General features: G+C 38.9%; 1 protein-coding gene across 2 annotated transcripts; it reads left to right on the top strand.

Annotated features, from left to right (window-relative positions):
* The first annotated feature begins 29,318 nt into the window (after positions 1–29,318).
* PRKAR2B (protein kinase cAMP-dependent type II regulatory subunit beta) lies at positions 29,319–137,920 on the top strand. Of its 2 annotated transcripts, XM_058523382.1 has the most exons (11): positions 29,325–29,824; positions 56,553–56,588; positions 96,440–96,492; positions 107,621–107,704; positions 123,155–123,261; positions 125,957–126,110; positions 130,125–130,226; positions 131,198–131,272; positions 133,571–133,636; positions 133,773–133,911; positions 136,629–137,920. In XM_058523382.1, the coding sequence occupies exons 1-11, from the start codon at positions 29,500–29,502 to the stop codon at positions 136,760–136,762; spliced, it is 1,275 nt and encodes a 424-aa protein (XP_058379365.1). In that variant the 5' UTR covers positions 29,325–29,499; the 3' UTR covers positions 136,763–137,920. The 2 variants fall into 2 exon arrangements, with proteins under 2 accessions (XP_058379370.1, XP_058379365.1); XM_058523387.1 differs by lacking the exon at positions 133,773–133,911 and having other exon boundaries at positions 29,319–29,824; positions 136,629–136,761.
* Positions 137,921–144,179: the final 6,259 nt, after the last annotated feature.

Below are 144,179 nucleotides of genomic sequence, written 5' to 3'. Positions count from 1 at the left end.
CTCTCTAGAAACAAAGTCACTTTAATTTACGACCTCACTATCTCTAGAAACTCTAAGTTTCTTATTCAACCTGCCACACCTCTAATAGACCCACAGGAAACATAATTCCATTATGGAAGCAAAGAAAATTAGGCGCACATAGTCTAAAATATTTGCACAAAGCAAGCTGATAAAGGCACTGAGACACAGAATCAAAGCCTAATCCATAAAATATGATTGCCTCATTTCTTTAGAACTCAAGATTTTTTTGGTGTGCTGTCATCGTGAAAGTATGGATAAATGCTAGTTAGTAAATGGAAAAAAGTACTTTAACCTTTCTGATAAAATTCAGCAAGCGTGAGATTGTCACAATTAGAATCAGTGGTCTTTTCCAAATTTAGGTGACCTTTCTTAAGTGGAGCAATTGAAGTCTAATTAAACACAATGAAGCTAAGGTTTCACTCAAGAATCAATTTCTAAATTCAAAAATTATTTCAGTGCCAAGGCTCTGCTTACTTTTAACTGAAAAATAATTAATAGAGGATTTTTTTAATGTTGGATATGCACACTGAAGTACTTGATATATACTCATAAAGAGTATATCAGTGATTTTATTAGCTCTTTTAGATGTCAAACAAGTATAAAAGACTTGAAAAATAAAGTCATTGGTAATGAATGCTGCAATCAATTTGGCATGGCAGAACAAGTCACCAGATTACACAGGAAGATAAAAATGTTCAGTACCATACTGTGCCTTTCATTTCTGACATAAGGGAGGGATGGGGGATCAACGACTGGCTTTTTGGCCAATATCAACTTACCTTCAGGAACTCCACGGAGAGGATTAGCGTAACAAGAAGATCTGGGAAGGATTCAGCTTGTTCTGCTCCCTGACCTGATAGAAGCAAATAAAAGACTCTCCTCGGGTCTGGTGTGTCCCTATTCACTGCAATTCCTAACACTAAGGCCGATTGAGGCACTTAAAAATGATAATAACAATCTTTACACTTATATGGGACTTAAAGTGTTTACAAAATACTTTAATATCCTTTCTCATTTTGTCCTCACCCAGCCCATTATCTGCATTTACCAAATGCAGACACAACTCAGTCTCTCTGAAATGCAGGCTGCGACCACTCTTCAGCACCATAAGATGCTATGTTGAGAATTTGGGGCAGATCAGAGAAAAACATCTGTGCCCTACCCCATGCCTACCCACACCTGTCCCTCAACGGCTGAGAGCAGAGCTACTGCCAGACACAAGAGTTAACAGCATGAGGTTCTTACCGGGGTGGACAATCTACCAGACCTCTAGGTGGGGACTGAGGACAGAGGCTTCTGTGACATCTTGCCCTCCAAATCCCTCTTTTACAGGCTGAGTCACTGTGTCAGCTTAAGCTGTTGTGAAATAGGCCTTGTGCAGTATCCCAACATTCCAGCTTCACAGAGTGCGTGCAATCAAGCCCATTGCAGAATACGTATATAATAATCAATCACGTATATATGTATATAACAGTCATGATATAACAACCATGTATATAACAATAACAGAGTGCACGCAATCAAGCCCATTGCAGAATATGTATATAACAACACATTGGATCGGTTGCAGTACACAGAACCCATTATGAGGTCTACCATGAAAACCTTTGCATTCTGACTCTACAATGTCCAGCAGGGATTAGTTCCACCCCTGACCTAAATTAAGCTAAAACGAGACACATTCAACATCTTCCAAGAAACAAAGCATGAGTCTATTTTACAGATCAAAGAATGCCAAGACAAGTAGGCAGTGGGTTTCAGAGAAATATATCTCCATTTTGAAACTGAGCCAGAATTCACATCTTAGCCTCCTAAAAAAATGTTTTTTACCAAAACCACATAAGAAACTTTTATATTTTCTAAGAAAATTCCTAGTTTTGGGTTGTAGTGGTTAAATGTGAAACCTAAATATCTATTGGAAAGAACAACTTGCTTCAGTAACCGCGTTACTTTGCATAGCATCATGTCTCCCAAATGCCCCATTGGAAGTGTTTTCCTATTTTATGCACTGGTGTAGAATTCTGCCTGTCACTGCAGCACTTTTCAAGTTATAACTTCAGGACACTTTGAAATACTATTATTACCACTGTATTTTTACAGAAAAAGGAAACTGAAGCATAAAAACACTGTCCAGCAATTAGAGTCAGTTTGGGGCAGCAGTTCTCAAAGTGTGGGCAGAGGATCCCCGTGAGTCCCTGAGACCTTTCAGAGGGTCTGCCAGGTCCTTCCTTTCCTGACTACATATCTGTGTGAGGCAGGATTTTCCTCGTATACTTCAACCAAAACAATACATGGCAAGAGCGTCAAGCAGAAGCAGATTGGAGAATCCAGCTGCCTTTTGTTAGACCAGACATTAAAGAGATTTGCAAAATGTAAAAGAATGCCATTCTTCCCACTGAATTCGTTTTTGTTTGGCAAAATGTAGTTATCTGTCATAAAATATGTTATTTATGTTAATAAGTAATAGGCTTCTCATTGTTACTTTAAAATTAAATGCTAAATATTTTTTAAATTTCTTAGTTTTAATTTCTAACATGGTAAATAGCAATAGATAAAAATTCACATAAACAAAAGCTTCTTTGGGTTCTTCAATAAATTTTTAAAGGAATCTTTTTTTATTTGCTCTGAGCTAACATCTGTTGCCAATCTTCTTCTCTCTTTTTTTTCCCCCTCCCCCAAAGCTCCAGTACATAGTCGTATATTTTAGTTGTAAGTCCTTCTAGTTCTTCTACGTGAGCCACTGCCACAGCATGGCTACTGACAGACAAGTGGTGTGGTTCTGCGCCCAGGAACCAAACCCAGGTGGCTGAAGCGGAGTGCACTGAACTTGAACCACTAGGCCATCAGGGCTGGCTCAAAGGAATCTTGATACTAAGAAGTTTGAGATCTGCTGGGTGAGGGAATAAAACCCCCATTAAAAAAGAAAGTCAAATCACATTATCAAAAGTGAATAATAAGGATGGATTTGACATTAAAACAAAGAGCTCAATATTGTAGTTAAAGGAAGAAAGAATTCAGAAAGAAAAAAAGATACTTTCAAGAAGATTAGGAAAGAAAATAATGTTTTAAGTAAAAGATTCATAGGCAAGGACCAAAGAATACAGAAAAACAAAATTCAGGCAAGGGCCTTCTCCTTTTGAGACTTTCATGGGAATTTGTTTTTGAGGGGGAATTTGGATGCATTTGCGCTAGTAGGCTGAGAGCAAAATTACTAGGAAAGAAGAAAGGAGTGTCATTAGAAACGGAAGTATTATGAATGGATCAAAATATTTATAGGTCTAAAATCTGTAGCTGAATTAATATGAGATCTCAGGTTGATACACAAATTGATTTTAATTCAAAGACAAATCGGGTTACAATCAATGCTTAATCATTGTGAATTGATACATCCTTATGATGGCATTCAGCCACTTATGTTCTGGAAGAATATTTAATGACTTGGATAAATGTTCAGAAATCAAAAAAGCAAGTTACAAAACAACATTTGGAAAAATATAAGTATAGAAAAGATAGGAAGGCTATAAACCAAAAATGTTAATGTTGGTTATCTCTGAATAATGATAATATGGGTGATTATTATCACATTTTTTTTGTATTTTATTGTATATTTAAGATTTCTCAAAATAATAACAATAATAATATTATAACAAATTTGTTTTAGTAGAGCTGCCTAACATTCTTGTTTTCTTCAGATGGTCCCAAGTTGGAGCCATCTCTACCGAGACAAGCCACACCCGTTGACTCCTCCCTAGTTTTAATAAATAGCCCCAGGAAGTCAGTCTCTTCCTTCCCCTTACAAGGGCCATGGGAGCACTCTGTACTGCTTTTGAATTCAGCAGCTTCAGTGTGTGCTAACTGTTTTTGTTCTGCAAATTTAGAATTGGGAAGTTTGGAGCAGAATGATGAAGTCTCCCTGAAATAATGAATGCAAATTAATGAGAAAGTATATCCCCAGGATTTCCTGTAAGAATCTTTTATTACAGTGGCATTTAGGAGTTTTACAAGTACTTATCATAAATAATTTATTGCCTTCGGTGGCACACTAGATACCTTATGTGACTGTTACTATGGGAACATCAGTGTCCACGTACAGTTTAATTCTATTCTCAGAAGCTAAAATGAAAGTCGGCATTATCTTAATGTTACAGATGTGAGAATTTAGGCATTCAACAGCTAAGTAGCTGGCCCAGATCCAACAACACATCAGAGGAAGAAGAGCTGGAACTAGTCTGCTGACACCCAAGCCAGGACACTTGTGGCTAGAGCTAGAAGCCTCTTCAAATCATATGCACTGCGAGCTTGGCTTGGCATGGAATCTTCTATACCAGGGTGACACCAGGACAGCCTGTCACAAGCTCAGGGTAGATGCTGGTAATCTTGTGACCTGGGAGCAGTTTACAGGAGGAAGAAGAGAGTGTAACTCCAAGGCTCCGAATTACCCTTAGGGGTGAAAGTCAGCAAACCACAGACACTGAGTAAGTGCGCACTAGCCAGTGACCCTTACTGTGCCCGACTAGGACCCCGAGCAAGCAGGAAGGCAAGGAAATGCGTGTGTGCATGACAGAGAGAGAGAGTGCTAAGAAACATGTAGACAAGTAAACGGAGGGCTGTTCCATTTTAAATAAATGTGGCCCGTGGAAGAAATGCAGAGCACATTAAATGGAAAGACTAAGAGATTTTTAAGTGGTACTCGTCAAAGGGCAGGGGTGACAGCCTTCTCCTCTTCTGCCTTCTCCATTGTCATAGAGGAAGAGTGACCCTTCTCCAGATCAACTTCTAATCCTCCATTTTTGGTCAGAGAAAAAACTAAAAAAATCCTAGAAAAGCTAGCTAGAGAAGGTCCACATTTTATGTGGAGGTTGTAGTCTAGGAAATCAAAGTTACAGTCAAATAACTTAAAAAAGTGAATTATTTTCTTCCAAAATTGATAGAAAAAGTCTATCCTCCCACTAACCACCACTTTTTATCCTTTAATACTGTTTAACAATTATAGTAAATAATACTTAATAATGCTTTACACAAATAACAAATTATTAATAAAAAGACAAATATTTATGCTATGAAACTGTTTACTCTGATCTTTTTTTTTTTTTTTGTGAGGAAGATCAGCCCTGAGCTAACATCCGTGCTAATCCTCCTCTTTTTTTTTTGCTGAGGAAGACGGGCTCTGAGCTAACATCTATTGCCAATCCTCCTCTTTTTTTTTTTTTGGTTCCCCAAAGCCCCAGTAGATAGTTGTATGTCGTAGTTGCATAGCCTTCTAGTTGCTGTATGTGGGACCCGGCCTCAGCATGGCCAGAGAAGAGGTGCGTTGGTGCACACCCAGGATCCGAACCTGGCCCGCCAGTAGCGGAGCGCGCGCACTTAACCGCTAAGCCACGGGGCCGGCCCTGTTTACTCTGATCTTGATGAAAGAATTGCAGGTCACTCTAAACCAGGGGTCAGCAAATATTTTCTGTAAAGGGCCAAACGATGAATGTTTTAGGCTTTGCAGGCTACACAGGACCTCTTTAAAAATGTAAAAATCATTCTTAGCTCAGCTGTACAAAAACATAATTTGCTCCCCCTGCCCTAAATTAGTGCAGCAAGCATAGGGGCCATAAAAGGCAGGAGGGCAGAATGGACAGATCATACATAAACACTGTCCTCTCCACAGACTTGGTCCATCCTGCTCATACTGTATCTCCAGCCCCAAGAGCACGGCCTATTGTGCATTATGCTTAAATGTATAATCGTTGACTCAGTAAATGATGGCTAGATTCAGATGGCTGGAGAGAAGGTATAATTTGTTGAAAGTCTGCAAGTCTTCCTCTCTTCATCTTTCTTGGACAAAATTTAAAAATAGTCTGGTGTTGATTCTTTTCTACTATGAATCTTAGTGTTGAATCCACAGTAACAGGCCTTTGCTCTTTCTTGGCCAACAAGAGTCTTACCAATAATGAAATGACTAAATATTATGACTTATAGCACAATACGTTCTACATGTATGAGCATCTGGAAAACAGTATTTAAAGGGAGTTAACATGTGTCAGATACCTTTTTTACACACCAATTATCTTGGATAGAGGAACACAGGTAGTTCCTGGTGGAGTGGAAGGAAACTAACAGTTCTTGAGCCAACTTTTTGCTAATGTGTTAAACACATTATTTAATATAATCCACACATGTCATTGCAAGATAGAGAATATTATACTTTATGGGTAGAAAACTGAGGGTCAGGGAAGTTGAATAACTTGCTCGAGTTCCAAAAATTAGGAAGTAACAAACCCAGATTCAAATCCAAACCTTCTGTTCCCAAACTTCAGGCTCTTTTTTCGTACCTGACTATGGTAGAGGTTGTATTTCCAGCTCTATCAACAATTTGCCTTATAACCTTTGAGATGATCCCTTTGCCTCATTTATTAAATACAAATATAAATAGCTACTCACTTTTCAGGGAGCTGAAAGAATTCATGCATGTTACCAAATACAGCACATAGCACTACCTTGCACTCAATAAATATTTGCTGAATTTGAATTTTTTTTTTTTTTTGTGAGGAGGTCAGCCCTGTGCTAACATCTGCCAATCCTCCTCTTTTTGCTGAGGAAGACTGGCCCTGGGCCAACATCCGTGCCCATCTTCCTCCACTTTATGTGGGACGCCGCCACACATGGCCCGCCAAGCGGCGCATCGGTGTGCGCCCGGGATCCGAACCGGCGAACCCCGGGCCACTGCAGTGGAGCGCGCGCACTTAACCACTTGTGCCACCAGGCCGGCCCCGCTGAATTTGAATTTTGTTGAACATCTGAATTGGCTGACACTCATGAGAAAGGAGAGAAGAGTATGTGAAGGAAATGTCTGATTTATCGTCCCTGAGAGGGAGAAGGAAAAAAGTATGAAATGCAATTAAATGATTGTGTAGTCGGGGGTGTAAATTCAGCCAAAGTAGAGTGAAAAGCAGGATTTAGAGAGTAACAAAAGTTGGGTTCCTAGGAGAACTAACATAAACGTTGCGTCAATGATTTTCAAAGGATTTTTGTTTTTGCTTTTGTTAGCAACACAGCCTTTCTTCAGAAACCTTCTTTTGAAGCCCAGTATAGAAAACAAATACAGAGCTATTCTTAGCCCTGCTTTCTGGTTTCCATGGTGTTCCCCAAGGAACTTTCATGGAACCCCTCAGGCCAGCTCAGGGTATGGTTTAAAACCTCGGCTCTCATATCTGCCTCCTGCCTCAATACCCAATCAAACACAGTATTTACATTTAATGAAGGATGAGCAATCTCTTTCTCTTGATAACAGTATAGAGATCTACTCTGTGGAGTGTTTTCCTGTTGATGGTTATCATGTTCAAAGGTTGAGGCGACTTTAGGCATGGTTTGATTCAGGCTTTAAACTACGAGATCAGGAATATGCAGCTCTCCATTTTTTGATACTGCATTCTCTGTGAAGACTCCATTCTCAAGCAGGCTCTTTCTACTTGTGACAGAGATGGCCACCAGCAGCTTCAGGCTTATATCATCCTTAGTACCTACAGTCTCAGGACAGAGTGACTCTTGCTTAATAGCACAGGTCCCCTTAAAGGATTTGATTGACTCACCATCAGTCATGTACTCATCCTGATCCAATTACTATGGCTGGAGTAATTCACAATTATGATTGGCCAGGCCTGGTTCATTGCCCACCCCAGACCCAAGGGGAAGGGCTAGTTCCACCAGAACACACGGTTGGAGAAGGATGGGTGTGAAGGGTGATGCCCCAAAGTGATACTGAGCCCAGAAAAACATACATCCACTCTAGTGACCAAGGACATAATCATGATGGTAAGCAAGCCCGAGAGAGGGAGACCTGGAGACCAGGTTGACTGAAGTGATGATATAAGAAAAAGGTAGAAGTGAATCTAGGAACAAAAGAAGGAAAGAGAAAAAATGAAAGAAGTGTCCAGTTAGTGGTGTGGACTTGTGCTTCCACAGGGAGAAGAAAAAGACTTATTCAGGCCCCGAAGGAAAGGCAAATAGATTGTGAAGCCATCCAAAGGACTATCTGTCATCAGGATAAGATGAAAAGTAGTCACAAGTGGCTGCATGAGGATTTTGTGTGGGAACTCTGATTATAAAGTCACTAAGGAAGACTTCAAGAGACATTTTTGCAGTAAATCAGTTGCCAAGGGTGAAAGAGCAAGACTTACATCTTAAGAGTAGAGCAATGTCTTATTTATTTTGGACATGATATCTAGAGAGAAAGATTTAGAGCTGTTGGCTAGACACAAATAGCACTAAGCCAACCAAAGACAAAGACCACTTCCATGGTAGTATAGTACAGTGGTTAGATGTTCAAGTTCTAGAATCAGAGAGATCTATGTTTCAACACTGACTCCTCCACTCATTGGTGATGTGACCTTGACAAGTTACTTATTCTCCCCGGACCATGGCTTCTTGATCTGGAAAATGAGGATGGTAGGTTCTAGTTCATGGGCTTTTGTCATTTAGGATTAACAGAGATAATACTTACCAAGGACTTCATACAGTGCCCAGTATATAATAAGTGTACACAAATGTTGGTGTTTATATTATTTAGAAACAAAATGAGTGACTGCTACAACATAGATATTGTAAAAATGATGATATTAAAACACGTAACCTAAATCCATTGAGTAAAAAACTTCATTGCCTCAGAGAAAAAATTTGGAAATAGAAGTAAGGGGGAGTAGAACATTGCAAGGAAGTCACTAGAATACCTGAATTTTTTATTTCAAATAGAGATAAGTCATTGCAGTTTATTTTTCCATTCATTTGTTCATTCAAGAACTTTTTGTTAAGAGCCATTGGGTGTCAGGCACTGTGTGCAAGGTGCTAGGGATATAAGGAAGAAGATAAAATTTCTAGCCTTACTGAGTTCTCAGTCTAGGAGAGGAGAGAGAGAAGAGCATGATGGTATTAGAACAGCATTGGTTCAGTGTGTGATGGGAGCAGAGCGCTGAGCAGCCAACTCTGCCTGGACATTCTATGGCTCCAAAGAGCACTGGAATATGGTCTGCTTCACACTTGCAGGCTGGAGGTACAGAGAATAGGAGTTCAGTAATATATAATATCAGAAACAAAACTGGCAAATGTCAATAATTGTGATAGGGATTCTTTCTATTATTCTCTTCACTTTTGTGTGTCTTCAAAAATTTGCAGTATAAGACTTTTTTAAATGGTATGTGAAATCTAATTTCTCAGAGCCAGAGAAGAGCAGTGAGGTGAAGAAGCACCTGGCAGTAGCCATAACCAGGAATTTACAGACTCTTAGACAAAAGAGGAAAATTGTGCCTATCTGATATGGGTGGAGGAGTAAGTAGAAGAGAGTCAGGGATAGGTGCCTAAGAAAGACAATCTAAGGCAGTGATAGCAAGGAGAAAAGGAAGAGAAATGCAAAGAAAACGGGAGCCAAAAAGGGAAACTAACAAAAACCAGAAATTCTGAACCACTCATTTACAAAAGAAAAAGGAAGGAAAGAAAAAAGAAAAGATGATCAAAGCAGGTCCGGATGAAAGCATTATGATGAACTGAAAGGCGAAGATTAAGGACGCAAGCAAAAAATTATTGTCAGAGAGGAAAAGGGATTAGGATTCAGCTCCAAATGAGGAACAGTGAAAGATAAAACAGAAGGATGCTCCACGGGGAAACCAGGTACACAGGGAGAGTAAGAGTTCCAATAAGCTATGTAGCAGGATGTTGATTTAAGGTGTTGCAGTTTAAAGAAAGTTTTCAGAGTGAGGTTGAGTAACTCTTGGGAAGATCCACATACACACCTTGACAAGTTATTTTGTTCATTCATTTCAACAAATAGTTATTAAAAAATCTGGCATTAAACCAGAAAACAAGATTGACATGTCGATCACAGATCTCAGAGCCTAGGAACAGAGATCAACAACTAAACAAGGAATTATAATAAACTGTGATAGGTACGAAGACAAGTAAGTGTACATGGCAGGGCCTCACAGGGATGCCCTCGTGTCCATGCAGGGAGATCCCCTAATCCAGCGGCTGGCCCTTGGGCCACGTAGGTACAGAAAGCTGATCTGCTTCCATGCCCACATCCATCTCTTGGGGATGGACATACCTTAGCCAAGCTCACAAAGACATAACCACTAGAAGGCCAATTTAGTGATTTATAGTAAGAAAAATAAATATGAAAGATTTGGATATTTGTATTCTCTGATGAGCACATTATTTCATGATAGACAGTGGGAGTTGGATTACCATCAAAGGATTGCTCAAAGAGAATGGATCACACAAAGAGGGGTGAGCTGGATGATATTAATGCCCAGTGTCACCAACCAGTGATAGCCTAGTGCATTCCTCTGCACTCTACCATGATTATCTGTCTCACAGAAGATATTGGTGTTCATGGGTCAGGGCACCATCCCTCTGGCCACTGCTAGAGGAGCTGTCACATTCTATCTTTCTCAATATCACTTTTATAGATTCCCCCACTTCTATTTACACATTCATTCTCCAGACACAGTACAATATAATTAACCAAATATAATTTTTCTTAGATATAATCACAATTCAGTCTTGCCCTTCTAAGGTGATACACAGATTATCCATATTATATTTGGGCACTCACAATCTGTTGAGTCCTTTATATGTAGATCTGATTTTATCTATCATGTTTTAATTATTCCTATTTTCATGTTCAAAGTGTAATTTTAACCTCATATTGGGGGTGTGCTACTTGTTTTCCATTTATTAGATCAACTTTCTAGCCAGCTAAGGTTGGGTTGGTCAATGAATGAGATGTCAGAGATGAGAGGGAAGGAAGAAAATGAGGTTGGGATATTTAATCCCTCAGCTCTCTCTTATGGTGTCACTGCAAATCTCTAGACCAATGATCACAGCTCTTGTTGAGAGGGTCCTTGCTGCTCTAAGCTTTGGTAATAGCTCTCCACCTTTTCCCCTGTTGGCCTCAGGGTGGTAACAGTTCCCTGGTGTTGCTAGTCCTAAAACAGCACACTGTCTCTTGTTGGTCTCCCCAAATCCTGTCTACACCATTGTAAGTCTCTTTATTAAATTCTCCTCAGTTATCTACTTTGGACATATCATCTCTTTGCTGTTGGGACCCTGATATAGGTTGGATGCTGACTTTAAACCCATACGTTAGTAACGGGAGGTAAAGGTAAATAAGGCTGGAGCGCAAATATGTACCCAACTAGTTAGATTGCGATAGAGACCCAAAGAGCTCGAAATTTAATCCTCGAGGCTGTGGAAGAATGAATGTTAGGTATTACTGTCTCAAAAAATAAATAAATGAAGTAAAATTGAGTTTTGAGTTTAAAAGGAGCCTTAAAGAGTGTCAAGTTTCTCAATGTGTAAAATTGAGAGAAGTAAGGTTAAGTGACTCATCCAAAATCACAAAGTTCCTTAACTACAGAATTGCAAGTAAATTTGGCTTTCTGGTTCCTAGTCCTCTGCTACTCTGTTTCCTCTGAGAATATTATTTTGGTTCCTAGAAGAAAGCAACATAGGTGTCTTACAGTTTTCTTTCACCAAACAAGAATTCCAAAAAAGGGAGGGAGAAGGAGGTAGGTATGGTGATTTTTAAATATGCCCACAATTTCTTTGATAATTCTCCCTTCAAGAAGTGGAGCTAGGGGGCCAGCCTGGTGGTGCAAGCGGTTAAGTGCGCATGCTCCCCTGCAGCGGCAGCCCGGGGTTTACCGGTTTGGATCCCGGGTGCGCACCGATGCACTGCTTGGCAAACCATGCTGTGGCAGCGTCCCATACAAAGTGGAGGAAGATGGGCACAGATGTTAGCCCAGGGCCAGTCTTCCTCAGCCAAAAAAAGAGGAGGATTGGCAGATGTTAGCACAGGGCTGATCTTCCTCACACACACAAAAAAAGAAGAGGTGGAGCTAGATTCCTCTCCTTTTGAGTGTGGGCTGGATTTACTGACTTACTTCTAACAAACAGAATATGGTGGAAGAGACAATGTATCACTTCCAAGACTAGGTCATAAAAGCAAATATGACTTCCTCCTTGCTCTCTCTCTTGGACACTTGCTCTGGAGGAAGCCAGCTGCCATGTGTGTGGACATCCTATGGAGAGGAACTAAGACCAATCGCCAATACCGTTTTGAATGTGCCATCATGGAAGCAGATTCACCAGCCCCAATCCAGCCTTCAGATGATTGCAGCCCTAGATAACAGCTCAACTTCAATTCAGAGCCAGAACCACCCCTCCAAGCCTCCCCTGAATTCCTAACTGACAGAAATTGTGAAATAATAAATGTTTGTTGTTTTAAACTGCTAAGCTGAGGGTAATTTGTTACATGGCAATAGTTAATTAATACAGCAGGGAAGAAGAAGGAAGGCAGAAAAAGAGAAAGAAGGGAGAAAGAGTAGTCAGAAAAAAAATGCTGCTCATAAAACACTCTTGCACATCACAGCCAAAAATTATTTAGAGAATAATTAAGTAACACAGAAGGCTGATGAGTTGGGGAGGTGCCAAATCAACATATTTGGAAAACACAGAATGTCATGGTTTCTGTAAGAATACAAGAAAAAAATATTTTACAATTTAAAAACTTGCATAGTGCCACTCTGGTCAGATTATGGTCTGTGCAAGTCTAATATTCTATTTATGATGGTGAAACAAAATTTTATGGGAGAATATGATTATTCTTTACGGCACTGATCTGTGAAATCAAGAGAATATGTCCACCACTCCTAATTTCACTCAAGTATATTATATATATATACACACACACATATATACATATATGTATATGTAGAGAGATTTTGTGTGTGTTTGTGTGAGGAAGATTAGCCCTGAGATGACATCTGTTGCCAATCTTCCTCTTTTTGCTGAGGAAGATTGGCCCTGGGCTAACATCTGTACCCATCTTCCTCTACTTTACATGGGGTGCCGCCACAGCATGCAGCAGCAGAGCGTGCGCACTTAACCGCTGCACCACTAGGCTGGCCCTAGAGAGACTTTTCTTTTTAATATGGAGTTCTCTATCATCTTTTTTTTTTTTTTCTAAAACTGCCTCCAAGCTCCCATCTAAAATTCTTGTGATAGTCTTTGCAGAAAGATCTGGGAGCCTAGACCAGGCTAAAGGAAGCTGTGCTATTTCAATGTTAATATTTGGGGAGAGGATGGCTACCAGAGACTAGTAAGGCTCAGTAAAGTAACCAAAGTTATAGTCCTTACCCATCTAAACAAAAGATTTAATCTCAATGAAGATCAGTTGTTCATCTGTCAATTAATTCTATGATTTTCCGCCTTCGTGAAAGACACAAGTCCTTCTCGCTAAGTATAAATGCCCCCCTAGGAATCTCTGTTTTTGTGGCTCTAAGTTTTATTTAATACAGGATGATGGGGAAAGGGCCCTCTGAACTTTCTGCTGAAAGGCCCCTAATTGCTGATTCTGACATTTGGTGAACGTCATTCATTAAATGTGGATCATTTCTTTGATAATCTTTGATTCCTTTTCCATCAGCTTTCATCTTCTCAGACTCAACAGTGGACAAATATTAAAGGACGAAAGCAAAACTAAAGAAGTATGAACATCATAAAAAGCGAGGTTGGATTTTTTTGAACAGTTTAGTATAAAAGATAATAATTTGCTCCCAAACAAGCAAGGACATGTGACAAGAGAGCAGCTGTGCTTTGTGCTTGCCATCAGAAGAGCCAGTGAGTAAAACGCCTGACCTAGCGTAGCTGAGAATGGTGAGTGATGTCAGGTCAGGCGACAGAGAGGGCAAGGAGGAGGCAGCAGACCAGGGAAGGGAATCTGGGCGTGAAACACAGAGGTAGCCCAAAGAGCCCAGTCAAGGAGCAGAAGAAATCACTAAAATGAAAAAAGAAATGAGCAAGCAAGTTTATGAAAGGTGAAAGAGGGTACTGACTCAAGTAAGTTTTACTGAGAGACCTACTAACGCATATGAGTCAGATAAAGGAGGAAATGGTCCTTGGCTCCATGGATAGCTGGACAGATAGCTAGCTAGCTAGATAAGTACGAAAATATGTAAGTAAATAAATAAGCATCGGTAAAAAGAAAAGATGAAAACATTGGAGAGTTTACTTCATGTGGGTTTTTTCCCCCAGAGAAAGGAGAAGTTTGCGACCACTTGCAAGTGAAACCAAGGCTCCTGGAGAGTGATGAATGCCCATGAAGACCAGCTCTGAAAGGAGGGCCTCTTACGATTATGCAAGTATTAGCGGATGAAATAGGACTCCTTCTAATGTTCTGGGACTGTACTGTTTATTTTCCTAATGGGAGGCTGGATTTTAAGTGGCAGAGGCAAATGTCTGTGAGTTAGAAAGCATAATAAAGTTCAGGAGGAAAAGGAGAGTTCCTGGAACAGATTGGCTTACTATTGCATTTGCAAATAATTCTCGCACTGTTAAAATAAATCTTTGGCAGATATATGCGGTTTGATTCTGGAGAAAAGGGAAATAATAAAATCCATAACACCAGTGCTTTTGACTATCTCATTTAAGGGAGCTAACAAAAGAATCGCAGTAAGTGGAGGTGCTCACCACTTTTGGATTCAGATTAAAAATTTTTTCACAATTGCATTGCAAAGACAAGTAGTAGCAAGCGACAGAATAATACCTCAGGCCTAAAATTACACTACAAAAAAAAAGATGACAGACTAGACTTTCCACTCTCTTAAAATCAGTAACAGAACGACCAAAAAGAGCTTAAATAGTGCCTTTGTCTTAGGAGACAGTCGCCAATACGGCAAGGCATGAATCTTTTAAAAATAGAGCTAGCATATGGGTTGCCTTCTAACTGTGTGAAATATATAAAAATGCTGGGAAAATGTGATTAGAATTCCGATACATTATGGATAAAGCTTGAAATAAGGCAAGAATATTCATACAACCCTCTGCAATATGCATAACAATAGAAACTCTGAAAATATACTGCATGGTAAATGCTAATGAAACATTAATAAGCAAAAATTTCTGTGCATAATCAGGGAAAGTAGAGAGTTATTAAAGATTGGAAATCTATTGTTTAGGGAAAAGTGAAGCTATATAAATAAAGTGGACAGAATTAGAAATGATAGAGGCAGCCTGTTATGTTTATCAAAGAATCAAGAGAAAATATATAAAGTGTGATGCCAAATTTGTTTAAAAAAATAACAGCTGTTGTCTCTGGATATTGAAAATATGGGAAATTCTAATTTTTTCTTTATATTTTTCTTGTTTTTCAAATAATCTCATGTATTATTATTTAAAATATTATTTTTAAAAATTGTGCTGCAGATTTTAGGCCACTACACTGTAGAAATAAGGGAAAGAGCATATGTAAGTTGTAGCCTACAAAAATAATATTATTATAAGCATGACAAGAACAAATGGATTCTGTTTTCATTTTGGTGACAAATATGCAGGTCTAGATACAGTATAAACAACTATAGAATGATTGAGATAGAAAAGATGAAAAATATAGAAAGAATGAGAAAACAAAAACAAATTTTCATTAGAATCTTAAGAGTATGATTTTTTTAAAAGGTGAAAGGATATAAAACAAAATTTGGAAGCGATATTAAATAAACAGAATATTAAACAGAGTTGATTTCCGATAGAGTTTAAAACTATAACATGTATGTACATTGTATAGGATGTGGTTTCTTTTGAGATATACATAGAATCATAAAACCCTAGACCTAAAAAGAATCTTAGAGATTATCTAGTGTCCAATTCATTCTTTCTTTTTTTTTTTTTCGTGAGGAAGACCAGCCCTGAGCTAACATCCAATGCCAATCCTCCTCTTTTTTTGCTGAAGAAGACTGGCCCTGGCCTAACATCTGTGCCCATCTTCCTCCACTTTATATGGGACGCCACCACAGCATGGCTTGCCAAGCGGTGCGTCGGTGCGCGCCCGGGATCTGAACCAGCGAACCCCAGGCCACAGCAGCAGAGCGAGTGCACTTAACTGCTTGCGCCACCAGGCTGGCCCCTCCAATTCTTTCATTTAACAGAAAAAACCAAGACCCAGAAATACAAAGGGACCCAAACCTTGTTAGAGAGAGTTTGGGATTTGAACACAGGACTTCAGCATTCAGTGCTCCTTTTGTCTGGTTGTGTGTAGTTTATGCTGTTTGTGAGCATCACAGTCATCCTCTCACAACTTCCAAAAAAGAGAAGGAACGTTCATTAGGGCTGGGCTATGACATGATAAATGCATATTTTAAAGGGATGTGATCAACTTTTCTAAAACTGAAAAAGATTAGATAACAGGGAACTAAAAGAAAGAGGTAAGTTGCTTCTAGATTGAATGGAGAAGATGGGGGGTGTTGCGGTGGACACACAGGATGTCAATGAATTCAAACACAACTTAGAAGGTGTGAGGAAAAGAGACTAACCAATTAAGATGACCTTGAATCAAGGGAGGGAATGGATAGAATGTGACAGCTCTCTATAGAAAATTGATGATTGACCAAAACAATGAAATTTTAGGTGTATAAGGTCTAAGTTTGTAGAAAGATGGATAGACTCAGACATAATTTTTTATGGAAAGCCAAATAGCGAAGTTTCTGGAAGTCATAAGTGGAGAACAGAGGGTTAATAAACTTCTTCTGTTCTGGGAACTATTACTTAAGTTAAAAGTAGGAAGTAGAAAGAGGGTAGGTCAATCAGAACATGCATGACAGAGAACACTGAATACAAGAACACAGAAATAAGTTGGGTTTTTCAGGAATTATTTGACATAAAATAGTGCATCCAAGCCTTAGAAAGAAAATCCTCTCCAATGAGTAGAAATAAAGATGCACAACAAAAGAAAATGTATAAAGAGTGGGCTGGGGATATTTAAATTTGGGGTTCTGTTACATTAACAATTAATAAACCTGAACTACAAAAATGAATAGAATTTCACTGAAGAAATTCAACGATATATAAATAATGAAAAGAGAGAAGATGGGCTTTTGATAAATATTATAATTGTGAATGTTTCAAGTTTCCTCTTTTTATATCACCCAGAAAATTTGTTTTTAATTAAAAATATTTGTGAAGTTTTATGAGTAAAGCATTGGCAGTTTAGAAGTTAAAAAAAAATAAAAAAGATTGTCAAGTATTTTTTTCACGACTAACGCTGACCTGTCTGTCCCGCTTCCCACTAGAATCAGAGGCTCCTGCAATTATACAATAAAGCCAGCTGGGGAGGACCAGACAGGGGCCACACACACTGTGGGGAGATGTGTTTTAAGGGAAGCAGTCCTATGGAAAATGGCTACGTTTTGCCAAATGCAGTCTCTGTGGCTTTGGCTCTGAGCCAAGGATCTGCATAATGGTATCAGCTGCTCTTGCTCTGGCAGCCCTGCCGCTGTCATTCTCTGGCTCTATTTAATAGCAAACGATGGCACGTCTATACCCAGTACCAGCAGTCAACAAGGAGGATGCATTTCCACTCATCTCCAAATTAATTAGGTCTTCCAGTTTACACTCTCTCAGACCATCCTATATTTCTTCATAATTATGTAATTTGTTTTCTATTTATTTGTTTCATGTCAATCTCCCCAACCAGAATATGAGGACAGGAACATTTACCTCTATCCTAATAGTCCCTTTGTGTAACCGTAACCCGCCACGTGATGCCTTGCCCAGAGTAGGTGCTATAAACATGTTGACTGCCTGGGTGAATTCTCTCTCAGAGAGCTACTATAACACTAAAGGAAATATTTCTTAATCTATGTCAAACAGGTAACTTTCCGTATTTTTTAATCCCAGAAAATGGTTGCATTTCAAATATTTTTCAAGGCTTATTCTTATTCATTTTGCTTAGTGCAACTCGCATCATTAATATTTTTGCTTCATTGGGATGTGCTGCAAAAATAGGAAATCAAATCTAAATACATAAATTGGCCCAGGAAGTTGCATCTTGGACATATCATTATTCTTATTGATGATAAACTCTCTTCCCAACAGCTTCCCACTCTCCCTGGATCGTTTCATGCCAAAAAAGGCAAGCACCACAAGAGCTCTTAGTTCTTTAAGTGGCAGGTTCTATTTAAACACATAGATAAGCCTTGTCAGCTTGTGCTGCTATTAAGCGTGAACCACTACCGTCAAGTAACATTGCAGTAAAAACAATACTTTTACTAGCTTTTCATGTTCCTTCAATCTTTCCTCATTTTCTGGAGACTTGTGGACTTATGTCCTGGTTTAAAAGAAACTTCAAACAAAAAAAATCAAGAACTAAGCAACAGCTAGCAATGCCATTATAACGTTATCATTCATGCAAGCATACACGAGCAGTAAGTATATTTGATATCCTAATTATTGCATCATCTTTCTTGATATAGAACCTGAGAAATCATGGGGAATACTATATGCTCAAATCTTTGCTCAATACTTACATTTGGTAGAGTTTATGTGATTTTTAGCTTGTGTCCAGTTTTTTAAGACAACAGGCTTATTCTATCCGGGTCCATGGTGAATAACACATTTCCTGAGAACACGGAATCTTTCATAGTCTTAAAGCACCAAACAGTGCCTGGAAGAAATGATTTAACCAGATTTAACCTTAAGTGCCCTCACTGAGTTATTATGATTTGTTTCAGATGTTGTTGTAGTTATCCCATAGCAGGGTGATGTCTTAGAAAAGGATGAGGTCGCTGAGCTGCTCTACAAATATATCTTTCCAGTTGATACAATTTATATATATCTTGCTGAATCTGTTTCTGCTACTAAATAGTTGGGAAACCTCGGGAATGTAATTTTTAATCTCCATCTGGCCTCGTTTTTCTCATTTACAAAATGAAGGAGTTGAATAAGATCAATGGTTTAAAATATTTGGCAACAAAACTCTTTCTTCAAATAAAATATTTTATCAAAGCCCGAGGTAGAATAGAATGGAATAGAATATGGCTCCAATTAGCATAGCTTGAAAATCGCTAATCTAAATACTATTTTATGTTGACTTGACTATGAAATACTATCATTCTTGTTAATAGATTCATGGTTCATATAAACAAATGTCTCTTGAAAGCCTGTAAGTATTAGGCCCTGCAAGGATTCTGCTGTACCCTGCAAGCCAGGCTGTGACCTGTATCTTTCAGCAGATTATTTTCCAGAGGGAGACCACATAATTCCACAAACAAAATTTTAAAAAGTTATAACATAAGCGCAAAAGGATGCACAAAATAGGGGGTGATTACTTCTGGCCAGGGGATCAAAGAAGTCTTCCTGAAGGGGTGGCATCTGACTAAGAGGTGGGGTTTTTGACTGGGGAAGATGTGTGTGGGTTTCCAAGTGGGGCAAACATAGTAAGTAAAGGTGTGGAGGCAGGAGACTGAAAGACACATCAAGAGAAAGGCAAGTGCTCCAATTTGGCTGTGGTATGAACGGCATGATGGGGACTTTGAGCTAAAGCTGGGAAATTAGGTTGGAATCAGATTATCAAAGTCTTTGAATTTCATAATAATGAGGTTTGCCTTTATTCTCCAGGAAACAGAAAGCCGTGGGATGGTTTTTTTTAGCCGCGAGTGACATAAACAGAAAGGTACCCAGAAAAGATTTCTCAGAATAATGTGTAACTAGAAATGGGAAAGCTGGAGACAGGAGGGTTAATTAGAAGACAACAGTCTGGCAATAAGTCCTGAAGACCCAGCCTGGGACAGTGCTATGAACTGAAATGTGTCGCCTCAAAATTTATATGTTGAAGCCCTAAGCCCCAGTGTGACTGTATTTGGATAAAGGGCTTTTAGAGGGCTAAGGTTAAATGAGGTCATAAGGGTGGGGTCCTAATCCAGTAGAATTGGTGGTCTTATAGGAAGCAGGAGAGAGCAATCCCTCTCTTTCTCAAGGAAAGGCTGTGTGAGGACTCAGTGAGAAAGAGGCTGTCTGCCTATAAGCCGGGAAGAGAGCTCTCACCAGAACCTGACCATGCTGGCATCCTGATCTCCGACTCCTAGCCTCCAGAACTGTGTGAGAAAGCACACTTCTGTGGTTTAAGCCACCCAGTCCATGGCATTTTGCTATGGCAGTCCAAGCATAGCAAGACAGGCAGTGACATTAGGAATGGCAGGGAGAGGACAAATGTCAGCAAGACACCATGGAAATAGAATCAACAGGATTTGACCACTAATCCACTTGGGGATGTGAGAGGCAAAGGTCAACGGTGGCTCTGAGTCTAAACCAGTGACTAGAAGGTCTTATGATGCTACTTACAAATATAGAGAACAGAGGGGGAAGAACAACTCTGAGGGGGCAGAGCTTAATTTTTGTTTCTGACAAGTTTGGTAATTGAATTTGAGGTGTTGGCAACATAGCCATGCAGTGCCTTCCAGAAGGTAAGTGGAATTGCGGGTTTGGTGTTTAAGAGAGATGACTTAACTAAAAATCTAATTCATTTTGGAGTCATCTGCAGAGGATAACACCAAGGACTGCTCATGGATGAACAAAAACATTCAAGCACAAAATGATCTAAATGATCCTGAGTCAACCAAAAATGATACCTATCTCTATGTTTGCTATGTAGGCCTGACTTACGTGTTTTTACAAATTCTAGAACTTGTGCAGTAAAAGAGAGTTGGCAAATGCAGAAGATCTACCTTAAAAATGACAAATAAAATGTAGTTTAAATACCCCAAGCGTCCCCTTCTGTTTCGATACACGTGTAATTTGTTTCTGTTGGCAAGAAAAAGGCCAAACAGAATTTACTAGACCATACAGTTCAACAAACAAAAGATACTATGACCCTGGAGCAGAGTAAAAGGCAAACTGTTCTTCAAATAAAGCACACATTAGCTCCAAGATGACTGAAAGCAAAAACGGAATATCCTATCCCATAGGGATGTTGATCAGCAAGAGAATTCTACACCTGGGGATCCTGGTTCCTGAATTTCACAAGTGACAATGGAGCAACTAAACTGGAGAGAGAAAACGAGGAGCAAAAAAAGGAAATAACTGAAGTAGAACAAGATATTATAAAGCAAAGGAAAGTTTCATAAACATTCAACTAAGTGGGACAATAAATAGGATGTTTAGAGAATGAATACCTTCCCTGTAAAAAGTGCCTACCTGTCTTAAGAGAAACTGATTTCTAAAATTCATAGAACTTGAAGATACAGGCTTGGAATTTCCTGCCAGGTGTTTAGCCCACTAAACAGGGACTGGAGAAATCTCAGCTGTATGGTCCCGTGATCCCAGAAATCAAGGAATGAGCTGTATGAAATGTGGGGATCCTGGTAATTTATCACCTGCTACGGAAATTCATACTCTTTAGTTTAACAAAGTAATATGTGTATATCATTCCCATTTCCCAGAAGCAATTCAATTATTTAAGCTATTTCTTTTGCCATTTAATGACATATTTCTAAATAATATATGCATTACTGTTTCTTTTTTTGCTGTTGGTTTTTTGTTTTGTTTTGTTTTGTTTTGTTTTGTTTGTGAGGAAGATTGGCCCTGAGCTAACATCCGTTGCCAATCCTCCTCTTTTTCCTGAGGAATATTGGCCCTAGCCTAACATCCATGCCCATCTTCCTCTGCTTTATATGTGGGACACCTGCCACAGCATGGCTTGATTAGTGGTGCGTAGGTCCGTGCCTGGGGTCCGAACTGTGAACCCTGGGCCGCTGAAGCAGAGCATGCAAACTTAACCACTACACCACCAGGGCGGCCCCAAGTTACTATTTCTTGATTCTCCAATTTAGACATTTCTATTGACTTCCTTTTATGGAATATCAGTACTTAGTGCTCTTGTTTCATGTTCTCACAACACACACACACACGTGCACACATACACTCTCCCCTTTCTCTTTTTCTGCCCCATATAGTCATACTGCACTTTTTGGTTGTATCCGTACTCATTGTTTTCATTGTTATGATTCATAAATATCACTCATGGCTAAGCTGCAAAGTGTTCTTTGATTTTATTTCCTTTCTTGTTCAACCTTCTGTTTTCCCTGGAGTGGATCATGCTATTTTCTTCAATTGTCTAGTTTTCTCTGAAACTATTGTCTGTTCATTTCCCAAACTCTCTGCCAGAGGTGTAGCTTTTCTCAATATGCTCAAACACATTAGATAATTTATCAGTGCCTTTCTTTTCCCTTGGGGACTTCCTTCTGCATGTCTTTGATTTCCTGCTCCAACTGGACCTACATGATCTCAAGACCTGCTGAACGGCTGCTATCCCAGGCCCTTCTCCACCATTGTCCTAAGAATTCTCTTAGCCTTTCTTCTGCACACATTTCTCTCCTTGCTACAGCTCATTTTCTTTTCCCCCTCCTTCCTTCTTTGTACTCAATAAATATTAAGTGACCGCCATTATCTACGCGTGGTTCTAGGTGCTGTGGGTAGAGCAGAACTGGTAACAAGGAGTTCAGTGTTGGACATGATGAGCTTGAGGAGCCTACTGGACATCTCAAGACAGTTGAATGTAGATGTATTGAGTTTAGAGAGAGGTTAGGGCTGCAGGTATAAACTTGAGAATATTCACATATAAATGGTATTTAAAGCCACTGGACTTGATGAGATCACCTGGGGAGTGAGTGCGGAGAAACAAGATATCTGGGGTGCTTCAACGTCTAGAGGTCAGGAGGATCAGACATACCCAATAAGGAAGACTGAGAAGACATGGCCAGGGAGGGAGAAGGACAACCAAGAGAAAGGGGTGTCTTGAAAACTAAGTGAAGAAATCGTTTCACATGGGCTTCCTCAACATGGCTGCTTACCTCATCAAGCCAGTAAGGAGACTCTGTCCCCTCAGGGAGTGCCCAGTCCCTCTTCAAAAGGTTTTCAGCTGATTAAGTCAAGCCCTGGATAAACTCCTTTCTGATTAACTCAAAATCAACTGTGTTGAGACTTTATCTCCAAAATCCCTTCACCTCTGCCATATTTTATTGACTAGAAGGAAGTAATAGGTACCACTCACACTCAGGGGAGGGATTCTATAGGGCTTGAAAACCAGGGGGCAAGAGTCAGGAGTTCCCTACAGTCTGTTTGCCACCGAGTAGTTCAGATAAAAGGGAAATATTGATGACACAGGAAGAGGTGGCAATTATAGAAGCAAGTTCCTTGAGTAGGTCAGAGGGAACAGGCTGGAGCACAGGTAGAGCATGGACATCCGGATTAACAGGTATAAGGTAGAGTATGTGAGTACAGGTGCAAGAGGGCTGGCTCATGTGGTGGTGGGAGCATATGTCAGTTCCTTTCTTACTGGATCCTATATATTCCTATTTCTCTGTTTATTTCTTTTCTTGACAAAAAACTTATTTGGATTCTTGAGAAAGGATAATGGAAGTATGTATTATCTAAAACTTGACATGTCTGAAAATACCTTTATTTCACCTTTATTTTGCTAGATACAGCATTCTGGGTTGGAAACAATTTTCCCTCAGCATTTTGAAGATATCGTTCCATTGTCTTCTAGCTTCAAGTGCTGCTGCTGAGCAGTCTGATGACATTCTGAGCTTTTATACTCTTCTATTTATGTTAGTGTTCTGAAATTTCAGTATTATAGGCTTGGTACCCATGTTTTTATTTATCGTCCCATGGCCCTGTCCATGGTCCCCTCCAATCTAAAAATTCATATCCTTCAAGTCTGGGAAAAAATTTTGTATGATTTCTTTAACAATTTTCTCCATTTCTCATTGTTTTCTTTCTTAAACTCCTTTTATTTGGATCTTGAGCTTCCTGTATCAATCCCCTAATTTTCTTATTTTTCTCTGCAATTTTTAGATTTTTTTCTTTTGTTCTATTTTCTGATGTTTCTTCAACTTTATCTTGAACCCTTTTATGCAATATGTTTTTACTATCATAGTTTTAACTTCTAGGAGTTCTTTCTTATTTATTTTAAATATAGAATAGTGGCTGTAGAGCCAGACTGCCTGAGGTCCCATCCCAGTACCATTTGTGAGCTGCGTGATCTTGGACAAGTTACTTAACCTCGCTGTGCTTCAGTTTATTCATCTGTAGAGTAATAATAAATATATCTCATAGGGTTCTTATGAACATTAAATGAGTTAATAGGTGCTTAGAACAGGATCTGATAAATAAATGTTAACTAAACATTGAGCTAAAGCTGGGAAATTAGGCTAGAATCAGATTTTCAAAGTCCTTGAATTTCATGACAATGAGGTTTGCCTTTATTCTCCAGAAAACAGAAAACCATGGAAGTTTTTTGTTTTTTTTTTTTTTTTAGCAGAAAATGACATAAACAGAAATGTACCTAGAAAAAATTTCTCAAAATAATGTGTAACTAGAAATGGGAAAGCAGGAGACAGGAGGGTTATTATTATTATTACTATTATTATTGTATATCTGAGAATATTAAAGTGCTTTTTGAATTTTTCTTCTGTTCATTGCAGTCTCTACTTCTCTGAGTTTATATTTTTAGTTCATTTATTTTGGCTGCAGTCTTTCACACTAAAAGCTTTTCTTGGAAACCTGATAATTCCTACCTGAATTCATATTTACAAGTTACGTGTCAATGGTGGTGGTTATTGACTGGTGAACTTCAAAATGGGGTAAAAAGACAAAGAGCTGGGTTTTTCCCTGGGAGACCCTGAAATGGCAGCATCTGTAGGTCTTTTCTCTTGGGTTGGTCAGTTCCCTAAAGAGAAGCTCTGATTTCTGGCCTGGGAGGGTATAAATCTGGTTCTCAGAATTTTGGGAGTCCAGTGGGGGAAGGAGGCCACTGATAAGCAGTTCACCAAAATGGTTCAGTCCCCTTCTTTTCAGTACAGTACCTTATCCACAATCAGCTGTGCAAACCTCTACAGAAAGTCAACGCCTCCATCCCTGCTGGGAAGGAAGGAGAGCAGTTGCTCGCCTGTGTAGGACAGAGGAGGGGCCAGAGGGCAGCCAGTGTTATCAGTTCCCTGTACAAACATTTCATTGGTCCTCACTCCTTACCCCCTTCCGAGGCTTCCAGTGTCTTCTGCTTCTGTGCTTCTGCACTCGGTGACATGTGATCTTGCTTCTTGCTGGCTTCCTCTCCCTGACCCCTCACCCAAGCTGAGCTTCCAGCATTCTCTAGCTTGCTAGTTCCACAATTCTAGTGGACAACTCTCATCTGCTCTTGTTTCTTCTCCTGTTCTTCCTTTTTTTAACTAACAAATTAAAAAAATTTTTACTTGTGGTAAAATACACATAAAGTTTACCATCTTAACCATTTAAAATCTATAGTTCAGTAGTGTCAAGTATATTCACACTGTTGTGCAACCAACCCCAGAATTTTTTCATCTTGCCAAACTGAAACTCTTTACCCATTAAACGGCAACTCCTCATTTCCCTCTTCCCTCAGCTGCTGGCAACCACCATTCTACTTTCTGTTTCTATGGATTTTGACTACCCCAGACATCTCATATAAGTGGAATCAGACAGGCTTATTTCGCTTATTTCACTTAGCATAATGTCCTCAAGGTTCATCCATGTTGTACCATGTGTCAGAATTTCCTTCCTTTTTAAGGCTGAATCATTTAAAATTTTTTATTTTTTTTTTATGTTTTTTTATTTTGGTTCTTTTGTTCTTTTGTCCTTATAAGTTTATCGTTTTGTTTTATTTTCCCCATTCCTTTAGCCATTATTTTAGTACAGTTTCCGGAAGTGGAGATAAATTTTTGAGTCCAACCTAGTCCTTAATAGGAAAATCATATTCTATTTATGAAATCTAAGGACATATTCTCTGTTGCTTTCGACAATCTCTTTAACTTTGCAAGACCCCTTAAGGAGAAGAGAATAATAAAGTTGCATTTAATCCTCATTTAGCCAAAGAAAAATTTATGCTTTGCTTTGATGTTAAGCAAAAAAGTTACTTTAAGCAGTTGTCTTTTTACTATGAGTAGAAACTCTTTCCTGGGAAAGTTAGTGTAGTGGATCTCAAGGTTTGGTCCCCAGACCTGCAGCAACAGCATCACCTGGGAGTTTGACAGAAATGCAAATACTCAGGCCCCACCTCATACCTACTAACTCTGAAAATCTGGGGGTGGGGCCAGCAACTGTGTTTTCACAGGCGCTGCAAGTGCTTCTGATGCTTGCTAAAGTTTGAGAACCACTGGTCTTCTAGAGGCAACGCTTCGCAAAACCGCATCTAGAGATTAAACATTTTGTTTAGTTTTACTCCAAATGTTTACAAGATTTTCAGGCTCTGAGGTGACCATCTTTCAGCAGACAAGTTGTGAGGCACCCCTACCACCTATAGTGCCCATCTGCGGGACTTTTCTCTCTGCTGGAGAGGAAGGCCTTGTCCTGTATTTATACTACCTGACCACTTCCTTACCCTGCACCCCACTGGCCACACTGACTGAACCAGGAGAGGAGCCCTCACTCAAGGCCAGCCAGTCCACTGGATGGTCAGGACCAACTAGCTGGATCCTCTCTCGAGAATATGAGCTAGAGACACGAGACCGTAGTCAGTGCTGAACTGCTAAAGGTATAGAAAACTGAGTGATGGCCACAGTGGCCCTGTGCAGGCACAGCCCCTGTGTCCTTTCAAAAAAAAGTAGCCCCTGCCTACTTTTTTTTCCCTTGAGTGGGTATACATTTTTTGCGCCAAAGAGACTTGATCAGGATACATCTTAACTATTGATAAGAAATGCCGTATGATTGATTGGTCGTAGTTAGTATCATCCATTGTAAAGCTTGCCCAAACTATTGGCTTCTCCACGCTCTTGTCCTCTTTTGGAACTGCATATAAACAAATTGATGTCTCTGTCCAATATGTGTTTAATTCCCCATATGTGAAAACACATTTGGTAGCGCTCTTATTGCATTCCAATGCTGAACTCTTGGAGTTCTTTTGCAATTGCTTCTGATTCTCTGAGAAACTAGTGCAAATTGCTTTGTAAATCAACAACCAAAGAATCAATATCCGTGATGTTCTTTTAAAGAATTTGAAGATAAATAGTCCCCATAAGCCACTGTCATTGTACTCCAAGGTTCAAAAGGAAATATTCTGAAAATGAAAGCAAAGGAAATCATACAATATTACCAAAATGGTTATGTGGTAGTGAATAAAAGCCAGAATATGATTTGAGGAGTGAACGTTTGTTCTGAGAACAATATTAACATAACAGGAATATCAGGATCAAGCTTTACTTTTTCAGGTCACGGTTATTGATTTAAGAATTTATGCAAACAAAAATCGTTATCAGAGAGTTGTTTGCAAAAATGTTTTAAATCCAACATGTCTTCTTTTAATATTATACTATTGTAGAATATCCCAGGATGGGAGAGACCATAAAGGTCATCTAATCCAGTTATGCATTTCCTGCTTGACTCACTTCTATACCCCTAAAGAAATGACAGCCACACGACCCTGGCATTGTGGTTGATGACAGAGCCATTTACCATGCCTCATATAGTAAATCTACAAAAAGGAATCAATGCATTTTGAAAACACAAAATATAGGATGCTACTTTGAAATATGGCTTTTGTAAGTGTTTGGAAAAGTAGTGCTTTTTTCTTCTGTTATTCATGGGGGAAAGGGTGTTAAGCATTGTGGCAGACACTATTTATTGTCCCCAGAATTGGTTGTCCGTAATCTACAAATGTCTGGTTGGCACATGACTGCTCAAAATAAAGCTTACATTCCCAAGCTTTCCTTACAGCCATGCGTCTCGGTTACTATTGCTGTGTAACAAATTACCACCAAGCTTAGAGGCTTAAAACAACCTTTGTATTATGCTCACAGATTCTGTGGGTCAGGATTTGGAACAGGGCATCACGGGGCTGGCTGCTTCTGTCATGCGATAGTGACTTCTATCAAAGCAGTCACAAGCCCATCCAGATTCAAGAGGAGGGGAATTAAGACTCCAGCTCTTGATGGAGGAGTGGAAGGTCACACGCAGAAGAGCACATGGGACAGGAGATATTTTTGCAGCCACCTTTGGAAAATGCAATCTGCCACACTATAGGTGTGGCCATCCTAAGTTCTGGCCAAGAGGACATAAGAGGAATTAGTGTGTTTAACTTTCTGGAAGTGTCCTTAGGGGGCGGATGTGTGTTTTGGGGAGGTGGGGAGAGGTTCCCTTCTCTTTTCCACTTTCCTCTTGGCTGAAATATGGATGAGACGACAGGAGGTGGGGCAGCAATTTTGGACCACAAACTGAGGATTCCGGAGCTATGAGCTGGAAAGAGCCTGGGAGCCTGATGACCATGGGAGCACCCGACCAGCCCTGCCCTGTTTACATTTACATTACAGAGAAATAAGCTGCTCTCTTGTTTAAGCTACTGTATTTTGCATTTTCTGCCACATGCAAGCAATGGTAATCTTAATAAAGACATCATCATTAATGAAGACAGATCAATGCTAATCTTAATAAAAACATCATCATAAATGTAGACAGATGATGCAAATTCATCTTAAATTACTGGAGCTATAAAGACAATAATGCCTATATGGTTTATATAATGCTTATACGATTGGAGTTTGACTAATATTGTGGGCCATGCAGTGAGGATCACAGTACTTTATAAAAGTTTACATCTTAAAATGCTTGACACTTACAATTAGAAGTACTTTACTATATTTAAAGACAACATATTATTATGAGGTTGATAAGAAACGAAAATAAAGAAAACATTCACTCATGGAATGAATACAAATTGGATTACAAACAAAGGGTTTATATCAAGATGTATTTTTATTGGTAAGTGCCGCACAACAAATGGTGCATTTGTTTCAATAAACAGTAGTAAACGCACAAAGTGGACAATGAAATAGTATCAGTAAGGCAAAACATCATAGACTGGATGGAGAAAGGCTGGAGAAAACGTGGCGAAAGAAAAAGAAAGGTGTCACAAAGATGGAGCATTATGTCCAAAAGAGAATCAGTGCCATCATATGACTTTAAACAAAAGACATTACCAACACTTATCAATAGATTCTCGGAGGAAAATAAAATGCCGCTACCGAGGTGGGGGCTGAAGTTTCAGGGCAAATCGCGCGGCACCAGCTCGGCGTGGGTTTCCTGTGGTTAATGACAGGTGGGAATTCGGCAGAGCGGCCAGCCCGCTCCGGGGAGTGCGGACAGGTGGACGGCGAAACGCGCCTGGAAGAGGGCACCCGGGTAGTGTGGAGCGGCCCCCCACGCCCCCGCTGCGCGCCGGAGCAGCATTCCCCGCAAGCCCGCCGGCGCCCTCCACCGTCTTCAGGCCGGCAGCTGCCCGAGCGGCGGGTGCGCGGCGCCCGCCGGCGGTGGTTGCCATGGTTTCCGGGAGTCACGTGGGCGCGCGGCGGCGGGGCGGGGGCGGGGGCGGGGCGGGGCGGCCGGGCGGGGGAGAGGAGCGGCCGCGGCGGGCGCGGGAGGAGCCGGAGATGCTGCCAGCCCTCCCGGGGCCGCGCTCGCTCAGCCACCGCCGCCGCTCGGAGCAGCCGCGCGCCAGGAGCTGCGGGCCGGGCCAGCCGGGCCGCCGGGGCCCAGTGCGCCGCGCTCGCAGCCGGTAGCGCCGCCAGCGCCGTCCGCGCTCGCCCGGGGGCCGCGGGGCCCGAGGCCGGTCCGCGGAGGGGGCGAGGGCGGCGCCCGGGTGCCCGCTGCCCCGGAGGCAGGATGAGCATCGAGATCCCGGCGGGACTGACGGAGCTGCTGCAGGGCTTCACGGTGGAGGTGCTGAGGCACCAGCCGGCGGACCTGCTGGAGTTCGCGCTGCAGCACTTCACGCGCCTGCAGCAGGAGAACGAGCGCAAAGGCGCCGCGCGCTGCGGCCAGGAGGGCAGGACCTGGGGGGACGCGGGCGCCGCCGCCGCCGCCGCCGCCGCCGCCGGGGGCGGCACCCCCAGCAGGGGGGTCAACTTTGCCGATGAGCCGGTGCACGCCGACTCGGAGAACGGGGAGGAGGAGGAGGCCGCGGACGCAGACGCAGGGGCGTTCACCGGTGAGGACCCGACCCCCGCACGCCCCGGCTCCCCAGTGCAGTTCCCCCTTTTTTGCCCTTTAATCCTGCAGCTTTGCTCACCCACCCTTGCCCGCCTTCTCCACCTTCCCTACCTTCCTATCTCGCCTACCCCCTCAGCATCCATTTCTGTCTCTCCCACTCGCCCACCTTCCTACTCTGCTCTCATGCCCTCTCCTCCTCGTCCCCTCCCCTGGAGGTGGGGAGCTGAAAGGTTGGGTTCTCGTCCTGGACTCAGAGGCAGAGGACGACCGGTTTGAGTGGGCATCTGAAAGACAACTTCCACTGTGGTTGGAAATATTTCGTTTGACGGGTACCATTGTGCATAAAAAACTGGCCCATTTGGCGTCCTCTTTCAGCCCTTATGTTTATTAATAGAGCGTCCAAAGAGAAGAGGTGAGGGGTGTTCAATTGGATTGGCTTTACTGTTATTAGGATGGCCAATTCACTAAAAGGAGCATGAAATTGGACTCACTGGGGCAGAACAAAATTTATGGTAATAGCTTTCATATTTTTGGAAACAGACAAATCTGTTAATTTCCCATTTATCAATACCGCATTTTGTTGTTTTTGGACACACAACAAAGGATCCTGTTTAGCCTGCGACCCATGGGGTCTTTGGAGTGAGGAAACGGGCTAATGGTTTGCTTTTTATTTAAAACAAATATTGAATGATATGGAGCCTTTTTTAAAAAAATAAAAAGTGTGTGAAAAACACTGTAGGAAGTTCTGAAAGCTTGTTGGTTGTCTTTAGAATGAAAAACCAGTGAGTAATTGTAAGGACTGTGCCAGACACTGAAGCTGGAAAGAATGAATGGAAAAGAAAAAGGAATTTTCTCAAATAGCTGCTCCTGGCAAGTCCCACCCCTTCTGCTTACAACCCTTTTTCCCTAACACACAGACGGACACGCACATTTACAGCTTCCTGTGTTTACACGACATGCCCAGATCCCATCTTTATGGCATCCCAAGGCTAAAATACCATGGTGTGCAAATGTGCAAGTGTTTTTTTCTCTTTGTGGTGGAAAGCAAACGTGCGTTGAGCGTTGCACCAGCCTTTATTTATTTACACTGCTTGTGGTTTGTGTGTCCGCAGAGCATTTCATATAAGGAAAACATTTTCAAGTGTCATTTCCTTGTGCATGTTGCTAGGAAGGTGTTTCTTTTCTTTGCAAAATTATTGAAATGTGTTATAAAATCAGTGTATTTTTAGCTTGTCCAAAATAATCACAAAAGCCCTGGAAATTAGTGCTCTATGAAGATAAAAGGGAAGATGGTTACTTTAAAAATTTTAATTTTGGTCTTGTTAATGTTTCCAGGGATAGGATGATCATAGTCTTAATTGTTCTTTTTGCGCAAGAATTTAATCAAATGCCTTTCTTATTAGAAGCAAGAAAAAGATAAAATAATACATATTTTAAGTAGATGAGAAAGAGAAGCCAATGATGGGTGACACAGAAAGGGCAGAGGCATCTAATACTTCTTTTATGCTCCTGAGACAGGCATGTACACACGCATACATACACATGCACACACACAAAGGGAAAAAGGACTTGTTTCCCATATGGGAGGAAACTAGGAATTTAGGGACTTGGTAAAGAACCTATATATGTTCGATACAATATATTGTCAGTATAACTAAAATATTTTGTTTGTATAATGCTTTTGAAGTACTTTGCATTGGTGATTCCCTTTTCTCCTTACAACAATGTGTATTGTACACAGAACAGATTTTATTTCCATTTTGCAATGAAGAAATAAGCCATTAACTTCTAAACAGCAGGGATCATTTTAAATGGTTTTATATTCTCCAAGGCACCTTTACTCTAAAAATTTCTCAGTGTGAGTTTTAAGAAATGCTTATTAACCAATTGCACTATTTATTCCCCAGCCCTAGCCCCAAGGACTTTAAAACTTTTTTGACTGCAACCAAATACAGTGTGACCATTATCCAATACACACATCTGTGTATAGGTATAACAGAAACTTTGGCAGTGGTGCTTCCTTCTACTTGGTGCAGTAGAAAACATCTACTAGAATATTATCTATTCCAATCAATTCTCTCGCTCGCTCTCGCGCTGGCGCTCCCTCTCGCTCTTGCTCTTGCTCTTTTTTTTTTTTCTGAGGAAGATTAGCCCTGAGCTAATATCCATTGCCACTCCTCCTCTTTTTGCTGAGGAAGATTAGCCCTGAGCTAACATCTGTGCCCATCTTCCTCTGTTTTGTATGGGGATGCCTTCCTCTTTTGATGAGCGGTGCGTAGGTCCATGCCCAGGATGCAAACCTGCAAACCCCTGGCTGCTGAAGCAGAGCGCACGAACTTAACCACTACACCACCAGGCCGGCCCCCAATTGTCTTGTTTTTTTTAAGCAAATTGTGTTGAGACCTGCAGTTTAAAAACAATTATAGATTACCAAGGGGTTGGCAAACTTTTATGTGAAGGGCCAGACAGTAAGTATTTTAGGCTTTGTGAGCACGATATGGTCTCCATCACATATTCCTTTTTTTTTTGTTTTTTTAACAATGCTTTAAACACATCTTCCCTTTGGAGGTTGGGGTTGTACAGAACTGGCCCCAGTTTGCCAACCCCTGGTGAGAGCAGAGAAACAAGTCAAAATTGTGCCATTGGAAAAAAAAAACAAAACAGGAATGAGCCTATCAGTTTAATATCTACATCCAAAGAAGTACCAAAACATGAGAAACACCAGATCCTGGGTAATTCTCCTGGCATAGTAAAGAGTAAGTACTAGAAGACAAGTCTTAATTTACTGTGACACAGCACAAGACCAGCTGGATCAGTAATTCTTAAGTTTTAATATGCATCTCAAGGAAGTTTGATTCAGAAATGAGTATTACCTGGTACCATTCTTGAAGAGCTTTTTTGAATAGGTTGGGCTGGGACATGGGATCTTTTTTTTTTTTTTTTTACAGACATTCTAGGTTATTCTGATATCCATAGTTCTCTGAACACACTTTGAGAAACATTGATCAACAGATAGTGATGATAATAATCTCTCTTATTAGCAGTTAAAAAAATAGCTGCCATGTATTGACCTTCACTGTGTGCTAAGCACTACCTAAATGCTTTAATTCATTATCCCAGCTTTATGAGCAAGATGAGCCTGTGACTTGCCCAGTGTTTCACAGCTAGTGTGCTGCAAAACCAGGGTTGGAACGTACACTGTGCTCTTAACTCCCAGGATTTATCTCTGGAAGGGGGTAGGGCTAGCATCACTTGAACATCCCTTTTATGTCAAGCTCTACTTTGAGACCCTTACTGTGTTTAATCTTTAAATTAACTTGAGAAATTAACTTGTCCAAGATCACATAGGAGAGTAAGTAGCAGAGCCTGGTTTCTTACTCATATCTGTCTGACCCAAGACTATCCGGGAGTTCTTCCTAAATGAAATGCAACCTGTGGGCTGACTCACAGGTCAGGTTTTCCTGGTTATTTTTCCAGGAATGGTGATGAGTTTGCATTGATTGGTTCATACCCGTTTTCATGAATCCTTTTAGGACAAATGATGTTATTTATGAGAGGTTGGGCAAAAAGGCAAGTTTTTGACCATGAAACTGATGCCCATTGACTCACGTAGGGATCAAGTATTTGATCTTGACCTCATAGTGGGGTGGTTGAATCAAATAAGTGAGCCAGGGTCTGGTAGCATGGCCGTTGGTGGCGCTAGGCCAGATGATTAGATGTGTGAAGGGAGTCTTTACTTCTTTCCTGCCTTTACAAAGGATCCCTTCCTCTGCTGATAGCTTTCCCATTCCTCTTCTGTGCTTTTCTAATTTTATTATTTCTAATTTTTACCTTCAGTTTGCTATGAATTCTGGTTAAAAGGGTAGGCTTTAGGTGTTAGAATGATAATGGCATATGGTGATCCCCCTTTTGGGGAACTCTTGAAGTCCTGAAAGAAGCTATAACAGAGCCTCTGCCTCCCTCTTCCTCATCTTGCAGAAAGTGAATAAAACTTGACATCTCACCTCTGAAAAGGTAGTGTCCCCAGGTTAGGAATTTATTAGAAGGGTTTACGGTAGGCCAGAAAGTTGGATCAGTACGAACCTGAAGTGGAATCTCTGGTAATTAATGGTTTTATGCAGGCATCAGTGTGAGATCTTGTGTTGCTCAATAATTTCTTCAGTGAAATTGCTGAAATTATAGAATGAAGTAAATAAAATTGCACATTACCCCGATAAATTGATGGGTGGTCAGAAATAAAATAAATTACGTACAGGTACCTGAAGAGCAATCAACCTGGAAGAAAAATAAACTAATATAAAATATGGAAGAATTAATTTTCTGTATTGTGGCAGAAAAAGATAAAGAGCTCAAAGTGGATACACAAGTCAAAAATATAGAGCCATACCTTATAAAGCAAGCATGTCAAAAGTATATAAATAGAAATTTACCATATAAAAACTATGACTTAATCCTGCTAACTCTGACCTATGTCAGCTCTTTGTTGGAGGACCTTCTCCACCTTTGATTTTTTACAATCTAAAGGGAATATGGAGAATTTACCAGAGATCTTTAAAATCATGCAAAATATTGGAAAGTTGGAGGTGGTAGGGGTGGTGGTGGTGGTGGGAGATTAAGAGAACAGTTATTATGAGAAGAAATGGTTGAAGGAAAGTTGAGAAAAATATTCATGTGTCTGAAAAAAGTTTTCTTAGAAGATTATGAGCAAATATTCTTCATTTATGTTAGATACAGTGTTAGAAGAACTAAGTTTCTTGAAGAAGTAAGAAACCTGGAGAACTAAGTAACATGAAGAGTGAAAGTTGGAAATTCATCTGTCTGAAATGGTTTATGTGGTCATCCTAACATGAGATGGCTGAGCAATAAGGGCGATAGACAGATTGATTTCCCAAGAATCTGCTGTGAAAATGTTCTTAACCATGCTCATACTGGGAGTAAAAAAATACGTTGACCTGTTGAGTTCGTGACCTAACTGACAGCAGGAAATTGTAGAGAGTAATCATAACTTTAAAGAATTGCTGATTTATTGGGCTCACTTCTGTTTGCCCTTATTTAAGAACTTCCTCTATCTGTGGCTACTAGAAATTATTATGAGACAAAGCGGCCAATTGTTAGCTCCGGCCTCTCCCAGCGTGTAGCTGTCAACATATGACTAAGGAAATTTATTTTAGTGGTTGTAGTTATCTTATGCAACTGACTGAAAGTTAGAATATCTTTTTAATATATCATCAACATCTTAAATACATTTAATCGGTTTGAAAAATGTTCATGAAAGTCAGTTCTTTTGGATTAACTTTAAATTAGACAACATTTATTTTCTTTTATGTATGAAGCGCTGTGCTAGGCACAGTGACATCTTATCATACTAATAGTAGCTACATCATAAGGTTGTTACGAGGATAAATGGATTAATATTTTTAAGGCCCGGGGGCAGTGCACACAGCAAGCAGTGACTACGTGGGAAACAAATGAGCTCATTAACGTGAAATCTTACAGACGTGTAAACTTTTTTTGCAGAATAGCAATTTCATTGTGTTTTGTGGAAATGAAGCTAGTGTTTGCATTTTTTAGAGAAATGAAGTAGGAAATGAGCTTACGTGGCAGTTCTACTTAGGATTTAATGCAAAGTTATGTTGCACAGTAATAAAGCCACATCCTTGCAAGTCATCATTTGTAGCTAAGAGCGCCAGGATTTTGTAATTAATGAGACTTTGTGGTCTTTGGCTATTAGAAATTTACATGGCAGTTTTAAATCCTCCTGAAATGTATTACATGATTCATGACAATGGATAAAATATTGAAGCCATTATTTTAGTTATGAGCATAAAACAATAATATTAGAGAAGATTTAAAAAATATTTGGGTTATAAATGGTAATTGTGATTTTCAAAGTAGAACAGTTAAGAACATTATTCATTTTAATGGTAGTATTAAGTGGATTGCTTTAGGTATTGAAATTGGGAAATCAAAGGATTTAAAATAGTGTCCTTTCTCAAACTCTTATCCATCTGTTAGTTTAGGCTTTGGGAAATGGGAGGGAGAGGGAGAGACAGAGGGACAGAGAGAGAGATGGAGGGACAGAGATGGAGGGACGTGAAGGGAGGAGGAAGAGGGAGAAGGGTAAAATCAATTGGGACTTGTAAAGGGCTCTTTGAGTAACTTATCCTTTGTCTGAAGAGAGGGCACAGAATGAAAACACCTAAACAAAAATTGAAGCATTGAATGCTTTCATTTGTCTACCTCTCTTAAAAATCAAACTGTTTAGCCATTATTTAATGTAAGTTGTAAGCTGTCCATTTGAGGTTGCACATAAAGTGATGTACTGTGTCTGGGTAGGATGGAGTAAATGTTTAATGATTTTGTTGCAAATCTCATTCCATGGATTCCAGTAAATTTCCAGCTGTCAAGATTTTGTTCATAGCTGTGTCAAAAAACAAATGTGTTTCTTTTTCAACTGTGTAAATACTACCAAGAGACTTTTGAATTTGTGAATGAGGCGTGTGTTTGTGACCCATTAGGAAAGTCATTTAATGAGAGTAGTAGCAATAGAGAAGGCCTATGGTGGAGGTTGGGTTTGATGGCATATTTTAGGATGAGGGATTCAGTGAAGGAGGTTGAGTGACTGACCGCACGGTCCTTCCTTTGTAGTGTCTGGAGTTACATAATACCAGAAAGGGGTGACACCTGGGATGGCCTATTAGGAGAAGGAATGTATGCAAGTTGGAAGGAAGGATGCTGTGCTCCTTCGCTCACTCATTCACTTGCTGCAGAAATATTTATTGAGAGCCAACTCTTACGTTTTTTTATTTTCAAAGAAAAAAGTTTATTCTCTTAAGTTTACTATCTCTAGACTTCTCGAGAAACAAACCTTTCATCAGAGACTGTCTCACTGGTAGTATGTGTAATCTATTTCATTTAACACTTGGAGCAGCTGAGAGCCAGAGAAAGTCCTTACCCAAATTTAGTCGATTTCGGTCTTCTTGTTCATAGACCTATCACTTACATTTTGTTTGCTATTTATATTAACTTACATATTATGAATTCTTTCCGTCTTCCATGAAGGTGATGGATAAGGTTTAAAAGGCTAGACTAAAGAGGAGTACTTTTGTACTTTTGCCTTCCAAATTGCCAATTTTTTTGCTCTTTGATCTTTCTCACTGCTGTGAAATCTTATATTAGACTTTATTTTTGTGCCAGTTGCTTAAGAAGAGACAATGGAAAAGAAAAAAGAGTGCAATGATTTTTCTGAGCTGGATGAATCATCATCATTGTGTTCCTGGTCCTGTTCTTATTGCCCTTCCAGCCTTATCCATACCGTGTAGTTGTGTTTTGGATCATCACAAAACCCCATATAAAAACCTCACTATGACGCTGATCATTATCTTTATTTTACGGGAGCAAGTTTTCTGTTTCGGAAATTCAAAATGACTCAGACTGTTCCATTATGTAATTATTTTGTGGAAAGAATTTGAGCTAAAATTTTCAGGTCATGGCTTACATGAAAACAAAACAATCTAAAAAAATCAGAAATATAAACACAGTTGGTGTAACATTTATAAATGTTTCAGCAGTGGGCTCTGCCATGTGTAGCTTAATATGTTTGGAAACTAAAAGAAAAAAATCATCCCAGTTGCTGCTGTTTAAAAATGTTTCTGTATTTTAAAAAAAGACAAAAGGTCAAAATATAAACACATGTTCCACATAAAAGTGAAGCCAAGAAGATATACTGTACACAGTTATTCCGGTATCCGTTTGGCTAGGGACTGACATGGTTTAATTTACATTAGCTGTTCCAAGACAAAATAATTCATGGGAGTGATATTGAGGGGATTTTTTTTTGGATAAAAAAGAAGGAAAAAAGTTTCCATTTGTTTCCATACATTTCAGTTAGACCCAAAACGCATCTTTCCAAAAGGTTATGCTGAATTAAAACATGACTCGGCTGTTTCATTTCAGTTACTGTAGAAAGCTAGTATTCATTAAATGGTATTCTTTTTATTTAATAATAATTGTTAACATTTTTGGCTGCTTAAGTGCTAGACACTGAACAAGGCCGTTTATACATATGTCATTTAGCACCCCCCAAAGTAAGTGGTGGAGCCAGGATTTGAACCTGACAGTCTGAGTTCAGAGCCCGTCTCCTTAACCATGGTACATACACTTCATTTTCAATAACTCTTATAGCAGTAACATAATGAAAAAGAACCACATATCAAAAAATAAGCTGTCTACTTTTCCCTATAAAAATTTGCAGTCTAGCCCAGCATTTATCTTTCCCTTTTATAATTTGTTTTCTCCGTGTATTCCACCCAAATTAGCACTTCATATACTTTAGAAATTCAGTAAAATGTTTGTTTTTAGAAATGAACACCTCCTATACCGAGCTGTTGAATTCTCAAAACGTTTTGATTATGTACCCTTATTAGCATAATATATTTATGCACTCCCAATATGTCTCTTTATAAATTTTATACATGTACCAATATCTTAATTTATTATATCTGTAGTAAAGCATGTCACACTATAAATTTTGAAAGGAAGAAGTAAAAAGTAATTGTAAACAGTTCTCATTTTTTTCTAATCCCCATTTTTTCTAATCCCCCAGAGCCATATACTCTGCCTTGGGGTACATGAATCCATTTTGGAGACCACAATTCTAAACAATACAACTTAACTTGATGCTCTATTAATATATGAGGTAGCTATGATCAACTTTGGTTTCCTGATTTAAGCTCCTAGATTATAAAAGTCCTGCGGGTAGGCAGGTCCTAGTTTGTGTGTATGTGTGTGTCTTTTTTTGTTTGTGTGTTTGGTGAGGAGGATTAGCCCTGAACTAACATCTGTTGCCAATCCTCCTCTTTTTGCTGAGGAAGATTGGCCCTGGTCTGACATCTGTGCCCATCTTCCCCCATTTTATACGTGGGACGCCTGCCACAGCATGGCTTGATAAGCTGTGCGTATGTCCGAGCCCGAGATCCGAACCTGTGAAACCTGGGCCGCCAAAGCGGAGTGCGCAAACTTAACCACTATGCCACCAGGCCGGCCCCTGTGTGTGACTTTTTTAAATAGACATTCATTAGGTAAGTTAATTGCTTGACACAATAGAAGTGTGGCAGAATAAAGAGGAAAATTCTATCTTATACAAAGGGAATAAAATCATAATAAAATAAAATCTTACCCGAAAGGTAAGATCCAGGCTTTTTCTTTTCAACACGTATTCCGTCTGCACCTTGAACTCCAACCTAGATTGTAGAGGAGTACTAATGTTCTGGTGCCAATTTTGGAGATGTGACAAAAAGTCATATCATATTATAAGTGTTTACTTATGAATCACTCAATCATGGAGATGCCAGTCAGACTTAGAAAAAAAATCTAAAGTTTAAAAGAAATGCAGTTTCATAGAGTATCCCAGGAAAAACATCTCTACAGACAACAGTTGGTTAGGAGGGAGACTTTTCACTGTCTCCTTTTTTGTAACTTTTGAAAAAATGCTTATCATATACTTGTGTTACCTATTAAATAAATTTTAAGTGAAAAAGACATGAATGAAAGACACTTCTGTTGTAAATATCTGTTCAGTAGTAAATAAAACACATCTATAGAGGCATACGACATGGTTCTAAAGTGCAGTAACCAAGTACTCTTGCGTATGTTATTCTCTTGGTCCTGCGTGCCTAGTCCTCTTTCCTTACCTTTCTGCCAAATTCCACTCTTTCTCCGAAGGTTAGCTTAAATTTCACCCTACCAAAAATCTTTGCAAGATTCTCTGGTTGACGTTAACGGTATCAATATGGCAGAATGAGTATGCCCTCCATCAGAGTAAGCTTTGCAGGCGTCAGATGTCCCCGCCACAGGCAGGCGGGAAGATGCAGAAAGATGCTCCCCCTCTAAGGCTTTCCGGTGTGCACTGCACTTTGCCCACAGTAGGTGCTCAAGTATATTTTAAGTTAACCTCAATTGAATAGTGAATGTCTAATAATAGTAAATGTCTAGAAATATATTTTTCTGAAGTGATTGAAACCTTCTTAGGCATGTAAATATTTAAAATAGTCCCCTAATCATTCTTTACATCAATGCATTTTAAAATGTTTTCATGAAATATAAAAGCCTCAGCCTATCTTTGGTTTCATAGGTTTAGACTTCATTATATTAAAAATGAGGCTATAGTATATTTTGGTCTGATATTTGCTCACTCTGCAAAATGCAAAGAACACAGGCACACAGGCTTGTCTTGCCGATAAGGATTCCACGTTCTCATCCAAGAGATGTTCTGACCCACCTAACCCTCCCCGTCACTGCTTCTGCTTATAAGAGCCTGGTGCTAAAGCCAAAACTCATCTGTTGCCCTGAACCTGCTTTGTCCTTTTTTCTTTGTCCCTCCTCATTGCTCCTACCCCCTTGAATGCAAGCTGCCTTCCTCCCTTGATTGCCCAAATCCTGTCCACCCCTCAAGGCGCATTTGCTCTTTGGAGCCTCCAATTTTCCTCCAGCTCCTGCACAGACCTCCCCTCTCTTTAAGATGCAAACTGACATATCCACCTGCTTACCAGCTACCTCCCTGCGTTTCTGCAGGCGTCTCCAAATAGTTGAGTCCTAAACCGAATGTGTTACCTTCTGCCTCGCTTATTATTCTTTCCTATGCTCTCAGGTCATTCTTTTTCTTTTTCCTCCACTAATTTGATAAACATGGTCAGTAGAGCCCCCTTTCCTCCGCCTCATACTTCATAAACCTGGTAGTTTATGGAAAACAAACAGGTTGCTTTTAGTTGCTGAAAATTTAAGAGTAATGACATGAAAAATCAGAAACAGTGGAAACTTTTCTAAAAATATGACTTCACTTTGGCATGGCGTGGACTCTGGGTTTGAGTCCAGGCTCTGCCATTTATAACTTTTGAAACCTTGAGCAAGTTGCTTTGCCACTTGTGCCTCAATTGCCTGGTCTATGAAATGGGAATAATGATAGTACCTACCTCAGAGAGTTGTTGTAAGAATCAAATGAGGGGTCAGCCCCGTGGTGTAGTGGTTGGGTTCACTGCGCTCCGCATTGGAAGCCTGGGTTCGCAGGTTCAGATCCTGGGCACAGACATACACCACTGCTCAGTGGCTGTGCTGTGGCGGTGCCCCACGTACAAAATAGAAGAAGATTGGTACAGATGTTAGCTCAGGGCGAATATTCCTCAGCAAAAAAAAAAAGAATTGAAACAGTGTCAGGCATATACCAAGCATTATATATGGGTTTGTTAAAAAAAGAAAGAAAGGAAGGGAAGACGGGGAGAAAGAAAAGAAAAAGCAAGTTTTAGAAGTCAGTGAGAACACGACAGTCGCAAAGATGAAGTTCCATTGGAAATGTAAGAAACTGGAGATCGATTTCAAAGCAGTGTAGGAATAGTACTTTTTAAAAGAAGTTATTAATGAAAAATATAAAAGTAAAACCTTTAGATCTTTTAGCTAAGTGTTTCAAACTTTGAAAACCCCACACTCCTTTAAATCTCAAGCCACCCCTTTAATTCCTTTTGAAATGCAAGGTGTAAATAGTCTGACTTTTTTTTTTAAAAAGTAAAAAAAGCAGTGGGATAAAGCTTTGCTTTGTTTTCACACCATCTCTTCCCTTGAGAATCAGTGTTTAACTGATAGAACAAATAAATTTGTGTGTTCAAAATCTCCAAGTTTATGGTTTTATTTAAGTTTTAACAAGTCATTTTAAAATAACTTAGGAAAGAGTAGGTAAAAGTATTGAAAATAGTCACTTCATTTAAATGAGGCAGATACTTGTAGTAAAAAACATGAATATGTGCCTGAAATATAAGTTAATTGGAAAAAAGTTAGTTACACTAAATTGACAGCTTGTTGCCATTTCCTCACGTCATAATATTTATGAAAGCTCCTAAGCTCATGGTGGGACGAAGGTTTACCTAAGTTTTACGTTAGAATGTGATTTTATTCCGAAGACCCTTAATTCTGTACTTGCTCCACTACAAATTTCTATCTTAATATATTTTTAGAAGGAAAAAAAGGCAATCCTTTCGGATACTTTTGTTTTTACAAGTTATACACAGGTCTTTGATTTCTTGACTGTCATTAACAACAGTTTACCAACTAAGCAATATTAGGACTTTTGATTCATAATAATTCCTTAAAATAATTTCCTTGTAATTCTTTAAAAAGAAGCCCCAAAGTATTTTACTGTTTGAATTTTAACAGAAATTCATTTGTAAAAAGGTTATTTTGTGAAAAATATTTTAGGATTTAGCATTAAAAAGGTATAAAATTTTAATTAATGCAAGATGAATGAGTTCTGGAGTTCTGATGTACAGCATGGTGACGATAGTTACAAATACTGTATTGTATACTGGAAATTTGCTAAGAGGATAGATCTGAAATTAAATCTCGACACATATACACAGTGGTAGCTGTGTAGAAGTGATGGGTAAGTTATTTAGCTTCATGATGATGATCTTTTCACAATGTATACATATATCAAAACATCAAATTGTACACCTTAAATATATACAATTTTTATATGTCAAAGAAAATAAAGTTAAAAAATACAATGTGAACTAATCTGATTGGGCTGATAGTGTCAGAGCGTACTGAGAGATTTTTATCTGTCAAAACCAAGTAGAGCAGAACGTTTCTTTCTCTTATTGTGAGATATTTTCAATATACAGAAAGGAACAGAGACTAAATAGGGAACACTCACATAAGCCATCCCCTAGCTCTAACAAATTTTAACATTTTAACACTTCAGTTTTTTTCCTCTAAGAAAATATCACATGTGCAATAGGAGTCCCCTTGTGTACCCCTCTCTTATCCCATTCTCTTAACTTCTTTCTCCGTAGATAACCACCACTGTGAGGATTTGGTGTTTATATTTCCTATGCCTGGTTTTGTGCTATTACTACATAGGCCTTTATCCTTGTAGAAATAGTGCTATTTTGCATATTTTCAAAATTTGTATAAATTGTGCCACTTATGAGTTTCATTTATGTAAATTATCATCTTTCAAGTTGTTTTTGAGAACAGTGTTTGAGATGATGTTACATTGATTCATGTAGGTCTAGTTCATTTCTTTTAAACTGCTATGTAGTATACCCTTGTATAAACAAGACACTTTATCCATTCTTTGATAAATATTTTGGTTGTTTCCAATTTGTTGTTATTACAGTGCTGTAGTGAACATCGTGTATGTGTGTGTGTATTATGCAAATGTACTAGAGGTTTTTTTTTGTTTCCTCTTTTTGAGGAAGATTGGCCCTGCACTAACATCTGTTGCCAGTCTTCCTCTTTTTTTCTTTTTTTTTTCTCCCCAAAGCCCCAGTACATAGTTGTATATCATAGTTGTAGAGTGGTAACTCTTCCGTGTGGGCCGCCGCCTCAGCATGGTTTGATGAGCGGTGAGTAGGTCCGTGCCCAGGATCCGAACCGGTGAACCCCAGGCCACCAAAGTAGAATTTGAGAACTTAACCACTACGCCACCAGGCCGGCCCTGTACTAGAGTTTTTAAGGTGGTTTTCCAAGTGTGCTCTGGGGACTGCTGGAGGATCATTCTCCTCCCACTCCTAGACCTTTTCAGGGTATCCGTGGGATGAAAACTGTAATAATAATAATTTCTTTGTCTTTTTCCCCCTCTCATCCTCTCATAAGTCTATAGTGGAGTTCTTCAGAGGGTACATGATATATGATATTTTAACAGATCTAAATGCAGAAGCAGATGTGAGAACCCACTTGTCTTCTATTATACCAGATTTGCAAAAATGTAAAACGAAATCATGCTTTTTACTAAGTTTTGTTTGTTTTGGCAAATATAGTTATTTTCCATAAAAATTTTGTTTGTGATAACATGTAATTGTTTTGTTCTTGGTAGTTTTAAATGAAATAATATTTTAAAAATTTATCAATTTTAATTTCTAATACAATAAATATCAATAGATATAACCCATATAAGCAGATACTTTTTAAGAGTGTATATAGGTTTTGAGACCAAAAAGTTTGAGGACTGCTGCTCTAGGATGTATACCTAAGTGTGGAAAGGCTGGTTGTAGGGGGGAGACAGCTTTAACTGCACCTTGTACTGCTGTATTTGCTCTGCAAAGTTGTTACACAACTTTACAGTCTCTGCGCTAGTGTAAGAGTTCCTGGCTCTCTACATTCAAGCTAACGTTTGATGTTGTCAGATTTTAACAAGCTTTGCCAGTAGGATGGGTGTTAGAATTTCATTGTGAATTGAATTTGCTTTTCCTGGATTATTAGTGATGCTGAGCATCTTTTTATTTTCATTGACCATATTTGTAGTTTATTTTCTGTGAAAATTTTTTTTCTTGTTCTTTGCGGTTTTTCCTAGCTGGCTGATTTTTTTTTCGTACTCATTTGTAGGAAGGTTTCTTTTCCTTCTTTCTTTTTCTCTTGCTTCTCCTTCTTTTTGTAATGTTCTGGTTACTAATCTTTGTTGGTAATATACATTGGAAAAATCTTTTCCCAGTGTTGGGCTTGTCTTTTCATTTTGTTTATGGTAACTTTGGTTGAACAGAATTTCTTAATTTTTTTTGCGGGGGGCGGGGAAGATCAGCCCTGAGCTAACATCCAATGCCAATCCTCCTCTTTTTTTGCTGAGAAAGATCGGCCCTGAGCTAACATCCGTGCCCATCTTCCTCCACTTTATATGGGATGCTGCCACAGCATGGCTTGACAAGCAGTGCGTTGGTGCACGCCCAGGATCCGAACCTGCGAATCCCGGGCCACCGAAGTGGAGCGCGAGCACTTAACCGCTTGTGCCACCAGGCCAGCCCCTGGAATTCCTTAATTTTAATGTAGCCTAACATTAATTCTTTCCTTTACACTTATGTTTTTTGTGCCTTGTTTAAGGAATCCATCTCTACCCTAAATTAAAAATACAATCCCTTCATTTTCTTGTAAAAATTAAAAAGTCTTGAGTTTCACACTTAAGGCTTTAATCCATCTATAATTTGTTTTTGTGTATGGTATGAGATGAGAATCTTATTTCACTTTTTAAAAATATGTATCATTTATTGACTTTTTTCCCCACTCGATTTTAAATATCAATTTTCCAGATAAATGTAAATGTACTTAAAGTCTCTATTCTGTTCTGTTGGTTTGTCTACCCATTCATCACTACCTCTTTCTCTTAATTAATAGGACTGTATGTGGTCTTGGTATATAGTAAAGTAAAGTAACTCCCAACTTATTTTTCTTTAGAATTGTTTAACTATTCATAGACTTTTATTATTCCATAGAAGTTTTAGGATAAGCTTCCTCATTTTTATGCAAAACTTTTTCAGGAGTTTTATTGGAATTATATTGGATTTATAAACAAATTTGGAGAGAATAGACATTTTAATGAGATTGAGTCTTCCTATCCATGAATATGGTGTATCCGCATTTATTCTCTCTTTTTTTCATATTCTTCAATAGTGTTTTGTAGTTTTCTCCATATAAGATTTTCCTATCTTTTCTTAGTTTTGTTTCTAAGTAACTTATTTTTGTTGTTGAAGGGGAGGAAGACTATCCTCTACCCACTCTGGGTCCTTTCTGGCTGGGCTACAAATTAAATTGACATGAGACCGAATAGCAGGAGAAAATCAAACAAAGCTTTATAACATGTATACATGGGAGAAACCAGGGAGCTGAGTTTCTCAACCAAATGGCAGAGATTCTCTTCTTAAATAGATTTAGGTAAAGACAAAGGAGGATGTTGGGGGTGTGGGAGTCAGTTATGGAAGATTACCAGAAAAGCACAGTAAGGTTATTATGCAGGCTTGCCTTCCACAGTGATAAGTTTCTAGAGATGAGGTCATCCCCCCCTCTTCCCAGTACAGAGAGAGAGAGATACCTTTACAAATGGAGATTTCCCTTACAAATGTAAATGTTTCGTCTTAGGAAGGACCCCCAGTCTACCACTTTTAGGCAGTTTGGGGGAAGGTCAGATGTCCCTCAGAGAAAATAATCAAGGTGAAGAGACATATTTTTTTTTCCCAAAAATTTTATAATTAAAAATTTCAAAATACAAAATGATTGAAAGAAATTTATGGGGAACATGTGAATACCCACCAAGAAGATTCTGTCATTAACATTTTACTATATTTGTCTTATCACATAGTTATCCATCTATCCATCCCTCTATTGATTATTAATCAATCATAGTTTTTTAATGCATTTCAAAGTTAACTGAGTAAACTCAGTACACTTCACCCTAAATACTTCAGCATGTATATTTTTAGGTAGAGTGCAATATCTGTTTTATAGTTTTTATTTTCTTTCAAGATAGAAGTCACATATAATGTTTTAGAGTTCTAGTAAATGGAATCATGCATTTCGCACTTTTTTTTTTTTTGGTCTGGCTTCTCTCAGCACAATTATTTTGAGACTCACCCATGTTGTTGAGTATCAATAGTTCATCCTTTTTTATTGTGGAGTTGTCTTCCATTTCATGTGTATATCACAATTTGTCTATCCATTCATCTGTTGATGGACATTTGGGTTGTTTCCAGTTTTTTTGGCTCTATTACAAATAAGGTTTCTATGAACATTCATGTACAAGTCTTTGTACGGACATGTATTTCCTTTTCTCTTGGGTAAATACTTCATATCAGAATAGCTGGATCATATTGTAGGTGCCAGACTGTTTCTACCCACAGTTGCAGTTCCTCCACATTCTTGCCAACGCTTGGTATGGTCAACCTCTACATTTTAGTTATTCTGATAGGTCCAAAGTGTATCTTATTGTGGTTATTTTTTTTTCTTTTTATTGATGTTTTAATAGTTTATAACATTGTGAAATTTTGGGTTGTACATTTTCGTTTGTCCATCACCATATATATGTCTCCCTTCACCCCTTGTGCCCACCCCCTACCCCCATTGCCCCTGGTAACCACAGTACAGTTTTCTCTGTCCATGTGTTGGTTTATATTCCACATATGAGTGAGATCATACAGTGTTTGTCTTTCTCTTTCTGGCTTACTTCACTTAACAAAATACCCTCCAGGCCCATCCATGTTGTTGCAAATGGGCTGATTTTGTCTTTTTTTATGGCTGAGTAGTATTCCATTGTATATATATACCACATCTTCTTGATCCAGTCATCGGTCGAGGGACATTTAGGGTGCTTCCACTTCTTGGCTATAGTGAATAATGCTGCAATGAACATAGGGGTGCATAAGCCTCCTTGGATTGTTGATTTCAGGTTGATTGGATAGACCCCCGTAATGGGATAGCTGGATCATAGGGTATTTCTATTTTTAATTCTTTGAGGAATCTCCATACCGTTTTCCATAGAGGCTGCACCAGTTTGCATTCCCACCAGCTGTGTGTGAGGGTTCCTGTTTCTCCACATCCTCTCCAACATTTGTTTTTTGTCTTGGTGATTATAGCCATTCTAAGGGGTGTGAAGTGATATCTTAGTGTTGTTGATTTGCATTTCCCTGATGATTAGTGATGTTGAACATCTTTTCATGTGCCTATTGGCCATCTGTATATCTTCTTTGGAGAAGTGTGTGTTCATTTCCTCTGCCCATTTTTTTTTTTTTTTTTTTTGTGAGGAGATCAGCCCTGAGCTAACATCCGCCAATCCTCCTCTTTTTTTTTTGCTGAGGAAGACGGCCCTGGGCTAACATCGGTGCCCATCTTCCTCCACTTTATATGGGACGCCGCCACAGCATGGCTTACCAAGCAGTGCGTCGGTGCGCGCCCGGGATCCGAACCAGCGAACCCCGGGCCGCCGCAGCGGAGCGCGCGCACTTAACCGCTTGCGCCACCGGGCCGGCCCCTCCTCTGCCCATTTTTTGATCAGGTTGTTTGTCTTTTTGTTGTTCAGTTGTGTGAGTTCTTTATATATTATGGAGATTAACCCCTTGTCAGATATATGTTTTGCAAATATTTTCTCCCAGCTGGTGGGTTGTCTGTTCATCTTGATTCTGGTTTTGTTTGTCTTGTAGAAGCTCTTTAATCTGATAAAGTCCCACTTGCTTATTTTTTCTTTAGTTTTCCTAGTCTGGGTAGGCATGTCATCCGAAAAGATTCCAATGTCAGATAGTGTGTTGCCTATATTTTTCAAGAGACATATTTTGAGGTGGCCAATTTTGATCTCCCCCATTATTATAACTGGGATTTTTTTTTCTATTACATATTCTAATTTGTCATTACTAAGAATGTATAAGAGGAACTGTTAAAGCTTAGTAATAAAAAGCCCCTAATCAAACTGAGCAAAAGCCTTGAACAGTTCTATAAAGAAGACATAAGAATGGCCAATAAGCACATGGGATGTTGCTCAATATTTTTAGTTATCAAGGAAATGAAAATTGAAACCACAATGAGATGCTGTTAAGCACATGCAAGAATGGCTAAAATAAGAAGATATGTTGGCAAAGATGTGGAGCAACTGGAACTCTTGTGTATTGCCTGTGAGAGTGTAAAATGGTACTTAGGAAAACTGTCTGTTTTTATACAGTTAGACATTCACCCACCTATGACCCAGCAATCCCACTCTGGGCATTTACTCAAGAGAAATAAATGCTTATGTTCACAAGAAGACTTGTATACAAATATTTATAGAAGCTTTATTCAAAATAGCTCAAACTGAACCAACCCAAACGTCCATCAGTAAGAGACTGGATAAACAAATTGTGGTGTATTCATACAACAGACTACTACTCAGCAATAAAAAAGAACAAACTATTGATCCTCTCAACAGCAAGAATGAATCTCACATTTATATGAAATTCAAAGATGAGCAAAACTAACCTATAGTGGTAGAAATCCTAACAATAGTTTCCTATGAGATAGTGGGAATTGACTGTAAGGGGACTCATGGAACCTTTCCAGGGTGTTGGGAATGTTCTGTATCTTGATTGGAGTGTTGTTTACATAGGTGTATGCATTTGTCAAAACTCACTGAATTGTGCATTTCATTGTATATCAATTTTACCTTGATTAAAAGTAAATTGGAAACATGGATGGTCTTGAAATCCTGTTTTCCACGTTTTAGTTGAAAAATGCCATTGCTTTCTGCACTGATTATCTCATGAAATTTTTCATTATTTTTGTTGGACACTAACATCTGGGTTACATTTTTATAATTATGAGGCATAAATGGGATTGCTTTTTGCTACTTCTACAAAAAGCCAAAGGCTAGTCAAGCTCTACTGCTTTTATTTTATGTTTTCAGCCAATACTGTATTCTAATTTATAGGTTTAACAAATTTAACACTTGTCTAAATATCACTTACATTTGTCCAAATAATCTTAGGTGTCACGGAGCACCCCTGTTATATTAATTTTTCATTGGCACTACTCATTTGGCATTTGTTGCACCTAGTATGTATTATATCAAGTGGTGTTCTAGGCACTGGGGATACAGTCGTGAAGCAGACAGACAAGGAAGGACTCTGTCCTCTCGGAGCTCACAGTCTCTTGGGGGAAGAAACACACAGTAAACATAACACACTGGTACCTTTAGATAGCTCTGATCGTGCTGAAGAAAATGAAACAGGATGACACGGTTGAGGACCTGGAGGGCGCTGCTTTAAACTAGGTGTTCTGAGAAAGGCTTCTTGAGGAGGGGACGTTAGAGCTGAGACTGGACTAGCAGGAACATCTGCTTTCTGTGAAGATGTGGGGGAGGATTTGAATATAGGTATTTTGTAACTGTGTTTATATGATTAGGCCAACCTTCATCACATCGCCTGATTGTTCTCTCAGTTGGTCTTCATTTCAAAGCCTTTATATTTTTCTTAATTACCCTTTTCTGGGTCTGTTTTCTTGTGACTTTATGGATGTGTGACAGTTTGAACTCTTGTAGCTTTTGGCTTTCGGGGTATTCTTAGTCTGGTCTGGATTGTTCACTCTCACAAACAGCACGTTAGTCTTGTCAATCTGCCGTTTGCTTGTATTTGACCACGTAGGGTTAGCATATGCAGAAGCAGAGACTGCATCTCTGTAGTTTTGTCAATGGCTTTTCCTATATCCTGCTTCTCTTTTGAGCGTGCCTTTTAAAATCCTAACGGTATTTGGGAGCCATTCTCTTGGTGTTGTTACTCCATCACCTCTCTGTGGTTTTATAAGCTTATCTACCTTAGGACTCTTCTAGCTGAAACTGTGTTTTTCTCTCTGTTCTTAAGCAGGCATTTTTGGTAAAGTTCTCATGAATTAAAAAGTGGAGAGTCAAGTTGATTCATAAGCAAAAGTAAGTAGCAGTGGTTTTTTTCTAGTCGAACAGTTATAAATTTTAGTACCTCAGTATTTTAGAATATCCATTATATTTCGAGAAGTTTGTTTTATGAATAGAAAGAACGAAAATGTGCATCTTTTTAGTGGTGCTTAAAGCTGGTGCTTTGTAAAAGCCGAAGTGTCTGTATTTCCTCTCACTCTGTCCCACCTCCAGCCGTGCTTCATTTCTCTAGGTTGGTTGGACCCCTGATCTCGTGCTGTATGATCACAAAGGAGGGAGAAAATGGGTCCCCCGAATGCCTGCCTCTCCAGCAGTTCCCATCACATCTGATCAGAGGTACTCTCAGGGTACATGGCTCGTAATCTGTATCTCCTTAGGACCAAGACTGGGAAGCTTTGGGGAGCACCCTCCAACTGTGGTTCTGTGCTGGTACCCCAGAGCCCCTCCCGAGGCCGAATCCCCATACATCCTTAGGCGCCATGTATCTGGAAAGAAGCTCAAGGCTGACAGCGGCCGCTCGAGTATCTCTAAGTTCTTATAAAAGTAGTCAAGCTCTTCATCCTCTAACAAAGATAAAGAATTAATAAATGGTCCTTTCTAATGTCAGGAATTAAAATATGTTTTAAAAAGTTTGAAAATTGTGTCTGTTCAGTTAATTAGCAAAATGGTTCAGCTTTTGTTGTTGTTTGCTTTTTTGCTATTGATCTTTTTAAAATGTTAATTCTTCCTTGGTTGGAGGGTCAGCCTTATTTCACTTTTAATTTTTAAAGCACGGGCATAAGAGTAATTATTCTGAGCTAAATATTTATCTGTCAAAAATAATTAGCTAACATGGTTTCAATTTACGTAATTTCTAGAATCTTTTATTTAGACAGTTAACAGATTCAGGAAGTGTTTTTTGCTAGAAAAGGTGACTAATACAAGAGTAGGGATGCTAATTATTCTCTTGACTCCAAGATTACTCTATACCTCTCACTTCAGGGGATGTGAACACTTTTCTGCAAAAGGTCCATTTAATTAGTGTGGCTCCTATATAGATAGGGTGGTTTTTTATGTTTGTGTATGTGTGTGTATGTGTGTTTAATGACCACAGATCACAACTCAGGAATCTTATTTCTTTAACTTGGAACTTCTCTCCCAGCATTGTGCTCAGAGATGCAAACTACATGCACTGCCATCAACCTGGCTTTCCTTTTTTTTTTTGTAAGGAAGATTAGCCCTGAGCTAATGTCTGTTGCCAATTCTCAGCTTTTTGCTAAGGAAGATTGGCCCTGGGCTAACATCCATGCCCATCTTCCTCTACTTCATAAGTGGGTCTCCACCACAGCGTGGCTTGACAAGCGGTGCGTAGGTCGGCGCCCAGGATCCGAACCTGCGAACCCTGGGCCGCCAAAGCGGAGCGCCTGAACCTAACCACTCCACCACCGGGGCCAGCCCCAACCTGGCTTTCCTTTTTGAAGATCAAACTCCCTGGTTCATGCTTTCAATGGACTGCTTTTGTTTCTATAGAATTTCTCAAGTGTCTTAGTCTTCTACAGAATTTCTCTTTTACCTAAATTTTTAAGTAGGTAGCTCCTTGTGTGGTGCAAGCCCTTGCCAGTCATTGTATTTGAAAATACAACCAGACTTGGACAGGCTCGTCAGGGGCAGGGACTCAGTGACATTTCCAGTGCCCACATCTGCATTCAAGAGACCAGTAAAATAAGTGGGACGAGGAGACTTGCTCGCTTAACTTTGCAGAGTTTATTGATCCATGTCGTGGGGGTGTTTACCCAGCGCCTCTTGTCTGCCAGGCACGGCTTCAGCTTTGGACATAAAGAGGTGAGAAGATAAGCAGGTCCTACTGGCACCAGAGAGGAACTGAGTCACAGGTGTGGGAAGAGAGGCTCATTCAGTTTACCTCAGGTAATGGAGGACTTTTCTTGTAAGCATACTCCAGCAGTAAGGAAGACTCAAGTTAGTTACACTTCTGGGTCTCCCAGCTGCAGAGGAATTAAGACCAATCTAGTGGAATATGGTTTTGGGAACTGAGGGGATCTCTGGTTAAACAAGTGTAAAGATGTTCCTATTCTATGGGACACAGGGACACAGGGCTCTCAGTATTCCCCTGGAATGGCATTTGGGAGAAAGTCAAACCTATATAAATATTTCTGTATTTTTCCTTGAGGATTCACTAAGATCTTAGGTTATATCTCTTAAAAATGTTGGGAGTTTAGTATATTCTTAAATCATATTTGTTTGCTTCTCCAGGCAGATAATATGTTTCCTATTTTTTTCCTTCTGTATTCTCCTAGTCGCTAGTATTGGGTGTGTGTGTGTGTGTATAAATACACTGACAGAATATCCATAGAATAGGAAAATCTAAAGGTAGAAACCAAGAGTCTCAGAAAACTTAATTTGGCTTATCACATTTTAGAACATCATCTGTTAACTTTTTTTGTGAATTTATACCGCTGTCTACTTCATATATTTTAAAAAATGGTAATGTTAAAATTGATAATATTAGCTCATAATAAATAAGCATCAGTTGCTTACATATCTTTAGATAGGAATTTATAGTTTACAGGTACTTTCAAAGATCTTTATTTTTTTTCCTTCATAAAACCCCCCTAAAAGAAGGAGGGCAGATCTTAATTTTTCATAAGTTGAGAATTAAAGTTACACGATTCATCCAAGCTTTCATGGAAGGGACTGGAGCCAGTAGTGGAGCCCAGGCCTCCTGCCTCCAGTCGAGGGCCCTGCCCCATGCCCCGGGCCTCGTGGCCAACGGGACGGAATGTCGGACGGAATGTCGGCAGTGCCCTTCCTCGCCGGCCTCCTGCTCCCCTTCCCTGTGCTTAGGTTCCTGAGAGAGAGAACACCAGGCGTGCCCTGCCCAGGGGCACACTGCTTTATTTCCAGCAAGGTTTCCACCTTGAATCTCAACCTTCTTGCCCATTTTGGTAGGTAGACTAAAAAATCTAGAAAAATTGTGAAGGTTATTGTTAGCCAAAAGTTTGTGCAGGCAACACTTGTGTTTCGTCCCTGCATATGGATATGAATAGATATGGATACGAGGGATTGCATTTTTGGTAATTGGTGTCAAAGCCCAGGGTTTACCTTGACCGCTGCACACTGCTTGCCTGGTGTACCCATCCCGTTCCCCATTTACTCCTGGAAATCATAGTCATGTAACCTGTCTACCTGCAATTTAGAATTGATATAATTTCTAGCAAAAATATAAAGGAGAAATAAAGGAAAGTAATTTATCGTAAGTAATATGTATGTCACTAGCTATGTGCTTCAGTATGGACACAAGAAGATGTAATGTAGATTCCCCCACTTACATGTAGAATCGTTAAGAATATGAAAGCTGCAAATGTAGTCTGATCATGTGTATTGTACTAGCAATTCAAATACCCCAGTGACATTGCAGTAGTGACATGATTTTTTGAAATAATGAACATCTATTAGTAAAATTCCAAACAAAATTTAAAAAACCTCACAAAATTCCTTTGATTTATGTTGTAGAAAACTCTATGTATATTAAAACTGCATAAAATAATTGTGTTTAGATATAAATAGTGTTAGGATCTAGGCTCAGATGGTTATAAACTGACTTTTTTGCCAACAGGAATGTCCAGTGGGATATTTGAAAGTAGTGCGGGACAAAAGTTGTGGGATCCGGGACAGTTGTTTGTTGTCCAGGACTGTCCTGTTCATTGTCTGCCAAATGCCAAGGATGTCCTCTGAATTACTGTAGCGATTGAAAACGTTGCCCCGTGAATTTAGAATACACTTTCTAGATGGCGATGCCACTTGTTGAAAATCTCTGCCTTAAACACTTCGGAAGGACACAGAAAGCTGAGAGGCCCCAAGAGAACAAAGACCTCCCAGCATTTCACACCAGAAGCTCTAGTGCTGTGATTTCATTGTCTCGAGAGGAGAGGCTAGAACGAGAGGAGAGGCTAGAATGAGAGGAGAGGCTAGAACAAGAGGAGAGACTAGAGTGAGAGGAGAGGCTAGAGCAAGAGGAGAGGCTAGAGCATCTACTCTCTTTTTGCCCCCAGGCTGAGATGTGTTTTGCTCTCCTCCTGCCTTTATCAGCAGGCACTATCTATTCCACATTCCTGTGGTTAGAGTTTCTTGCCGCCTCCCAGTTCCCTGTCCTTGTAGCCTGCTGGGGAGGCTTTGTTTAGATGGGGTTCTGAAGCAGTTGTGAAAAAGTGGTTTGAAAGTGTCCAAGAACACTCATGGAAGTGTTTTTTTCTTTTATGTGGTAAATATACATAACATACAATTTATCCAAGGAAAGGTTTTTATGTAAGTAATTTGTGACTTTGCAAATTCGTGGCTAAATTATTGTGGTATATAAATGAAAATTTTATCTCTCTTGATCAATTTGGAGGATATAATTTTGCTATAGTATTTGAATAATTGGGTTTGTGAATTATTTCACAAAGTTAATCTTTAATAACAATGGAAATCAATATGGAACGAAATATTTACCTGTTATTGTGTGATTTCAGGAATCAATATTTTTGCTTTCTGTTCTCTATGAGGCAGCATTTTGGTGCTAGATGCACCTAGGTTCAAATTCTCCAGCTCTGCCACAGGGTTGCTGTGTGATCTAATCAGTGTCTCTGAATCTTACTGTAAAATGTCCTCATCGGCAATGTGGCAATGCTGATATTTAATAGCATTGTTCAAGGATTAATGTAAAACGTATGACACAGTTTTCTTCTAGTACTTGTTCCTATGCATCTGTATTTTTCATGCAGTATAACCATGGTGCTGAAAAAAATTTTAAGTCTTCCTTTTTGTTTTTGGTGAGGAAGATCGGCCCTGAGCTAACACTTGTTGCCAATCTCCCTCTTTTTGCTGGAGGAAAAGTGGCCCTGAGCTAACATCTGTGCCAGTCTTCCCCTACTTTGTATGTGGGTCATGGCCACACCATGGCTTGATGAGGTGGTATAGGTCCCCACGCCGGATCTGAACCTGCGAACCCCAGGCTGCTACCGAAGCGGGGCGTACCGAACTAAACCACTACGCCACCGAGCCAGCCCTTAAGTCTTCCCTTTTTACTTGACCTATTTACATAGTGTAAACAATTTTTATAATTACTGTTTTAAAAGTTTTGAAATATTAACAAGTATTATAGTAGATTGATGACATTCTGCCACTAAAATATACTGTGTAGTACATGATGTCCTTTCTGTAGATAATATGAACCATAAACTTAACGTGCTTCTCTTAAGGAATAAAGTTTTTCAAAACTTCACTTTCTGAGATACCTGTAAGCAAAACCAAGAAGGAACAACAGAGCCAAGTCGAGTCTGGAGAGTGGGCCCATGGTAGACTTACCAGCTGAGGGATGCTCTCCCACACGCCAGCTTGAAAATGCAGCCTTCAATATGCAGTCATCCCCCCTTCTTCTCCGGGGGTATGTTCCAAACCCCCAGTGGATGCCTGAAACCACGGATAGTACCAAACTCTATATATACTACTATGTTTTCTCCTATAAGTACATACTTATGGTAAAGTTTAATTTATAAATTAGGCACAGTAAGAGATGAACAACAATAACTTCTCTTCGGCATATCTGAATTGCCGGCATCACTACTATTGTGCTTTCGGGCCATTGTTAAGTAAAATAAGGTTCGGTTACTTGAACACAAGCACTGCAGATACCAGGACAGTCCCTCTGTTAATCCAGACGGCTACTAAGTGACTAATGGGTGGGTAGCCTATACGGCCTGGATCCGCTGGACAAAGGGATGATTCATGTCTTGGGGAGGATGGAGTGGGGCAGTGCAAGATTTCCTCACACTTTTCAGAAAGGCGCACAATTTAAAACTTACGAATTGTTTGTTTCTGGAATTTTCCATTTAATATTTCGCACTACTATTGACCACGGGTAACTGAAACCATGGAAAGTCCTCTGATAAAGGGGGACTACTGTACAGATTTGCATGTCATAGATCTTTGGGTTGCACAAAAATTGTCAAAACCACAAATATTAAATCTGAGACTATCAAGGGTATTATTGTACTTTACCTAATAATGATCTCAGTATATGTGAGCCTTTTGTTTCCTGATTTTTTCATTGTAAGAATGATGCTGCTGAATAAATGTAGACATATATTGTTTTCTCCTTCTCTAGTAGTATTTCTTTAGGATAAATCTCTAAAAGTAGAATTTATTAAAGGACACAAACCTTTTATGGCACTTGACGTAATTCCAAGATTGTTTCCAAAGATATCACGTAGATTTACACTGTCCCCAGTTAAGTAGTTTCAGCTGTCTAAAACTCAGGATTTTTATTTGAAATGTTTTGGGGAGACTAATTTAACAGGTGAAATATTAATTTTAATTTCTATTTCTTTGGCTACTAGTAAATTTAAACATTTAATTTTCATATATTTGTGGTATTTCCTCTTGAATTATTTGTTCATTCATATTTTCCTCCTATTTAACTTAAGGGATCACTTAACAATTTAGGTTCTTTTCAGGGCTTTGGATAGATTAGATTTTTATTTAATCATATTAATCTTCTTTTTTCTTTTAGCTCCAGTAATAAACCGATTCACGAGGCGTGCCTCGGGTAAGTCTGACTATATTATGGATTTTACTTACTAATGGTGACTTTTTTAAATGATAGTCATATTGGACAAGAAAGTATGAAGAGAATAATTGCTTTAGAGTAATAATTTATTTGTTAGTCATTTTCCCAGAAAATACATCCATCTGATATAATCAAGAACTTGGAAATATCCTTTGAGGGCTAAACTTGAATAATCACACTGTGTGCACTGAGGCTGATGTACCTTTGTAAATGGAGACTCTCACCCCGACTTGTTTATTCCTGCTCTTGATACATGATTATCTGCATGGTTATTTGATTTTCCAGCCACAGTTTAGAAGCAATGTTTCGAAGATGGGTGAAGGACACCCTAGAAACAGTGATGGATGAGAGTTTTTAATAAGGGACATGAAAACTCTTAAAATACGTGGGGCCATTTAGACTAGGAGCAAATTACTTTACATTTGTTAATACCCCCGAGGCTGTTGCTGTCTTAAAGCCGATGCGTATTCACCCTGATAGACCTTAGCCATTAACAAGTACTTACATTAGCTTCACTATACTGTGTACTACCTCTCTTGGCAGGAAAGTATGGGACAGAGTTGAGGGCATTTCTATCCAAAATGGTGTAAGTAAAATGAGTTTAGGCATGTAAATGGAACAGTATTATTTGGAAAATTCCCATCTGTGGAATATCTTCTCTGAAGATAGAGAGCAAGTGGAGTGTTACTGTGTTTGGTTTGAGAAAATTACTCTTTCTTTTGAATATAACTAGAAGTTTTTTGTTGTAAACACAAGATAAACATTTCCAACAGATCATCTTTGACGTTTATTTAATACAAATGAGTAATTCATTTCATAAAATTACCTTATTTCCATCTGTGCTATATTATTAAAGGTGTTTTAAGGTCGAGCTTTATTTTTAATTTTTCAGCAGTTACTAGTGTAATTTTCTCTTATTATGTAGTGACCAGGTCGATAAGGAAAAAAGACATAGATTAGGAAAATGTGCTGTATTGGGATAGTATCTACGTTACTCTCCTGAGCTTTTTGTAATCTCAAGGCATATTTATTTTAAATGCTGGAAACAGAGTAGATTGTGATGCCTTCAGTGTAATGAGAGATCAAGTTTATGTCAGTAAGCCATCAAACCTTACCCCAAAGTAGAGCTGTCAAGTGTGATCGTATTCTAGTGTACTTTGTAATCTTTTATGAGCAGTGGTGGAAACAAGAGGGACAACAAGAGAGAATCAGTAGTGTGATATCTTGTCTTGATGATGCAAAATTCTTTCCGTAAAAACATAGTTAAGAGTCTCAGAATAAATTATCTCCTTTTCTCCCCAAACTGTATGACATGAGACGTTTATTTCTGGGCAAGTTCCATTAGTATTTTAGCATTTGTTGTACAATATACTTATCATCAATTGGTGGGTCAGGGGCTCCAGTATGTAGGTTAGTTTTGAAACACCGTTATTGCAGTTCCCCCGCCACCACTAACTCTGTGTCCAGTGTATCTCAGCAAATTTGGCTGGAAATGTAGACAAGATGGAGTGCCAGCAAAGAGAGATACACATTAAAGTCAAATGTTGCATTTATTCCTAGAACGACAGACAATGGGAAATGTCAGTGAAAACAACAGGAAACAATTCGATTTAAAGAAAAATAAATAAGGTGATATCAAGTTCAGGAGTTGTGTTATATATAACAATAAGCTTTAAAAGAGTAAAAATTGTTACCCTAATAGTATAACATGCTGGAAACCATTATGGGAATATAATAAAAGATTATATATATATATATATATATATATATATATATATATATATATAGTATACCATTCCGTCAACCATTATGAATCTTGACGTTGATTATTGGAAGGAAAAGAGAACTAACGTATGTAGTACCCCTGATCAGGTACTGTGTTAAGCATTTTATATAAATTTTCAGTCTCTCAGGCAAGGGAAATAAAATTATATATACTACCTTAGATAAAAAGAACAGTGGTATAAGAAAAAAAAGGAATGGGACCTATTTAATCATCTACATGTCAGTAACTTATTTTAACTTTCTTATTTTTTATAAAAGTTTGTCTAAAACTTTCCTGGCAGAGAAGAATGTAGAAACAGTCTTAAGACGTCTTGAGGAGAAAATTCTGGAGTTCTTTTGTTAATTTAATTTAGTGGCTAAAAATAATTTAGTAGTGGAGATACACGTCAATTTCTTTTACAGAAGCATTTCCTGAATATAAAAAAAGTGTTTACTTAAAATACAGAAATTCATATATGATAATTAAAAGTGTTTGTTAGGATATGTTTTTCTTATGTAGTTGTTTTCAGAAATAAACTTTAATGTAAGACCTGTAATTTAGGGGAAGAAAATAAGGTAAAATTAACCAGAAGTCTATATGATATAAGAGTTTGTTTCTTATTCATCTCTTTTTAAATAATAATTACAACAATAAATGCTGTATGTATATATTACAACAATAAATATACTTTATGTTGTACTAGGTATTTAGTCACTATTGATTGAATGAAAATAAAAAAATAATATGTTCTAATACATTTCTGATCTTCTGACTGAGTTTCCTAAATGTTTGAGGTTTTGGCTTTTGGTATTCATGCTGCATCTATCAAAAATAAGTATTTCAACCTGAATAATTCAAACCAAACATTTCTCCCTTTTATGCCTTTTTCTTTTGTTATGGTTCATGAGGATGAGAGGAATGTTTATACTAAGAAAGTGTTTGACAAATACATAATTTAGGATCATTTTTACACTTTCCTCGTGTGTTTTCAGGTCCTGCCCACAAACCTGTCAGTTTTTATTTCTCTAAGTAAAAGGAATCAGTTTCACTCAGTATTTTCAAACAAAATTCTTAGAATCTTAAGAGTTTGAGACGTTTCAGGGTTTCATAAGCTAGTTTTCCAGTTGGTACAGGAGTGAAAGGCACATAGTAGAGTATGATGAGTGGAAACCAGCATAGATGGGCATTGGAGAATAGGGTCTTGCCTTATGGGTTAGATGGGATAAGTTCTACAAAATGTGATTGAAGCTGTCAGATGTCTTCTGAAATCTAGAGAAAATGTATCTTGGTATCTTCCTGACAGCACCCCATAACCTTAATTTTATTATTTATTTATTGTTATTTTTTTTTTTGAGATATTGACACATAACACTCTATGTTTAAGGTATGTAACGTTGATTTGATACATTTGTATAGTGCAATATGATTACCCATAACCTTATTTTTAAACAGCACCCCATCTTTTAAACAAAAGAGAAAGAGATACTGCTTTTGTTCTTTTTTAACCCATTTCTACTCTTAGTAATCACTTCTTATCAGTACGTCTTTTTAAATACACCGAATTCATACACATAATCTGTTTTAGAATTTTGATGGAATTAGCATTGACAGTTTGGGGTTTAATTTTTCTTAAAAGTTATTATGGGCTTTCTGTTTTGAAAGATTATTCTTTTTGGTGGAAAAATGGAAATATACCATTTATTGTTGTAATTATTAAAAACTAGTGGTAGCAATAGACATAGTAACTCAGTAAATCTTCGAAGAGTAAAACTTTAAGCAAACGCCAATCCTATTGCTTCATTGTTCATCTAGCATATTATATGGGAAAGACCCTAGGGTGTCTACAGTATACAGACTTGAGTTCAGGCCACCCATTTATTGTGTGAATTTGCGTGTAAGTTATTTACCTCATTGAGTTTTGCCTTCTTATTTCCTTTTCTTTCAGTTAGGGATCATAATGGCTATAGTGACGCTTGTTGTGATGGTTAGGTCAAATGGCTTATAAAAAGCAGAGTGTCTAGGCTCTCAAAAATGTTAGCGGTCGGCCATGTTCTCCTGAACATAGTTTAAAACAAAACAAAACAAAACAATAAGACCCTCAGCCCTGTGCATTAGCCTGTCATAAAAAAGCCTTAGAGCGTCATAACACTATTAGATATTCATCCTTATAAAATGGGCATCTTTTTATTTTTTGTACATTACAGTTTTTGAAACGATTATAATGGTTTTCCTCTGTGGTTTTGTCTCTGAATTTAAAAAAGATGCAATGTCTCATGACTCTTGAGACAATGCCTTCCTTGCAGCATGAGGTCAGACCTCTCTGAATTTTTTTTAACCCCGACATTTTATTTTGAAAAAAGTCAAACAGAAAAATTTGAAGAATAGTTCAATGAACACCTTTATCTAGATATCCCCGTTGTTAGTGTTTTGCCACATTTGTATGCTCTTTTCCTTCCTTCCTTACACCTGCACATATATACACTTTTATTTTTTTTATTGAACCTTTTAGGAATCCTAAATACTTTGTCTCCTATGAACAAGGACATTCTTCAACAAAACATAACACTGAAGGAATTTAACCTTGATATAATGCTATTATCTAATACACAGTCTAGAGTCCAGTTTTCTCGGTTGTCTTGCTACAGCCTCTCGCCCTCTCTCTCTCTCTTTTTTTTTTTGTGAGGAAGATCAGCCCTGAACTAACATCCATGCTAATCCTCCTCTTTTTTTTGCTGAGGAAGACTGGCTCTGAGCTAACATCTATTGCCAGTCCTCCTCTTTTTTTTCCCCAAAGCCCCAGTAGACAGTTGTATGTCATAGTTGCACATCCTTCTAGTTGCTGTATGTGAGACACGGCCTCAGCATGGCTGGAGAAGCGGTGCGTCCTTTTGCACCTGGGATCCTAACCCGGGCCGCCGGTAGCAGAGCATGCGCACCTAACTGCTAAGCCATGGGGCCAGACCTCTCTCTCTTTTTTTTAATTCGAGCTCATTCAAGGATTTTACATTGCATTTAATTGTCATGATTCTGTTTTTCTTGCGTTTCAGAAATCAACGTACTGAAGTTTTTGAAATCTGCCTTGTTTGAGTTCTGAAGGCTGTCCCTAGCAATGGTGCAGTTCCCTGTATCGCCTGTTATGAATTCTTAGATTGCATGGGCACATCCCCTGTCTGGTCACTGTGCCCCATTGATGTCCGTGGAATCTTTGTATTGTTTTCATGGACTACTGTTGAGCAGTACTTCCCCTAATGAGTAATTATTTCTTATAATAGAAGTGAAAATTGACCTCCAAATTATGAATTTGCTAATTTTCTTTTCTCATGTAGATAATTAGCCACTCTTCAATTTTTAGCCATAACATGAGCATTGAATTTTGTAGTATATTTTTAACAGGGCTAAAATTTAACAGGGCTAATAATTTTCCCTGAACTAGCATTTGGAATAGTTCAGAGGTGAAATTAAGTCTTTAAATCTCACACACCCACTGTGTAAAATGACAGATTAAAAACTTAGTGAAATGACCCAAAACAGGAAATGATTAGTCCCCAAGAAAGTAGTGAAATAGCAGAAGTTCAGATGTTCTCTTGAATCCAATTCAGGGAACATATGCTTCCTTGATTCAGGGAACATATGCTTCCTTTTGTTTTGTTTTGAAAATATTTTGTAGCCCTGGTGTTCATTGTTTTTACTTTAAAGTTATTTGATGAGAGCTTTTAACCCCTAAATTATTTTTTCCCAGAGGTCATTCTCATATTCTCAAACTAATTTGCTGGTATAAATATATTTACATTTATATTTCGTTTTTGAAATGAGCTTCATTTTGGAAGCTTACTTTGGGTTTGGTAATCTCCAACACTAGATAATGCACACCGGGAGAATACTACTTTAATTAACTTAGTAATTCATTCAGCAGACGTTTACTGAGTCCCTTCTGTGTGCCAGGTATAGTGCTAGGGATGCGAGAAGAGTAAGATACGGCCCTTAGCAAGTTCACAGTCTAGCAGGGAAGCTGGCTGTGCCTCAGAGTGTGGTAAATACCATCATATCCACAAAGAGAACAGGAGAAAACTTACAGTTCTTCGAGGGCGTGGCTCTCAGAAAGGGTGCCATTTGAGCTGGTCTTTATAACATGGGTTTCAACAGGAAAATAAGGGGAGTATGGGGCTTTATCACTAAAAGCTAGCTGTTTCTATTATAAAGTCCTTTGTCATAGTATGCTGCTCTGCACTTTGCCTCTGCCATCAAGCAACTGTGGCGTGGAGTAAGCAGGTGCCCAGACAGCAGGGGCTTGTGGCGGGTGGTTATTCCCGCCTTTAACTTAGCACTGCTTCAGAATGTTCTTGTCTCTCTTACCGGTGGAGGCAGCATGGGCTCTAGATTCAGATAGACCTTGGTTGGAAGTACCAGCTCTGCTGCTCACATAGCCGCTTATTAAAAGTGTATGTGTGTGTGGCCTTAGTCACTTTCTAAAGCTCAGTTTCTCCAGGTATCAAATGGGGATAAAACCTGTCTGACAAGATTATTGTAGTGATTAAACCGTAGATAATCCATGAAAAACACTTAACACAGTATTCTCTCCAGTTTGGTTTCACAATATCAGCCTGTTGTCCAGGTGTGTCTCCTGGATAGTAGTCAGGAGCTTTCAGGAGCCTGGACTGGATGTAGACATGGGTCAGAGGTAGCTTGTGGACTGCAAAGCTTGACATGGAAAATTCGTTAGAAAGATGACACCCGGAGTGAGGCTGAAATCAAGAGTCAGACAGTTCAACTGAGACACCAGGCTAAACTAGAGGTGCCAGCACTGAGCAAGGGAGATGAGAAGAGAGGGTGGAGGGTCGACCTAGAGAGGTTCCCAGAGATGCCAAAGCACAGTCCCTGGGGCTCTTTGTCCAGGCTTTTCCCTTAGGTGGGGCAGAAATGGCTCCAGGCCACGTCATGCACCTGTTATCTCTCTCTGTCTAGGCTAATGTTAAAATAAACTCTCCCTGTGATTTGTTACAAGTAAAACCAAGTGAACAGAGCAAGTGCTGTTCCCGCCCTGTCTGCAGCCTCTTCCCTCTCCTCCTTCGTGCTCTAGCAGGATTAATTTACTGGTACTTCTTAAGCATACCATTTTCTTGCATGCCTTAGCATACTGTGGGAAATAGAGCCCAGTGGAATCTATGGGAAGTGTTGAGTCTCTGGCTCTTTTTTGTTAGGCCCAGGAATGCTGATAAACTATCTCAAGGCCAATGAGAAATTCGATTATCTCTTTAAGTTCATTGCATTTTCTCCAAAGTTCTCTCTGAGCCCTCCAGGGAAGGGAGAAAGGAAGGCCGTAGTGAAAACGTGATAACAGTTCAGGGCCTGGCGGGTCGTCTCTGCTCCTGCCGTGTCCTCAGACTCTTTCCTCCAGCAGTTGCCGAGGGACCTGGAAGATGGCATGGGAAGCCTGTGTGGTGCACTGAGCCCCTGGTGTGTCCTGGGTACTGGACACTGCCTATAAAACAGACATGAGCAGACAGAATGGACGTTTGAACTTACCGCACCCAGTCTCTAATTATCAGAGTTGAAGTCACTACTCCACAAACTGTCTGTGTGAAGGACCAGTTCCCACCCCCTCCCATCCATTGCAGACCGGTACTTTTGTAAAATATAATAATATTGTCATGGCGGTATCAAATGGCTGTAATAGTTCCCAAACACGCCCACTCTCTGTACTTAACCTTATTGTGAACCGCTGTGGTTTGGGTGATGTGACCTTGATATGGTCTGTATGAGATATGAAAGTTCTCATAAAAAGCTTTTATGTGAGAAAATTACACAGTTATCTAAAATAACTAATTATTAAAACAAAACCAAAAACCTTATTTGGTTTTGCTACTTTGGCATTTTGTAAGAACAGATTGCAATGTGAGAATGGTGGTATGTAGCAGCCCTGCCCCAGGTCCATGATATTGTTACTTCTGCTGTCTGGCGTATGCCCGTTCATATTTGGGACACTCCACAGGCTTCACTTGTCTAGCCTTGCTACAACTCACCCCAACCATGTTCCCTACCCCTCAGCATTATTTCTGTCTGGATGCCATCTACGTATTTAGTATGTACTCATGCTGCTGTTACTATTACACATCATTTGATATTGTGGTTGGTTGTTCACATGTCTCTTTCCTGCTACTCAACTGTGAGCATCATAATTAATGAACTGACAGAAAAGGACATTTCTGGATGAAGTCAAAGGAAAAATAGAATGTGAAGTGAGATAGTGGGGCTACTAGAAGGATGGGAAAGATTTGGCCAGATGTGTATAATGGGGTTTAAGATGCCTGAGGTAAGGACTGGCATTTATGCAGTTATAGGGTAAGACTGCTCAAGTGGATGTTGGATGAAGTTTTATTGGAGTCAAGGAAGCAAAAAAATTTGAGGGTGGGCTTGGACATTGAAGTCTTGTGGATGATGGCAAAACTGGAGTGCAAAGAAAGCTGAGAAGAGGTGCCTGAGTGCCGTGGATCTTAGAGGAGCACTGGCGCTTGTGTGGGACACCAAGTAGTGGTCTGGATGCCAGCGTGGGGAGCCATGAGGGTCCCTCCCTGTCTTTCGGATCCCACTGTGCGCAGGGAGTGGGACCTTCTAAGAGAAGTGGTGTTCTTGGAGAAGAACTAGGTTTCAGCTAAGGCGGAGAAATGTCAGAAATGTTTTATAAAAGCACTTGAGGGTGAGGGAAAAGTGTTGGAAAGGAGGGTAGGAGTGGATGGGAGGAATCCACAGGTCAGCGATTCAATTGAGCAAATATTTATGGAGCAGTTACCATTGCCAGGCTCTGGGCTGGGCATTGGGTACAGCAACAGCAAACCCTCCCTGCCCTCGACGTACTCACATCATGGGGAAGCTTAAAGGAGTGTGGAGATGAACTTGGGGAAAAGGTGGTTGTCTGGAGGATTTTGCACCTTGTGGATGACCAAGGATGACAGCAGAGAAGGCATAGTTGGATCGAGCGTCTTTAGGTTCTGATTTGTTCACTATGAATGCTTGTTTAACTAAACTTTCTTGAAGTCTAACTCTATCAGGTTCCCAATGAGAGCACTTTAACTTTCTGATATTTACCTTAATTACAGAAGGCAGTATGGTGTAGAAAAGGGCTTCGATTTGAGGCCATTCTTTCATTTATTTTTCAAATATTCAGCAAAGGCCTACAGTCTCTTTGGCACTGGGCTGGGCCTGAGACAGACAGACATGGTTTAGGATCTTAGTTGCATCATTTATTAGCTAATGACCTTGGGTAACTTAAACTATCTTCTGTAAAACCGGGTTATTATAATTCATGAAGAGAATGTAGGCAAAGCTTTTTTCTTAGGGTAGTGCTTGACACATAGTGAGTGCTAAACTGTTATGTATCATTGGGCTCAATTTGTCAAATTTTAATCTAATAAAAATGCCATAATAGTATCTCTGTTATTTCCTCTTACACCTTATCCCGCTTAATTTTAATTGACCAAATTACATAATGCAGCTCCCCGCCCCCGCCCCCCAACCCCGGCTTGTAATCGGATTGAACCAGCTGCTTCTTGGAGCTGATTACTGGAGAATGTTCCTGTCATTGGGGTCTGAGTTTCTGAGAACCCAACAGTGTATTTTATACTAGCTAATCATTTAATCATGTTTTCTGATTTTTTAAAATTAATGATAAAACTGAAAACCAGAAAGTGTATCCAGGTCTCCTCTCTTTTTCCCCAGTAACAAGCAGGGTTGCCTGCGCCAGCATTGCCACCTTCTTTTCCTATGGTCTTGAGTTACTAAAACCAGAGAACATTGATTTTGTTGTTGTTTTACATAAGGCAGTATAATCAAACTGCTAAAAAATTAAAATGTAGATTAATGGCATATTATTGGCAGAATGGTAGAAAAGAGGAGCCTTTCATTTGAAAGACTAAACAGCTTGAATAACTGTATTGTTATACCTACTTCAAGGAATTATGAATATGATCGTTTGTATTGACCTCTATCAAAAAAGGTGGAACTGACCCTCTCCTTAGATATTTTAAAAAAGAATTCCAAATTATAGCTCCCGTTTAAAAACAGATGTAGATAGGTTAGTATGTTCATTGCATAATATAAAGTAATAGGGTACAGATGCAGAGTGTTCCAGAAAGTGTACACGGCTTTTATGCTGTGAGGTCATTTTCAGAGCTGAGTTTCAGCAGGTTGCTGAGTGGTGATCTGCAGTAGAAACTGAAAACTTCAACTTCTCATATCTACTCTTGTGGCTTTCTAAAAATAAACTGCTACTTTCCAAGTTACCTTTTTATTTGATATTTTCACTTTATTTGCATTTTGTGGCCCTATTAGTGTTGCTTTTCTTCAGTGCATTTATATGAAGGGGACGATTTAATCTATTTTAAATACATTTCTTAGATTTGAGAGCTGTTCTTGGAATTAGAATAATGAAAAGGCTTATAATCCAGAATTTTATATATATATATATATATATATATATATTATTTTTTTTTGCTGAGGAAGATTAGCCCTGAGCTAACATCTGTTGCCAGTCTTCCTCATTTTTTTCTTGAGGAAGATTAGCCCTGAGCTAACATCTCTGCCAGTCTTCCTCTACTTTTTTTTTTATATGTGGGTCGCCACCACAGTGTGACTGACGAGTGGTGTGGGTCCATGCCTGAGATCCAAACCCTCGAACCAGGGCCGCTAAAGTGGAATGTGCGCCAAACTTAACCACTACACCATGGGGCTGGCCCCCAGAATTATATTTTATTGATTAAAAAATAAATATTTCTGTTGTATCACATAGGCAACTAAATTAAAAGTTAAAAGAAATTAAAATTTTTCTTTAGTTAAATCATCCTTTTAGAAGGAATTCTTGATATTCAACTACATAGCAGTGGGACCAACATCTCTTGGATGCTTGTTGTAGCTACAGGAGAGTCACACTGTGTGTCTCATCCCAGACAGAGATTCTGAAGCAGAGATCATTATACGTTTTGAAGGCAGCCTGTGAGTCCTATTAGAAGATAAACGGAGGCATATTAAAAATTTTAAGAGTTTATTTGAGCAAAAATAGATTCGAATCAGGCAGTATCTAATCTAGCAGATAGAAAGGAGCTCTGAGGAGCTGTACAAAATGAAAGACTTTTATTAGCAGAAGGGAGCAGGAACACGGAAGCTACACTAGGCAAAAAAGTCAGTTGGTTATTACAAGGTTCTTTTCCTATAGGGGATGGCAGGGCTCTATCAGACAGATGACCTAACTAGGGCAGCACAGGTGATTCCTGCTTAACTGGTTTAAGATTTTCTTTCTGGGAAAGCCAAAACTGTAAGTAAGTCTCGGTTTGGTGACGTGGGGCTTAGCATAAGCAACTCTATTTTGGGCCTGTTGTCTTGTTTTTAACAGTCCCAAGTGTTTTTCACGAATTTCTCATTCCCTAAATTTTTTCCTTCGCTTTTATCAAAGAATAAATTTCTCTAACAAAGGATGGATCTCAAAAGTTTGAATAAGGATCAGTTATTTTGGTTATGAACCTTAGTAGTCTAATTTGTGAAAGTAGATGATGATGATAATACTAAAATGTACGCTGAGTTGACTGCATGCCAGGCACCGTTTCTCAACTTGGCTTTCCCCATGGTAACCCACGAGAATCACTACTACCATCTTTGAGGGAGGTTTTCCTATCATCTCCATTTTACAGTTGTAGAACCCGAGGCACAAAGAGTTTAACATGCCCAAAGTCATGTTCTTTTTATTTTTTAGTATTATTAATTTATTCTTTAAAATTGACTCAAAACTAGTTTTTAATTGTTTTATTAAATGGGAGTTATGGGCTAGCAGATATAAAATGATGTGGATACTTTGTAGCCAAATCATGCAGTTGTTTGTGAGGATTCTGCAGGAAATAAATCAAATGACTTCTAGCTCTTTTTCCCTGTTATAATTTTCTTCCTGAATTTTGAAATGATATTAAATATTTTATACACTAAATTCCAACAAAGTGGAGAAAAAGCAAAGGTTTACAGTAATTTATAGTACCTGCATTGTTTATGTGTTTATGTGTTTATACATACTCATAGATGAGGCATTTAGATTATTATTGTTTAACAACACCCAAGGTATTCTTTATGTTTTAATTAGTTCATCGTTCAAATTTTCTGTGCCCAAAATTACAAAAAAGTTTACATTCTTACGCTTTTAGCAGTCAATTTGTGTGATTCAGATTGTTTTTTTCTTTTTTCTTCTTTCCTTTCTTTTTTAAGTATCAGAAAAGGTTTATTAGAGAATTCTCATCCTGAGCCCATGCAGCATGTGTTGATACAGTGCTTCCAACTTAAAACCGACTGGAGGAAACACGGTCTTTTCTAAAGTGCTCCTTGTACAAAATATATAAAAACCAATTTCTGGTGTGACTTTTGCTCTACCTCTGCCCCTTGACATCCCAATTCAGATTAATTTTGATCTAAATTTAAGTGTTATCCCCTTCCCTTTTCAGCTAGAAGTCTGAACATACTATGTTGCCACCCAAATTAATGGATAAGCATCTAGAAATATTGTAAACCATCATACTATTTGCTTATACATGGAATTAACTACATTTCTAGAAATGATTTGCTTGCAGTTTAGTGAGGTTTATTATTTCTCTTTGTTTCTCCCTGGATAGGAGGGAAAAACGCTTAATGTTGGGAAAAATCAATTTAATTTCTCTTTCAATGACTGACATCTATATACTTTTCAGATGTCTGCAGATCAAACAAGATTAATGATGCAGATATCCCTAAGGAAGATGCTAAGAACTGAATAAGTCACGTTTGCCTGGTTTGCAGAATTGTGTTGTTAACTACTCTCCTCCTTTGCAATTATAGATCCTATAAAAAATACAGAGATCTAGTTATGTCTGTTTGTATAGACTAGAAACCAATGAGACTGGCACTCTGAGGGGTCTAAAAGCATGTGTGAGATGCTCCATGGTGATTCCAAAGAAGAGGGTGAGATGAGAAGGACCAAGGGAGGGGGTGTGGATGGAGAGAGGGGAGAGAGGTGATGGTTGCCTAATTTTCTCCATTTTAATTTGAGATCATTTCTAGCTCTCCCCTATCTTCAGCAACAGTAAGTCAGGATCTTTTTTTTTTTTTTTTTTGACCTTTCTAATGGTGAGGTCATGTTTTCCACTATATATTAAGATCAGCTATTAAAATTTTTCTAAAATGGGGGCCGGCCTGGGGGCGTAGTGGTTAAGTGCTCACACTCTGCTTTGGCGGCGGCCCGGGGTTTGCAGGTTTGGATCCTGGGTGCAGACCATCCCACTCCTTATCAAGCCATGCTGTGGCGGCATCCTGGATAAAGTAGAGGAAGATGGCCATAGATGTTAGCCCAGGGCTGATCTTCCTCACACACACAAAAATTTTTTTTCTAAAATGGAATCTTTGTGAATCAATATCCATGTTTTTTATAGTTGTGATCAGTGTGTACATATACCTTTTATGTCATTTGGAGATTTTTTATTATAACATTGATACATGCTCATGGTAAGAAAGTCAAATAGTACAAAAGGGTGTAAAATGAAAACTAAAGGTGCTTGTGTCTCCCATTGTTCCCAATCCTGGTCCTGGAAATAACCACAGTTAATGGTTTCTTAAGTACTTGCCTGGGCATTTTTATGCATGTACGTATTTAGTGAGAATTAAAATTATATCCAACTTTGCACATTGCCTTTTCACTTAACAGTATATTGTGTATTACTTTTCATGTCCTTATATCTAGATGTACGTCATTCCTATTTTAATGACTGAATAGTATGGGTATTTAAATTTTAGGTACATGTATCTTTGTGTAATTGTGCAAGTACATCTATGGGATATATTTCTAGAAGTGGAATTGCTTAGTCAAAGATACGAAGATGTGAAATTTGTATAGGCATTGTCAAATTGCCCTCTAAAATAGTATACTAGTTTATGTATTCATCTTACGTTTAACTTAGTGTAAAACACTGAATATTACAGAATTTTTAAATGTTTATCAGTTCAATAGGTCACTTAGGTTTTAGTTGGCATTTTTTTATTCATGAGTGAGGCTTAGCATCTTTTCATTATTGTTGACTATTTGTATTTATTTTTTCTGAGAACTGCCTGTTCAATTTTTTTTTCTCTTACTGATTTGTTAAGTGTTTGAGCTCTGAGATCAGATGGCTTTGGGTCCAGATTTAGCTTTGTTACTTATTAGTTCTTTGACCTTGAGAGCGTTATTTGGTGTCTTTGAACTTCAGTTCGTTATCCATAAAATGTGGCGGTAAGAGTACCTAACTCGTGGGGTACTGTTAATTGGTTAATGAGATAATCAACGTAAAATACTTAACACATTTCCTAAAATATAGCAAGAATATATGTTTGCTAGTAGCATTACTAATACTACTGAGATTTTTTAAAAAATTAAGAATAGAATTTGTAATACTATGCCTTCATAGCATCTGTATGATCATTTGGTTTTTCTTTTAATGGAATAATATGGTAGGTTGTATTAGTAGATTTTCTAATATTGAATTGTCTTTATATTCCTAGAATGAACTGTGCTTGGTAATTACATTAATTGTTAGTCATATTATATGACTAACATTTACCAACTATTTAGTACAAATCAAAACACATTTTTTAACACAGAATCAAGCTCTGAATTTTAGGTATATTTCAGGGAACATTGTTGAATGTGCTTTCCTGTTGTAGGTGCATAATTAGGGATCAGAGCTAGGAATTATCTATTTAGAAACTGTTGGTTGAAATACCTCCTGACCCCAACAAGAGACACTTACTATGATTCAGATGTACTAGTCAGTATATATAACAAGCAGCCATTGTTCCATCCAACTATGGAGCAAGAAATGGCGTAGGGAAAGACATTTTGTTTCTGCCTCGTATTTTCATGTGTATTGGGATTATATGTATTTCATGGCTTTTAAAATAATAATCACAGTGTAGTTTTGTAGTTTTGTAAACTGCAATAAAACTTTTTCATACATAGGAAAATATTTATGTTCTAATTTGTACCTTTTTTTTTTTTTTTTTTTTTTTTGTGAGGAGATCAGCCCTGAGCTAACATCCGCCAATCCTCCTCTTTTTTTGCTGAGGAAGACGGCCCTGGGCTAACATCTGTGCCTATCTTCCTCCACTTTATATGGGACGCCGCCACAGCATGGCTTACCAAGCAGTGCGTCGGTGCGCGCCCGGGATCCGAACCAGCGAACCCCAGGCCGCCGCAGCGGAGCGCGCGCACTTAACCGCTTGCGCCACCGGGCCGGCCCCCTCTAATTTGTACCTTTTAAGGGCATTTGCAGCTCTAAAATAGTATGTTATATTGTTTCGATGACACAAATCCTATTACTTAAGATTAATTTTAGATTGGGACTTTAGCAGAGAAATGAAATAAATATATAAAGAGCATTTGTGCAAACCACTTCTCGTGATTTTCCTTCCTAAAATCATTTTCATCCGTCAAATTTTCATTTTCATCCAACTTCTTTCTTCCTTCTTCCTTTTTAACTTCAGAAGTACTAAGGGCATTAGAAGTGTGATATGCATGGGATAAAGATATTTTATATTGAAAAAGTAAGAATTTGGGTTCCATGGGTCCATTCTGTATACAAACTTGTATATAATTAGAACCTGGAATTCCAATGACAAACACTTTGAACTATCATAATAGCTACCATTTATTGAAGGCTTTCTGTGAGCTAGGAACTGTTCTGAGTGCTTTAAAAATGAATGTATTAATTCATTTTATTCTTAAAGAAACTCTATACAACAGGTACTATTGTTGTTCTAGTATTACAGGTAGAGAAACTGATACACAGAGATTAAGTCCTTGCCCAAGGTAACAGGGACAGAGTGGCAGAGACAAGATTCAAATTCAGGCATTCTGTCTGCAAACCGTGTGCTCTTTTAAATACTTCTGTTGACAAGAGGAAACTACTATCATTCAATGACTATTTATTGAGTGTCTCCAGTACTGGAAATTCTTAATTGTTGTAGATCTGGAGCAGTGCTGTGGTGAGCAAGACACATAAGCTCCCTACTGTCATGAAGAGTACATTCTTGTGGAAACAAAATAAAGACATGAACTTCATAGTTTATGAAGGTTCTTCATGGGTACAACAGGTTGTGTTTTAGAAAGGTATTTTAGAGTAATGATGAATGTTGTTCACCTTTTCTCTCTCTGTCTGGTTGGTTCATGAATTCCCTCTCTTCGCTGTCCATGATATGCTGTTTTCCTGCAGACCCGGGAGACTGGGCAGTGTAGGGGGTTGGCGTCTGAAGACCTGGTAAGGAGCGCAGCACTCTGTCATAAACTGGCTGTGTGTGAGCCCTGAGCTTTAGTGTCTTCATTGATAATCCAGGCATTGAGCCCCCTCCCCCTGAGGTGGTGGTTGGGATTAAATGAGCACAGCTCCCACAGTGCTGGACATAGAAGGGGCTGACTGACTATTAGTTTCCTCCCTTCTATACATTTTCCAGTCTTAATAATTTTCAGTGAAAGATGTAAATGCAGGTAGAGGGGCTAAATTGAGTTCCCTGTAAATGACGTTTAGCTTTTTTCTTACCAGAATGCCAAATTTGTTGTAACTCAAATAATTTTTATTTGAAATCATCATTTAGGCAAATATTGAAGAAAGTTGATGCTTGCAGCATAACTGAAAATTAATATTTGTAAAAATATCTTCTTGAAAGAGTTAAATACAAAAAATGCATCAGAACAGTTTTCTCAAAATTTCTCTATATAACATTGGTATATTACATTTCTGTGCTAGAATTTACTTCTGTATTCTGTACCATAAGAATAGTATATCTTATTTTCATGTTACTTTAAAAATGATATTGCTTCTTATTTGCTTATACTTATTAAAACCCACGTTTCTTTCATTAGAAACATTTGTTTCTGGTGTTCAGTAACTCAGTGTAATGTGATAATCAGATTTTATTGTACTGTAGTGAGCTCTTGATAGAAACCATATCTGTTAATTAAATTATTAATGTGTACACTTAATACCCTTGGCCCTTGTCTCCAGTCTATCACTGGATTAGTGCTGACTTTCACTGTTGCTTTTCCTTACTTTCTTTTTCTCTTGCCGCCATTCCACTTAGCACACACACAGGTTGCTGTAGCAAGGCTGGGTGGTCTCTCTTGATTTAGTCTTCCTCTTCTTTTCTAGTTCATCTGGCACGTCTCTGTCATAGTATCCTACATATCACCCGTGATAAAGTCTAAACATTTTAAATTGACGTTCAACTCAAGGCCCTCAAGAACCTATGCTCAATTCCTCTGTAACTCTATTTTCCATTACCCCTAACACAAACCCTCCCATCCACCTAGGCTGTGGCTGCCTACTGTATTCTCAACATTCTTTGATTTAAAACAGGTTGTATAATCCTCTCATCAACTTTTTGATTAAGGTACCATTATTATCCCCATTTTAGGGACAAGCAAACTGAGGCCCAGAGAAATTAAACAATGTGTCCAAATTCCCTCAGCTTGTCTGGAGTGCAGTCGGAGTTTGAACCCAGCAAGTTTCCCTCTGGATGTGTGCTCTTCAGCACAGACTTTCTTCGGGGCTAAAGTCCCACCCAGGTGTTATCCTGAGTGAGAATCTATGGGGTGACTCTTTCAGTGAGTGAAATGTGACACTTATTTACAAGGGGGAGAATGCCTCTCCCAGGAGGTGACATTTCAGCTAAGATCTAGGAAGAACAGGGTGGTGGGGCTTGGTGGGGGAGGATTCCAGGGGAATTGCGTGTGCAAAGGCCTGGAGTTTACTCATTCACAGGCATATATGAATGTTTGTCTATTCTACTTCACCGTATGTCTTTTGATAGCTTAAGCCAAGTATATCAATCTGTTTTTCAAGATTTACTCCTCATGTGATTCCTATACAGCTGGCATTTATTTATTTAATCACAGCAACTCCGTGAGGTAAGTCTTCATAGCCACATTTTACAGATGAGAAAAATTGAGATTCATAATGCTTAGTAATGTACAAAGGTCACACAATTAATAAGTGGTAGGAAAAAATGACAGAGCTGGGATATGTCTCCGTCTGTTTGAATTCTGTGCTCTTTCCCCATCGTGTATATCAGTCACTCTCTGTATAACCACAGATAATAATTTATACTCCTGCCTTAACAGATGAATTAATCTCTCTGACCATGTTGCAAGCTAGTAAAGTTCAGGGACACCCTATTTAGTACTTGCATTGTCATAAACACGAAGGACGGCTTTACAAATAAATAGTCAATAAATAAAAGTTGTTTCCATGTGTTAGTTTTGCTAAAGCCAGAGGCATTTTGCATATGATAAACAAAATTTTAATAGTTAAAAAATGAGTTGTTTGCAGGGTACATGTATCTTTTTCATGAAAATAATAAAGCTATTTAAAAAAATACCAGCCAGTGGTTCTGAAATACATGGAATATAAAAACTAAATTGAAGACCTAATGCCAACCTTATTTGTTCTGCAAGACAGCAAAGGTTTGGTGGCAGAGAATAATTTCAATTTCGCAGACTACCTTTATCATTTATGTTCTCTGACTAATATCATAGATAAATAATCATGAGTACTCCTGTCGGAACCACACTTGGCCTATAAGTTATGTATCATCCACCTTTGTTGTTAGAATTCCACTCAACAGTCTCTAGAGTTTAAACTTGTTATTTTGCAAATACCACTTCCTTATCAATGACTGCTCTATGGTTTTATTCTTAGTTCTTTTTGGTAATTGATTGGACTTTTACTATCTTGTTATCTCCGTTGTCCTGATCTTTTTGAACCAATGCTCCCCTTAGTTTCTGAGGTCTCCTTGGTTGTGAGAGACTGAAATGCACATTGAATTCAATCAAGTGAAAATGGAAAGTTGATTGAAATAGTAGTGGGGGCTGACAAAACCACCAAGCCACAGGGAGGGCAGGAATGCAGCTGGGCCTCAGGAACAACTGGAACCTGGGTTTTGAACCCTGTTAGGGATCTCTCCATGTCTTGCCTCTGATTCTGTCTCTTGCTGTAGGCTGTGATGGGGTTCAGGGCAGGCCGCCCCGAGATGTGCCACTCTGGTATGCAGATTACTTCAAGAGGAAGACAAAAAAGGCTCAGAAGAATCATGAAGAACATTTGACCTTCCTCCAAACTACCTAAAAGAACCTAAGATGAGAGGCCTGTCCCCAGGACAGGCCATCACCATAGATAACTCTGGGTATCGACAGACTGGAAGGGTCCTTGTTAAGCCCATTCTTATAACAGTTGTGTTTACCAAACATTTGTATTTGTAAGGGAAATCTCCATTTGTAAAGGTGTCTCCCTCTCTGTACTGGGAAGAGGGGAGGATGACCTCAACTCTAGAAACTTATCAGTGTGGAAGGCGAGGCCTTAAATCTACATAATAACCTTACTCTTGTTTACTGTGCTTTTCTGGTAATCTCCCATAACTGACCTTTCCACCCCCATCATCCTCTTTCGTCTTTACGTGAATCTGTTTAAGAAAAGAACCTCCGCCATTTTGTTGATATACTCAGTTTCCCCAGGTCTCGCCCATATATACATGTTATAAAGCTTTGTTGGATTTTCTCCTGCTATTCAGTCTCATGTCAATTTAATTTGTAGCCCAGCCATCAAGGACCCAGAGTGGGTAAAGGATAGTCTCGCCCCCTACAGTTGCTTCTCAATATGGTGGGGATATAACCACTGAAGCTCCACGCTTTACAGCAAGAGCCACCAGAAAGAGACTGACCTGACGTTCCCTGTGATTCAAGCCCACAAAAATCCCAGGAAGAGGTTCTAATTAATTAGCCCAGCCAGCCTGGATTGGTTTGGAAGTTGTCTCATTTGCCCATCTGGGGTCTGCTATGAGACGGCGCTCAGAAACCGTGACCTCACCTGGGACTAATTTTAGCTGATCCCATGATTATTAGAATCATATCTGCTGGCTGATTATTAGGTTAGACTGGCTGCCCTGAAGAAGCCTTCTGTCTGTCTTTGTCGAAGGCAGCTTCTCCGTTGTCCCTCTGAGCTTTCTTTCCAGCCTAAGGGGACATCTGCTGTGTACTAGCACATTTGCAAATCAGAGACAGTTGACAAGCCCTGAGCTCTGTATGAGGAAGTCACTTGTTTCACCACCTGCCTGTGTGACTGCAGGTGACCCACTTGGATGTGTCTTTTCCTGTTAAGAAGCATTACCGTTTTATGATAATATAATACTTTATACATAAATGACAATAAATAACAATGCCAGATAAATGTCGCTTCTATTCAAAAGAATGGAACTATTATCTTGCATATCAGTTCACCTAGCTACTAAAGGAAAAAGCTCCAAAGAAGAAGTAATACTTTATAAGACAGATATTTCAGAGATAAAGTGGGAGGCTAAAGGTCACTGTAATTTTCTTCCTACTAACTGTTTTTTGATGTTATTTTCTTCAGTACATTAAGAGCAGCCAATCCCCTGGTTCCCTCACATTATGCAAAAATATTGCATTTTAAAATCAGATTGGATGTTTTTTTTTTTTCCACTAGACTTCAAGGGTTTTTAATTTGTGAGAGAACAGCTTTTTTTGTGCAAAAATGTTTGTTTTGGAATGTTTATACTCTGATAACTGTAGAAGAGACGATTTCATATCTGGGTGGTTGTGCTATAACTTAGTTAAATTTAAAAATTAAATTTATCTTTAAGTCGCTATCTGCGGGACACTCTTCTATGCATACTGTGAGATTGCTACAGATGAATAAGATTTAGCTTGTGCCGAAGTCCCTGGAAGAGCTGACCACGTACCCGTATTGTCCTGCCAGATAGTTGTAGGACGGCACAGCAGAGCTGGGTCTGATTCCACTGTACACATTCTCCAAAGACCGTGAGCACAAAGGAATGGGTAGGCTTTCCCCTCAGTGAGTGTGTGCCCTCAGTGGGTGAGGGGAGATGTGAATCTACCTTTCCTGCTGGCTTGCTCAGTTTCTGCATGCCTCTCAGAGTATGAGCATTTCTAGGGTTTAAAGGTATCCATTCTCCACACAATGTGGCTTCTAAATGTAAGCGTGCAACAACTTCTAGGGCTCAACAGAAGAAAAATCAATTGTGTTAAGCTGGAGGGGAAACCCATTGTTGGGGACTTATTGTGGGACCATATGACCATCTTCAGCAATGGCTTCCTATGGGATTTTTGAGAATAACATTGACTATTGGAGATTTTTGCCTCATGTATTGTATTTAGAATTTAGCCCCACATAATATGTGATTCCACTGAAATAAAGACACAAATAAGGTGCGTTCTGTGTTTCTACATAGAAAGGAACATTTAATCCTAATTTGTGTGCTTGGGGAGAGTGTCAGGGAGGATGTGGCGTTTGTGCAGAGCTTGAGAGAAGAGGAGGATTTTGATAGGTGGGAATGGGGAGTGGCAGAGATAAATTTCCAGTTGAGCAAACCACGTGAAATAATATTGTGTTGAGGTAATAGTGAATAGTTTAGTAGTCATTACCTTGACCCCTTATAACAGCTGCTTAATTGCCCCAAGAGCTTATGGATCACATTTTCCTGTTTCTTTGCATGCCTTACAAGTTTGCTGAAAATTGGCATTTTAGATTATATTTTATAGCAATTCTGAGTTCTGGTTTTCTCCATCTCAAGGTTGTTGTTGCTAGGTTTTCTTTAGTAACTTTCCTGGGCTAAATCTATGGACTCTATCTCCACTATGATGTGTGACTGCTAATGTCTGCTTTTTTAAATTTTTCAATTAAAAAAAATTTTTAACCCGGGCTTTCCATTGTTAGCCCCTGTGTCTGCATGGCTTAGTGGTCAGTCTCATTGGTTAGAGGTTATATTTAAATGCCTTGAGCTGGTGGATCTGTATTTGAGTTGGGGAGCATGTTCAAGTTTCAGGTAACCTTTTTTCTCCCTCTGCAACCGCAAATCTGTTCTCTGAATCTATCAGTTCAGTTTTTGTTTTTTTTTTAAGATTCCACATGTAAGTGTGATCAGACCGTATTTGTCTTTCTCTGTCTGACTTATTTCACTTAGCATAATGGCCTCAAAGTCCATCTATGTTGTCACAAGTGGTAGGATTTCCTTCTTTTTATGGCTGAGTTGTATTTCATTGTATATAAATACCACATTTTCTTTATTCATTCATCCATCGATGGACCCTTAAGTTGCTTCTGTGCATTGGCTGTTGTAAATAATGCTGCAATGAAATGGGGGTGCAGGTATCTTTTCCAGACAGTGATTTCATTTTCTGCAGATGAATATGTAGAAGTGGAATTGCTAGATCATGTGGTAGTTCTATTTTGAATTTTTTGAGGAAACTTTATTCTGTTTTCCATAGTGGCTGCACTGATTTACTAACAGTGCACCAGTGGTTCCTTTTTCTTCGCATCCTTACCAACACTTCTCTCTTATCTTTTTGATAGTAGCTGTTCTAACAGGTGTGCGGTGATATCTCATTGTGGTTTTGATTTGAATTTCCATGGTGATTAGTGATGTTGAGCACCTTGTCATGTACCTGTTGGCCATCTTTATGTCTTCTTTGGAAAAATGTGTATTCAGATCCTCTGCCCATTTTTTTTTTTGTGTGAGGAAGATCAGCCCTGAGCTAACAGCCGTGCTAATCCTCCTCTTTTTGCTGAGGAAGACCGCCTCTGAGCTAACATCTATTGCCAATCCTCCTCCTTTTTTTTTCCCCCCAAAGCCCCAGTTGATAGTTGTATGTCGTAGTTGCACCTCTGCCCATTTTTTAATCGGATTGTGTGTTTTTGTTCTATTGAATTTTTTCAGGTAGTTTTAAAGTGTATCCCAACTTCTAATTGCCATCTTTGTCTTCTCTGCATGTGCTACAGCCTCATGGACAGCCAGAGATATGTGGATGGCGTGGGCCCTGTCCAGTTTCTCTTGCATGCCCGCACAGCCTTCCAGTGGGCCATGGATGGTTGGACAGCTTATGAAACCCTTCTGTGGCTGACTCATTTTTTTGTTTAATTTCTGGTTAGTCTGTTGGTCTGATGTTTGCCACAGCCAAGACCACAACCTTAGGCTAGGTAAGCTACTAGCCTTCCTGTTGGTCTGCCACTGTGATCGCCATTACCAACTGTGTTGCTGAGCATGGGTTTTTTTGTGCTCTACGCTTAATGGAGTTAGCCTCCTCCAGCAGCAAAGCTGTAGAACTACCTTGCTGACTATACTGAGGAGGGTACGGGGGGGTAGCGATCCCAGGCAGGAATGCCATAGACTCCTGTGAAATAATGGAAAAAATATATATTGGTCTCCGTCCCATTTCCTGGCACAGAGCTCTTGAAACCTTTGTGGTTTTCTAAGTAATAAGAGCACTAGGAGCATCTTTTGTTCTAATATTTGATTTTTGACCTTGGTTCCTGACACAGAGCTCCTAAATCCTTTGAAATTTCTTGGGTGATAGGAATGTCTTTTGTTCTAATGAGGAGACTTTTGGTGGGCTCGGGCATAGTTCAGGATGGGGGCTCGTCACCAGAAAGACCAAGCCGTGATGAGAAGCATGGAACTTTCAGCTCCACGCACCGTCCTCTGGAGAGGGGAAAGGGGCTGGAGATTGAGTTAATCATCATGCCTACGTGATGAAGCCTCCATATAAATCCCAAAAGTACAGGGTTCAGTGAACACATCTGCATGCTGTGATGGTGGCGCATCCCAGCTCCACAGGGACAGAAGCTCCTGCACTCGGGGCCCTTCTAGCCCTTGTCCTATGTATCTCTTCATCTGGGTGTTCATCTGAGTCATATCTTTTGTTATATAATAAACTGATAAACATGTTTCCCTGAGTTCTGTGAACTATTCTAACAAATGATCAAATCTAAGGAGGGCATCGTGGGAACCTCCATTGCATGGCCAAGTCAGACAGAAGTTGTGGGTAACCTGGGTACCTACTGCTTGCAATCGGCACCTGTAGTTGGGGGCAGTCTTGTGGGACTGACCCCTTAGCTTGTGGGATCTGACACTAACTCTAAGTAGATAGTGTCAGAACTGAATTGGATTGTAGGACACCCAGCTGGTATAGAAGGATTGGTCAGTGTGAGAATCAACTCACACGTGTGGTATCAGAGTGTTGTGAATGTGGTAGTAATGTGAGTAAAGGGAAAACACAGGAGTGTCTTTCCGATACACTCCCACTGTTCTAACTTGACGTTGGCTGGTTTTTCATGAATAAATGCTTTTCAGTTTGTTGTATGCCTTTAATTGATTTCCAGAGTTCTGAAATGTTTTTGTTTTGTTTTGTGTGTGAGAATTTTGTCTTGTTTTATCATTGCTTTTGCAGTGAGGATTTGCCACACTCCTCACTCTGCTGTACTGTATCTCTGAAGGTGCTTTTTAAGTATTCACAGTGTAGAGGAAGCCATATTATTATAAGATTGAGGTAGACATTGAGTCTAATATCAAATATAATGCTCCGAAATCCTCATTAGACCATTTTCAGCAACGCGCAAATGTAATTTCTATTACAGTACTGTCCTCCAGTACAAACGCATCCACTTACTGTCTGCTACTTAGTAGTTTTGGAGAATATCATTGAGGACTTAGGGATTAGTAGCAAACACATACATGGGCTTTGAAATATTAATGGTTATCAAAATATATTCTTCCCAGAGTTATTCTTTAGGCTCTTTTTATTATATCTATTTATCTTACTCTTGGTCATTTGTAAGTTTTTATACTTTCTCTTCAAGAGAATTTACTTGAAATAGACTGGAAAATACCCAGAAATTGAGTTCTTTGATTACATGCACTTGCCCTTTCTTGGATCTTGCACATTGTTAGTTTTCTTTCATTGTACTGAAGAAAGGAACGTTAGTAGCTCCAGGGGACCACTGTTCCATGTGAGAGGGAGTGAGGGCTTGTATGGTATTTCCTCTGTTCTCTGAATCCTGCAGGCTACTCATAGTGTATGAGTAGTGGTATTAGGTAGAGTGTTTGACCCTGTCCTGTTCTGGGATTCATCCTCACAGAAACATTCCATGTTGACATAATTCTTTTTATGAACCTATTGGATGCTTTGTCCTCTTAATTGTGCCATACTCCTTATAAGTGAGTTAATTATTAAAAGAGGTGGTGGATGCTTTATAGACTGAATGCATGCGTGTGGAGCATGTGATGGAAAGAAAATGGATTGGAAATAGTCCACATACTTCATAACTAAAATTATTAAATACTTTGGAACCCAGGTCTAGCATAAAAATTTGCCTACCACATGTATATGGGTTCTGACATAGTCAGTACCGTGTTTCTCTTTTCCGGCATTTTTGAAGAAAAATTCACACATTTTTTTTGACACAGATTACAGAATATTTTGGTTTCTGTAGCTTTAGTAATAGGAAAATAGCAAATGATGAGCAAATTCTCATTTGTTTGAAGCTCTCTATCGCTGCTCGTTTACATATCTTAGTGACACTGATCCAGTAGCGTCCTGAGCATGGTGGTTTATTTGTGAGATATGAATGATTCTTGATCATACAGTCGCTTAAAGAGGAGTGGTATACAGGTAGAGGAAAATTATTTTTAGAAACATAAAAATATAGAAAGGAATTGGTAAATTATGCAGTCTTATTCTAAATACCTCTCTTGTTAAAGGGCAACAAAAATGGTTTTGTAATGAATCAGGGCAGTTTAGTGAAATGTTTAATATATCTAAAATGCTTATAAGATAGTAGACTGTTTTATACTGGAAGGAACAGGAAAAAGTTTATAGAAGTTTTTTAGGATTGGTAATTATATGTCTGGTGATTTAGGAACCTACTCGAATAAAGATTTAAAACAGTTTTAAAGAGAACCAGAAGGTGGTTTATGAAGGACTGATTCTTAAAGCCCCACTGGGGAGAGGCAAAACAAACCAGATTAAGTGGAAACTGTGTTTCTATCATTTTACCAAGACAGCGTTATATAGTAAACTATCGTGGCTAAAATCTGCTGACGTGGACACTGCTGATTTGGGAATTAAATATTCGCTTAAGCGCTATTTAATGAACCTTGCCAACATTTCTGCAAGATAGCTACAGGATATATTTATATTGCTCTTTTCGTAGCTGAAATATAGACTGTAGCATGGTGGATTATAATAACTTAATATTTTGATGCAGGAAATAGTAAAATATTGTTATATATTAAATAACTAAATATTCAATTAATATTTAAAGGCAGTTTTAAGGAAATTGTAATGATTCTGTTCAGAGTTTATGAGCCTTACTCTGAAGATTTATAAGTCAAGATCTTTTTTTCTCTATTTGTAAGTAAACTGTGAGGTTGATTTCAATACTCCCTCCATTTCCCTTCTCAGCTCCTAACAGAGAGAGAGGGAGAGAAGAACCTTGGGTTTAGGGCTGTCAGATGGTTCCTTTGGACGTTAGGGCTCTTCACAGTATTCTGGCTTTCTCTCCTCTGAGCACATGATAAGATTACTCTTCCCTGTCTCCTTGAAGTTAGGAATGGCCATGTCACTTGTCCTCTGAAATGTGATCCACCTTCTTGCTAGAAGCGACATGTATCACTTCCAGGCAGAAGCTTTAGGAGTGTAGGGAAGGAAAATCTCTCCTGTACCCTCTTTGGGTCTCTGGCTGGGCCTACGAATTAAACTGGCAAGATTAACAGGAGAAAAACATACAAATTTTATTGAATTTTTACATGTACGTGGGAGCCTTCACAAGAAATCGAAGAGCTAAAGAAGTGACCAGAGCAGGAAGCTTTTATACCTTTTAGACAACAGAACAAATTTGTGAGGAACTGACTAGGCAAAGGGGTTTGGGCTATAGGTTGTTAATGGAGAAGAAGTAACACGGTTTGTTTATACAGACTCCTCAGCCCTAAACCCCCTGTCTCTGGTGATGAAGATGCCTCCCTTCCTCCTGGGACAGGGAGGGTCCCTTTCATGTGGGAGAATACTCCTACTTTCAAGGAGGGAGGGCAAGGGGGGCTCAGAGGGACCTTTCTGCTTCTGCCATTTTCTCAAACTCCTTCAGCTTAATGTAGTCAATACACCAAGGTGCCATGTTTTGGGGTACTCTGTCTTGAACCCCATCAGGAGCCAGTGAGCACTTTGCTACTGTCTTGGGGACTGGTGACATTCCAAATGGTGGCAGCTCTGTCAGCCTGCAGCCCTCAGTAAAGACCACATGGAGCAGAGTACCCACTGTCCTGGGATGGGCATACAGTGTGAGCAAGAAGTAAACTTCTGTTATTTTAAGTCATAAAGATTTGGGGATGCTTGTTACTGCAGTGTAAACCAGCCTACCCTGACAGATGCAGTTTCCATAAGTCTAAGGATCAAAAGAAGATAATAGTTTTCTCACCACTTAAAATCACTGTTTGTTTCTTCAACCATTTTTGTTAACATTTACCGTGTGCCAGTCACTACTCTAAGTGCTAGAAATACAACAGTGAACAGAGCAGTCTTGGTCATCTTCTTCCCATTCTTCATTAACAATTCAGGGGACCTCTTTTCTTGCCAGGCCTTCCTCTGTCCTCTCAGCAGCTGCTCCCTCCATTCTCTTCTGTATTCCTTCAGCACTTTGTGCATACCTTCATCATGGCACTAATACTAATGTGATTATTTTATTTCTGTCTGGCTTTCTAGGCTGTGAGCGCCTAGAGAAAAAATAGTTTAAACAGAATTACATAGACAAAACAAGTTATACACTATTTATAACATATAATGCTAATATATATGCTTTGCATCGTTCTTTTACTCTTTGCATCATCTCCCACATTTCAAAAACTATTTTTTAGTGAAGAAGACTTTCTATGAGTCCTTTTGCTTGAATGTGACTTGGGATCAAAATGTGAGCTTCTGTATTTTGGACATGTTCTCCAAATGCCTTTGCTCTGTGAATTAAAATTGATGATTATCACTAATGTGTCAGAGCAGATATAGAGCAAATGACCTGGGCAGAAATGTGAATGAATGGGGGAAGAGGAAAGTCTGCTGACTTCTCATTGTACCTCTTCCCTTTACTTAGCTATAACTAGTGTATCCTCGTACTAGTGTTTCTCAATCTTATTTTTGTTATCACCTCTCCCCCAAGTCTTTTTAGACGTTTTCTTCCTAATTGCCCCCAATGAGTTTTTAAATACTGTATATCTGTTTATGTATTGTATGTATATCTGTGCTTTATACGAAGAAAAGAGTAAGGGTTTTTTTGCCCCCTCCCCCAGCTAATCTTCTTGTTTGAGATTGCATGCCTTAAACTAGTATTTGTAAAAAGTAACTTTTTTCCCTTTGTAGGAGGGCATTTCCACTTCAGTAAGCTAAGTTTAACCATATTGAATCAGAACTCTCTTGTCTAATACACCTGTGCTTTTATGATAGCTTTATTTTAAGCTGATTATCATTTAAATAAGTATGCTAAAATCTTAGTGCGTTGAGAACATTGGAAATGTAAATTTTATATATTTTACAGAAGTCAGTATTTTTCTAGGTTAAAGGCTTCGAAACCAGGTAGCCTTTCTGTTCAGGCTATATTTGCTTTTTATTCCCTCAACAAATATTTATTGAGGGTGTACTGTGTGCAAGGCTCTGGGCCAGGTGCTGGGGCCCAGTGGTTCGTGGAGTTCAGTCAGCTCCTTTATTCTTTGTTAGCTTTGTTAAAGCCAACAAGGGTTATGTAAACTTGTCCAATGTAGAGTTGTTTTGACTGTACTGATTTTTATACATTACCAGCAAAGTCTAGTGGGCATTTGGTGAAAAACCCTGGGGGTTGGTGTAACCCCTTGTTTGCGTGATAGGAAAGATACTTGGTCTTTGTCCAGGGTGCCTGGCACAGAGCTTCTAAAATCTTGAAATCTCCTGAGTGATAAGAGTTTCTTTGATGTGCTAATGAGGTGACTCTTGGGGCCGGCCCAGTGGCTTAGCGGTTGAGTGTGCATGCTCCGCTGCTGGCGGCCCAGGTTCGGATCCCGGGCGCGCACGGACACACTGCTTCTCCGGCCATGCTGAGGCCACGTCCCACATACAGCAACTAGAAGGATGTGCAGCTATAACATACAACTATCTACTGGGGCTTTAGGGGGAAAAAATAAATAAATAAAAATCTTTAATGAGGTGACTCTTGGCTGAGGGGCTCCTAGATAGCTTCAGGATGGGGGCTGGTGGCAAGAAAGACCAAACCTTTGTTAGAAGCTTGGAACTTTCAGGCCCCACCCCCAACCTCAGGGAAGGGGAAAGGAGCTGGAGATTGAGTTAATCACCAATGGCCAATGATTTAGTCTGTCATGCCTAGGTAATGAAACCTCCATAAAAACCCCTAAACGACAGAGTTCAGAGAGCTTCTGGGTTGGTGAACACATCGAGGTGCTGGAAGGATGGTGTACCCAGAGAGGGCATGGAGGCTGTGTGCCCCTGTCCTGGTATCTTGCCTGTGTATCTCTTCCATTTTCTGAGTTATATCCTTTATAATAAACCAGTAATAGTAAGGCAAGCATTTTCGTGAGTTCTGATAATAATTGTAGTGAATTATTGAACCTGAGGAGGGGGTCTTGGGAATCTCCAATTTATAGTTGGTTGGTCAGAAGAATGGGTAACCTGGGAGTTGCGATTGGCGTCTGAAATGGGGGCAGTCTTGTGGGACTGAGGCCTTTAACTTGTGGGATCTGACGCTGACTCCAGGTAGATAGTATCAGAATTGAATTGATCGATACCCAGTGGGTGTCAGAGAGTTGGAGAAGTGGTATTGGAAAAGACAACATGTATTTGGTGTCAGAAGGTAAAAAAACCACTTACCCCTTGTCTATCACATTATATATATATAATGAAAAGATTGAGGGCCAAGCCATAGAAGATGCAGTCAATATACTTCTCACTTTCCTGTTCTGTCCTACAAACCATGACAGGTGTCTGGCTACACCAATGCACATTACGCTGTCTGCAAGGTAAGAATCTACTTAAAATCTTGGGTCATTCTAGATGACTAATGTGTTATCCAAATACGTATATACACAATGTCGGGGGAAGAGGGGGAATCCCCCTCTGCCCTTTTCCTTAAGGTTCTTATGGCTGGCCAAATAATTAACAAGACAGGTTAGCAGGAGAAAATAATACCAAGTTTAATAACATGTATACATGGGAGAAACTCAGAAATGAGCAACTCGTCCCTCTGTCTAAGCTGCTTGCTTAAGTATTGCAGCTAAAGGCGAGGAACGTGTTGGGGGTGGGTAGTGGTCTGGGACTTCAGAGGGCAGGAAGACAGTTCTTTTCAGGGTCATCTATAGATAATGTGGTCAGGGAGAGACAGAGTTTTTGATAAAAGGGGCTTGGTGCCTTTCGTATTGTAACCTCTATCCTACATTATCTTTACAGCCATCATGATAGAAGATCTGTTCCAGGAAGGAGTCACCATGTCAAATTCTTTAGGCAGTTAGTGGGGGAGGTCAAATGTCCCTCAGAGAAAACAATCAAAGTAAAGAGATATATTTCAGGGTGGCCAAATCTTGATCTCCCACAGTCCCGCCTTTGAAACTAAAAGTTTCACAGTCCTTTTGAAACTTAAAGAAGTTTCATAGTCCAGAAGCTGAGTTGGTAGATTGTTTCATCTCACTGAACACATTTCTTAGTCCTGATAGTAGATCAGTTCAATTAAGTTCCTTTTGGAAGGTGCTGATGCAGGTGGGCTCTCAAGGTTTCGCCTATATTATGGAAGCAAGCAATCAAGTATTTAATAGAAGCATTTCTGTGTAAACGAAAGAAAAACAAGGTTAGTGGTTGGAGCAAGTTATAAAGCAGTTTCTGAGTTAGAGGACAGCCAGTGAAGGTTTTAGATGTCAGCGTGAAAGCATCTTTTACAGTTTAAAATGTCTCTGATGGTGTTGTCAGGTCATCTCTCAAGTTTATATCAAGTCCATCAGCTTCAGTTTGTAAGGCTTCAGGAAAAAGGGCAGGTTCAGTTTTCAGTGATTTGAAATGAAAATGATGGAAAAAATCAAAAACGTTAGTTTGGACATCTGTAGCCAGATATTTCAGGAGACTAGAAGAAATCAGGATCCAGTCCCGTCAACAGATATAAAACAAACACCTCAAAAGACAGACACAACTAGGATCTAATATCCGCAAATGTATACTATAGTTTTTACTGAAATATAATTTTTCTTTCTAAAATCACCCTCATTTTTATCAAAGATAGCCAAATGAAAACTAACTAGTTTGCAAAATAAGTCTAGTTCCAATAGAGTTGGCCCAATTATTTACATAAGTACAGCAAGAATAGCAATTGATCACATAGGCTCTTTTAAATCTGTTTTGCTGGAACTTTTTATAAGGAATCTCACATTGAACTTCAAAGGCCTCTCGAGGCCAGGAAAGCCAAGCCAAGGATTTTGTCATCAGACTTTGCCTGTAATACCTACAGATTTGGGTGAATTCCTCTCTTCCGAGGTTCCCCCAAAATATTTCGAGGTTCCTTGTGCCTGCCAGATAAGTGACATTCTTTACTTATCCTGGTAAGTGCTACTTGGAACATAAGGTACCAGGCCAATATTTCCACGTGGCTTTATTCCGTAAAGTCCAATCTTCATTCCTCAAAAGCTGTATGGTTATATCGCAAATATGATGTTCCAGTCACAGCCTTGGTAATATAACCAGTGTTTCCAATTGTGTCGTGTTATAAGGAGAACAGATTCTTATTGAACTTATGCAGATAACTATATTGCCATGAAAACAACAATACTCACTTACTAAGAGTTTCCAAATTCGAGGGATCACATAGAGAGAAAAAGATAAATATTTCAATTTTACTTACAAAAATATCATTTACCAAATTGTTATAAGTCATAGCTAGCTCAGGAGAAAAGAGAAAAAGTTTTCCTTAAATCTGAAAAAACAAGACATTAAAAATTCAGCAATACTTCAAATGAAAAATCATAAAAATTATAATCATCTTTATCAGTTCGTTTAGTCCTGTATAATCCATTCTTGATCCCAATCTTTTTGTTAGCAGCTTCATGAAGTTATCAGTCTCTCCATCAGATTTTCATAATTTCTTACCCAGTTCAATTTTATGATCAGTAAGTTTATCAGAAACCTGTGTTCGTGTAAATGTCAGAGTCCTTTTTATGAATTTTTTTGAAGTTGAAACATTTTGCAAAAGCATTAGAGCAAAGAAATAAGTCTGTAAACAACAAGACCTCAAAATGGCAATTGACAGAGAAATTTGGTTAATTTTTTGACATACAACACTTTAAAATAATAATAACCAGAATTATGACTGATAACCAGGACAAATCAGAATTTCAGTAATGTTAGACAATTTTAAAACACCTATATCAATAACATTTACCCACATAATACCACCTAAGCAGGCTGATCATCACTTGTCTGACAATGCTTTCCATGTAATTTAACATACTGAATAAGCCTAATAAGTTTAGTATCTTTCTCCTTATAGGAAGAGAGCAAATTTCTTTGAGAAGTTCCAGGGCCCTTTGAAAATTCTCAAAGAAAAAAAGTAAAAAAAAGACTTTATTTAAGATATGAATTTTGGGGAGCTTGTCAAAAATATAAACGGTCAAAGCAAACAGAGCATTAACAGTCCAAAAAGCCTTAATAGAGAGATTTCAGTCTTTTGAACACAGGAAATTATTTTAACAGGTTTTTTTTTAGGTAGACTTACTCAAAGGTAAAGAAAAATCTTTTATAACCTCTTTATCAAGTTCAAGAAAATTATCTTTTTAAGAGAAATAAGACCAAATTATAATTTTGCACCAGCTTACTTCTGATATTAAAACTCATTTACTTAATTAAATTTATTTTAATCTTAGCCAACTTGACCATGCAAAAACTCCTTTTCCAGAATTCCTCTTCTACAAACCTATAACTTTCCTTGTACACAGACATGTTTTTCTTAATTTTTTTAGTAGCTTCAATCATATATACTAATTAGGAATTTTAACCCTTAGAAACCTTAATTTGTAAGTAAAAACTAAGTAAACAATTATAAACTTTCTTTTACATTAGTATCTTGTGGCTTGGAAAATTTATAAACACTTCATAATTTCTAGAAATATGTTACTTTATAGTACAATCTTTTAATAAAACACATGTTTACCAATAGATCCAAAACACCTTTTAGTTTTCCTGTAATGAAAAGCCAAAAGTAGACAAATGTACATTTAGCAATCAATGTCTAATATCTTATCTTATTTGAAAATGATGATACTCAGAGAATTTTTATCATAAATTTAGCAAAACTCTAAAGTTTTAAGTCACCAAAAAGAGTTTGGAAGCTGTAACCACCATAACACATAATTATTGTTTAAAGTTCATCCAACATTTATCTTTTTTACAACTATTTAGTTACTTATTCCCAATAATTATTTAGATTGCCTACAAGACTTCATAAGACTTCAGATAAAATTAGCCATCATTTAAATTACTATTTTTGTTAACCAGTTCTGTAATAGAAATAACATCAGTTGTTTTCTACAAAATTTCATGTAAATTTTATCACCTCTTATACCTTTATACATAGTTATCATTAAAATTTTTATCAATAGGTCTTGGTCTTCTAATTTTGGACAAGGGAAGCATTCCCAGTCAGACATTTTAAAACATACTCAGGCAAAGTTGATGTAACCTCTTTATATAAAATTAGCTCAAACATTCCAACCTTTATAATCTTATCAACACTTCCACTTTTACATGTTCTCAATTCAGTTGTAACCTGAGTCAAGGTCTTAAGGCTAGTCAAATTTTTCCCTTCCTTTTTCTGGCCTTTTCTTAGGTACCAAATAAATAATTATGTGAGAGCTCTCAAAACATTTTTTTTTCCCCAATTTAGAAGTTTTTCCAATTCAAAGGATCTGTCGTCTGGCCATTGACAAGTGGGATCTTCATTTGTATATTTATTCCAAAAGTGACTCGATCCAATAAGCCTTTTTAAGGAAAGACCCGGAGGTAACTTTCCGTGCTTAGAATAAATCTTTACCATGGACGCAAGAGGCATCCCTGGTGAGGGCGCAGATGATGTAGCCCCCACGATCCACAGAATTCACTCCCAAAGATATTCAGAGAAAGTAAAGACCTTCATTGCACAGGCGGTAAGGATGGTGTAGTGAAAACAGTGTCTCCGGTCTCCCACAATAGTGTGGGACGCCTCCAGTCACAAACCGGCTAATCTGTGACACCAGGCAGGTGATACTGGAATGGGATTTTTCCAGCACTAACAAGCAACGAAGGTTAAAACGACAAAAGCCCTTATGGACTGGGCCCTTCATGACAAACTCCCCTGCGAGCTTGGCACAGCCGGACAAAGAGACAGTTTGGAACCCCAGTCTACTCGACTGGCCACCAAGGTGCACTCCAGTAAATGCACCTTCTGTATGGTGGAGACCAAGGAGAATATTCTCACTGGTCACAAAGCCAAGTTCTCAGGACACAGAACAAGACAGAGACTACTCTGGGAGGAAAAGGGATCAAGATCAAAACCAAGAGTACTCTACCAAATTTAAACCAAGAGTCACTAAAAGCACAAGAAACTAGTTTTGCAAATATTTTCTCCTGCCAATCTAAATTTATAAAGAGAAAAAATTCTCACCACTTCCTTCCGCCGGAGCCCGCAGATAGAGATTCTGGGAGGCTGACATGGTAAGAAGTCTTACCTTTTGCCGGCTTTCATCAGGCGTTCCCATATCTCACCATCTGCAGTAGTCCAGGGAGAAGGCAGGTCTTCCAGCCAGAGAAGGCAACTTGCCAGCCAGTGTGGATCCTGCCGACTACGCCAAAACTGTCGGGGGGGGGGGAAAGAGGGAGAAGCCCCCTCTGCCCTTTTCCTTAAGGTTCTTATGGCTGGCCAAATAATTAACAAGACAGGTTAGCAGGAGAAAATAATACCAAGTTTAATAACATGTATACATGGGAGAAACTCAGAAATGAGCAACTCGTCCCTCTGTCTAAGCTGCTTGCTTAAGTATTACAGCTAAAGGCAAGGAACGTGTTGGAGGTGGGTAGTGGTCTGGGACTTCAGAGGGCAGGAAGACAATTCTTTTCAGGGTCATCTATAGATAATGTGGTCAGGGAGAGACAGAGTTTTTGATAAAAGGGGCTTGGTGCCTTTCCTATTGTAACGTCTATCCTACATTATCTTTACAGCCATCATGATAGAAGATCTGTTCCAGGAAGGAGTCACCATGTCACATTCTTTAGGCAGTTAGTGGGGGAGGTCAAATGTCCCTCAGAGAAAACAATCAAGGTAAAGACATATATTTCAGGGTGGCCAAATCTTGATCTCCCACAACAACATAACAGGAAAACCTCAGTATAGGGTTCACTTTAAGACTTTGTCCCTCACTACTGGGTAATTGCCAAACAAAGAATGGAGTATACAGTTTCACGCTCAATTTTAGACTGCCCAGGAGGGATGGGGTGAATACATTTCAGAAAGAATATGAGGCAGCTCAAGTTATCTGGAGGCTTTGGTTTGAGGGTCCATCCAGGCATAGAGCCTTCCATTCGTTGTACAGATATTTACTGAGCTCCTAATCCCTGTGCCAGGCCCCTTGGTGACAAGACAAAAGGTCCTTATTTTCACTCATCCTGTCTGTCTGCATTTCTTGGACAAACAGTGTAGGGCATTTTAACAAAGAACAACTATTCATTCATTCATTCATTCTACTTCTGTTTGTTTGAGAGTCTATGATACAGGTAGACTATTGGGGGATATTTAAAAGAGGCATCATCTCTGCCCCCAAGGACCTTGCAAGCTTGTGTGTTCATCAGTCAGTCACTCATTCAAATATTGTGCATTGAGCCAGGCAGTGCAACAGGTCAGTGCTAGGAAAATATAGAAATGAACGAGAGCACACAGTCAGTCCCTGAAGGGCTGCAAGTTTGGGCCTGGAGGGGCGAACAGACAGTAACATCTTTAGTAAGGTGTGGTAAGTGATCCTAATGAGCTCTGCCCCCAGTGTTGGGACAGTGCAAAGTGGGCACCAAAGTGGGGTTTCCTGAATAGGCTCTGTGTAGGTGTGGGTGAACATGTGACTCTTGATCTGGCTTTTTAGTTGGGGCTGGAGAGAAGGGATGTCTTGGAGAGGAGAATGTGGAGGGCATTCCAATCAGAGGAAACAGTGTAAGGGAAGAGAAGAAGGTGTGAGTTACCACGGCAGTGTACAAAACTGCAAATGGTGTGTTTTGATTTGGGTATAGGAGGGGGGTAGTTGATGAATTTCAATATAGTGAAACAATTGCACATAAATGCCAAGAAGTAAACCTTGTAATATTGGCACAATAAATGGTTCAATGAAATGGATAGCCCAGAAACAAACACACACACAAGTGATAAAGTAGGTATCACACATCAGAAAGGTGTTAAATAATACTGGGATAATTGGTGAGATGTTTAGAAAAATAATAGATTCTTACTCTCGATGATTTTTAGTCAGAGTTTAGGGGCTTGAAATTTAGAAATTAGAGGATTAAGATTACCCTCTGTGAATTAAAATTTAAGATCAACATTAATGGGTCAGAGGCTATGTATATATAACAAGTTCCCTTAAAGAACCAGATATCTTGCCTACTGGGTCACCTCATTGAATGGACTGATCCCAGAGCATGGCTGACTTCCTGGGCCCCACGCTCACGAGGACCTTGAGTTTGGTTTAATGTTCTGCTGTTGCCCTCTTGAAATACTTAATTGTGATTGTGGGGCCTATGTTTTCATTTTGCACTGAGCCCTGCAAATTATGTAGCAGTCTTCCCTGTGAGGCTGGTCATCCACAGAAACAGAAAGTTAGAGAGCCAAGCTTTAGACACAGATGTACTCATGCCTTTTGGAGAGTTGAAGCCAACACAAAGTGTCAGGGCCACATCAGCAGGACCTTCTGGATTGTGTATGCGAGTGCCTCAGGCTGTCTCAGACGGATGCCATTAAACGTTCAATTTATTTGGCAAACTCTCTTCCTCCCATTTCTTTGTCACCAAGCAGCCTTGTAATTGTGATTTGGCTTCTTCTGTGGTCTTCCTGCAGGGAGAGAGCTGGCAGGTCATGCTGACTCCATACTTCATTCGGGAAGTTAGTTACTCATTTGGCATTCTGGTGCTGCGCATCAGTGAGGCTCTTTAATGGGAGCCCGCCCCTGAGAGACAGGTCCCCTTCTGTTAGATTCTGAGACAGAAGGCTGAAGGCCCAGCATTGTGCTGGGGAGTACACCAAAGCAGTCAAGTGCGGAAGAGTGTTAAGAAGAAGGGCTTTGGAGCCAGCCAGACAATCCTGTGTGATCTTGGCCAAGATACATAACCTCTCTATGCCCTAGCCTCTCTTCTCTCACGTAGTGATTTAACACCTATCTTAGGGTTGTTGTGAGATGGAATGAGAAATATGCACTAGGTCAGGGATGCTCAACCTCAGCACTATTGACGTTTTGGGCCAGGTAATTCTTTGTTGTGGGGAGGGATTGCTGTCCTGTGCATTGTTGGAGGTTTAGCAGTATCTCTGGCCTCCCCGCCCCTGCCCAGTAGCTAGTAGCTTCTCCTTAAACCCTCACGGTTGTGAAATCAAAATGTCTCCAGACATTGCCAAATATCCTCTCTGGGGCACAATTGGCCTTAGGTCTGAATCACTGGTCTAGGTACATGGAGCAGTGTCTGGGGAACAGAAAGCTAGCCCCAGGTTTTATAATAATGTAACGGCAGTACTAACGATGCTAATACTCTTGGTGCCATCCTGAGGCCCCATAAAAGACATTTATCAGCCTGGCCTCTGTTCTTTAAATTTCTACATCTATGTCAGAATAAAGTCCATAGAGATTAAAGAGTAAATGTAAAAAAATCTACCTTTAGAAAACTAAAAGAAAAGTAACAAATCTTTAGATTTGCAAATAAAGGAAAGGTTTCCAAGCTCAAAAGCAGTGGTTCTTTTGTGATGTTTAACAGTGGGTTTAAGTCATATTGGGGAATTTTCTTCCATGATCTCACTACATTAAAAATAAACAAACAGGGGCCGGCCCAGTGGCACAAGCAGTTAGGTGCGCGCGCTCCGCTGCGGCGGCCCGGGGTTCGCTGGTTCGGATCCCGGGCGCGCACCGACGCACTGCTTGGTAAGCCATGCTGTGGCGGCGTCCCATATAAAGTGGAGGAAGATGGGCACCGATGTTAGCCCAGGGCCGTCTTCCTCAGCAAAAAAAAAGAGGAGGATTGGCCGATGTTAGCTCAGGGCTCATCTCCTCACAAAAAAAAAAAAAAGAACAAACATGCATAATCTGTAAAAACTTTGTAATTATAGTTAAAAAGCAAACTGGATAAAACAATTGTGAGAAATATAACAGACAAAGTAGTATTAAGAACCTGGTATAGGGCCAGCCCTGATGGCCTAGTGATTTCGCTTTGGTGGCACGGGTTTGGTTCCCGGGCATGGACCTACATGACTCGTCTGTTAGTGGCCGTACTGGGGCGTTTTTGGTGGCAGCTCACGTAAAATAAAGAGGAAGATTGGCAACAGATGTTAGCTCAGGGCAAATCTTCTTCAGCAAAAAAAAAAAAGAAAAGAAAAGAAACTGGTATAGAGTCAGCCCTGATGGCCTAGTGGTTAAAGTTTGGCGCTCTCACTACTGTGGCAGCCTGGATTTGGTTCCTGGTTGCGGAACTACACCACTCATCTGTCAGTAGCCATGCTGTGGCAGCAACTCACATAGAAGAACTACTAGGACTTACAACTAAGATATACAACCATGCACTGGGGCTTTGGGGAGTGCGGGGGGTGGGGGCGGGGAAGAAGATTGGCAACAGATATTAGCTCAGGGCGAATCTTTCCCTGAAAAAAAAAAAGGTTTCTTAAAAAAAAGAAAGTTGGGGGGGGCACCCGGCCCAGTGGCGTAGCAGTTATTAAGTTCACATGTTCTGCTTCAGTGGCCCGGGGTTTGCCAGTTCAGATCCTGAGGGTGGACCTACTCACCACCGCTCATCAAGCCATGCTGAGGCGGCATCCCACATAGAAGAACTAGAAGGACCTACAACTAGGATATACAACTATGTTCTGGGGCTTTGGGGAGAAAAAAGAAAAAGAGGAAGATTGGCAACAGATGTTAGCTCAGGGCCAATCTTCCTCAAAAAAAAAAAAAACCAAATACATACATAAATTCCCCATACATAAGGACAAATGAGGAAATAGAGTCAACCTAAAAACATTTGAAAATTTTTCTAATTCAATAACAATTAAAAATTTTTAATCCTTTTTTCATATAAGTTGGCAAAGATTTTAAGCAATAACATCTAGTTCCATTGTACAGTTTGCAGTCTTCTGACACGTTCTTTGTAGGGCAGTGGATGGGTACAACCACTCTGGAGAGAAACTCAGTGATAAGTATGCCTTAAAAATTGTCATACCTGTTAGCCCGCAAAATAACATTTGGAAATAATTCCTACGGCATAATTTGAAATGTAGACAAGTATTTATGCATGAAGATGTTTATTGCAAGGTTGTTTTAATAGAAGCCAGCTAAATGTCTAGCATTAGGGGAGTGATTAATTACAGCTTATGATAAATAATAAGCAGCCCTTAGAACAATATTTACAAAATGTTTCTTGTGGCATGCAAAATTCTTACAGTGTTAAATGAAAAAAATAGGTTTTAAAATTGCATATGTAATATAAGGTCAACTCTGAATAAAGCCTGGAAAGGAATATGCAAAATATGAATAGTATTTGCTCCTCGAAGATTGTATTATGGGTAATTTGTGAAAGTTACTCATAACTATATAATTAAATTGGTCATTTCATGGCAGACTTAGACTTTTTTTGGGTGTCTGTTCTTTTAGGTAATTTTTAGATCTTATGCATTTCTGTAGCTTGGAAATGAAGGTAGAAAAGTTTAAGCTCTGTTTCTCTGAATAAGAAAAAGCAAAAAGCAGGTATCAGCATCTTAAAATACAGCTTTATATTTTAATAAATTACTTATAAATTGCAGTAGGAAACCAGTTTTTGGAGGTAGACTGCCTGCCATGGATGAGGTGAATTAATGCTTTTTTTACACCATGGTATTCTTTTCGTTCATTGATTTTTAAAGATATAGTTATTATAGTATGTTTCTTGATGAAAGAATCTTTAAAATGTTTGTTTTTATTTTTATAGTGTGTGCAGAAGCTTATAATCCTGATGAAGAAGAAGATGATGCAGAGTCCAGGGTATGTAATTCACTGAATAAATTCATTTTAAATTGATACTCCTGTATCAGATAAGGAAAATAATCATAGAAAAGATGTTAACAGGCATATAGGTTAACAGGAGCCATCACGGAATTATCCTGATTGTTTCTTTCCCTGGTCTCATCTCTGATAGCCTACTTCTCCTTCAAGTCTTGAGGATTACATTTATCCAAAGATTGTCTCTCTTTGGATAAAAGGAAAGATGAACATTAAAAGCTCACTGTGATTGTGGTTTTCTTTCTTTTGCAAAATACAGCCTGGTGATGAAAAATGTTTTTAACTGTCTTTCTCATAGTGATAATGTTATTTTTCTTAGACAGTTTTTCTAGTAATGAAAAATACTGGGAAAAAAGCCTTTTGCTCCTACTAATTTATAACAATGGAAGCCTACTCTGAAACAAAAAAAAATCACAGTAAAATTACATGTAAAGTGTTAGTATAGCAGTTTTGTTTTGTTTTTTTTAATCTCTGAGTCTAAGGGTTTGCTCAGGAACTGATTTCTTGGGGGTCCTAATGTTATTGTAAGAACTTGTCCAGTTTGGTTTGAAGTAGTTTTTAAGCTGTGTCCTTTCGCTCTGTTCTATTATTTGTTTAGTAAAAAGTAAACTAAATAAGAGATTACGGTGTCTGGAAATGGCAAGTAATAATTTACCTTTTTTTTGAGTACATACTTTGCAAAAGTTCCCCTTTTCTATTTGGCTTAAAAAATATAAACAAAAATCTATTTCTGTAGCTCTGAAAAATACTTCAAATAAGACTGAGTTTTAATATGGAAAAGCAGGTGCTCCTTCCCTAAGTCACTACTTCATTGAGCTCCCTGAAATACATGTAAAATCCAGTGGCAGAAAGATCAGGAGCCTTACATGACACAGAAAATCTTGAAGGAAATCCCATTTCACTCCCATCCCTGTAGAGAGTCTCAGCGCCAGGGTTGCGTGAGCTCATTTCTCACTATCAGAACGTAAATTATTTTGATAAAGTCCACAAGTCTCAGCCTGAAAATTAGTTGCCTTAGGAATAAGATATCTTTGCTAATGTGTAATGTGCTCTTACCACTCCGTGTAGTCTGAAAAACTAGACCTCCCCTATCGCATACTTGATTTAAGTATCTAGCAGAAACAATAATGGGTAACTGAATGCTTTCTTTGTATTCGTTTATAAATGTACATGATAAAGCTGAGTAATTGAGATAAATTTGATGAACTGGTTTAAATTAGTAAAAATCTGGATTAAATAACATTTTAAAATACAGTTTGAAAACAATATACAGTATCTCATAGACTCGAAAACTGTTAGCTACCGTTTGGTCCAGGAGATAGGTAAAGTGATTTGGCTGGATCTCTCCAACTGATTTCTGACAGTTTTGCTGGGGAAGCCATAACCAGTTAAGATTTCATTTGGCTGCATAAAAGAACCTAATCATATTGATGTAAAAATAAAAAAGAAAATATGGGGAAAAATCATTGGAAATATGCTTGGAAGTCTTATAGAATTCCAGAAAGAGTTAAAACAGCCCAAGCTGTAGCTAAGAACCAGCCCACCTCTGGGGTCCTTCCACAGCAAGGGTGCAGAACTTAGAGTATTATGTTCGAGTCTTTGAAAGGTCTCCCTTACAAATTGGTGGACAACAGTTGCTCTTAGTGCTGTGTCTCTTAGTTCAAAATCCCAGAATTCACACTTCACCAAGAACAGAAACAGCAGGAGAGAGAGGAGGAGAAAAAACTGGGCTTTTGTATGAGGGGTTCATACAAAGTGAATGGGTTGGGGAGAAAGACTTAAGTTGATGAAAGAAGAAAAGCCAGCTGCACGATGGTGTTAAAAAATGATTAAAGAAGACGATTTAGGTGATACAAACAAACTTCATTTCATGAAGTCAGCAGTCTCCATTCCCAAGAGTCCAGAGAAGTGCAGAATGGTGTGGAAGGAAGGAAGCTTTTATAGGGTAAAGAATAAGGAACGGAGGTTGCTGGGAAGATGGCGGCATAGGAGGACTCTGAACTCACCTCCTCTCATGGACATAACAAATTTACAACTCCCTGTGGAAGAATTACCTCCAAGAGAGCACTGGAAACTGGATAAAAAGAACCTACACAACAAAGGACAGCACTGACAGAGGTGGAAGAGGCAGAAATACCTTTCCGCTGAAGAAAAAGCCACACTCTAGCTGCGGCACTTCACGGCCAGGAACGATCTTAAGGTACAAAGCTTTTCCTGGAGGTGTGGGGGATCCAAGCAGGAGAGCTCTGCCACAATAAGCAGCTTTTGAACTCAGCACAACCAAGACGAGTGTTATAATATCTGGCTTTGCTGGCTATTAAAACCAACAGGGAATACCCCCAGAAAAGCTATCGAACATAAGAGAAAGAAAAGCCTGCTCTTAAAAGGCCCATGCACAAATTCACCTGCTCCAGAAACCAACACAAAATCACTAGAAAGAGAAGTGCACAGTCCTTTGGTAAGAGAGACTCACTTGATAAGCTCTGAGCACATCTCAGAGAGGCAGGAGGCTGGTGGGACCACCCCCCGAGGGACTGAGACACTGGACGCAGCCATTATTGTGACCTAGTACATACAGGTGTGCTGACACAGACACTGGCAGATGCCATTTGATTTCTTCCCCTGGCCTGTTAGCGCAGGGGTTTGCCCCACCCACTGGAGCACCAATTTAATCCAGCTCAGCCAGGGCAGGATTAAGGAGTGGGTCCTCCTTGGCAGGGTGAGGCATGTGTGTGAGACAGGACTGCGTTGATGGGGTGTGCGGGCAGCAGGCTTGTCAGCTGCAGCTGATTTGTGCTGTGGGCCTTCTCAGGCAGCCATATAAGAGATCTTCTCCACCTTCCAGCACCTGAAATGACTGTGGGCTGGCATGCATGGGGCCAGCCCCACCCAGCTATGTTCCTGAGAGGGCTGACAACAGCCTCACAGGCCAGAGGCCTGCAGCAGTTGTGAGCCCCTGAGCCTAGCAGCCAGCCACGCTGGGGGCCTGACTCACTTAACAGTAAAACAGTAGCAGGTGTGTGCTGTTAGACCTTGCAGCCAGCTGTGCTGGGGCTCCCCCTGCCCAGTAAAGTGACTAAAGTGACTGTAGCAGCTGCACGCTGCTGAGCCTTACAACCAGCTGGCCAGGGGGCCAGCCTAGCCTCCCCACGTACCTGCAGCAAAAGCAACCCCGCTACAACAGAAGGGCAGACAGGGGACACTCCTGGAACATTTGTAACTGGTGACAAGAGGGAAGCACACTGCTGGGCCTCATAAGGCATCTCTTACGTAAGGCCACCTCTCCAAGATTGGGAGATGTAGTTGATCTACCTAATACGTAGATATAAGCACAGAGAAGTAGGCAAAATGAGGAGACATGAGAATGTGTTCCAAATAAGAGAACAGGACAAATCTTCAGAAAAAGAACTAAACAAAACAGAGATAAACAATCTACCTGATAAAGAATATAAACTATTAGTCATAAGGATGCTCACTGACCTTGGGAGAAGATTAGATGAACAGAGTGAGAACATCAACAAAGAAATGGAAAATGTAAAAAAGAACCATTCAGAACTGAAGAATACAATAATGGAAATGGAATATTCACTAAAGGGACTCAATAGCAGAGTAGATGATAGAGAAGGCATCAGCGAGCTGGATGAAAGAGTAGAGGAATTCACCCAAGCTGAACAGAAAAAAGAATTAAAAAGAATGAGGACAGTCTAAGGGACCTCTGGGACAACATCAAGCACACTAATGTCCATATTATAGGTTTCCCAGAAGAAGAAGAAAGAAACAAAGGAACAGAGACTCTATTTGGAGAAATAATAGCTGAAAACTTTCCTAACCTAAGGAAAGAAACAGATATCCAGGTACAGGAAGCACAGAGAGCACCAAACAAGGTGAAACCAAAGAGGCCCACACCAAGACACATTATAATTAAAATGTCAACAATTAAAGATAAAGAGAGAATCTAAAAACTGCAAGACAAAGGCAACAAGTTACATATTAAGGAAACCCCATAAGGCTATCAGACTTCTCAGCAGAAACCGTATAGGCTAGAAGGGCATGATATATTCAAAGTGCTGAAAGGAAAAAGCCACAGCCAAGGGAATACACTGCCCGGCATGGTTATCATTCAGAACAGAAGAAAAGGTAAAGAGTTTTCCAGACAAGCAAGAACTAAGGAGTTTATCACCAATAAACTGACCTTACAAGAAATGTTAAAGAGACTTATTTAAGTGGAAAAGAAAAGACTACAAATAGGAATAAGAAAATTATCAAAGGAAAAACAAAATCACCGATAAAGGCAAATATACAGTAAAAGTAGCAGATCAACCACCTATGTAGCTACTATGAAAGTCGAAAGACAAAAGTACTAAAATCGTCTATTTCCATGAAGAGGTTGAGGGATACACACACACACGAGGTTAAATATGATATTAAAAACATAAAATGTGAGGGGAGGGGAATAAAAAGAGTAGGCCTCTTAGTAAGAGATCAAACTTAAGAGACCATCAACTTAATATAGATTCCTATTTACACAGGTTATTATATATGAATGTCATGGTAATCACAAAACAGAAACCTACATAAATACACAAAAACTTAAGAAAAAGGAACCCAAACATAATTCTAAAGAAAGCCATCAAATCAGAACGTAAGAGAGCAAGAGAAGAAGAAAGGAACAGAGAATTACTAAAACACCCAGAAAAAAAGTAACAAAATGGCAATAAGTAAGTACTTATCAAGAGCTACTTTAAATATCAATGGACTAAATGTTCCAATCAAAAGACATAGGGTGGCTGAATGGATAAAAAAACAAGACCCATATATATGCTGCATACAAGAGACACACTTCAGACCTAAAGACAATCACAAACTGAAAGTGAAGGGATGGAAAAAGTTACTCCCTGCAAATGACAATGCAAAGAAAGTGGGGGTGGCATTAGTTATATCAGACAAAATAGACTTTAACACAAAAACTGTACCAAGAGACAAAGAAGGGCACTACATAATGATAAAAAGAACAGTCCAACAAGAGGACATAAAACTTGTAAATATTTATGCACCCAACTTAGGAGTACCTAAATTTATAAAGCAATTGTTAATAGAAATAAAAGGAGAAATAGTAGCACAATGTAGTAGGGGACTTTAACACCCCACTTACATCAGTGGATAGATCATCCAAACAGAAGATCAATATGAAACATTGGCCTTAAACAACACATTAGACCAGATGGACTTAATAGATATATACAGAACGTTCCATCCAAGAACCGCAGAATACACATTCATTTCGAATGCACATGGAACCTTCTCCAGGATAGATCACATATTAGGGCACAAAACAAATCTTAGTAAATTTAAGAAGATTAAAATAATACCAAGCATCTTTTCTGAACACAACAGTCTAACACTAGAAATCAACTACAAGAAGAAAACTGGAAAAGCCACAAATATGTGGAAATTAAACAAAATGCTATTGAACAACTGTTGGGTCAATGAAGAAATCAAAGGAGAAATCACAAAATATCTGGAGACAAATGACAATACGACATGCCAAAATTGATGGGATACAGCAAGAGCAGTACTAAGAGGGAAGTTTATAGCAATTCAGGCCTACCTCAAGAAACAAGAGGAATCTGAAATAAACAATCTAACAGTGCACCTAAAAGAACTAGAAAAAGGAAAACAAACAAAGCCCCAAATCAGTAGAAGAAAGGAAATAATAAAAATCAGAGCGGAAGTAAATGAAGTAGAGACTAAAAGAACAATAGTAAAAAATCAGTGAAGCTAAGAGCTAGTTCTTTGAAAAGATAAAGAAAATGGACAATCCTTTAGAGGGGAAAAAAAAGATAAGGCTCAAATAAAATCAGAAATGAAAGAGGAGAAATTACAACGGACACCTCAGAAATACAAAGGATTATAAGAGAATACTACGAAAAGCTGTACACCAACAAATCGGATAATCTAGAAGAAATGGATAAATTCTTAGATTCATACAACCTTCTAAAACTGAATCAAGAAGAAATAGAGAATTTGAATAGACCAATCACCAGTAAGGAGACTGAAACAGTAATATACAACCTCCCGAAAAACAAAAGTCCAGGATCAGATGGCTTCCCTGGTGAATTCTACCAAACATTCCAAGAATATTTAATACCTATCCTTGTCATACTCTGCCAAAAAATTGAAGAGGAGGGGAAGCTTCCTACCTCATTCTACAAGGCCAACATTACCCTGATACCAAAACCAGACAAGGACAACACAAAAAAAAGAAAATTACCACCACTATCACTGATGAACATAGACGCAAAAATCCTCAACAAAATACTAGCAAATCAAATACAATAATACATTAAAAAGATCATACACCACGATCAGTAGGATTTATTCCAGAGATGCAGGGATGGTTCGACATCTGCAAATCAATGAATGTGATACACCGCATTAACAAAATGAAGAATAAAAATTGTATGATCATCTTAATAGATGCAGAGAAAACATTTGACAAGATACAGCATCCATTTATGATAAAAACTCTGAATAAAATGGATATAGAAGGAAAGTACCTCAACATAATAAAGGCCATATATGACAAACCCACAGCTAATATCATCCTCAATGGTGAAAAACTGAAAGCTATCCCTCTAAGAACAGGAACCAGACAAGGATGCCCACTTTCACCACTCCTATTTAACACAGTATTGAAAGTCCTAGCTAGACCAATCAAGTAAGAAAAAGAAATAAAAGGGATCCAAATTGGAAAGGAGAAAGTAAAACTGTCACTATCTGCAGATGACATGATTTTGTGTGTAGAAAACTCTAAAGAATCTAAAAAAATGCTATTAGAAATAATAAATACAGTAAAATTGCAGGGTACAAAATCAACATATAAAAATCAGTTGCGTTTCTGTACACTAACAACAAAGTAGCAGAAAGAGAAATTAAGAATACAATCCCATTTACAATCACAACAAAAAGAATAAAATACCTAGGAATAAATTTAACCAAAGAGGTGAAAGACTTGTACATTGAAAACTATAAAACATTGTTGAAAGAAATCAAAGAGAGACAAAGAAATGGAAAAATATTCCATGCTCTTGGATTTGAAGAATTAACATAGTTAAGATGTCCATACTTCCTAAAGCAATCAACAGGTTCAATGCAATCCATATCAAAGTTCTAACAACATTTTTTCACAGAAATAGAACCAAGAATCCTAAAATTTATATGGAACAACAAAAGCCCCCGAATAGCTAAAGGAATCCTGAGAAAAAAGAACAAAGTTGGAGGCATCACACTCCCTGATTTCAAAATATACTACAAAGCTATAGTAACCAAAACATCATGGTACTGGCACAAAAACAGGCACACAGGTCAGTGGAACAAAATTGAGAGCCCAGAAATAAACCCACACATCTATGGACAGCTAATTTTCGACAGGGGAGCCAAGAACATACAATGGAGAAATGAAAGTCTCTTCAGTAAATGGTGTTGAGAAAACTGGACAGCCACATGCAAAAGAATGAAAGTAGACCATTATCTCACACCCTATGCAAAAATTAACTCAAAATGGATTAGAGACTTGAATATAAGACCTGAAACCATAAAACTTCTAGAAAAAACCATGGGCAGTACATTCTTTGACATCGATCTTAGCAGCGTATTTTCGAATACCTTATCTCACCAGGCAAGAGAAACAAAAGAAAAAATAAACAAATCAAACTATGTCAAACTAAAAAGCTTCTGCACAGCAAAGGAAACCATCAACAAAACGAAAAGACAACCTAACAATTGGGAGAAGATATTTGCAAACCGTATATCCGATAAGGAGTTAATATCCAAAATATGTAAAGAACTCATATAACTAAAGAACAATAAACAACCCAATTAAAAAATGGGCAAAAGATCTGACCAGATCTTTTTCCAAAGAAAATATGCAGATGGCCAACAGACAAATGAAAAGATGTTCAACATCACTAGTTAATAGGGAAATACAAATCAAAACTACAATGAGATATCACCTAAAGCCTGTCAGAATGGCTATAATTAACAAGACAAGAAATAACAAGTGTTGGAGAGGATGTGGAGAAAAGGGAACTCTCATACACTGCTGGTGGGAATGCAAACTGCTACAGATACTATGGAGAACAGTATGGAGATTCCTCACAAAGTTAAGAATAGAACTACCATGTGTTCCAGCTATTCCACTGTTGAGTATTTATCCAAAGAACAGAAAAAGACGAAGTCATAAAGATCTGTGCACCCCTATGTTCATTGCAGCGTTGTTCACAATAGCGAAGACTTAGAAACAACCTATGCGCCCATCAAGAGATGAATGGATTAAGAATATGTGGTATATATACACGATGGAATACTACTTAGCTATAAAATAAAATGAAATCTTGCCATATGCAACAACATGGATGGACCTTGAGGGTATTATGCTAAGGGAAATAAGTCAGACGGAAAAAGTCAAATACTGTATGATCTCATTCATGAGTGGAAGATAAAAACAACAACAATAGCAAACAGGGCCGGCCCCGTGGCTTAGCGGTTAAGTGCGCATGCTCCGCTGCCGGCGGCCCGGGTTCGGATCCCGGGCGCGCACCGACACACCGCTTCTCCGGCCATGCTGAGGCCGCGTCCCACATACAGCAACTAGAAGGATGTGCAACTATGACATACAACTATCTACTGGGGCTTTGGGGGGAAATAAATAAATAAATAAAATCTTAAAAAAAAAAAAAAACAATAGCAAACAAACACATAGATACAGAAATTAGATTGGTTGTTACCAGAGGGGAAGAGGAGAAGAAGGACGGCTGAAAGGGTGACAGGGCACATGTGTACGGTGGGGGATGGTAATTAGTCTTTGGGTGGTGAACATGATGTAGTCTACTCAGAAGTCGAAATACAATGATGTACACCTGAAATTTATATAATGTTATAAACCAATGTTACCTCAATAAGTAAATAATAAAAAAAAAGTATAAGGAACAAGGAGAAGAAAAACAGAAAATAAATAAGGAACAAGGAAATAAGTACAGAGCCCAGAGCTGGCTTGGCATTTGGGGGCTGGCTGGATAGACTGCATTTGTGGTCAAGAGGAGCATTTACAGGGACAGGAGAGTTAACCTAAGTTTCAGTTTGCTGACGTGGCACCCTGGGCAGGAACGGCTCCATCTTGGGCCTAGAAAGTCATTTCAACAATGGTGACGTGGTATCCCCAACCTTTTCTCTCTGAGGATAGAGCTTCTCAGCAGGCAAATGTTCATGGTTGCTTCAGTGTAAAGTTCTAGATGGATTTTGTGAAGTGAGAAATAACTTTTTGTTTTGTTTTATTGTGTTAGCCTTCCTTATTTGAAGTAGGAAGAAGTGAATTTTGGTTGGCATGATTTAGTTAATACCCAAATTTTAAAAGTTTCTTGTATAGCAGTGAGTTAGTAGGTATCAGGATCTACGTTTTCTGTGTCCATCTGTCATCTTAGAATCTACTTTGAGATGAGTATTGATTATATAGTAAGCAAAAGTTTGACTATAGCTTACCCATATGGGAAAACATGCAGTGACTTCCTCTCTCACTGGCTGGTAGTCTTTTGTGTAGTACATAAATAGTACACAGATACTGTAAGTTTTCTTGATTCTTCTTCTTCTTCTTTTTTTTTTTTTTTGTGAGGAAGATCAGCCCTGAGCTAACATCCGTGCTAATCCTCCTCTTTTTGCTGAGGAAGACCGGCTCTGAGCTAACATCTATTGCCAATCCTCCTCCTTTTTTTCTTCCCCAAAGCCCCAGTAGATAGTTGTATGTCATAGTTGCACATCCTTCTAGTTGCTGTATGTGGGACACAGCCTCAGCATGGCCGGAGATGCGGTGCGTCGGTGTGCGCCCAGGATCCGAACCCGGGCCGCCAGTAGCGGAGTGCACGCACTTAACCACTAAGCCACCGGGCCAGCCCTTCTTGATTCTTCTTGAGCCTATGATTTTCATTAATTTTTAGCCATCCGAGCTGGGTTTGAAATGCTCATTTTAATTTCCCATTGTGAATTTTGATAATATTCATGGGCACAAAACTCACTGCTGCCCATTCTGGTTGCTCTGATGGTGGGGCCGGCTGACTGAAGAGGTGAGGCTCCTGCTTATCACCTGGTGGTCACTCTGAGTGACCACTAGAACAGGAAAAGGTGGTGTGTAGGTCTCCAGGAGACTGACTCGATGCCTGCTGCTTTTAGGACTCTCTCTTGCCTCTCTAACTCTATATCTAACTCTGACTTTATATTACAAACGACCTGTGTTCACCAAAGAATAGGCCTTTTGGTCTCTGCCCGTTGAGCCTTCTGGTGGTGAAAAGGGACTCTGGGGAGTTGGCAGGCCGCACTTACAGAGGGTATTCTGTCAGTCTTCACCCTCCTGGAATAAAGATTTAGTAGGAATATATAATACCTGGTTTTCTTTGAGCCCATTCTAAAATGAATGCACCAGGACTGGATTCATTTTCCTCAAATCCACACTCTCTTGAGTGGCAGTGCATGGTTGCTGCCTCCCCTCGAAAAATCACTCCCTATGGGGGTAGTTACATAGATTGTGCACAAAAATGTATTTAATCTCTAATGCAAGATGTATGTAAGAATTTACTCGCTTCTGGAGACTTTATTAAGTTTCAGAGGGACGAGCTACATCCTGAAAGAGTATTAAACTCAGTATTAGAGAGTGTCCAACCATATTAAGGAATATTGAAAGAATATTAAAGAATAGAGGCAGTCTCTACATTTCCAACACAGCTGCTGTAATCTGTTGTCCTTTTGTATGTTCCCACTGGCTGGGAGCTTGAGTCGTCAATGATCAGCCAATCACGGACCTTTGCAAAATGAACTTGCCAGTCTGGGGGGAAACACTCTTGGAAGCATTCAGGTGCTGTATTGATGAATGGGCATCACCCCCCTGAGATCAACTGTATTTCTTTCTTCTACTTGGTGGGCTGATAGTTAATATCTGGTCACCTGAAGTGAACCTCAGCACTAACAGTTCTTCCTTCTAACATCTTGCTAGGAAATTTTATCCCTTATGAGTAAGGTGAGTAGACTAATTATTTGTTTATTTTTTAATTTGATGTCCTTTTAGATTATACATCCTAAAACTGATGATCAAAGAAATCGATTACAAGAGGCTTGCAAAGACATCCTGCTGTTTAAGAACTTGGATCCGGTAAGATAAATCTCAACAATAGAAATGGGTTTTTTCAGTGTCACTGTGAGGAACTGTGCAAGGTCTTGGGTTTTACTCTCTTTACAAGCTAATGTCATTCGGGGCAATGTAAAGGCTTCACGTGGATGCCTGCACACACAGCAGGTTGTGTCATAGGAGGGAAATACTGAGCTCGGGAGGTCCACTACTGTTAGACAGGAGTCACCAGGCCTGCTGTTTCTGGGGAGAACGTTGTCTCATCCCCCAAGGTTGCTTGCTACAAACATAGCCCTGAGAGATGGCACAGATGAGGAGAGGTTGGGATCTTGTGTTCTCTGTGCACCCAGCAGGAACATGCAGGGATACTCAGGGCCCATGGTGTTACTGCCTCTCTCAACAGCCAGTAATAGTAATTATATTTTAAGATATAATTTTTATATTATACATATTTTTAAAGTAACATTTTACTTGGCTTTAAAGATGGGGGAATTTTGTTGTTCTTGGTAAGGATTTTGAAATTTATAGTTGGTTTTGGGTCTCTTTCTAGAATACCCTCTTGCAGTATGAGTGAGCATGCTGTTCAGATTTTGCCCTGCACTCTGCCCTAAATGTTCTGTTTCCTTCACCGCAAATTATGCTTATTCGTTGCACTATGGTCACTTGGAAAAGAACCCCTACTGCCATGTTCCAAATATGAAAACCAAGTTAACTTTTGTAACTTACATCAACTTTTTTTTGGTCAAACTCAATATCTTACAGTTTTCGGATTGATGCCCTAGAGAAGAAAGCATAAATCAAGACCCACTCTTCTTAAGATGAGGTCTTGTTAAAAAGGCCGTTTTTTTTTTTTAAGAGGAGAGGATGGCCTCAGACATGTACATGGAAAGCTTATTTATTTATTTGGTGAGGAAGACTGGCCCTGAGCTAACATTCATGCCCATCTTCCTCTATTTTGTACGTGAGTCACATGCCACAGCATCCAGGATCTGAACCTGCGAACCCAGGCTGCAGGCCTCCGAAGCAGAGCACACGGAACGTTAACTGCTCGGCCACTGGGCAAGGCCCAAAAAGTCCGTTTTTATAAAGAGGAGAGTACTGCATCTTACTGAGTCTTCTACACTGGGTCATATTGCACCCTGAAATACTATAAAAAGCTCCTTTGTTTCTAATGCCATTTATGTTTACCTCATGTCCTCCAGGAACAAGGATTACATTTTATGACTTTGAATATCTCGTTTTAGGACCACACATTATGAGTTTATCTCTCCATCTGTGAGTCCAGATTATAGGCTCTGACAGGCCTGAGCTGACCATACCAAAGATCCATCACTCACTTTATCTGCCCATTTTCTTGAGGGCGGGAACTTTATCTTTTACATCCTTATGTCACTCTTTAGGTAGCGTATGCCACTCAAGGCTCTCTACACAGAATAGGCTCTCAAAAAGAAAACATGGGACAAAGACAAGAATGTTTTGAGTTATTGTTTTGTATTTATCTAGGTGTACATATTTAATAATAAATTACATTTTGGGATATGTTTGTTACTTGTAATAAAATGATGGTCTTTAAGTGATCTCAAACTCAAGTCTTGCTAAAAGTTACACCAACCCTTTGAATACTCTCATAGCATGAATTAAGCCTGTTTAGAGTGGCCCTTCTGAGTTTATTCACTCAGTTCATTCAACCCCCATTTACCAGTAGCATCCTTGTACCAGGAATGGTGGTCAATGTGGAAGAAACAAAGGTTGTCAGTACCTGGGTTGGTATTGAAGCTGGCCTGCGGATCCTGTGTTCTCTAAGGCAAGAGCCTCTTGTCCGCCTTGATCCAGGTCCTCCGGAATAATCACTGAGTTTGCAAAACTGGGTGATTCTCTAAAGAATGGGGTTGCTGCTTGTTCTCTGTAATAATGGAAGAATAAGAAATGGAATTGATAGAAAATTTGGCAATTTTGTTTATGAATGGAAAAATTTCCTTGTAGTATTGCATAGTGGAATAAGTGACTGAAGGGATTTGTAAAATTTTTATGGGCTTCTAAATCATCCCATATCTCGAATGATAATGATTCTGTGAAAATAAAGGTCACCAAACTGTGTGATCTCTAATGATCACCCACCTCTATGAGTCCACATACAATTTTATATATGTGTGTGTGTGTGTGTGTGTGTGTGTATAAGATGATAACTTTGGTATTGGAATTAAACTAATTTAGTATTTAACTCTTTTGCTCCAAATAGACACAGAAGACAGCTATAAAATTAAGCTTTCGTTTAACTCTTAGAGTTAGGCTTCAACCAGGGAGATTCTCTGTTTTTCACCTAGAACTTTACATGGCAGAATTTCACGGAGTCACCAGAAACAGTGCTTCTCAAGCTTTAACGTGCCTGTCGTCAGAGGGTCTTGTGCAAGTGCAGATTCTGGTTCAATGGCGGGCCTGAGAGTCTGCATTTTTCATGAGCTCCCAGGCCATGTCGATGCTGCTGGCCACGAGAACCAAATGTGACAATGTCTAGTTCAGTATTTTGGTACTACCATATGTTATTTTGTTTGCATACTTCCCTATTCAATCGAACTAGAATCGTAATGCTTCAGCAGGGACTCAACATTGATATTCTGGTGTCCATACACTAAGTGATAAACGGGCGTGAATGAAATAACTGCCAGTTATACTTTCCCAAGATGCTGCCTATTAGATGGATTTTCCTTGTCATTTCAATATTAGCTCTTTTAAAGCATTCTGAAAAGTGTGGTCACATTTAAAATTATTTAAAAAAACTTTTGCTGGTATATTCTGGCAAAGAGCATCTTTAAAGTGATTATTAACAGGAATTTTTTTAGTCTTTTTTACTGCTCTATTGATCTTCAATATATATATTTTAAAAGCCAGTTCATGAAATTACCAAGTTCATGAATTATCGTCATTGAATGTTTTATAGGGAAGAAGCAAGCTTATTTACATGGTTGTTTCCAAAAGATCCTTTTGTGGATTTGAGCTCACACCATATTGATATATTTCCCTACTCAAATCCTCCTAGGGATGATGCAGAGTATGGATAAATAAACATTTATTTTTCTCAACAAGTTAACACCTAGAATAAAAAATTTATCCCCAAACATGGCAGATTGAAGGTTTTAGGTTAAGCTCATATTTTAAGCAGCCTTCTAGATTTTTATGATATACGTTTTTTACAATAACCCAAATGCATTTAAATTGAATTGCATATTCAACTTATGTAATCTGCTTATCATACAGCAGCTCCTTTCCCTTGAATTCCTTGACTACCGACTATGTTCCAAGGCCTGTATAAAGTGTTGCAGGCCACAAAATACTTACACTTGGTTCTTGTTCTCTTGCAACTTATAATTTGATAAAAGATTCAAATACACGTACCAGGCAATTTGGTAAAACATGATAAATGCTGTAATATGGTCAGGGCACTAGGAGAGGATGTGGATCTCTTAGCCTCACCTGAGGATTCACGAAGCTGGAGAGGCCACCTGAGCTGAGCCTCAGAAAATGAGTAGGAAATTGTCAGTTGAAAAGTGCAGAGTGGGGGACATCCAGGGATGGGAGCTGAGATGTGCGTGCGGTGTCATGAGGGCCCGTTCTTAAGTGCCACCCTGTGGCATTGGACACCTGCTGTAGGCAGTGGACAGGCCCAGTTGAAGCGTTTTAAGCAGAGAATGGAACAGTCAGATGTGTCTGAGGTCAGCGTGGTAGCAGTGTGGAGGGGCGAGTTAAAGGCAGGAGCGGGACAGGGCAGGAACAAAGGAATGGAGCTCAGGGAGGAAGCCATGCCATGATCCAGGGAAAAGAAATGGGCCTAACTGGGGAAGTGGGGAAAAGGGATGGTCTTGTAAAATATTCAGGGTGAGAAGTTGGTACTTGGTGATTGAGTGAATCGGGGCCTGACGGAAAGAGTCTAGGATGACTCCCAGTGTCTAGCTGGAATGACTGTGAAGGTGGTACCTTTTCCTGAAATGGGAAAACTTGAAGGAGGAAGGGGAAGCACTAATTACTAACTTGCGAAAAGAGTGATCTTGGCTTTGTATCTACTATCTCATTTGAATTTCCTGAAGTCATTATTTAGCTTGAAAATCTTGCACCTCCCAGGCCTCAGAACATTTTTCCTTGGAGTACTGTATATTCATAACGTCGAGCACAGCATTTATAATTATTAATCTCTTTGAAGATATTCTTTTAATGAATATTTTAATGCTCGACTCAGTAGGCCATTTTTCTTCTGAAATATGTCTAATTTGAGGCAAACTGAAATAATTTTCCTGTGCTATATGATAGGCTCTTTCATTAATGGAGAGTAAATTGTTATTTTTTAAGTGAGTCAGAGTTCTTTTACTGAGCTCAGTCTCGAATTTGCATTCTGCAGGAGAATAAGATGTGAATTTCCTACCGTAGTTGTCAGTCATCGTGATCAGCCTCTGCATATTAAATATTTCCTAAGTTCCTTTTGCTCTGTGCATAATTATAGGGAAATTACATTTTGATTGACTAGAACAGACACATGTCACATAGAGAAGTTCTAGAAGAAATAATTGTTCTGCATTTTATCAGGAATTACTTTTTCATATGTCTGTGTATGAATTCTTAAGCTTTATAATGTTTTAAAATGCAGCTAATTCCAAGGTAACGAAAAAATGTACTATAGCAATGTATTTCGTCTTTTTCTCCGTTTGACATTTAGAGCCAGAGCTAATCGATGAAGCTGATATTACCCCTCCGTCTGCCCTAAAAGAGTTGAAATATAAATAATAAGCAAAACAAAATATTAGTAAACCATTTAATCAACCTTCAGAATTTTGATAGTTGACCATATGTTGCCTGAGTTGATGAACTCGTTTGGGTGAAATGGTCCCTGTGGAGCCAATTAGCACCACATTGAGAAAGCACTGTTTTACTGCCACATTGGCTTCATCCTCAACCCTAGCTGCTGTTCCACAAACAGATGCCAGAGTTCACACAGGGACCCAGGGACAGGATGAAAACCACTTCCTGCAAACCCACCACCATCATTTTTCCAAAATTTTTTCTCAGCTAACGTAAAGATGCAGTATTATGCTCTCTGTTTAAATGAAAAGTTTGGTTTTTTAATTAATCAAAAATTTTAAATCACTATACAGATACAATTAACAAAAATTCAAAAAGAACAAATGAGTGGTCAGTGAAAGGAAATCTCCCTTCCATCTCTGTCTCCCAGCAACCCAGTTTCTCAGGAGCCCAGTTCTTTTAGCACTGTCGTGTATATTTTTCCAGGGTTATGCTATGCATATGCAAGTATATTCTTTTTAAAATTTTGGTGGCAGCAAACTCTACGGTGTTCTGCCCTGTCCTTTTTTTACTTAACAATGTATCAGTATTTATAGAGATTCCATATTCTTTTTAAAAATTATTTTCAGCAGTATTTATTTATTTATGAAAGTTTGAAGTGGTAATATTTATGTATTATAAAGCTAACCCATGAAAACACATTAACATTTAGCTGTTGTCCAATGGGTTAAAATTGTATATATCACAAGGAGGGGCCCAAATAACCAAAATAATATTGAAAAAGAACAACAAAGTTAAAGGACTCATACTTCCCAATTTCAAAGCTTTTACTACAAAGCTACAGTAATCAAAACAATGAGCACTGGCATAGGGATAGACATACAGAACAATGGACTAGAATTGAGAGTCTAGAAACAAACCTATACACCTGTGGCCAACTGAGTTTCAACAAGGTGCCAGGACTGTTCAATGGGGAAGAAATGGTCCCTTCAACAAATGGTGCTGGGACAACTGGATAGCCACACCCAAAAAACAAAGTTGGCCCCCTACTTCACACCGTACACAAAAATTAACTCCAACTGGATCCAAGACCTAAGTGTAAGAGCTAAAACTATAAAACTCTTAGAAGAAAACACAGGGGTAAGTCTTCCTGACCTTGGATTTAGCGATGGATTCTTAGATAGACACCAAAAACAGGAGCAAGGAAAAAAAGAGATAAATTGGACCTCATAAGAAATTTTGTGCATCAAAGGACAATATCAAAAAAAGGAAAAAGACAACCTACAGAATGGGAGAAAACATTTGCAAATCATATATGTGATAGGGGGCCTAGTATCCAGAATATGTAAAGAACTCTTACACCTCAACAACAGAAAGACAAAATTTAAAAATGAGCAAATAGACATTTCTCCAAAAAAGATATGCAAATGACCAACAAGCACATGAAAAGATTCTCAACATGGTTAGTCATTAGGGAAATGAAAATCAAACCACAATGAAATACCACTTAACTCCCACTAGGATGGGTATAATAAAAATAAATAAATAACAAGTGTTGATGAGGATATAGAGAAATTGGAACCCTAGCACATTGCTGGTGCAAAAGTAAAAATGGTTCAGGAGCTGTGGAAAACAGCTTGTGGTTCCTCAAAAAGTTAAACGTAGAATTACCATATGACCTAGCATTCCATTCCGAGGTATAGAACCAAAAGAATTGAAAACAGGTATTCAAACAAATACTTGTATATGAATGTTCATAGCCCCACTATACACAATAGCCAAAAGATGGAAACCACCCAAGTGTCCATCGATGGAAGAATAAACAAATTGTGATATATCCAAACAATGGATTATTATTCATCCGTAAAAGGAAATGAAGTATGATATATGCTACAACAGGGATGAGCCTTGAAAACATTATGCTGAGTGAAATAAGCCAGACACAAAAGATTGCATATTGTGTGAGTCCATTATATAAAATATCCAGAGTTGGTAAATCCATAGGGACAGAAAACAGATTGGTTGCCAGGGGCTGGTGGGAGAGGAGGTTGGAAAGGACTGCTTAGTGGGCACAGGGTTTCCTTTTGGAACAATGAAGATGTTTTGGAACTAGATGGAGGTGGTGGTTGTGCAACTTTGTGGCCACTGAATTGTTCTAACTTTAAAATGGTTAATTTTATGTTATGTGAAATTTCACCTCATAAAAAAAATTTGTGTATATAATCCATCTGATTATTTTGATTTCCATTAGTTTTAACATTTAAAGGCTAAAATACACTTGAAGGATGCAATTAGGGGGCCAGCCCTGTGGAGTAGTGGTTAAGTGCGCACACTCCACTGCTGGCGGCCCGGGTTCAGATCCCGGATGTGCACTGACGCACCGCTTGTCAGGCCATGCTGTGGCGGTGTCCCACATAAAGTGGAGCAAGATGGGCACGGATGTTAGCCCAGGGCCAGTCTTCCTCAGCAAAAAGAGGAGGATTGGCATGGATGTTAGCTCAGGGCTGATCTTCCTCACACACAAAAAAAATAATAATAAAAAAAGAAGGATGCAATTAAATCAGCTGTGTACAGAATCAATCACTGAAGCACCTCCACAAAATTCTGGGTTCCACAAAACACAGTTTGAAAAGCACTGAGCTCTTTTGACGGCATGTGGAAGATGGGGAGCCTGCTTTGAGCACCACCCTCAAGTGACAGCTCTCATTCTTATGTCTTTACGTTGTGCCAAAATCTCCATGAAACTTCCACCCAGCAGTCCCAGTTCTGGCCTCTAGAATCACAGCATCATCGGTGTGACAGAAGATGGCATATGGGTTCACATGTAGGTCTTCTTTTCTCACCTCAATGCCCACACTTTCCTCAACTGTTCCCCCTGTGTCAGGTTTTCACATTTCCTGACTACCTTCTTTGAGTGTTCTCTTGCTTGTCAGTGACTCCGTTGAAAGATAAATGTCTTAAACTCCCACATTCTTTTTTATAGCTGCATAGATTTCCGATGTGTGGAGATACCAAACTCATTTATGCAGTGTCTTGTGGATAAACAGTAGTTTGTTTCCAATCTTTTGCTGTTATGATGCTGCAATGAAAAATGCTGGTGTGCATGTCATTTCATAAATATCTGTCAAATAGCTTCCTAGAAAAGGAATAAGGAGGAGGGTATGCATATTTGAAATTTTATTAAATATTGACAACTTGCCCTCTGTAGAGTTTGTTCCATTCTAGCTTCCCATCAGCCGTCTGTGTGAGAATGCCTCTTTCCCATACCATGTCCAACACGGTGTGTTAGTCTCACTTTTTTTTTTTTTTTAATCTAACAGGTCAAAAATGATATCTCATTTCTATTTTAATGTGCATTTCTCTTTATTCTGAGAGAAGTTAAACTTTTTTTTATATTTTTAAGATAAAAAATATAAAATGCACCCCTTTTCTGGAAGCTTTGCAGATTTCTTCATCTTCGGTGTTCTAAAACCACATTGTCATATTAGTGTGGTTTGGTCATCAAATGTGCTGGACTCTTTCAGTCTGAGAACTTATGTCCTTTGGATCTGGAAAATGCATCCTATATTTCTTTGATTACTTTTTCCCCTTTGTTTTCTGTATTATCACTTTCTCTGGAACTCTTATCTTTTCATCTCTTTATTGGCTTTCTTTGAACTTTTTGGTTTTAATTTATCTTCCTGCCCCTTTACTTTTTACAAAATTTTGTAATGGTGGGTACATGTCATTATGCATTTGTCAGAACCCATAGAGTGTACAGCACCAAGAGTGAGCCCTAATGTGAACTGTGGACTTTGAGTGATTATAATGTGTCAATGTAGGTTCATCGACTGTAGCCAATGTACCCTCTGCTGGGGGACGTTGATAGTAAGGGAGAGCTCCTGGAGTGGATGAGCGTATATGAGAACTCTCTATACTTTTGTGCTCAATTTTGCTGTGAATCTAAAACTGTTCTAAAAAATAAAATATTTAAAAGGAAGAAAAAATTTTGGCAGTCATGTTTTTAATTGCCAACATACTCATTTTTCTCTGATTTGCTGTTTTTCTAAATGTTCTATTTTTCATCCCATGCATCTTGAATATCTCTGGGTATACAAAGTAGAACTTTCTAAAAGCTCTCTGCTGCTCCTGAATTCTCTGTCTCATCTGGTGCTATTTTGCAGTTTATCTTAGTCGCGTAGGCTACTAGAGGGGCCACCCAAAGCTGACCTAGAGCTCTGGATGAGTAGGGCAGGCCTGTCAACCAACATACTGTTTAGGTGGAGCGCACAGGGAGCCAGCTGTTACATGGGGGACCCCTAAATCCGAGCAGGTGAAGGTCCTTGTTCTAGGGCACCAGTTTTCACAGTGACTGTTGTAGTTCTCTCTCATTTGTTCAGTTTCTGCTGAGAACCTGCCTCTGATCTTTTGTCTGGGAAGAGTTGGGGTCAATACTTGTGTGCTAGGTGTTCTGTGTTCAGGATGGAGGCATTGGAAGGAAGGTATCAGCTGGTGGCGTAGGACTCTGCATCAGTCTACTCATTTTCAGCTGTCTCAGTCCCATCCTGACCGAACCGTGTTTCCCAGTCTGCAGCCTGGTGCTCTGACAGGTGGTTGCCCCCATGCTGCAGGTCCATCTGCCCAACTCTGGGCTGCACCCCTCTTTGCCACCCCCATGTCACTCACCTTTGCTCTATAAGTCTCTCCTCCATCCATCAATTTCCCTTCCCATACTCTGTATTTTTGTGGATTCATACCCTCATATTCCCTGTGAAATGTTAACGGGGTCTCAGAAAGAAGAGGGTCAATGTGGTCTGTTCATGCGTTTGATCCAGAATATCTTATTTCTTCACCTTTTCTTCTTCCACTTGCATCTTTTCCCCGTCTAATCTATCTTCAGCTCCTTAATTTACTTGTGATGATAGTTGATTCTGGCCTAGGCAGTTAGTGTTGTGCCCTTTTTTTTTTTTTAGTGGTTTTTTTTTTTTATTGATGTTTTAATAGTTTATAACATTGTGAAACTTGGGGTTGTACATTTTTGTTTGTCCTTCACCATATACATGTCTCCCTTCACCCCTTGTGCCACCCCCCACCCCCATTGCCCCTGGTAACCACAATATAGTTTTCTCTGTCCATGTGTTGGTTTATATTCCACATATGAGTGAGATCATGCAGTGTTTGTCTTTCTCTTTCTGGCTTATTTCGCTTAACATAATACCCTCCAGGCACATCCATGTTGTTGCAAATGGGACGATTTTGTCTTTTTTTATGGCTGAGTAGTATTCCATTGTATATATATATACCACATCTTCTTGATCCAGTCATCAGTCGAGGGACATTTAGGGTGCTTCCATTTCTTGGCTATAGTGAATAATGCTGCAATGAACATAGGGGTGCATAAGCTTCTTTGGATTGTTGATTTCAGGTTCATCGGATAGACCCCCGTAATGGGATAGCTGGATCATAGGATATTTCTATTTTTAATTCTTTGAGGAATCTCCACACCGTTTTCCATAGAGGCTGCACCAGTTTGCATTCCCACCAGCTGTGTATGAGGGTTCCTGTTTCTCCACATCCTCTCCAACATTTGTTGTTTTTTGTCTTGGTGATTATAGCTATTCTAACGGGCGTGAGGTGATATCTTAGTGTTGTTTTGATTTGCATTTCCATGATGATTAGTGATGTTGAACATCTTTTCATGTGCCTATTGGCCATCTGTATATCTTCTTTGGAGAAGTGTCTGTTCATTTCCTCTGCCCATTTTTTGATCAGGTTGTTTGTTTTTTTGTGGTTCAGTTGTGTGAGTTCTTTATATATTATAGATATATAATATCCATAATATATATCCTTGTCAGATATATGTTTTGCAAATATTTTCTCCCAGCTGGTGGGTTGTCTGTTCACCTTGATTCTGGTTTCATTTGTCTTGTAGAAGCTCTTTAATCTGATCAAGTCCCACTTGCTTATTTTTTCTTTAGTTTCCCTAGTCTGGGTAGGCATGTCATCCGAAAAGATTCCTTTATGACCAATGTCAAATAGTGTGTTGCCTGTATTTTCTTCTATGAGTTTTATAGTTTCAGGTCTCACCTTCAGGTCTTTGATCCATTTTGAGTTAATTTTTGTGAATGGCAATAGCAGATGATCCACTTTCATTGTTTTGCATGTGGCTGTCCAGTTTTCCCAACACCATTTATTGAAGAGACTTTCCTTTCTCCATATGTTCTTAGCTCCTTTGTCAAAAATTATCTATCTGTATATGTGTGGTTTTATTTCTGGGCTTTCAGTTCTGTTCCATTGATCTGTGTGTCTGTTTTTGTACCAGTACCATGCTGTTTTGATTACTATTGCTTTGTAGTATGTTTTGAAGTCAGGGATTGTGATGCCTCCAGCTTTGTTCTTTTTTCTTAGGATTGCTTTAGCTATTCAGGGTCTTTTGTTGCCCCATATGAATTTGAGTATTTTTTCTATTTCTGTGAAGAATGTCTTTGGGATTCTGATTGGGATTGCATTGAATCTGTAGATTGCTTTAGGTAATATAGACATTTTAACTATGTTTATTCTTCCAATTCATGTGCATGGGATGTCTTTCCATTTCTTTATGTCATCATTGATTTCTTTCAATAATGTCTTGTAGTTTTCATTGTATAGGTCTTTCACCTCCTTGGTAAGATTTATTCTTAGATATTTTATTCTTTTTGATGCAATTGTAAATGGTATTATCTTTTTGAGCTCTCTTTCTGTTAGTTTGTTATTAGCATACAGAAATGCAACTGATTTTTGTAGATTGATTTTGTACCCTGTGACATTGCTGTAGTTGTTGATTATTTCTAATAGTTTTCCAACAGATTCTTTAGGCTTTTCTATATATAACATCATGTCATCTGCAAATAGTGAGAGGTTCACTTCTTCGTTGCCTATTTGGATTTCTTTTATTCCTTTTTCTTGCCTAATTGCTCTGGCCAAAACCTCCAGTACTATGTTGAATAGGAGTGGTGAGAGTGGGCAGCCCTGCCTCATTCCTGTTCTCAGAGGAATGGCTTTCAGTCTTTCCCCGTTGACTATGATGTTGGCTGTGGGTTTGTCATAAATAGGCTTTATTATGTTGAGGTACTTTCCTTCTATACCCATTTTGTTGAGAGTTTTTATCATAAATGGATGTTGTATCTTGTCAAATGCCTTCTCTGCGTCTATTGAGATGACCATGTGGTTTTTATTCTTTGTTTTGTTGATGTGGTGTATCACATTGATTGATTTGCAGACGTTGAACCATCCCTGCGTCCCTGGTATAAATCTCACTTGATCGTGGTGTATGATCTTTTTAATGTATTGCTGTATTCGGTTTGCCAATATTTTATTGAAGATTTTTGCATCTATGTTCATCAGCGATATTGGCCTGTAATTTTCCTTCTTTGTATTGTCTTTGTCTGGCTGTGGTATCAGGGTGATGTTGGCCTCGTAGAATAATTTAGGAAGTGTTCCGTCTTCCTCTATTTTTTGGAATGGTTTGAGAAGGATGGGTATTAAATCTTCTTTGAATGTTTGGTAAAATTCACCGGAGAAGCCATCTGGTCCTGGACTTTTATTTTTTGAGAGGTTTTTAATTACTATTTCAATCTCTTTACTTGTGATTGGTCTATTCAGATTCTCCATTTCTTCTTGGTTCAGTTTTGGGAGGTTGTATGAGTCTAAGAATTTATCCATTTCTTCTAGATTGTCCAATTTGTTGGCATATAATTTATCATAGTGTTCTTTTATAATCCTTGTATTTCCGTGGTATCAGTTGTAATTTCTCCTCTTTCATTTCTAATTTTATTTACTTGAGTCTTTTCTCTTTTTTTCTTAGTAAGTCTGGCTAAGGTTTTGTCAATTTTGTTTTTCTTCTCAAAGAACTAATTCTTTGTTTCATTAATCCTTTCTACTGTTTTTTTGGTCTCAATTTCATTTATTTCTGCTCTGATTTTTATCATCTCTCTCCTTCTGCTGACTTTGGGCTTTGTTTTTTAATCCGTCCTGCCACTCTGTATCTTTTGATTGGAGAGTTCAATCTATTTACATTTAGGGTAATTATTGATATTGAGGGCTTAATGTTGCTGTTTTGTCACTTATTTTCTGGTTCTTTTGCATTTTCTTTGTTTCTTGTCCCATTTGTTTCAGACTGCCAATTCAGTTTGGTTGTTCTGTCTTATGACTCTTCTAGTTTTCTCTTTGTTTATCATATGTAATTTTGTTTTGATTATTTGTTTAGTGGTTACCTTGAGGTTTGTATAAAAAATCTTGTGTATGAGATAGTCCATTATCTGATGGCCTCTTATTTCCCTATACTAAGTCCATTCAATCACTTACCTCTTCCCTTTCTAAGTCGTTCTTGTTATACCTTATTCTATCTTGTGTTGTGGGTGTGTGTTTACAGTGATGAGGTTATATTTATTTTTGGTGAATTCCTTCCTTTGATCTTTGATTTTGGTATTTAAGTGGTTGCTAACCTATTCCGGTAAAGATCTACTATTTTTCTGATTTTGTTTACCTATTTTTATCCTTGCTCCAAGCTTTGTATTCCCTTTCTTTTCTTTTTTTCAGGCCTGAGGGCCTTCTTGAGTATTTCTTGTAGTGGTGGTCTCGTGGCCATGAACTCCCTTAGCTTTTGTTTATCTGGGAAAGTTACTATTTCTCCATCATATTTGAAGGATATTTTTGCTAGATAGAGTATTCTTGGCTGAAAGTTTTTGTCTTTCAGTATTTTGAATATATCATTCCAGTCTCTCCTAGCTTGTAAAGTTTCTGTTGAGAAATCCGCTGAGAGCCTGATGGGAGTTTCTTTGTATGTTATTTTTTGTTTTTGTCTAGCTGCCCTTAATATTGTTTCTTTGTCATTGACTTTGACCAGCCTTACCACTACATGTTGTGGAGCGGGCCTTTGCCTGTTGATGTATTTAGGTGACCTATTGGCTTCACTTACTGGTATTTCCTGCTCCTTCCCCAGACTTGGGAAGTTCTCAGCTATTATTTCCTTGAATAGGCTCTCTGTTCCTCTTTCCCTCTCTTCTCCCTCAGGAACACCTATAATTCTTATGTTACATTTCCTAATAGAGTCAGATATTTCTCGGAGACTTTCTTCATTTCTTTTTAGTCTTAGTTCTCTCTCCTCTTCCATCTGGAGCATATCTGTATTCCCATCCTCTATAATGCTAATTCTTTCCTCCATATTGTCAGCTCTGTTCTTTAAAGATTCCAGATTCTCCTTTATCTCCTCCATCGTGTTCTTTATCTCCATCAGTACTGATTGGTTTTTCTTTATGATTTCAATCTCTTTTGTGAAGAAACTCCTAATCTCATTGAATTGTTTGTCTGTATTATCTCGTATTTTGTTGACTTTTTTTATGCGAGCTATTTTGAAATCTCTATCATTTAGGCTATGGATTTCTGTGTCTTCAGGGTTGGTTTCTGGGTGCTTGTCATTTTCCTTCTGGTCTGGTGATGTCATGTACCTTTGCATTGTGGTTCCTGTGTTGGCTTTATTTTTCCTCATCCTGGCAATATCTGGTTGCAATTTCCACCCCACCACCGTGTGGGGGTTAAGGGCTGTGTAATCTGAGCCCCCCACGCTCTGTCCTGGCTGTTCGCTGCAGTCCGTGGCCGCTTAGTCTGGTCTGGTCGGCTGAGCTGCAGTGTCCGGCATGGGGGCGGGGGAGGCTCGCTCTTTTGCCCACTGGGTCCCTGGCGTCGGGGGGCTTCTCACTCGCCACTCGTTATCCGCTCTTCTGGGGTGCTGTGTTGTGCCGTTTTTATACTCACAGATAGGGACTTGATCCAGTGCTGGGGCTGATAAGTGGCCACAAATAACCCCCGAAGTCCTGGGACTTGTCTGTGGCTGTGCGCTGCACTATTGCTCCATATCCATTCGTTCCATCTGTTCTGAGGCCTTTGAATTGTTCCTGTATTTGTTCTGAGGGAAGATTTCTTTCATCTCCTAGCTTATTCTGTTCAGCTGAAGTTTATCTTTAAGCCTTGTCAACCACACTTTAGCAGAATAAAAATTTTAGATAGTTTAAGTAGTTGTTGAATAATAGGCTGGATGTTTCGGGCTTCAGTTTTGATAAATCTGTCCTAGGGAAGTAAATGGTTGCTTCTTGAAGAGAACCTTAGTGACAAAGGATAGTGATAGAATGTTTGCCACAAGTGTTTTTGGTTTGGCTTTTGTTGTTTCTCTGTTTGGTTTGGTTTTGTTTTTGCTGCAAAACCAAAAAGCACTGGAGTCAGGATTTGAATTCACTAAGTATTTAGGTAATCTTTATAAATTCTAGTGATGACTCATAGAGGGAAGTTTTAACAACAGATATCTTTAAAAGACAGTTGCACTAGTTTTTTACTAACCTGGTCATTTTAGTTGCTAAGATTATATTTCACAGGGTTATGTGGTGGTTTGGTGGTTAATTTTTCATATTTAAGTGGTGATAGCTGGAAATATTCTGAAATAGATTAATTATAATTACTTTCATTCAGATACTGAATATGAGAGTAAATATATCATCATCTCATTTGTGTAGGATAATGGAGGACTATACTGAGTATTTTTTTGACATGATTTAATGGCAATAGTGATATTTCCATTTCTTTGAGCTTGTTCATAGAAATATAAAGCTAATTATTGTTCCTTAAGGAAAGATGATCTAGATAAACATAAAGAATATATCTTTTTTTTTTAAATAGGAGCAGATGTCTCAAGTCTTAGATGCCATGTTTGAAAAATTGGTCAAAGAAGGGGAACATGTAATTGATCAAGGTGATGACGGTGACAACTTCTACGTAATCGATAGGTAAGTTTTGTGTAACTTCACCACTGAAATGTAATGAACCTTTTGTGTAAAATCTCAGTGGTTATTATAACGACTGACAAATTAATATATGAAAGTTGCTATTGCCTCTTCTCTCTTATTACTGCATAACAGGCGCTATAAACCTGCTGTGAGTACATGCAGTGAAGCCATACTAGATCGTGAAAGGAGGCCTAGTTTATGAAGACTGGTGATGTTTGGTTGGTTTAATCTATACATCTCGGTCATTTACTGTGAGCCTCCCTATTTGTGAACTTCTATTTGAGAGGTAGTTAGTATGCAGTAGATGCCTATCAGTAAAAATAGGAGCATAATGCAGCATCCAGGCTAGTAAATCACAGTATAACTCAATCTGTGTTCTATTTTTCAAAATGTTCTTTTTTATCAACTGCAAAGTAAAACATGCTCATTTGAATTTTAAAAATTCAAATATTTCAGAGGAGCATGAGGTGAAAAGTCAGTCTCTCTTCCTACTGCTTCAGCACCATCTAGTCAGTAATCTGTATGTCCTTCCAGAAATTGTTTATGCATCATTATATTTGTCTTTTAATGACCCTGTAGAGAAATTATTTTATTTAAATGAGAAGGCATGCATTTATACTGAAAATTGAATTTCAGAAAATTTACGTTGTGCTTTACTTCCTCAAAGAACAGTGTGCTTTAAGCAATAACTAGATAAGAGCCCTGAAATGTAGTAGAGGAGCAGTCTGAACTGAGTCTTTATTTCTTCCCTTTTGTAAGTTGATGAGGAAGTGTTTATGGGATGATTGATACCCCAGCCTCTCCTGTTATGTGTGGAACACAGGTCATCTTCCAGCCTGATTTATTGGATTACATTTGCTTCTGTGGGTAGAGTTGTGTTCAAGTCAGAGGCCTTGCAGAAAATGACTCCTTATCCGTCTTCCTAGGCCTGCGGTGGTCTCTGTGATGCATCAGTAGTGCACACTCTCTGAATCAAGAGTTTCCACTGATGCCTCATTCCCTCATCTCTAATGCCTTGGTGCCCTGTGGAGTTGTTGCCAAGGCATTAGCCAGGGCCGGGTGGACTCTTGTGATTTTAGAATAGAACAGAACCAGTTATCCCAAATGTAAATTAGAGTCATGATTTTGGTATCATGCACAGTTTCATCAGTGAAACACCTCAGAAGTTCTCTCAACTGTTTAATTGTATTTAATTGTAGGGGTATATGAGAACCCCAAATACAATGCAAGATTAATCTTCTTTAGTAGGTATTTTGACTATAAAAACTGCCTTACGTTTGTATATAGAACATTCCCTTTTCAGTTAGATCCTGATCACGTATTTGACAGATGAAGGTTCTCACTGAGGCACACGGAAGTGACGGGGGTCGGGTAAGGTCACCCAGAGGGTCAGCGTGGAGCAGACCCAGCAGCCAGGTCTCTTGGCCAGCCTCTGGGCTCTTCCGTGGCTCTGCACTGCCGAGGCCTCACGTGATTTCAGCTGGACTGGTAGCCCATTTTCTTCTCAGCAGCACACTTGTTGTATATTTTATCCTATTCAAAGTAGAAAATGTAGGAAACAGTTTTAGTGCAAAAGTGTAAATAGTGTAAATAGATGAATTAATCTGTACTGGAAAAATAGTCATGAAACAAATCCTTGAAACAGCCATTCTATCCATGAATTATATTAAAAACCAATTATTCTCTTTGTTATTCATTAATGTCTTTTGTCTTTTATCTTGTGTTTCCAACAGTACATGGAAAGACAGTCCTCCACAAGAAGAATTAGTTCATATAAATACAGGATCTGGATAATACATAGTGCAGTGACATGCAAACTCAGTCTTATTTACCTAGGAAAAAAACCCCAATTGAAAGATAAGCACAGAAAAACCGTGAAAAGACCAGGATCAGAAATTTAGTCTGAATGTCTACCACTTTTTCCTTTAGACTGAGGTCAGTCTAAAGTAAAGGACCAGATGATGTCAAGGGCCAGAGAGTAGATTTTTTAGGCTTTGCAGGCCATATGGTCTCTGTTGGAACTACTCGACTCTGCTGTTATAGCACACAGCAGCTGCAGATGATGCATAAATGAACCAAGGTGTTTGTGTTCCAGTAAAACTTTATTTACAAAAGCAGGCAGCCAGTCTGTGGGCCATAGTTTGACAGCCCCTCCTTTAGATTATAAAGGCCCCTCGTAAGTACTGTAGAGTAGTGGTGACCAAATTGTTATAGCTGTATTCTTTTAAAAAATAGTTACTTTCTTCTGATCACAAAAGTAATGCATGTTCATTTTAGAAACAAAAACTCTTTAATTACGTGTGAATGTCCCTGGAATCCTTCACTATTCTTACGCTCGGAGGTAACTACAGGCGGCAGTTTGATACACATTGCTTCAGATGGTGTCTATGCATATACTGTTTGGTTGCAGTCTTAGTTACGTTTTTATCCTTTACTCCCTTCAGTTGTTATTGTTTAGTCTCATCTTCCCAGCGGGCACATGTGTGGTCCCTACCCTAGTTTATACATGCTCGTCAGGAACAGATGGTGACTCTGGCGCATATTGATGCCCCTTTATTACTTACTGTCATCAGGGGGGAAAGGGAGGCTGGAAATGAGATTTTATGGCACAGGCCTCTTCTCTGAAATAAAGCTTTACTATAATGATATTTTACTTGAATTACTTTTCTCTCTTATTTTTCATGTGTCCCAACAGAGGAACATTTGATATTTATGTAAAATGCGATGGTGTTGGAAGGTGTGTCGGTAACTACGATAATCGTGGGAGTTTCGGTGAGCTGGCCTTAATGTACAACACACCCAGAGCGGCCACGATCACTGCCACCTCCCCTGGTGCTCTGTGGGGCTTGGTGAGTGAAGTATTTATGTGCCCTGAATGTTATTTGTAGAAAGAGTTATGACGAAAGCCAGGTGGATGCAGTGTTTTAGTTCTCATAAGTAGATTTATTTGGGATCATCGATCATCGGGGAAGTTATTAAGCAACTCCTGGATGCTGAACTGTTGGGCACTGAGACTGTGCTGGGTTCCATCTTCGTGTTCTTTTCCCCAGTCAAGGCAGGAGCGTGATGCACAGCAGAATTACTTGGGGGTGTTTAACAAACAATCCTCTTGCCTAGGACAGATTTAATCAGAATCTCTGGGGGTGGGACCTGAGCTTTGAAAATATTTTTCTTACTGTTGTATTTCTACAAGACTTAGTCTTGTAGGTGATACCAGGATGCAGAGTAGCAGGCGCTGGTGAAGCTGATTCTGGAAGACTCTTGAAGGTGACGCTGCTGCTTAGACTCCGCTGTGCTTACGGATCCACTGGGAAATCTAGCTGAGATGCAGATTCTGATTCAGCGGGTCCGGGGGGAGGCCTGTGACTCTGCATTTCTCCTACGCTCCCAGGAGACCCCGGTGCTGCATGTGCTCAGAACACCCTTTAAGCAGCACCAACCTAGCAGGATGTTTGCAATACTTGTATTTTCTCTTTAAATTGTTGAAAACAGGGCCCCCGCCCCATAGTTTTGTCATACATTTATTAGGTTGTTTCTCAAATCCTTTTGTGGAAGGAGGAGAGGATGAGATCGTTTGCAGTGTGTTAACAATCTCATTTCCAAAGACTATAGCGCTACAGAAGTTACACATTCTTCTGTCATGACTCAGCAGCTGACTGAAGTGGATTCAGCTGGTAAAAATATCTCTTCATCAGAGAAGCAAGATATGCTGTACATTTCTTCTTATTAGAACCAGGCAGCGACTGTTTACTTATTAAAAGTGGGATGAGTTACTTTTTTTTTTGGGGGAGGAGGATTAGCCCTGAGCTAACATCTGATGCCAATCCTCCCCTTTTTTCTTGAGGAAGACTGGCCCTGAGCTAACATACGTGGCCATCTTCCTCTACGGTATATGGGACGCTGCCACAGCATGGCTTAACAAGCGGTGCATCGGTGCACTGGCGGGATCTGAACCTGCGGACCCCGGGCCACCGCAGCAGAGCACGCGCACTTAACCACTTGCGCCACCAGGTCCGCCCCGAGTTACTTTTTAAGATTGCAGAAGAAAAATTGGAATTGTTTCAGGTGGAAGGGAACTCCTCATCTGAAATGTTTTAAGGACTATCAAAGATTTGAAAATCCAAAGCCAGCAAGGTAAAAACTCCAAACCAGAGCAGACTTGGTCCATAGACGTGCATGCCTGTCCGCAGAGCAGCAGCTAACTCCTGAGTCGGCCATGACCTGTTTCGTTAAGGAAGGTGTCATTTAAAACTTTACTGCTCCCAGTGGTGTCGCCAGCCAGGGTCAGAACGCCCCTCGGTAAGGAATCCGCCTCCTAGCACGTGCTCAGTACAAGATCACATATTTTGCAGGGGGCCCCTTTTGAATACCGATAGTTTTCAGTCCTGGTAGAAACCTTAACTAGGTATAAAGGCCCAGCATTACCTGGTGTGCACTTAAGCTCTCAAGAAGGATTAAGCATTTTTGGAGATTTTTACTAATCTATACATGTTATTAAACTTTATGATAAAGTGGGCAGTTTGTGATGATCACTTTGGGGTATATGCGTATGTGCAATAGCTTTTTTAAGAAATTAGAATAATTAACATAATCAGTTAATACTTCAAATCTGCTTTTTAAGAGCAACTCACCTAACTAGCCCCTTTTCAGGGGAAGTCGCTTAGAAAAGAAATTTTTCTTTTAAGGTCAACGGATTGGTGCTCTGCCATATAAGTGCAGGTGTAAAGATAAGCAGATCCCAAGAGAAGAGTCCACTGTAGTACATACAGTCTAACTTTGTAAATACTACTTGGTCACTGTTAACCTTAGAGGGTTAACTGATCTACATGACCAGGCTGATGATTCAGAGAGGTGATTATTGAAATGACTAGGATGAAGACATTTGAAATGGGACTTTCTGGACTTTATTTATATGTCACAGTGGGTGTGAAGAGGTGCACCATTAATAGGCAGTTCTTCCTGAGACATACAGCTCATTATGGTTAATTTCTTCTTTTTTTCTCATTTTATTTTATTTTCTTCTGTGCTCCTAGTATCTCTCTCTCTCTCTCATTGTGGTTAATTTCTAAATCACTAAACTATTTCTAGTTTTCTCTGTTTTGCAATAAACTCTGTGCATAAAATGGTGTCGCAGCTGGTTTTCAAATCTGATTATGTATCAGAATCACTTGGGGAGCTTTTGTGACATATAGATTATTGAGCCCTACATACAGAGACTCTGAGTCATTGAAGTCTAGGATCTCAGAAACCTTTTTCTTTTTTTAACATTATAGGTGATTCTGATGCAGAGCCAGGCTTGGAAATTATTTCAGTATTTTTACTAATTATATTGTAAAATTTCCTCTTTTTTAAAAAATTAAGAACACAAGTCCAAATTACCAACCTTATAAAATTGTAGTAAACTAAATTGGAGATCAGAATGTTTAATTTCCTAGAGACTTACATCCACACTGGCATTTTTCTTAGTTGTACCAGTTTATTTAAATTCAGCCTTAATATGTAGGCACAGTAATTTATTAATTAAATAACATATCCCAATTAATTTTATTTTATATTGAAATTACATAATTGTTTATCAGTGTATGCCAAACTAACATAATTCTGGGGGCTTTTAATTAAGAACTAAATGTTTTGTAGGAAGTTTTTCAAAATAAAATTTGTAGGAAAAACATTTTTTGAGCTATGTTTATAAATTTCCCTGGTTCCTTAATTAAGTTCTGTATCTTTAAGGTTAAGTAGTATAAACATAGGAACATTTTAAAACTCTGAGCATGATAAACAACTGGAATTAGACCCTACTCAAGAAAGTTGTAGTTTCTCTGTGCCTTCACATTTTTAAAAAAGAAAACTAATGTAATGTGGATGTGACAAAGAACCTAGAGTAAATATTTTTCAAGATCTCATACATTATAATTGCTTTATGATTAAAAACATTTCTAAGAGTGTTTTCCATGTATTTTTTTTACTCCAACTCTCATTAAGAAACACGTGGAAACATCACAACCAGGGCATGTGTGTCTTTGTGTATAACTGAAATAAATATTGAAGACAACACTTTACTGCAAGAGATACACTCTAAGATTTTCTGTTCTACTTTATTTTTTATAAAAGTACTGTCATGTCCCACCAAATTGATTTTGCAACACTCTAGGGCTGTCATCCACAGTACAAGAACTCAGTGCTCGCCCAAACTCATGGAAACGGATTGGAATGTGGTTGGCTGGGGGTGGGGGAAATGGGGAGAAGTCAAAGGGCACAAACTTCCAGTTGTAAGATGAATAAGTTCTGGGGATCTAATGTACAGCACGGTGATTACAGTTAACAATATTGTATTACATACCGAAAGGTGCTAAGAGAATAAATCTTACATGTTCTCACCATAAAAAAGAAATAGTAATTAAATGACGTGATAGATGTATTAACTGACCCTACTGGGGTAATCATTTCACACTATATAAGTGTGTCAAATCAACATGTTATACACTTTAAACTTATGCAATATTATAGATCAATTATATTTCAAAAAAGCTGGGGGAAAAAAGAACTAGGGGCTAGTATCTTTTTAAGTGGTGCGACAGCGCCACCTTGTGGGTGTAGCCAAATGTTGGTCAGATCTCTGTTCTGAATAAAAGTAAACTGATGCTTCCTTTAAAAAAATGAAGATAATATTTTATATTTTCTGCTTAAAGAAATAAAAATCTGAAATGAGTTGAATTGAAAGTATAAGAATGTTAATCTTTTATTTCTAAATCTTTAATTATTGTTTGTTCCGTATAGGGAATAAAATGAAACTCTCTCTTCAGACTTTTTTCCCCATAAAATCAACCTTTTAACTATCTTTGTATTTGACATTCTGCCTTTAGGACAGAGTAACCTTCAGGAGAATAATTGTAAAAAATAATGCCAAAAAGAGAAAAATGTATGAAAGCTTTATCGAGTCCCTGCCATTCCTTAAATCTTTAGAGGTAAGTGTATGTTTATGCTTTTATTCTATTTTGCTTTAAAAGCTTCTGTTTTGTTAGGAATATTTAGTTCTATAGAAATTTTCTTTGAATAAAAATCTATCCATATTTTCATTTGAAAAGATTAAATTATGGTGTTTGTATAACTCAGTATATCTTTTACTACCTATAATGGCACCAGTGTCTATAGCAAATTTATATGTGGTCTTTTAAAAGCAGGCATGAAATAATCGTGTAGATGCAGGCAGTAGCCACTAGTTATACCTTTACAGGGAGAGGTTATCTAAGTACCAAATGTCCTCACCAGCCTCTCTTTCTCATTCGTCTTTACTATTTATTCCTCCTCTCCTTTCCTCTTCAAATTGGCATTCCAGGGTCTTCGTTTTTTTTTCAGGCTACACTTATTCACTTGATGAATTTGTCAAATCCCCTGGCTTTAAATACTGTCTCTGTGCTGATGCCTCCTAAAATTGACATAACCAGGCAAGGCCCCTCCCTTGAATGCCAGACTCATTCATCCAACTGCATATTTAACATTGCCTCTTGGATGTCTAATAGATGCCTCCAGCCTCGCACATCCCGAATCTACTCCTCCCCGCTTCCTCTTCGTAGTGGATGGCAATGCCATCCTTCCACCATCATGGCCAGAAACCTTGGGGTTCATACCAACTCATCTACTGAAAGATCTCTCTGTGGGATTGTCAGTTTAGGCCTGGTAGAAATTTTGGCCAGGTTACAGACACATATTAGGCAGCTGATCTGCTCTAGCAGCATATCTCCTTAAATAAAAATAGATCGGGGGTTGGAAATCCAAATGCCTTCAGAGCCAGGCAAGTAACATAAAGAAGAAAACCAAGCCAGGAAGGGACTTCAGTAGACTGGGGGCCTATCGGCTACCAGTTTTTAACCTCTGAAATAGATAAGATTGCCCAATTAGTCTGTTTCTATTTACTATTGTCTTTTTTTCTTTGTAGGTTTCTGAACGCCTGAAAGTGGTAGATGTGATAGGCACCAAAGTCTACAACGATGGGGAACAAATCATTGCTCAGGTATAACGCTTTTTATGTAATTCAGTTTCGAGTTACATTCCAAAAGGTTCTTATTCGTGGTAAATCTTGACAATGTTTTTATGTGTGTCTGTAATTAGTATGTAGTGATGGATTAAATGAATATTACTTCTGCCAAATGAGCTGTTACAAATCGTTTAATTTACAGCTATTAAGCTATTTGAATATTTTTATTTACGTAATTAACTCCTGGTGAATATGTATTAAATCATCAAATGGCTTTCTGCATAATTCTACATTTGGACATGACATGAAATTCGCGTATATAAAGAATAAGATGTCATTTAAAGAGGAAAAAAGAGGTGAGTGTTCCATGAGATTTGTGAGGGCTCGGAAGGTGCGTTGGAAGATACCGTAGAGTTTTGCATCATCCATTCATGATGAAACCTCCTGAGGCTGCTCCTTGATAAATTAACCGAGAAGGGAACACACTGCACATACACTGTCTTGGCCTCCAGGCACTAAATGGGGCCAACATGCTATTGAATCTTTACTCCTCTTCTAGGATCCTGGTTGGAACCAGTAGTGTTACATGCCTTGGTTAGAGTAGGGCTACCAAGAATTAGGATTTATGAAGACAGTTGAAGTTCACAGACAGAGCATGCAGATGATAGCACCTTGTTTGTTTCCTAGTTACATTTCTGAAGTGTTGAGCAAATGATTTAACAGATTTTTACTAGATTCTGTACTTTTGGTACCACAACATTATACTGTATTGTACTCTTCATCTAAAATATTGTCTCTTTTGATCTCTGTGAAACAATATTCAAGGTCTGTGAGACTGAGGAAAGAATAATTGTTTTAGAAGGCAAATAAACAAGTCAATCTGTCTCTCTCTACACCCCCCCACACACACACCCCCACACGCACATGGGTTAGCGCACTCAGAGCTTGAGAAGAAGTGGAGTCAAATTAGAGAACAAGGTTAAGGCTCTACTATATAAATTGATAAATGACAAAGTGTAGAGCACTTTTGGAATGATTTTTTTTTATCTTTCTATTTTGAAATAATTATAGATTCACAGGAAGTGGCAAAAATAGTAGAGAGAGGGCCCATGCACTGTTCCCCTGGTTTCCCCAGTGCACCTTGCATCACTGTAGCACCTGTGCCCAGCAGGGAGTGGACACAGGCACAGTCCTCAGACCTCGATCCAGAGTTTAGAGTATGTTTTAAAAACAAACAAAATTACACAGCAGTCGATAGACCTGTCACGATTCAAAACGCTTGAAACTTGAACATGAAGCTGTTATAAAAACCTGATATAAAGATAAGGGAAAGGAGATATGTATACTATATGTAGGGTTTATTAAAGATATTTTGAGGTATTAATTGTCTTTTAAGCATTTATAAACATACGTGTCTGCACTGTATTATATCAATCTAGACTCAACTTTTTGTGATGTAATCTGATACTGTATTTCTTGAATTGTCCTAAAGAGTTGTGAAATACCTAAGTTTCTCCAGAACCACTTTGAGAGGCTCAGAAAAGTCAGTATTTGTTATCTTTCATATTATACTCTTTAATTCAGAAGATATCATTGGAAATCAAGGCAGCGTTCATCCAAAAACAAAACCAGGGGCCAGCCCTGTGGCCGAGTGGTTAAGTTCAACACGTTCCACTTCAGCGGCCCGGGTTCAGTTCCCGGTCGTGGACCTACACCACTTGTTGGCAGCCATGCTGTGGCAACGACCCACATATAAAACAGAGGAAGATTGGCACAGAAATTAGCTCAGGGAGAATCTTCCTCAAGCAAAAAGAGGAAGATGGCAACAGACGTTAGCTCAGGGCAGATCTTCTTCATCAAAAAAAATGGGTCTGGGGCTGGGCCGGTGGCATAGGGTTTAGGTTCAGTGTGCTCTGCTTTGGCAACCTGGGTTTGCGAGTTCAGATCCTGGACGCAGACCTACACAGCTCATCAAGCCATGCTGTGGCGGCAACCCACATACAAAATAGAGGAAGATGGGCACAGAAGATGGGCAGGCTGAAGTTGGGATGAAATTCTTAGCCCCATGTTATTTGCCATATTTTCTTGGCTAGTTTTAGAAGAAATGCTATGGTAGAGAGTATTTTATTTCAAATAATTTTACAAATGAAATCATTACTATAATTGTCGATCGTAACCTCTCAGTTGAGAAAGACAGTTTGTTCCTACGGGGCCTCACTTTTCAGGCAAATCATCTGTACATTGGGGTCAGAATGATTTCAGAGCTATGAGAGGCAACAGGAGTGCTGTCACCTACATCTGCATTTTCACCCTGTTTTTGTTTTATTCTGATAGGGAGATTTGGCTGATTCTTTTTTCATTGTAGAATCTGGAGAAGTGAAAATTACTATGAAAAGGAAGGTAAGCATCGCAAGTCCTAAAAATACACAGAATATTAAAAGGAACATAACAGATTTTCTTTTTGATGTTTAGACTGAGGTTAACTTTTAGTTTTCATAAGCTGAGTAAACGTTCATGCTTTCAATTACCTCGCCAGGGAAAAGTAGAAACGGAAGAGAACGGTGCGGTGGAAATTGCTCGGTGTTCCCGCGGACAGTACTTTGGAGAGCTTGCTCTGGTGACTAACAAACCCCGAGCAGCTTCCGCACACGCCATCGGGACTGTCAAATGTTTAGGTAGGGCTCGCAACAGTGGGCATGCTTCCCCTGCTTGAAACTGTCATGTCTGCACTTGACGCATCCGTGTTGTACGGATTATGTTATTGGGTTCACGAGTTTTATGGTCCCCACAAAAGATAACAAGATTAGGATTCATTGCATTATAAAATCAATTTGTGGAAGCCATTGTTTTTCTTTAAAAATGTTTACATACATATATATTGTGTTCTTTTTTTATAGGCATGAAATAACATCTTACTTTAGTAGTTAAAATAAGAATTCTGAGTACCAAGTTTTATATCTAATCTTTCAAAAAAACAACCTGCACTGTGTTCCTCAAAAAGAAGGCTCAAACAATATTTTCATAAAGTACATTAAGCTCTGCAGGGAGAGTTGGAATGTCTGTGGGAATACTCATTCATCCTAGTCCTGGGAAACAAAGGTTCCGGTTTGTCAAAGCACAATAAAATTTTCTTTGTTGTTCAGCTGTTTATTACTCTCTTATGCCACATAAGCCTGACAGAAATGCCATCTTCAGCTGGAAGATATCTATATATATTAATGAGAAATGTAATTCAGGAGGTGTCAGTATACATGACATTTTCTTTAAGAAAATTGATTCACCGGTAATTAGCCACTCTGTGCTCTTCACCCACAGTTCCGTAGAATAAACTTAGCTTCAGCGTTCTTAAGATTTGCAAGTATCCTCAGAATTAACTTCTTAGAGAAGTCACTTTTTAAAAGGTTTTAAGTAAGTATAATATTAATCAACTGTTATACTTGGATGAAAGAGAAGACAATTAGAAACTGACGGGTAATTTCCCTGAGTGGAGATATTAGACAGTAAGAGTAGAGGTGATGTGAGAAAAAATTTGTTAGATTCTTTCTAGAATAAATTATTATATTCACATTAAAGAAAACTTGAGAAATACAGAAAAGGTAGGAAAAACTAAGAGTCACCCATAACACCACCATCCAGTGACTTCCACATCCTATTATAATTTCTTATCTTTTTTTATTAGCATGAATTTTCTGTTTTCAATAATTTTGTAAACTGCTTTTTTCATTCATTATAGCAGAGGCTTTTCTCATTTTATTACATCAAATTGTAATATTCTATTAGATAACTATACATATTACAAGTTATTAATCATTCCCCACTGGTAAATATTTTGAAGGTTTGGGCTCCCTTTTTGGTGGGGGAGGAGCTTTCGTGTGTGTGTGTGTATGTGTGTCTGTGTCTCTGTGTATGTGCATAGACTACTTTTCCATGTATAGGATTTTTCCTTAGAAATGGTTTCAGAAGTGGGTTTTCTTTTTATGGCTTTTGATATATATTGCCAGATCACTTGTATTTGTAACAGTTTACATGCCACCAGCAGTGCAAGAATGTCCATGCACTCAATTCTTGTACACATTGCCTTTTTACTTTGCAAATTTTTTTTTTTTTTTTTTAATTTTTTTGTAAGAAAGATCAGCCCTGAGCTAACATCCCTGCTAACATCCGTGCTAATCCTCCTCTTTTTGCTGAGGAAGACGGGCTCTGAGCTAACATCTATTGCCAATCCTCCTCCTTTTTTTTTTTTTTTCCCCCAAAGCCCCAGTCGATAGTTGTATGTCATAGTTGCACATCCTTCTAGTTGCTGTATGTGGGACGCGGCCTCAGCATGGCCGGAGAAGCGGTGTGTCGGTGTGCGCCCAGGATCCCAACCCGGGCCGCCAGCAGCAGAGTGCAAGCATTTAACCGCTAAGCCACCAGGCCGGCCCTTACTTTGCAAATTTGAAGGGCAAAAAAAAAAGTGTTTTAATTTGTATTTCTGTGGTAGAGAGTGTGAACATATCATCCATGTGTATATTATAAAGTCACTTTAAAAAATGCATGAGACAGGCAAGCAAGGTGACATATAGCATGAATTTATAGAAGTGGACAAAAGCATAATTTTGGCTGCTATTTTGAATTGATGAGACAGCGGTATAAAAGAGTAAAAACTATACAGGTCACGTTGGGTCTTCACAACATGGCATTGTAAGCCCTGGGGAGGGAAAACAGGATGAAACACTGTCTTGCTGCCTGTGAGGAGTGTCTGTTACTAAGGTGGTGACATCAAAACTAATGTAATTTTTTAAACTCCAAGGAATGGTAGTCACTCATTCTCTTCCCAGCGCGGATCAGGAATCTCCGGCCAGCCTTGCAGTGCACATCAGATTGCTGCGGGCCCCTGGCTGCTTCCTTTTTGAAGTGGAACGTTTTTACCTTTATGCCTTTTTCTTGTATGTTATAATATTTATCGAAAAATACCATTGCTCGGCCGGCCCCGTGGCTTAGCAGTTAAGTGCTCGCACTCTGCTACTCCGCTACTGGCGGCCCGGGTTGGGAGCCTGGGCGCGCACCACCACACTGCTTCTGCAGCCATGCTGAGGCCACGTCCCACATACAGCAACTAGAAGGATGTGCAACTATGACATACAACTATCTACTGGGGCTTTGGGGAAAAAAAAAAAAAAGGAGGAGGATTAGCAATAGATGTTAGCTCAGAGTTGGTCTTCATCAGCAAAAAAAGAGGAGGATTGGCATGGATGTTAGCTCAGGACTGATCTTCCTCACAAAATAAATAAAAAATAAAAATACCATTGCGTTGTTGACATATATGCAAACTGGGTGTCATAAATGACTTAGAAATTCTGCAGATTTGCAGAGAAGGTTATTTATTTGTCTTATTCTCCCCCGTCCTCAGCCATGGATGTGCAGGCATTTGAAAGGCTTTTGGGACCTTGCATGGAAATTATGAAGAGGAACATCGCCACCTATGAAGAGCAGTTAGTGGCCCTGTTTGGAACAAACATGGATATTGTGGAACCCACTGCATGAAGAAGTGTGGAGCAAGGAGACCTGTAGTGACGAATCACGCAGTAGTGGTTAGCCCACTGGGAATGTGTTTGTGTAGATGCCAAGCGTTTTCTGTGACTTCAGGTTTTTTCCTTTTTTTATAATTACAACGTGTCTGTAAACAGAGTAGTGATTTAATAGTAGGCTTTAACATCACTTTCTAAAGAGTAGATCATAAAAATATTGACAAACTGATAAAATGACTTTCTACTCCACAAAATTATGATTTGACTGACAGGCTTACTCAAATGGTTGTAATATATTGAAAGTATCTGTGTTTAAGAAGATAATACGAGGATGTTATCATAGGTGGTATGTGTTCATTTTGACTTACTGAGACTGCTGTGTTAGTGATATGCCCATGTAAGAGGGGACCTGGCAGTGAATCATGCCATGCAGCATGACCTTGTATTCTTTTCACAACTCGTTACATAGAGTAAGTAGAATTTTAATCATTTTTGTTTTAAAGATTTTCTGGCTTGATAAGTTATGTGCTGGCCTTGGCCTCTTGGTGAAATGGTACAAAACATCATATGCAATTTGAAAACCTTTTATATTTTTGCAATAAAGTACATTTTGACTTCTTTGGCATATGTCAGTCACCTACATATTCCAGTGGTTTTAAGGACAGGCAATTTAGTCATTATGATAATAGGGAAGAGTTTTTTTTAGGTGAGAGGTCATTAACACATTTTCCTTATAAAGACTCTTTCTCTGCTTCCTTTTTTCATTTTGCAATTCTCTGTATTCTTTGGCTTTAAAAATTATTTTGACATGTAATGTCACAAAGCTTTTTTAAAAAGCTATTTAAACTTGTCTTCTAAAAGCCTAAGATCTTATATATGCTATAAAAGAAAAAAAAAAACCCTCCTATACCAAAAATATTTTGGGTCCTTATCCACATGCCCACAGGATATTTCTTTGTTCTTCACTTAGGCGTACATAAGACAATCCTTTGCAGACATCTGCTCCCATGTTTTCCTCCAAGGTGGTAGAAATAATTTTTTATAAGCAAAACCATATATAAAGATAAAAGGGATTTCTGCCCATTCCACATATACCATTAGGCCTTGCCATTTGCTTTAATATAGACTCACAGGTAAAAGTGCAGAAGGAACTCAAACTGAATAGATTTTCATTGATTTTCATAACTGCTGTGCTTATTATTCTGCTACATAAGGTGAATTTAATTCTATTCAGCCAAAGCAGTATACCCTTACATGACTTCTAGGCCTACATGATCCCAGTGTCGACAGAGATTAATTCTAACCAGTTCACTTTTAAGTGAGCAGTTTCATTTTGGGAAACATTTCAAAGAAATAATATACATGGGTAAAATTATTGTGTGGCTGGTGTGGTCTTATTAGAGAATGTTTATGGTCTTACTTGTGTAATGAAAACGTGGTTAAAATATGTTAATCAGAGACTGTATATATAAGAAGTTAAAGTATGTAAAGTATAACTTCAGCCACATTTTAGAATACAGTCTAACAACTTTGCAAACTTTCTGGTAGGAAGAGAACTTACTACATGAGGATGACTTGTTTTCTATTTCAGATTTTATTTTGAAAGCCATGTCTGTTAAACAAGAAAAAACACATCGAACCCCGAATTCCTGGTTCATCATTCTGTGTTCTTAGCTTGATTCACTTTTTCAAGTTACCTGTTTTGTTGCCTAAGCTGATTGTTACCTCTTCATGGGATAGCAGACAGATGCCTGTGTAATAAAGAACTCTGACCAAGGCTGTACACGCCAATTACAGTACTTTCAGTATTGTTGGTTATATTTAAATTTTCCTTATAATAAAGCACACTTTTATAATAAAATATGTTGTTTTCAATGAAGTTTTTTTTTTTTTTTGGCTTGTTTCTTTAATATGACTTCCATAGTGCCTACTGCATTATGTAAACGCATGATAGAGATGTGGCATGTGTGAAAGCAAACCCCCTGGGCATAACACAGCAAGAAAGTATGGGTCTGTGTGGCAATAGGTTTTTTAAAATTTTAACTGTTAGTCATATGTGATATAAATAATTGTGGTATATTGCAGACTAATTTGGCCATTTGGAATAAATAAATAAATCTGGCTAACAGGGAATTTATGTGTTAAAATATCTAATTAAAATACCTCTAGTTTGACTTGTGGATGTCATTATTTAATCACTAACCAAGAATCCTTACAATGTGGAAATACTCTGTTGAAGTTTCATTCAAGGATACATTATAGGTGACTAAGAATTCTTCTCAGAGAACATTCTTTTAACACAAAGGTGCTTCCCCTTATTTGTTTTAAATAAATATAAATGTGTGTGTATGTGTTTCCTACATATCAATATGAACTAGGGCTTGCTGCATATATTTTAACATAAACACTGCCTGTGACACAGCTGGGTGAATGTATTTGGTTTACTGTTATAAACTCTGGCTAGCAGACCATTTAAAATGCTTTAAAATGCCACAGGCAAAACACAGGGCATGAAGCAAGGGACTTTGGATTTTATTGAAACATGTAAGAGTAAGTGCTGAGTCCTTTTCCTTTCTAAAGCATCTTTAAAATACTGGCATAATTTTCTCAAGAAAATGTTATGTTTATAACAAAGATTAGATGACCTTTAGCATTCTTAAAGAAAATTATAATATGTAAGCCTAGAGGGGTAAAGTAAGACATCTGGAGAAGCCACGGCTTTGTTAAGTAACTGAAGAAGGGATTCTAATATCCAATTATGTTAATACCTAAGGGAGAAGTAGAATTATTAATACATAAGGGAGAAATAGAATTACAAGGAATGCCGGCTTCTAAAATTAAAAGTAGTGTGAGGTACAGCCTGATGTTGAATATCAGAAAGAATTTTGATGAAAAGGAATAAGAGCTGAGACTACCGGGATACGTTTAAAGGCAGCAAAACTAGTTGAGCGACTGAAACTATATAGTTGTTAGTCTTCACAGGTATTTTTAAAAAAACACTTTAAAAGTATAATTATGGAAATATAAGCAATAAAGTACACCAGGTATTTTCAGAGGACTTGTATGTCCGACAATAACTATGAGAGCTTAAATCAATTCACTTGCATAACTGAGGAGAATCAGGGACTTCATCAAAATCGTCTACTTTGTGAGTCCATGGCAGAACTCACGGGCAATTGAGATCTCTTGGTTCCTCGTGCAATTCTTGGCCGCCTATATTTTCACAACAATGATGTTATTCAGCCTAGTCTATAGAGAAATTTGTATGAAGTTTCCAGTGCAGACATTAAGATTATTTTGAAAGGAAAACTTTTTTATTTGACCAACAGATCTGGGTCGTTTTCCCTTTTTATGCTCATAAGTTTGTAAATCTAAAATCGCCTAGGAAATCTCAAAGAAGCATGTAACGTTTATAGAGGGGAAGATGTGATGATGTATGATATGGAAGTAAAGGTCTAGACCACAAAAATGAAATGCCACCTATCAGGTGGTTTTCTCAGATTTTGATTTAACCACAGCCTGAGCCTTGCCGTTTTCCCAAATATAAAACAACACTACTGCAAAATGTATAGACATGAAATGTTTTGTTAGTACCAACTATAACCGAGTCATTATAGTAAGTAAATGCATTTTTACTCTTAAGTGGAAAAACAGAAAATGACCTTTATTTCCAGGTGCAAGGGAAAGTTGAAGTGTGAGCTGGAAATGGGCTCTGAAGTGACAAAAGCAGCCTTGGCTCTTGACTGCAACAACCCAGGAGTGAAACTCTAAATGTTTGCTATTTAACATGAAAAAAAGTTTACAAAGTAGAACCCATGAATGAGTTTATGAGCAGTAAATATGACCAGTCAAAGTGTTGGATAAAGTTGCTTCTAATAGCTGATCTTTGTTCTAACTGGAAACCTACCTAGATCCTGCTGAGAAACAGGAGAATAAATGTGTACTACTAGAGGGGCCAGCCCCATGGCTTAGCGTTTAAGTGTGTGCACTCCACTGCTGGCGACCCGGGTTTGAATCCCGGGTGTGCACCAATGCACGGCTTGTCAGGCCATGCTGTGGCGGTATTCCATATAAAGTGGAGGAAGATGGGCACAGATGTCAGCCCAGGGCCAGTCTTCCTCAGCAAAAAAAAAAATCCTTGATTTCATGAAGCATCACGGACTCTGAGTTGAAAATAAAAACCTTTAAAATGTGTACCACTAGAATTCCACTGCCTCTTTTAGGCCAAAGGTTGACATTTAATACAAGTGTACTTCCCCTTACAAAATAACTATATTCTTGAAAGGTACACAAGTGACATTTTTTAAGCCAAATAATATTTTAGGAGAGGTGCTTGCTATAAAGAAATCTTTAGCAAATCTTTTTCTCATAATTGCTCCTTAAAGCAGAACTTAAATATCCTCAACATTTTTATTACTATAGTGCATTGTGAGATACCATTTAAATTGAAGGACTAAAGTGTATTAATTAGACAAATATTGTTTGTCTTTGTGTGATTGACACTGTGAGGAAGACAAAGACTAGTGCTTATTATATAACTTAGCTAGAAGATGAGACCTATTCTCAAATACTAGTGATGAATATATAGTGCAAGAGACATTCAAAGCACATGGGAGCTATTTAACAGAGTCAGTGTTCAAAAGAGCATATGACATACAGCATAGCATACACTAGACTGTATGTTAACATGAAGATTCACGCTGCTTATTCTCCCCTAACTTCATTCTAGTCATTGCTCAGACAAAACGATGCATATGACATGGACCAGACAAAAAGATGCATAAGAGATGGTGACTGAGAGGGGAGGAGATAATATAAATGTTGGAGGAGGCAAATGTAAGCAGAAATATGAAGTGTAGCACAGTGTGATAAGACCTATGTACATACTATTCTTATGATTTTAATTGCATTGTATCAGACTTAATTGTCTCTAAAATGAGGTACATTTGACTGGCAACTGAAAGAAAATACACAGAGAAGGGCCTGGGATACCAAAGAGACATGAGCAGAAAAAAGTGTGGGAAATTGTGTTAAACAGTTCAGGTAACAGGAATTATCTAGTCTAGAAAATTGGCAATGAAAAGAGTCATTTGAGCAGATGAAAACCCTCATATTTCTGCTTCTTGTTTTTATAAACTGGAAGTAGGATTAAGTAGAATTATTTGTTGCTCTCCCTAAATACTCACATTTTCATTTATACCAAATTGGATAACTTACAAAAACTTTTTTTTTTAATGTTATCAATTTATTTATTTATTTATTTTTTGTGAGGAAGATCAGCCCTGAGCTAACATCCATGCTAATCCTCCTCTTTTTGCTGAGGAAGACCAGCTCTGAGCTAACATCTGTTGCCAATCCTCCTCTTTTTTTCCCCCAAAGCCCCAGTAGATAATTGTACGTCATAGTTGCATGTCCTTCTAGTTGCTGTATGTGGGACGCAGCCTCAGCATGGCCGGAGAAGTGGTGCGTCGGTGCGCACCCGGGATCTGAACCCGGCCGCCAGTAGCAGAGTGCCAGCACTTAACCACTAAGCCATGGGGCCGGCCCAAAAACTTTTTTTTTTTAATGTAGATTCTTTTTTTTTCCCCCTCAGGGGAAGATTTGCCCTAAGCTAACATCTGTTGCCAATCTTCCTCTTTTTTTCTTCCTCCCCCCGCAACAAAGCCCCAGTATATAGATGTGTATAGTTGTAAATTCTTCTGGTTCATCTATGCGAGCCACCACCACAGCATGGCTACTGACAGACTAGTGGTATGGTTCTGCACCTGGGAACTGAATCCAAGGCTGCCAAAGTGGAGGGCACTGAACTTGAACTGCTAGGCCATCAGTGCTGGCTCATAAAAACTTTTTGAGGGCAATTGAAACCACAAAGGTAGTCCCCTCTATGTCCTGAGGACACCCAAGTTTATTTCTATAGACTTGGATCTCCTAAGCTCCAGCCAAATATGTTCAGCTGCTTACAGGAACCATGTACACAAAGTTCTTGCCTGCACAGCAAGTTCATCATCTAAAGTTGAACCCATCCTTTCCCCTTCTCCCAGTCTCCAAATCCATTCCCTCCAACAAGCCCTATCTCAGTCAATAGCATCTACAAAACACAATTACCCAAGCCAGAAACCCTACCCAAGCTAGAAACCCAATCATCATTCTTGATTCCTCCCTTCCCTTAATTCTTCCTCCTACTGGTGACAAATGTTAGACACCACATATTGACCACTGAAGAAGAGTCTTGCTTTATGGTCATCAGAGCCAAATTTACACTTTTAGTTGCATCAGTAATTACAAGCACAAGAGATACATATTACTCAGTTCTAAAATGGCACTCATCATCTGCTCCCAAGCATTTCATGACAATTTGAGTTTACCTGAGTATTCTGAACTAATTATAAAATGATCTCCTTTTAAAATACAGTAAGATATATGGAAGGATATTTGTGAGAGTTTAAATAATCCACCAAGAAAGATTCTATCTGAAAAGTTTGGGCACTTGCTATTTCAGACCATACATGTGCTCCATTTCCTAATTTTAGGACTTGATTTCAGTGATTTCATTTGCTTACCTTTTGACAATTTGAAAAGCGATATTCTCAATATTCAAACAATGCCACGTGCTTGAAGACCTTGATTTTAGATGACAACTTCTTGTCATATTTTGGCATAGTTTACGTGTATAATATTTGTGTGTGTATATATATTGTATCTGTACTAACCAAGAGTAGGTGTTATTTAAAGACACTGATTTTTTTTTCTTTGAGGAAGATTAGCCCTGATCTAACATCTGTTGCCAATCCTCCTGTTTTTGCTGAGGAAGACTGGCCCCGGGCCAACATCCGTGCCCATCTTCCTCTACTTTTTTTTTTTATATGTGGGATGCCTGCCACAGCATGGCTCGACAAGCGATGCGTAGGTCTGCGCCCAGGGTCCGAACCCAAGAACTCAACAACTATGCCACTGGGCCGGCCCCAAAAGATACTGATTTTTTAATGTCAATTTTATCATGGAAACATCTGAAGAACAGATAAAAATTCTTTAATTATATCTGTTTTAGTAGAAGCGTAAACTTTATATATGTAAAGATTTCCTAAGAGATCTTACTAGTTTTGTACTTTAATCTTTGTTCTGGCTTATGAGTTGGCTGATTTTGTTAGTCATCCAAGAATTAATGATGATGTTTCTGTTAAATACACATAAGGTACTAATGTCGTCATTTAGCTTCCCAGGAAAGTCAGAAGACAGGACTGTCTACTGAAAGGTGTAGAGAATTCTAATTGTGATATTTAATCAGTTGTGACTGAACTATCAGAATTTTACTCTTACATTCAATGACTTGGGCAAAAGTGAAAGTATGTGAAAATATTTTATATCTTTGTATCCTTATCAATTAGCACAGTGGTCAACCAATAGTAGGAAATAAATATTTTTGGATGAATGGA

This window comes from Diceros bicornis, chromosome 3 (assembly GCF_020826845.1).
Source record: "Diceros bicornis minor isolate mBicDic1 chromosome 3, mDicBic1.mat.cur, whole genome shotgun sequence".
In the NCBI taxonomy this organism is placed as follows: Eukaryota; Metazoa; Chordata; class Mammalia; order Perissodactyla; family Rhinocerotidae; genus Diceros; species Diceros bicornis.
This window is presented reverse-complemented; position numbering and strand designations above follow the sequence as displayed.

Bases quoted from the DNA above. Each gene is read 5' to 3' on its own strand.
- PRKAR2B (XM_058523382.1), top strand. From the start codon at position 29,500: ATGAGCATCGAGATCCCGGCGGGACTGACGGAGCTGCTGCAGGGCTTC. The intron at 56,589-96,439 runs GTAAGTCTGACT...TTATTTTTATAG, and splicing joins ATTCACGAGGCGTGCCTCGG to TGTGTGCAGAAGCTTATAAT. The intron at 126,111-130,124 runs GTGAGTGAAGTA...TTCTGCCTTTAG, and splicing joins CTGGTGCTCTGTGGGGCTTG to GACAGAGTAACCTTCAGGAG.